Source organism: Chiloscyllium plagiosum, unplaced genomic scaffold, assembly GCF_037043375.1.
Source record: "Chiloscyllium plagiosum isolate Xiang-an unplaced genomic scaffold, Cpla_swu_hap1 HiC_scaffold_32, whole genome shotgun sequence".
Classification (NCBI taxonomy): domain Eukaryota; kingdom Metazoa; phylum Chordata; class Chondrichthyes; order Orectolobiformes; family Hemiscylliidae; genus Chiloscyllium; species Chiloscyllium plagiosum.
In genome coordinates this window covers 862,013-1,006,191 of record NW_028270170.1, presented here as the reverse complement: position 1 = coordinate 1,006,191, position 144,179 = coordinate 862,013, and the positions used below count along the sequence as shown (strand labels likewise).

Genomic DNA, 144,179 nt, shown 5'->3' with positions numbered 1-144,179 from the left:
TCCCTACCTTTTATCTTCTCCTGCTGAACACTCTCTGCTCATTCCTGAAGAAGGGCCTGTGCCCGAAACGTCGAATCTCCTGTTCCCTGGATGCTGCCTGACCTGCTGTGCTGTTCCAGCAATAAAGTTTCAACTTTGATCTCCAGCATCTGCAGACCTCACTTTCTCCTCCAGACAGTAATGTCTATGTCTCATGAATGAATAAAAAAAACTATTCTGATATATTAATTTATGAGGAAAACATTTTGAAAACTCAGCAAAAACCAATTAAATCCAAGGGATATGGACTATGCCTCTTTGACTTTTGACTTAAAAGGATTGAGGGCAAATCACTTTGTTTTTGGAGAAAATTCTTTCTTAATCAGGACCTGTCAGTAAATGATCACTTTCTGGCAAGTTATTGAGAAGAGCTGCCTTCTGATCCAGTCAAGATCAGAGAGAAAATATAACCAACTAAAGGTTGGAGTTGCCATCCTTTCACTCAAGAACCTGTTGCCTCCCTGTCATAAGTCATCACAGAAACAACACCTTTATCTGCATCTCTCATGGCTAATATTTGAGAGTCAGATGGAAGGTGTAAGGACCGTAGGGGCTTGGTAAATAGTTTGGAGGAATGAGCAGGAGATTGGGAAATAGGCAACAACTTTAAGGATTGGGTGGGATGAAACTCCAACTGTTTGAAATACTGTCAGAATGGTAAGTTTAAGTAGAGAAAATGCAAAATATTTTCCAAGTGCCTGTTGCATGAACCTCCACTGCTAATACTATTGGATAGTGCAGTATTTATGCCTTCCAGCATTCTTTACAAAGACTATCTTGCTTGAAGGAACAAAGCATCATTTCATAACTTATAGTCCCAAATTGCTGTGAAAAATGAATTATATTTTTTAAAAGATGATTTGAGCATTCCCTATCATTGCTAACATCACGCTGCATTAGTTCAAGGACTAAATCCAGACAGCATAATAATTCAAATAATCAATAAAATCCTAGTGACAAAATATTGAATTCTCATCCTTGTCACTGGTCTGTTGCTTGAATGTAATTATTTCCAGAAATAACTGGAGGAATTCAAATCTGTATGTTAAAGATTTGATTTGCTAAGCTAATTGGCTTGCCTAAATTCAAGAAACCAGGTATTGTCCTGGATTGTGAATGACATTTGACTTGGTTGGATCCTATCAGAGGTAGACTGACTGACATGGGACCAAGATCTTCACAATCTGGTTGTCTAAATATCTTTAGGTCTACATGATCCACATGTTATAAAGAAATAGCTGAAGCCACTGGATACGGCAAAGGCTACGGGCCCTGACAACATTCCGGCAATGGTAGTGAAGACTTGTGCTCAAGAACTTGCCACTCCCCGAGCCAAGCTGTTCCAGTAGAGTTACAACACTGACATCAACCGACAATATGGAAAATTGCCCAAATATGTTGTGTACGTAAAAAAGCATGGCAAATCCAACCCTGCCAGTTACTGCCCCATCAGTCGGCTCTCAATCATCAGTAAAGTGATGGATGATGTTGTCAACAGTGCTATCAAGCAGCATCCATTCAGCAATAACCTGCTCAGTGATGCCCAGTTCGGGTTCTGCCAGGGCAACTCAGCTTCCTGACCTCATTACAGCTTTGGCTCAAACATGGACAAAAGAGCTGAATTCCAGAGGGGAGGTGAGAGTGACAGCCCTTGACATCCAGGCTGCATTCGACTGAGTGTGGCATCAAGGAGCCCTAGCAAAACTGGAATCAATGGGTATGAGGGGCAATTTCTCCGGTGGTTGGAGTCACATCTGACACGTAGGAGGATGGTCGTTGTGGTTGTTGGAGGTTAGTCATCTCAGCTCCAGTACATCTCTTCAGGAGTTCCTCAGGTAGTGTCCTTCGTCCAACCATCTTCAGCTGCTTCATTGATGACTTTCCCTCCATCATAAAGTTAGAAGTGGGGATGTTCGCCAAAGATTGCACAATGTTCTGCACCATTCACAACTCCTCAGATACTGAAGCAGTCCGTGTTCAAAAGCAAACAAGAAATGGACAATATCCAGGTTTGGGCTGACAAGTGGCAAGTAACATTTGTGCCACACAAATGCCAGGCTATGACCATTTCCAATAAGAGACAATCTAACCACCGCCCCTTGACATTCAATGGTGTTACCAGGAGTGGACTGGACTCATTACATAAACACAGTGGCTACAAGAGTAGGTGAGAGTTTAGGAATCTTACAACAAGTAACTCACATCCATACTCCCAAAGCCTGTCCACCATCTGCAAGGCACGTGAGGAGTATGATGGAATACTAACCACCACCCCTATTCTGTTATCCTGATGCACGTTGTATGGTACAATCTACCTTTATAGCACTCAAAACAACATTTTTCACTATATCTCAGTGCAGGTGACAACAATAAATTTATCAATCAATATACATGAGCTATGAAACCCTTATGTGATATATTTCTCATTTATCTGCTGTGTATTTTATGTGTAGAAGAATTGATACTGAGACACACACAGAGCATTTGGTTCCAGATGGGAGTGAATTGCTCCTTTTTATCACTGGAATCTGTCAGCCACACTGGGGTTTGGTGTAACAGTGAGGATTAAACAAAGTCATATAAGGTGCTGCAGTATTGCAGCCAGTAGTGGTCTGTGGGAGAGACTGGGCAGTACCTTTACCCACTATGCTCAATATTACTCTACTAGAACTGGTCCATATTCCAACTAGTCTGCCTGGTCAGTTTTATGTGTAATCAAATTAAACCAGTGCAACTGGGCAATGGGTGTAGGCTGTGATCCAGCTGTTTTATTTAGCAGTCTGATCATTGCCAGCAGGAAAAGCCTGGGTACTGAGGGAGCTGAGAGAAGGTACAGGGTTTTACTGCTCAGCAATGATCAGCCCTGGCACTGAGGTCAGAGCAGTCCCACTTTGTTCGTGCCACACGGCAGTGCACTGGACTGAAAGATTACTGCAACTTGGAACATTTCCTCAGCATGAGATTTGGTTAGATTGTTTTGAAATTTAAAACATCTTCAAGATACCATGTATCGTCCAGCAAAATACTGTCTCTTTAAGACTGCAACACTCACAGCCATTTCCCATCAGAGCTTGGGAAGCACAGAACTGTGGGTAAAGCTGGGTGAGAGCCAGCTCCTGTCTCTAGGTAACAATAAACCCAGAGAGAGAGCGAGATAGATAGAGAAAAGCAGCTGTTAACCAGCATCCTTCACCCAACCCCCAACCCAGTACCATCATCTCTGAGAAAAGAACAGACTCCCACTCACACATTTATACTTACAGTCACATTCACACACACAGATAACTCCTTACCTCAATGTACTCTTAGTCCAAATACTAAGCCAAATTCCAGATACCAGATGAGAAGGAGTCTCCTTGACATTGACTGAATGTGGCATTGAGGGATCTGAGCCATCAATTGGAATCAGGAGGAAAACTCACTCCTGTTTAGAGTCATACCTGGCATAAAGGCAGATGGTTGTGGTTGTTGGAGGTCCGTCATCTCAGCTCCAGGACATCTCTGCAGGACTTCCTCAAGAGTGGTGTCCTTGGCCCAACCATCGTCAGCTGCTTCATCAACAACCTTCCCTCCAACATAAACTCAGGAGTGGGGATGTTCACTGATGATACTTTTTTATTTGCTTATAAGATGTGTGCATTGCATGGCTAGGCTCACATTTATTGACCAGTTCTAGTTGATCAGGGGCATTTAATAGTCATAAGAACATGAGAAACAGGAGCAGAACATATATAGGGGAGACAATGGTCTGATGGTGTTACTGCTAGACTATTAATCCAGAGATTGGAGTTTATATTCTGGGGACCAGGGTTCAAATCTGGCCATGACAGATGGTGGAATTTGAAATCAATAAAAATCTGAGTTAAGAGTCTAATGATGGTCATGACATTCATCTGGTTCACTAATGTCCTTCAGAGAAGGCAATCTGCCATCCTTACCTGGTCTAGCCTGTATGTGACTCCAGACCCACAGCAATGTGATTGACTTAAAATACAGAAGAGAAATAAAGGGCTTGGTGAACAACCTCTCTGTCAATGTCAGCAAGCTAAACAACTGATCAATGACTTAAGAAAGAAAGGAGGAGAACACGCCCCCATCTACATCAATGGAAATGAGATTGAGAGGGTAGACAGCGTCAAATTCCTCGGATTGACAATAACCGACTACCTATCCTGGACTTCCCACATAGATGCACTTGTCAGGAAGGCACAACAACGTGTCTTCTTCCTCAGGCAGCTCAGGAAATTTGGCATGTCCATAAGGATCCTCTTTTATAGATGCACCATTGAGAGCATACTGCCTGGGTGCATCATGGCCTGGAAGCAACTGCTTTGTCCAGGACTGTAAGAGACTACAGAAGATTGTGTGCTCAGACCAAATCATCATGGGAGCTAACCTTCCATCCATGGACTCCATTTACATGGTCTGTTGTCGTGGAAAAGTTGCCAACCTCATCAAAGACCCATCGCACCCCGGGCAGAAGATACAGAAGCCTGAACACATGTACCAGCAAGTTCAGGAACATCTTCTTCCTGGCCATTATTAGACTGATAAATGGACTTTCGAGCCTCAAATAATGCTGATCTTGCTAACGCTGATCTTACCTAGTGTTGCCCTATGCAATGTAACCTGTATACCTCTGTCTCGGTCTCTCTAATCTGAACATCTTTGTTTACTATGATCTGCCTGTACTGCTCATAAATAAAGCTTTTCACTGTACCTTGGTACAGATGACAATAAATCAATCAATCAATCGATCTTAACTGCTCTCTGAGTAACTGGGGATGGGCAATAGATGCAGGCCTAACCACCAATGTCCATGTCCCGTGAATGAATGAAAAAAGAACTAGACTACTCAACCCTTCAAATCTATCCCGATCTTCAATAACACCATGGGTGGTTTACCCCAGAGTTCAATTCTTCTTTCATTCCAGGCCCTCAAGTGCTCAACTCCCTGATATTTCAGAAATCTACCTATGTCCTTTTTAAACACTTTCCGTGATCTAACCTCCACAAGTCTCTGGGAGTAAAGAATTCTAGACACACATAGAGAAGAAATTCCTTTGAATGTTAAATGAGTGTCCCCTTATTCTATAATTATGACTCCGAGTTTGAGATTCCATCACTTGCAGAAACATTATCTAAACATCTACCCTGTGAAGCCCCTCAATCTTCTAAACTCTAATAAATAAAGGCCTAACTTGCTTCGCTTTTCTTAGATTTAGCCAAGGGAATCTCTTTTGAACTGCCTCCAATGCCAATATATCCTTTCTTAAATATGGGAACCAAAACTGTACACACTACTTCAGGCGCAGCCTCACCAACACCCTTTACAGCTGTAAAAAAACTTTCTTATTTTTTCAAACTCCAACCTCCAATAATAATAAAGTCCAAAATTCCATTTGCTTTCTGACTGACTTGCTGCAGCTGTGTGCTGCCTTTTTGTGTGTGATGCACAAGAAACTTAATTCTCTCTGTGCTGTACCTTTTTGTAGTCTCTCACCATTTAAATAATAATCTGCCAATCCAAAGTGCATGACCTCCTATATTAAGCTCCATCTGCCAAATTTTTTCCCATACACTCAATACATCTACATCCCCTTGCAGATTCCTCATGTCCTATCACAACATGTCCTCTTACCAATTTTTGTATCATTAACAAACTTGAATGCATTACATTCTGCTCTGTCCTCCAGGTCTATAAAATAAATAGTAAATAATTGGCTGATCCCATGTTGCTCCACTGGTTACATCTTTTCACCATGAATAAGACCCATTAATTCCAACTCTGCCTTCTTTGTAATAACCAATCCACACGCTCACAGATTACTGCCAATAATGTGAGCTCCTTGAAAGTTGCCACCCAGGTAAATAGTGCGGTGAAGAAGGCATATGGCGTACTGGCTTTTATTGGTAGAGGAATTGAGTTCCGGAGTACTGAGGTCATGTTGCAGTTGTATAAGACTCTGGTGCGGCCGCATCTGGAGTATTGTGTGCAGTTTTGGTCGCCATACTATAGGAAGGATGTGGAGGCACTGGAACGGGTGCAGAGGAGGTTTACCAGGATGTTGCCTGGTATGGTAGAAAGATCGTATGAGGAAAGGCTGAGGCACTTGGGGTTGTTTTCATTGGAGAAAGAAGGTTTAGGGGTGACTTGATAGAGGTGTACAAGATGATTAGGGGTTTAGATAGGGTCGACAGTGAGAATCTTTTTCCAGGTATGGAGTCAGCTATTACAAGGGGGCATAGCTTTAAATTAAGGGGGGGTAGGTATAGGACAGATGTTAGGGGTAGGTTCTTTACTCAGCGAGTCGTGAGTTCATGGAATGCCCTGCCAGTAGCAGTGGTGGACTCTCCCTCATTATGGGCATTTAAGCCGGCATTGGATAGGCATATGGAGGATAGTGGGCTAGTGTAGGTTAGGTGGGCTTGGATCGGCGCAACATCGAGGGCCGAAGGGCCTGTACTGCGCTGTATTCTTCTATGTTCTATGTTCTATGTTCTTGTGCAATAAACTTTCACGGGGCACCTAACTGAATGCCTTTTAAAATCCAAAAAACACTCCATGAACTGATTTCCCTTAATCAACTCTGCTTTGATCAAAGAACTCTCATAAATTCGTCAAATGTGATTTCCCTTTCACAAAACCCCAAGATGATTTGACCGTGTTAATATTTTCTAAATATCCTGCTATTTCTTTCTTAATAATGGTGTCTAGCATTTTCCTAATGACAAATGTTAGGCTAACTGGCCTATACTTTCCTGGAATGTATAGGCCTTCAACAGGGGACAATTCAGTTTTCTGATCCACTGGTACCCTTCTGGAATTCAATGAGCTCTGGAATATTTCAACTAATGCCTCCACTCGCTCTGCAGCCATTTTCTTTAAAATTCTGAGACAGAGGCAATCAGGTCCTGGTGACCTGTCCGCCTTTAATCCCATAAATTTCTCAAATACTTTGCCACTTATCATAGAGATTGTTACAAAATCTTTCCTCCCGTCTTGTTTGACTGTTACCTTTGAGATCATTCTCATCCCTTTCTCCATGAAACCTGATGCAAGTGAATGGTTTAAATTATCTGCCATTTTACTGTTCCTTATCACTAATTTCTGAGTTAAATTCTTCAAGGAATTCAAACTTATTTTATTTACTGTTTCTCTATTATCTTAGAAGCTCTTGTTTTTTGTTTTTGTATTTCTTGCCAATTAACTTTCATGATCAATTTTCATCCTGGTGCACTTTACAAATGTGTCTCCCATGTCACCCTTGGCCCATCTGGTTTTGTCCAGTTACTCTGAAGATTTAAAGCACCATGATAATTACACTGCTCTTCTTACATGCCTCTGTTATTTCCTGATTTATATTTTGACTCACAGCTACTCTTTGGGGGCCTATATATAACTGCCATCTATGACTTACTTCACTTGCTATTCCTTATTTCCACCCAAAATAATTTCACATCATGATCAAGTGCATCTATATCACTGCTCACTGCTGCACTGATCCCACCCTTTATTTACAAAGCTACGCCACCCCCTCTTCCCTTTTGCTTACTTGTCTGGAACATCAAATATCCTTGAATTGGATTCTATGTAATAGCTATCAGCTCATATTCATTTGTTTCCATTTGTGCTGTCAAATCATCTATCCTGTTACAAATGCTACCTGCATTCAATAAAGAACCCTAATCACTAACATTTTACAAGTATGACTTATTAGGCTCTCATTTCTGCTGCTCTCTTCTGCGTATATTTTCTACCATTTCCTCTTATATTTTGATCATCTTTCACCTCTGCACTAGCCTGCACCTCTTCTCTCCAATTTCTTTTAGCTTTGTTAAAGGTTCCCTTCAATTGAACCCTTCCACACTAATTAGGTTAAAGCACTATCTATAACCCTAGATATAGGATTCACCAGGGCCTTGGTCCCAGCAAGGTTCAAATGAAGCCCATCCCAACAGGCCAGCCCTCTCTCTCTCTCTCACCAGTGGTGGTGCTCGTTTCCACACCAACCTTTGGGCCTTTGTAACCTTTTCCTTCTGAGATCCTTTGTTGGACTCATTCTTACAACAGTACATCCTATGGACTTCCATCTCAACTTTCAGAATTTTGGATGAAGGTGTTCAGTTTGTGACAATGGCAATACACGAGCAAATGACTCTCACATTCACCCTCAGCACCTTCTTTTTTAGTTTGAAAAAGAATTCCTGAAGCACTCTCAGTTGTCTCTTCTTTATCTAAGCTACTTGCCTTCCTTTAACTCTGTCACTCTTTATCCTTCTCAAGTTTATGCGGATGATGGAAAAACAATTTAGTTTTTTATGAACCAGCTCATAATTGTCAGCCATTCCTGCTGCCTGTCTAGCTGTTGCAGCCCTCTGGTCTTCAACGTGGATCTGAATTGCTCAAGGTAGTGAGTTTTAAATTCTTCAAAGAGAATGATCTCTCTGAGAGTTTCCTAATGGTATTTACTCCTACTATCCATATTGACTAGTCAAAATTATTTTGTTTTATCCTTTTAGAAAAATGTAAGTTTGTCCAGCTGTTTTTTTACCTTTCAAAAGTTATGCCTTTAAGCTTCAAGAACTAAATCAAGTATAGTGTCACAAATCATAGAAACTGCCTCTGACATCCAAGCATAAATCTCATAAGCTTTACCTGTCAACTTACTCTGCAGGGACAGTGTCAAGATTCAATTTGGCTATTTCATTTTAGAGAGTCATAGGGTCATAGAGCTGTACAGCATGGAAACAGACCTTTTGGTCCAACTTGTCCATGCCAACCAGGTATACTAAATTAGTCTAGTTCCATTTGCCAACACCCAGCCTATATCCTTCAAAACCCTTCCTATTCATGCCTTTAAAAGTTGTAATTGTACCACCTCCACTACTTCCTCTGGCAGCTCATTCCATACACGCACCACCCACTGCATGAGAAATATGCCCCTCAGGCCCCTTTTAAATCCTTCCCCTCTCACCCTAAACCTATGCCCTCTAGTTTTGGACTCTCCCATCCCAGGGAAAAGACCTTGTCTATTTACCCTATCCATGCCCCTCATGATTTTATAAACCTCTATAAAGTCACCTCTCCACCTGTAACACTCTGGGGAAAACAGCCCCAGCCTATTCAGCCTCTCCATAAAGCTCAAACCCTCCAACCCTGGCAACATGCTTGTATATCATTTCTGAACCTGTTCAAGTTTCACAACCCTTCCTACAAGAAGGAGACCAGAATAGCACACAATATTCCAAAAGTGGCCTAACCAATGCCCTGTACAATCACAACATGACATCGTAACACCTATACTTCTTCACTATCCTATTTACCTGCAAGTCCACTTTCAAGGAACTATGAACCTGCACTCCAATATCACTTTGTTCAGCAACACTCCCCAGGACATTACCATTAAGTGTATAAATTCTGCACTGATTTGCTTTTCCAAAACGCAGCACCTTACATTTATCTAAATCATTTTCCATTTGCCAGTCATTGGCCCATTGGCCCATCTGATCAAGATCCTGTTGTACTCTGAGTTAACCTTCTTCGCTGTCCACTACACCTCCAATTTTGGTGTCAAATGCAAACTTACTAACTATATCTCGTTTGTTCACATCCAAATCATTGATACAAATGATGAAAAGTAGTGGACCCAGCACTGATCCTTGTGACACACCACTGGTCACAGGCCTCCAGCCTGAAAAGCAACCCTCCACCACCACCCTTTGTCTTCTACCATCAAGCCAGTTCTGTATCCAAATGGTTAGTTCTCTCTGTACTCCATGTGATCTAATCTTGCTAACCGGTCTACCATGAGGAACCTTGTCAAATGCCTTACTGATGTCCATATGGATCACGTCCGCTGCTCTGCTCTATCAATCCTTTTCGTTACATCTTGAAAAAAACTCAATCAAGTTACTGAGTCAAGATTTCCCATGTACAAATCTGCATCGACTGTCCCTAATTGGTCCTTGCCTATCCAAAGACATGTACATCCTATACGGCAGGATTCCCTCCAACAACTTGCCCATCAGCGACATCAGGCTCACTGGTCTATAGGTCCCTGGCTTTTCCTTACCACCTTTCTTAAATAGTGGCATCACATTAGCAATCTCCAGTCTTCTGGCACCTCATCTCTGACTATCGATGATCCAGACATCTCAGCAAGGGGTTCAGCAATCACTTCCTAGCTTCCCAGAGTCCTAGGGTTTACCTGATCAGGTGCTGGGGATTTATCCACCTTTATATGTTTCAAGACATCCATTACCTCCTCTTCTGTAATATGGACATTTTTCAAGATGTCATCATCTACTTACACACATTCTGTTTCTTCCATGTCCTTCTACACAGTAAACACTGAAGCAAAAATTGCTACCTTTTAAAATGTCATAGAGAAAGACTCAACATGCTTTCTCTCAAATTTTGGTAGCATCTGTATGAGTTTAAGCATTTCCTCACTGGACTTTAGATTATAGCTCAGGCTTTCTTTATCAGAGATTTACTTTGCATTTGAGGTATTTTCTTTACCCTCCATCCTCCTGACCTTGGATTCCTTTCTTAATTGTCTATCTTGATATTTTTCTCTTTATTGAATCGATAACGTTTTTTCTTTCTTTTCCCCCAAGTCCTCCATTTCAACAGTGGGAGTCAAGAGAGCACAAGCCAGAGGGCAGCCAGGAAGATAAGTTAGAATATTAAATACTTACCTTGTGAACTATTGGAGCGAAGGCTGAACAGGAGTGAATACAGACACGGGGACTACTGGTTAAGTGAACTAACATACAGGTATTCGGGCAGTGGCTAAACCCGGAATACCACGTGTATAGTGTCTCCCATCTGTCCTCCTCCTCTAACCAAAAACAAAGACTCTGTCTGGGGGTTGGTAAGGTAAGGTTGTAATTTTTAAAAAAACTCTTGGCAATGTCGAGCAGAGGGGATGGAGGCTAGGGCAGTTACATGCTCCTCTTGCAGGATGTGGGAGGTAAGGGTCACCACTAGTGTCCCTTCTGACTTCACCTGTGACTACTGCAGCCAACTCCAGCTCCTCACAGACTGCGTTAGGAAACTGGAGCTGGAGCTGGATGAACTTCGGATCATTCGGGAGGCTGAGAGAGGAATTTTAGGGAAGTAGTCACGTCTAAGTTACAGGATAAAGGTAGTGGGTGACTGTCAGGAGAGGGAAAGGGAACAGGCAGACAGTGCAGGGATCCCCTGTGGCAAATCTCCTGAATAATAAGTATACCACTTTGGATACTGTTGTGGGGGAAGACCTACCAGGGGTAAGCCACAGTGGCCAGATCTCTTGCACTGAGCCTGGATCTGTGGCTCAGAAGGGAAGTGGGGGAGAATAGGAGAACAATAGTTCTAGGTGATTCAGTGATTAGAGGAACAGACAAGAGCCTCTGTAGTCACGAACGAGACTCCCAGATGGTATGTTGCCTCCCAGGTACCAGGGTCAGGGATGTCTTGGATTGAATCTACAGTATTCTTAAGGGGGAGGGGGAGCAGCCAGAAGTTGAGATACACATCAATACCAATGACATAGCTAGGAAAAGGGACGAGGACCTGAAAAGTGAACTTAGGGACTTAGGTTGGAAGCTAAAAGGCAGGACAAGCAGAGTAGTAATCTCAGGGTTGCTATCGGTGCCATGGGCTAGTGAGGCTAGGAACGGAGTGTGAGTGCTGCTGAACACGTGGATGTAAAACTGGTGTAGGAGGGAGGGCTTCAGATTTGTAGATCATTGGGGTACCTTCTGGGGGAGGTGGGACCCGTACAAGGAGGATGGGTTGCACCTGAACTGGAGGGAAACAATCCTGGGCAGGAGGTTTGCTAGAGCTCTTTGGGAGGGTTTAAACAAGATTGGCAGGGGATGGGAACTGGAGCTACAGATCAGAGGATGGGGTGGCTGGTGAATAGGCACATACAGCGTGTGGAGAGTCTGTGAGGAAGGATAGACAGTTGATAAGGCAAAGTTGCAGCCAGTGTGACGGGGTGAAGTGTGTCTATTTTAACGCAAGAAATGTCAGGAATAAGGATGATAAACTTAGAACATGGACCAGTACTTGAAGCTGTAATGTTGTGGCCATTGCTGAGACTTTGATCTCACAGGAGCAGGAATGGTTGTTCGATATTCTGGGGTTTAGGTGTTTCAAAAGGAATGGGGAGGAAGGTAAAAGAGATGGGGGAGTGGATTGCTAATCAGGGATAGTATAACAGCTGCAGAAAGGGAGATCATCGAGGAGGGTTTGTCCACTGAGAGTCAGTATAGGTGGAAATCAGAAATAGGAAAGAAGCTGTGACTTTATTGGGGGTTTCCCCCCGCCACCCCCCACCTCGCCCAAAAGCAACAGAGACATGGAGGAGAAGATTAGGAGGCAGATTTTTGTCATGGAGACTCCAACGTCCCTAATATTGATTGGAACCTCCTTAGTGCAAATAGTTTGGATGGAGCAGATTCTGTCAGGTGTGTCCAGGAAGGATTATTGAGGGACAGGTCATGCCTTACTGAATTCATTGAGGATGTGACAAAACATATTGATGAAGGTAGAGCAGTGGATATGGTGTACATGGGTTTTAGCAAGGCGTTGGATAAGGTTCCCCATGGTAGGCTCATTCAGAAAGTAAGCAGGCATGGGATACAGGGAAATTTGGCTGTCTGGATACAGAATTGGCTCGCCCATAGAAGACAGAAGGTGGTAGTAGATGGAAAATATTCAGCCTGGAGCTTGGTGACCAGTGGTGTTCCATATGGACCTGTTCTGGGACCTCTGCTCTTTGTGATTTTTCTAAATAACTTGGATGAGAAAGTGGAAGGGTGGGTTAGTAAGTTTGTCGATAACATGAAGGTTGCTGGAGTTGTGGATAGTGTGGAGGGCTGTTGTAGATTGCAATGGGACATTGACAGGATGCAGAGCTGGGGCTGAGAAGTGGCAGATGAAGTTCAACCTGGAAAAGTGTGAAGTGATTCATTTTAGAAGGTCAAATTTGAGTGCAGATTACAGGGTTAAAGGCATCTTAGGGTCCACACCCACAGATCTCTCAAAGTTGCCACCCAAGTTAGTAGGGTTGTTAAGAAGACATATGGTGTGTTGGCTTTCATTAGCAGAGGGATTGAGTTTAAGAGCCGCGAGGCTACAGATCTATAAAGCCCTGGTTAGGCCACACTTGGAATATTGTGTTCAGTTCTGGTTGCCTCATTATAGAAAGGATGAGGAAGCTTCAGCGAGGGTGCAGAGGAGATTTACCAGGATTCTGCCTGGACTGGTGGGCATGTCTTATGAATAAAGTTTGAGAGAGCTAGGGCTTTTCTCATTGGAGCGAAGAAGAATGAGAGGTGACTTGATAGAGATGTACAAGATGATGAGAGGATAGATAGAGTGGATAGTCAGAGACTTTTTCCCTCCCAGGACAGAAATGGCTATCATGAGGGGGCAAAAGTTTAAGGTGGTTGGAGGAAGGTTTAGGGGAGACACCAGAGGTAGGTTCTTGACACAGAGAGTGGTGGGTGTGTGGAATGCACTGCCAGCAGTAGTAGTCGAGTCAGATACATTGGGGATATTTAAGCAACTCTTAGATAGTCACATGCATGATTGCAAAATGAAGGGTATGTAGGTTAGTTTGATCTTAGACAGGATAAAAGGTTGGAACAACATTGAGAGCCAAAGAGCCTGTACTGTGCTGTCCTGTTCTATGTTCTGTGTTCTATCTCACTGGCATAGTGAACTCAAAATCAAACTCCATAATTCCCACAGTCATCACAAAAGTTAACAATTCTAAAAAGTTTGCTGAATTTTCCAACTTCCCTGTCTTTTAGACCTAAGTTGACAGAAAGCATGGACCAGGGGATTTTTGTACTTAACAAGAATTCCTATTTCTTACAAGGACATAGACTGTCACTCCAGGTAGGAGAAAGTGAGGACTGCAGATGCTAGAGACCAGAATTGAAAAGTGTGGTGCTGGAAAAGCGCAGCAGGCCAGGCAGCACGACGTTTCGGGCATGAGCCCTTCTTCAGGAATGAGGCTGGTGTGCCAAGCGGGCTGAGATAAAAGGTGTGTGGGGGGGGGGGGAAGGCGGTGGAATTTGGGGGAGGGGTGCTGGGAATACGATAGGTGGAAGGAAGTGAGGGTGAGGGTGATAGGCCGGAGAGGGGATGGGGGCAGAGAGGTTGGGAAGAACATTGCAGGTCAAGAGGGCGGTGCTGAATCCGGGAGTTGGGACTGAGATAAGGTGGGGAGAGGGGAAATGAGGAAGCTGGAGAAATCTAAATTCATCCCATGTGGTTGGAGGGTTCCTAGGTGGAAGATGAGGTGCTCTGCCTCTAGGCGTCGTGTGGCCAGGGTCTGGCGATGGAGGAGGCCAAGGACCTGCGCCCACACATCCCCCCTCACCTCCCTCCAAGGCCCCAGTGGATCCTTTAATCTCCGTCGCAAATTCACCTGCACCTCCAAACACATCATTTACTGTATCCTTGCACCCGATGTGGTCTCCTCTACATTGGGGAGACAGGCCGCCTACTTGCGGAACATTTCAGGGAATACCTCTGGGACACCCGCACCAACCAACCCAACCGCCCCGTGGCTGAACACTTTAACTCCCCCTCCCACTCCGCCAAGGACATTCAGGTCCTTGGCCTCCTCCATCGCCAGACCCTGGCCACACGACGCCCGGAGGTACATCCTAGAGTTCTGAGGGAGGTGGCTGAGGAAATAGCGGAGGCGTTGGTTGAGATCTTTCAAAAGTCACTGGAGTCAGTGAAAGTCCCGGATGATTGGAAGATCGCTGTTGTAACCCCCTTGTTCAAGAAAGAATCAAGGCAAAAGATGGAAAATTATAGGCCAATTAGCCTAACCTCAGTTGTTGGTAAAATTCTAGAATCCATCATTAAGAATGAGGTTTCTAAATTCTTGGAAGAGCAGGGTTGGATTAGAACAAGTCAACATGGATTTAGTAAGGGGAGGTCGTGCATGACAAACCTATTGGAGTTCTTTGAAGAGGTGACAAATAAGTTAGACCAGGGAAACCCAGTAGATGTTATCTACCTAGACTTCCAAAAGGCCTTTGATAAGATGCCACACGGGAGGCTGCTGAGCAAGGTGAGGGCCCATGGTGTTCGAGGTGAGCTACTGGTATGGATTGAGGATTGGCTGTCTGACAGAAGGCAGAGAGTTGGGATAAAAGGTTTTTTTTCGGAATGGCAGCCGGTGACAAGCGGTGTCCCGCAGGGTTCAGTGTTGGGGCCGCAGCTGTTCACAGGTTATGCAGTCCTTGGCTTTTTTTTAATTTCAAGAGTGTTCATAAATGACATGGACTCTGAAAAGTCTGGGGGAGAGGTGAAGGGTTTTAGGGCTAATTTGATTATATTTAACAGATACTGCCTCAGACAGAAGGCTTTCAAGTTAAAAAGCAAACACTTACACAATGAAAGGGGGTGGCCATTTCTCCCAGCTCAACTTTTCTCTGATTTGGTTTTGTTTTAGCAGGTAGTGTGAAGGAATCAGGTCCAGGCTGGTACTCTCTCTCTGACTTCTATCCTGTAAGAACCTGTGTTTGATTTTTCTTTTTGTGCCAAAGGGTGTTTGTTTTCTTTTTGTGCCAATGGAGATTGTTGCAAGTATTTAGAACAGCCTCATTACGTTGGGATAGTCTGTTGGGTTTTTGGATGGGATAGTTTATTTGGTATTCTGATTTCATAGAACATAGAAAATACAGCACAGAACAGACCCTTCGGCCCTCAATGTTGCACCGACCTGTGAACTAATCTAAACCCATGCCCTGACACTATCCCATCATCATCCATGTGCTTATCCAAGGATTGTTTAAATGCCCTAATGTGGCTCAGTTAACTACATTGGCAGGCAGGGCATTTCACTCTCTGAATAAAGAACCTGCCTCTGACATCAGTCTTAAATCTATCACTCCTCACTTTGTAGCTATACCCCCTTGTACAAGCTGACTTCATCATCCTAGGAAAAGACTTTCACTGTCTACCCTATCTAATCCTCTGATCATCTTGTATGACCCTATCAAATCCCCTCTTAGCCTTCTTCTCTCCAATGAGAACAGATCCAAGTTTCTCAGCCTTTCCTCATAAGACCTTCCCTCCAGACCAGGAAACATCCTGGTAAATCTCCTCTGCATCTTTTCCAATGCTTCCACATCCTTCCTGCAATGGGGCGACCAGAACTGGACACAATATTCCAAGTGAGGCCGCACTAGCGTTTCGTTTAGTTGCAGCATTACGGCTCCGGAACTCAATCCCTCGACCAATAAAACCACATTTCTGTTGTATGTGTTTCAATCGGTAATCTTGTAAATAAATTCTGTTTTGTTAAAACTAAGTGGTTTGACCAGCTGATTCTCTCCTGGAATATCCACACTACACCTGCTTAAGACAATAGCAAAGTTAGGGTCTGGGCTACAATCTTGAAATGTTTTGAGGGGCCTGGCCTGGTCCATAACAGATTGTGAGCTCTTTACCATATATAGTTCCAAATTGGGATTAGGGTTGTTGGACTCAAAGGCAGCAAGCGGTAGGTGTTATGGTCCTTTGTTCCAGGTGTTGGTTTAAACAGTGCTTGGGATAGCAATGGCTCTTTCACTTACCAAGAGTTTTCTGGGGTGGAAGAAGTGACCTTGAGGGTTTTACAAAAGGTGATTAAGGCCAAGCTGCTGGAATTAGCAGGCAGGCTGGAGCTGGAGCTGCCTCGTTCTGTGAGGAAAGGATAGATAATTACAGCCATAGGTCAGCATTTAAATTTGCTGGAAACACCATCAGAATCTTTAGAGATGGCTAAGATTCAGTTGCAAATGAAGCAGCTTGAGTTAGAGGCAAAAGGCAGGGAATTACAATTAAAAGCAGAGGAAAGAGAAAAAGGAGAGAGAAAAGGAAAAAAGAGAGGGAGTTTGAATTCAGAAATTGACACTTGGACAGGAGTTCAAAAATTTACCTTCTGATGTGGTGAGAACTCATGTGGTAGAGCAGAAAGTTAAAACGGCAAGATTAACAGCTGAAATGGCTGATGATTATGAGTTGATCCATAAAGCAAAGTTTGGCTTCCAGAATCAATTTCAATCCATGAGAGATATAAATTGGGGAAAAGAGAAATCCTCACATGGAAAGGAAAAGGTAGATCTTGGTGAAAATTATAAGGATAACTTACCATAGGGTAAAAAGGAAACCCTTGAAGGGGACAGATGAGTTAAAAAGCTCCAGTGTTTTCACTGTAATAAAGTAGGCCATGTGAAATGACAGTGTTGGTGGGTTAGGGAAAGCACTGGGAAGCCAAATGTAGTAAAAAAGGACAGGCTAGTGAATTTTGTTGGAGTGGTAACAGAAAGCACAGTGGAGGCTAGAAAGCTGCACCAGAATGTGCGAGCTGGTCGGAGGTTGCTTAAGGAAGAAGTGCCAGATCTTTTTAAACCATATTCCTGCGGAGGTAAAGTTTATTCGCATAAGCCAGGAGCAGCAGGTAAAGAGGTTACAATATTAAGAGACACAGGATCCTCTCAGTCTGTAATGCTGAAAGATGAGGAGATATGTACCCTTGAAGGACTATTGCCAGAAAAGCTACCAGTAACAGGAATTCATGGTGAGACAAAAAGCGCTCAGTTATGTAAAGTGAGGTTAGAGTGTCCAGAGAAGAGTGGAGAAGTTGTGGTAGGAGTACTGGACAAACTCTCAGCTCCAGGAATACAATTTGTCCTTGCTAATGATATAGATGATTCACTGGTAGGAGTACTGCCTACTGTGGTTGAAAAGCCAGTGAAAACTCAGGCTACTGAACTACTACAGGACACATATCCTGGAATTTTTCCTGACTGTGGTAATGAGGTCACAAAGTCACCAGCTGAAACAGGAGACATCAAAGAGTACAGATAAGAAAGTTGAAGTGGAATTAGCAGAAACCCTGTTTGATCAGATGGTTGACACAAACCAGGAACAGATAGATATCACAGTAGACATCTTTAGCTCAGATAAATTAACTGAATTACTGCAGAAAGATGAAAATTTAAAGCAATTATATAAAAAGACATACAATGTATCCCTGAAAGTTATTATTTTAAAAATTATGTCTTAATGAGGAAACAGAGACTATCAGGTAGATGAGAAATGGGCAGAAGTTCAACAAATTGTTTTGCCGGTGGGGTATAGAAAGGAGGTATTGCAAGTGGCACATAAGCTACCACTTGAGGGTCATTTAGGAGTGAGGAAAACACAAGCTAAAATACAAAAACAGCCTTATTACAGACCTGCACTGAACAAGGATGTAGCTGAATTTTGCCAGATATGTCATACATGTTAGGTAATTGGAAAACCACAGGCAGTAATAAAACCCGGACCATTAATACCTATTCCTGCATTTTACAAGAGTCTTAATTGATTGCGTAGGTCCCCAACCTCAAACAAAAAGTGGGAATCAGTATTTGTTCACAATAACAGATGTGTCAACTAGATTTCCAGAGGCCAATCCATTGCACAATATCATAGCTAAAAGGAATGTAGAGGACTTGCTCAAGCTTTTCACTAGATACGGACTACCAACAGAAATACAGTCAGATCAAGGGTCAAAATTCACATCAAAATTATTCAAAGAAGTTGTGGACAGCTTAGGCATAAAACAATTCAAATCTGCTGCATGCTTGTCAGAGTTACAGGGAGCGTGAGAAAGGTGGCATCAGACATTAAAGACCATGTTGGCGGCTGAAAGTCAGGACTATCCAGATGATTGGGATAAGGGAATTCAGTTTGTGATTTTTGTGATCAGAGATGCACCAAATGAATCAACGAAATTCAGTGCTTAAATTAGTTTTTGGGCATGAATTGAGAGGACGGTTAAAATTGATCAAGGAGAAATTGGTAAGTCAGAATTCAGAGACCACATATTTGGACTATGTATCAAATTTTAGAGAATGATTAAATAGAGCAGGGGAGTTGACTAGACAGCATTTAAAAGTATCACAGTGTACAATGGAATAGAAAGCAGCCAAGAAATCGAATATCTGCAATTTGCTAATCAGGTATAAGGTATTAGTGTTATTTCCAGTGATAGGTGAACTTTTAAAAGTGTGGTTGAGTGCAGCAAACTACTTGATAGGGGCTCCAGACAGAAAGAAATCTCACAGAGTGTGTCATGTGAATATGCTCAAATGGTATTTTGACAGAGAAGGAAAGCAAAAGGAGAATGTGTTAATGATTACAACACAGAGTGAAGAATCAAGTTCAGAGGATTCTGAATTAGATCTTCCTCAAATTAAATTGGACAATGAGGACGTTGTCAAAAATTGGGATAAATTATTGAGTTACCTTCCACAAGAAAATCGAAATGGTCTGGAAGGGTTGTTACTATCACATGGGGAGATATATGGAAATAAGCTGGGAAGTACTAACCTAATTATGCATGAAGTAGATACAGAAGATGCTGTTCTGATTAAGCAATGTCCTTGTAGGCATAATCCTCTAAAGTTGGCACAGGTTCAAAGGAGATTGAATGCATGCTCCAAGACAACATAATCGAAGTGAGTTACAGTGACTGGAGCTCACCCATAGCAATGGTGCCAAAATCAGATCATACCCAATGGTTAAGTGTGGACTATCGCAAAGTCAATGCAGTTACAAGGACTGATTTCGCAGTTGGAAGACTGCGTTGAGAAGATGGAACAAGCAACTTATATTTCTAAATCAGACGTTCTTAGAGGATACTGGCAGATACCTTTGTTGGAAAGAGCAAAGGCAATTTCGGCTTTCATAATGCCAAATGGACTGTATCGATTTAAAGTCATGTTATTTGGTATGAAAAATATGCCAGCCACACTTCAGAGACTAATCAATAAGGTCATTGCTGGATTACCCAATCGCGTCATATGTATAAATGATCTGGTGATATTTAGTCACACAGGGAAGGAATATTTACAATATTTATCAGACTTGTTCAATCGACTTCGGAAGGCAGGCTAGGTGATAAACCTGGCGAAAAGTGAATTTGCCAAAGCCCAAGTCACCTTCCTGGGCCATGTTATTGGGAACGGACAAATGGCCCCATGGGATGCAAAAACAAAAGTAACTGGGGGAGTTCCCCACACCCTCAACAAATGGGCAGTACTACATTTCCTGGGATTGAGTGGATTTTATCGAAAATTTGTACCAAATTTTAGCAGCATGGCTGCTCCACTCACTGAATTGCGAAAGAAAGGCAACAAGTTTCAATGGACAATGGACTATCAAAAGGCATTTGACAACCTGAAAGTTGTGTTAACCACTGCCCTGATATCAGCCACACCTAATTACATAAGACCATTCAAGGAGGCTATCAATGCAAGTGATGTGGATTTTGGTGCTGTGCTCTTGTGAGAAGACGACAAGAAGATAGAAAGGTCTATCGGGTATTTCACCAGGAAATTGAACATTCATCAGCAGAACGGTTGAAAGGGAGACTTTGAGCTTGGTATTGGCATTACAACATTTCAGTATTTATGTTACCAGTAACATATCTGAGACAATCATATACATTGGTCATAACCCATTGAAGTTTGTTGAGAAATTTAAGAACAGATTTAGATGGAGCTTGTTGTTACAGCCATTCAATTTGAAAATTGTGCATGTGGCAGGACGAGAAAACGTGATTGCCGATGCATTGTCAAGACATGAATGAGAAATGGAAGCATTCAGTGGCAGGAATGCAACAGATTGAAACGGAATGTAATAGTGAATGCTTGCACCTTTATAGTCAATGTAATGTATACATGTGTTTTAGAGTACTAACAATTTTAAGGGGTTTTAAAATGAAGCCATCTTTGAATATTGATGGTTCATTTCTTTAAGTGGGGAGGTGTGATGAACCTGCTACTTTAACAGGTTATGCAGTCCTTGGCTTTTTTATTTCGCAGAGGTTGTAAATGACACAGATTCCGACAGGTCTGGGGAGGGCGGAGGTGAAGGGTTTTAGGGCTAATTTGTTCATAGCTAACAGATACTGCCTCAGGCAGAAAGCTTTCAAGTTTAAAAACACACTTACATAATGAAAGGGGGGTGGCCATTTCTCCCAGCTCAACCTTTCTCTGATTTGGTTTTGTTTTAGCAGGTAGTGTGAAGGAAGGCTGCTGGACCCAAAGAATCAGGTCCAGGCTGGTACTCTCTCTCTCTGACTTCTATCCTGTAAGAACCTGTGTTTAATTTTTCTTTTTGTGCCAAGAGGTGTTTATGGAGATTGTTGCAAGTATTTGGAACAGCGTCATGACGTCAAGTTAATCTGCTGGGTTTTTGGATAGGATAAGTTATTCAGCATTCTGTTTTCTGTTGTTTTGTTTCATTTGATAATCTTGTAATTAAATTCTGTTTTGTTTAAAACTAAGTGGTTTAACCAGCTGATTCTCTCCTGGAATATCCACACTACACCTGCTTAAAACAACTAGCAAAGTTAGGGTCTAGGCTACCTTCTTGAAATAGAACAAAGAAGAACAAAGAAAATTTACATCTCAGGAACAGGCCCTTTGGCCCTCCAAGCCTGAGCCAATCGAAATATACTGTCTAAACCTGTCGGTCAATTCCTAAGCATTTGTATCCCTCTGCTCCCCACGTACTCATGCATCTGTCCAGACACATCTTAAATGAATCTACCATGCCTGCCTCTACCACCTCTGCTGGTAACGTGTTCCAAATGCCCACCACCCTCTGTGTGAAGTACTTGCCATGTGTATTCCCCTTAAACTTTCCATCTCTCACCTTGAAAGCATGACCTCTCGTTATTGAATCCTTCACCCTGGGAAAAGGCTTGTCTCTATCCACCCTGTTTATACCCTTCATGATTTTGTAAACCTCAATCAGGTCCCTCCTCAATCTCCTCTTTTCTAGTGAAAATAAACCTAACCTACTCAACCTCTCTTCATAGCTAGCACCTTCCATATCAGGCAACATCCTCGTAATCCTTCTCTGCACTCTCTCCAAAGTGTCCACATCCTTTTGGTAATGTGGCGACCAGAACTGTACACAGTATTCTAAATGCGGCCGAACCAATGTCTTGTACAATTTTAATATGACTTGCCAGCTCTTATACTCAATATCCTGTCCAATGAAGGCAAGCATACTATATGCCTTCTTGACCACTCTATCCACCCGTGCAGCAACCTTCAGGGTACAATGGACCTGCACTCCCAGATCTCTCTGCCATCAACTTTTCCCAAGAATCTTCCATTCATTGTATAATTCGCTCTAGAATTATAGTTGCCTAAATGCATCACCTCACATTTGTCTGGATTGAAAGCCATCTGCCATTTTTTCGCCCAACTCTCCAGTCTATCCATATCCTCCTGTATTCTCTGACAGTCCCTTATGCTTTCTGCTACTCCGCCAATCTTTGTGTCATCTGCAAACTTGCTGATCATACCAACAGTGCCCTCTTCTACATCATTTATGTACATTACAAACAACAGTGGCCCCAACACTGACCCCTGTGGAACACCACTGGTCACCTTTCTCCATTTTGAGAAATTCCCTTCAACTACTATCTGTCTCCTGTTGCTCAACCAGTTCTTTATCCACCTAGCTAGAACACCCTGCACACCATGTGACTTCAATTTCTCCATTAGTCTACAATGGGGAACTTTATCAAGCGCCTTACTAAAGTCTATGTGTATGACATCAACAGCCCTTCCTTCATCTAACAACTTGGTGACTGTTATTTATTAGATTTTTAAATTAGATTCCCTACTTCCTTGAAGAACTCTATTAAGTTCGTAAAGCACGATCTCCCCCGCACAAAACCATGTTGCCTATCACTGATAAATGTTTTGAGGAGTCTGGCCTGGTCCATAACATTACCAACTGAATCTCCATTTATACATAGCCCTTGGGTCCAACTCATCTGTAAACTACACTTCAATGACTGCTTAATCAAGCAGCTGTGTAAATAGCACCTACAATGACTGTCAGATTACTTGGTTTAAAAAGTATCATAATCCCTCAACAGTCCTTGGTTTTAAAAGCAGTCCTTTTCCAATTTTAGTCCACAATCAAAAATACAGAAAATAAAAAAGACATCAACTTTGCAAAGTTCGATTCTGTTAAGCAGCATTTTCTTTTTTATTTCATGTTCCTTTAGATTTTTGTCCATGGTGTTCGAGAGAGATAATTCTTCCATCTGCTGGATAGTTTTAGTTGCTTCCATTGCCATCTTATTTTACAGAATTATAAACCTGGTCCTTTCACCTTTTACTAACTAATCTTACTCCAATCTCACATGTTCAAAGATACTGCACTGAAACCCAAAAACTTTTCACAACCCTGATGTGCACTGTGCCTGACATTCAAGCCCCATATGCCACAAGCCGTCATAAATGTATAAAGGACTAATTAAATCACAGAGATTGTTAATTTGCCTGAATCGTACTGCACAGGACAAAAGAAATTCATATTAAGTTTCATCAGTGAAGAGAGAATTAATTAATTTATTTGTTACAAAACCTATCATTTAACAATATATGGTATTGATTGTCATTACAAACTTAAACCATATCCCCTTAAATCCAAACACACACACATTCATTCACAAGTAGGACAAACAGGTTGGACAGATATGCAGAAATATCATGGGAAGAAAACAGAGACAAAGTGGAACAGGTTCTGTGGACCAATAGTCCAAACCACAACTTTCTTATAATTCATTTAGCCTTTTCCCACAAAATTACATTATTGTTAACCACAGATTATCCTTATTCAGGAGGTGGACAGTTGGACCTAGGTCTTTGCTTGAGTTAGAAGTTCTTTTGGGAGATGTGGAATGTTGTTTTATCCCGACATGGGGGGTGAGGAGACTTATAAAACATAGAACATAGAAAAATACAGCGCAGTACAGGCCCTTTGGCCCTCGATGTTGTGCCGATCCAAGCCCACCTAACCTACACTAGCCCACTATCCTCCATATGCCTATCCAATGCCCGTTTAAATGCCCATAAAGAGGGAGAGTCCACCACTGCTACTGGCAGGGCATTCCATGAACTCACGACTCGCTGAGTAAAGAACCTACCCCTAACATCTGTCCTAAACCTACCACCCCTTAATTTAAAGCTATGCACCCTCGTAATAGCTGACTCCATGCATGGAAAACGGTTCTCATGGTCACCCCTATCTAAACCCCTAATCATCTTGTACACCTCTATCAAGTCACCCCTAAACCTTCTTTTCTCCAATGAAAACAGTCCCAAGTGCCTCAGCCTTTCCTCATACGATCTTCCTACCATACCAGGCAACATGTTAGTAAACCTCCTCTGCACCCGTTCCAGTGCCTCCACATCCTTCCTATAGTATGGCAACCAAAACTGCACACAATACTCCAGATGCGGCCGCACCTTGAATTGGAAGCTTTACAGAGATCTGTGTGCAACTGCTCATTCTCATTTCTGTGATGAATTACAACTTAACTATCTAAAAGCTATCATAAGGCACTATTTCAACTCACAGATACCTGGTGCATACTTGTCTCGCAAAAGTAACAAATCTAGCTTCTACAAAAATTACTTGGCCTTATGTAACTAATAAATAAACACTACACAGTTCCACTTTTAACCTAAATAAAAATCATAAACAGACACATACTCAGTTGCAGCAGATAAAGGTGAAGCAATAGATGTCATGCATTTGGATTTCCAAAGGGTATTTGATAAGATGGCACACAAAAAATTACTACATAAGGTAAGCGTTCATATACCTTAGCATGAAGGCAGAGTTGGCTAACAAACAAAGAATTGGGATAAATGGATCATTTGCCATTTGGCAAACTAATTATTGGGTGCAACAAGTATCAGTACTGGGGCCTAAACTATTTTATAATCTAGATTAATGATTTGGATGAAGGAACCAAGTATATTGTACATATTTTTTTTGATGATACAAAGGTAGGTAGGAAGGCAAATTATGAGGACAAAAAGAGTCTACAAAGGCATAAAGATACATGAATACATAAAGATTTGATAGATGGAGTATAACATGGGAAATGTGAGGTTGTCCACGTTGGTGAAACAAATAATTAGGAAAGAACATTACTCAAATAACAGAAGATTACAGAGTTCTGAGTTACAGAGGGATGTGTATTACTCGATTCACAAAAAAATTTAGTATGCAGGCACAGCAAGTAATCAGTGTGACAAATGAAAGGGAGATGGAATACAATAGTGTATGTATAGGATGGGATGAAGGGTTAAACTTGTTGTTGAAACTTGACAGCTGCATGAGCCCTTGAATGAGCCCTGTGAGCATTCCTGTATGGGCCAAAGACGACACAATCAATTTTGTTTTTCTGTGGCTTGCTGTTTGTTACACTGTATAAGAGAAAGAACTTCTTTCCAAATCGTTCGACTTCACTCCAGACCGGATCACAAAAAGTGCCAGGAACAACCTCAGCCTCCAGACCAACCATCGATCGAGGGATCCCTGACGGGCAGAAGGCTATGAGGCTCATTGTTTTGTTTTCCTTCCTTTTTCATCTGTTATTATTACTTTTCAAATGTTCCTTTCTTTTTGTGTTTCATTATTACTCAATAAATGTTCAGATTTAAGAAAATTGCTGTTGTTAAGCCTTCACTTAACTACATTTAACCGAATGTGAAAAGAACAACTTGGATACACTCTGTGATCCAAGATAGTGGGAAGTTTTGTTACAATTGGTTAAACTGTGCAGTTTACAGTAGTCTCTTCTTTAATTGGCAAGAGATATATTTGCATTGGAAGCAGCTTAAAGAAGGTTCCTGGGATGAAGGACTTTGTCTCACCTGGAAAGGTTGAGCAAGTTGGGGTTAAACCCGTTGGAGATTAGAATGAGAGATCTTTTTGAAACATAAGATTCTGAGGGGCTGGACAGGGCAGATGTTGAGAGAGTGTTTTCCCTTATGGAGGAACCTAGAATATTGGGCACAGTTTAAAAATAGAGGTTTCTCATTTAAGATGGAAATGAAGAAGAATGTTCTCTCTCAGGAGGTTGTAACTGTGGAACTCTCTTGTCTGAATAGCAAAATGGCCATTCAATATATTCAAAGCTGAGTTTGACACATATTGATTCTTAAGGCCTGACAAGTGGCAAATAACATTTGCACCACTCAAGTGCCAGGTGGCAACCACCTCCAATAATAGATCATTGGAAATAACTATTGCTCCTTGACATTGCTCCAACACTGAATCCCCCACTATCAACATCGTGGAGGTTAGCATTGACCAGAAACTGAACTGGACTAGCCACATAGAAGCTCTGGTTACAAGAGCAAATTAAAGATTAGAAATCTTGCAGCTAGTAACTCGTCTTCTGACTTCCTAAACCTGGCCACCATCTACAAGGCACAAGTCAGGCATGTGATGGATTACTCCCCACTCGCATGGATGAGTGCATCCTCAACAACACTCAAGAAACAAGCAGTCCACTTGCTTGGTATCACATCTGCAGGCATCCATACTCTCTACCACCGAGGCTCACTAGTAGCAGTGCATAGCATCTACAAGATGCACTGCAGAAATTTGCCAAAGATTGTCCAACAGCACCTTCCAAAGCTATCTTCTGTTCCATGTAGAAGGCAGTAAATGTAATGTAACACCAGCACCTGGAAGATCCCTTCCTTGATACAGAACATTCTGATTTGGAAATATGACATTGTTTGTTCAGTGTGATTGGGTCAAAATCCATGAACACCCTCCCTGAACAGCATTGTGGGTGGCTGTACACGACAAGACTGCAGCAGTTTTAGGAGGCAGCTCACCTCCAATCTCTCAAGGGCAATTGGGGATGGACAATAAATGTTGACCCTGCCAGTGACGCCCACATCTGTGAATGACTTTTAAAAAATCAATTTTAAAATTGGTAGAAAGTGTATGAAGCAGCAACATAAACAAAACAGTACAATTTAAAAAGGTGTGGGCAGGTATAGAAAGCATCTGTTGTGTTTATTTGTAAATCTATGAAAGTGGTCAGGCTCATTGAGAAGATAATAACAATGCAAAAGGGATCTTTAGTTTTATTAATTGAAGAATAAAGACAGAATCATGGAGGATATGCTAAACCTTTGTAAAACCGAGAACTAGTGAGGCTGAGATTGTTCTCCGAGAACAGAAAGATGAATGGAAGATTGAATAAAGTTGTTTAAAATCTTGAAGAATTTTGATACAGTAAATAAGGTGAAATGATTTTCTGTGGCAAAATAATCAGCAAGCAGGGAACACAGATTAAAGGTGATTGGCAAAGGAACGAGAGGAAACCTGAGGAAAAATTCTTTACATCAATTACCGAGAACTGGAAGTTGCTTGAATGGTTGGTGAAAACAGTTCACTAATAACTTTCAAAAAGGGATTTGCGTAAATATTTGAAGGCAAAGAGTGGATAGAAGGGATTAATTTGAAAGCTATTTCAAAGGGTTAATGCAGGCATAATACACCAAGAGGCCTTTTTATGTGCTGTAAGATTCTGTGATTTATAAACTAGTGATAACCCTTAGGCCGGGATCTAGACCTATCCCAATTCCTTCTGCGTGAAACATGTGACGCCAAACATCTCATAATTATTAAAATGAAGCACAAAACTGAATCACTGTAAAAATAAATTACTAATCTCCTTTAGGGAAGAGATCATCCCGACCCTGATTCAAATGCCACACTATTGGGCTTGGGTGTGATACTGGAATGCGAGTAAATTGTTCCCTGTGAACTGGTGTCAGTGAGGATGAAAAAGAGACAGAATGCTCAGTAAATCATTAATCTGTGTTCTTATTGGAGCAGATATTTCATCCTTTGCTGAAGAAAACTGTGAGATTCATCTCACCATCACCGAATTCAAACCGAGCCAATCTCAATCTGCAGAACTGAACAGGTTCCTCACACTACACTGATCTGCACCAGTAAACACAGTTCCTGTAATGGGAATGAAGCCTTGGCTTTTCATCATTGTGACACCCCATACCATCTCAGCTCTGTGCCAGTTGGCATGGATGACAAGCTACAACTCAAGTGTATGAGCTGACAGTTCTCAGCTTACAAGCCAGGAAGTGTGAGAGATCCAGAAACACAATGAGAAGGTGTTAACCCATTCACAGGCAGGGAACAATCCTGCTCTCTCACATAGTAGCAGGACATGAGCTGTCCAGGCTACACATGACACTTCTGATCATCTCCAGTCGGGCATTGGACTCTGATTAATCATAGTAAATAACTCACCTCCTGATTCCCCAAAGCTTATTCACCATCTACAAAGCACAAGTGATGGAATACTCCCCACATGTCTGGATGGGTGCAGTTCCAACAACATTCAAGAAGCTGGATCCCATCCAGGACAAAGCAGCCCACTTGATTGGCACCACACCAACATCTACTCCCTCCACCACCAATGGTCAGGAGCAGCAGTGTGTACCATCTATAAACTGCACTGCAGAAATTCACCAAGGTTCTTTCAACAGCCCCTTCCAAACCCTTGACCAATTCTATCTAAAAGGACAGGGGCAACAGATACATGGGAACACCACCAGCTACAAGTTCCCTTCCAAGTCACTCACCATTCCTGACTTGGAAATATATTGGCATTCCTTCACTGTCGCCGGGTCAAAATCTTGGAATTCTCTTCCTGAAGGGCATTGTGGGTCAACATTTAGCACATGGACTGCAGCAGTTTAAGAAGGCAGTTCATCATCACCTTCCCAAGGGCAACTAGGGATGGGCAATAAATACTGGTCCAGCCAGAGGCACCCTTGTTCTGTGTATGAATAAAATATAGCAATTTACATAATTATTAATTGGATACTCAATGTATAATTTTAATTGATATGTTTCAGTAATGATTCTGGAAGCATGAATCAGACTGCATCAACGTTAAAGGGGCAAATCCATTCAGTTCTTTGAAAATGGGAGCCAATGGGTCTGATGAAAGAGCCGGTGATGTTGATAGTTAAAGTTGTTAGTTTCAAGAGAATGAGCAAAAGAAAATACTTCCTGGGAGAATGTGACAGTTAATAGACAGATAGCAATATCAGCCATGATTACTTCATTTCTTCTGTCATGGGACATGGGAATTGTTAGATGGCTAGCATTTATTGCTCATCCCTAGTTGCCATTGAGAAGGTGGTGGTGAGCTACCTTCTTAAACTGCTGCAGTCACCCATGATGCTGTTAAGGAGGGAATTCTCGGATTTTGACCCAGTGATACTGAAGGAATGGTGACATATTTCTAATTTCTCCTGCTCCTCAGATGCTGCCTGACCTGACATATTTCTAAGGAGAAAGTGAGGACTGCAGATGCTGGAGTACCTGAGTTGAAAAATGTGGTGCTGGAAAAACACAGCAGGCCAGGCAGCATCCGAGGAGCAGGAGAATCGACGTTTCGGGCATGAGCCCTTCTTCAGGAATGAGGCTGGTGTGCCAGCAGTAAATAACTCCGCCCCCACCCCCTCGCCGTCCTATCACCCTCACCCTCACCTTCTTCCACCTATCGTATTCCCAGTGCCCCTCCCCCAAATTCCCTCCCCCCTACCTTTTATCTCAGCCTGCTTGGCACACCAGCCTCATTCCTGAAGAAGGGCTTATGCCTGAAACATCGATTCCCCTGCTCCTCGGATGCTGCCTGGCCTGCTATGTTTTTTCCAGCACCACATTTTTCAACTCTGACATATTTCTAAGTCAAGATGGTGAGTGGCTTGGAGGGGAACTTGCAGTGGTTGGTGTTCCCAAATATCTGCTGCCCTTGTCCTTTGTGGTTTTGGAAGGTACTCTCTCGACTGATCTAGGGTACTTCGAAACAAACCCTCAACAGAGTTTAAAGCTACTCATTGGTGCCAGTATCCAGTGATGCCATTGGTCCACTTGTGATACAATCCTGGTGTGGTGTCCATTTGTGAATTGTAAGCTGTAGCAAGTTGTATTAAAACTAACAAAATTTATTATGTGTGCCAAGCGTCAAAACCAAAATTTATTCTTCATTTGTTTACAGGAAGTGCAAATCATTGGCTAAGCTAGTACTTATTACGAATGTCTTATTGGCCCTAGAGAACATGGTGTCCAAAGTGCACTGTCACAATATCCTCCCATTTCCTGGAGAAGTGTCCTGGTGCAGACTTACCTACACCACCATTAAAATCTTTATAGGACAGAGGAGAACCAGAATCAACTGACAGTCTGGGAATGTCATTCTGAGAAGAGAAAATTTGAAACTAGAAGTCAGATCAATGCATCCACCAATGGCATTTAGTTGAACAAAGCTCATCAGCACATTTGAGGTTTTTTCTCATCTAGATGAGAGAGAGAGCTGTGGGGTGTATGAATTAACTGAGCTTCGTGAGAAGGTCGGATAAAGAGGAATGTAATTGAAGTAAAAGGGACAGTATAATGAGGAGAATCAAAAATAAGAAACAGAATCTCAAAGGTCATATCTCTGCATTACTGCCTGAGTCATGTGTAAATTGACATAGTGCAAATTAGATTACAGAGATGAATGTATGGCTGAAAGACTGGTGTGGGAGAATGAGGTCTGGTCTGTGGGGAACTGGAATCAGTCCTGGAGAAAGGGAACTGATGGGACAATCTCCACCTGAACTGTTCTGGGGCTGGGTTTCCTGCCAACTGTATAATTAGGAAAATAGAAAAGGTATTAAACTAAATAATGGAGAAAAGGGATCAAATTTGGAAAGCTGTAGGAAATCAAAGAGTAGAGTCAAAATGAAAGCTATTAATACGGGAATGTTAAACAGTTTGTGACAGGAAGGGATGCAGAATATGAATCTAAGAGTCAACCAATAGAAAAGGCTAGAATTTGAAAAACAGTTAAAAGGATCAAACTAAAGTCTCTGTATCTGAATGCAGACAGCTTTCAAAACAATATGGTAGCCATTACTAAGACATGGCTGCAGGATGACATTGATTAGGACTTGAATTTTGAAGGATGCTGTTCACAACATTTAGGGATAATTAAAAAACAGCAAAAAGTAGAGGTGTGGCACTGTTAATAAATGATGGTGTTAACCACATTACAGAGGTGGACCTAAATTCAGGAAACCAAGAGAAGGAAACTGTTTGGGTAGAAATGAGAAATGATAAAGGCAAGAAGTCACATGTGTGAATTGTAAACAGGCCTCCTAACAGTTACCACATGGTAGAGTGGGCCATAAGATAAAAAATAACAAGAGCTTTTCTGAAAGACAGATAATTGTGAGAGATTTTAATCTACATATTGAGTAGAAAAATCATACGGGTAAAGGCAGCCCAGATGATGAGCTCATGGAATATTTCTTGTATAGTTTTTTTAGTACAGTGCATTTGGGAGACAAGGGAGTAGGTTATACCAGAGCAGGAATTGTACGATGAGATAGGAATAATTAGTGAACTCATAGTGAAAGCATCCTATAGTAGTAGTGATCATAATACAAGTGAATTTTATATTCAGGGACAATAGGAGTGGGTCCAAGACTATATGTTTAAACTTACATTGAGGTAATTATGTGGGTATGAAAGGAGAGCTCGCTAACCTGGCAAATAGGTTAAGGGGTAGATTGTTGGAGATGTAATGGCAGGCATTTAAAGGGATATTTCAGAAAATGCGGATAAGATACACTCCAAGAAAGAATAATTTGAGGTGAAGACTCACTATAGTTAAACATAAATGTGAAAAATAATACCAAACTGAAAGATAAAGTATACATGGGTGGCATGGTGGCTCAGCGGTTAGCACTGCTGCCTCACAGCGCCAGGGATCTGGGTTCGATTCCAGCCTTGGGCAACTCTCTGTGTGGAGTTTGCACATTCTCCTTGTGTCTGTGGTGGTTTCCTCCGGGTGCTCTGGTTTCCTCCCACAATCCAAAGATGTGCTGGTTAAGTGAATTGGCCATGCTAAATTGCCCGTAGTGTTCAGGGATGTGTAGGTTAGGTGCATTAGCCAGGGGAAGTGTAGAGTAATAGGGTAGGGGAATGGGTCTCAGTGGGATACTCTTCGGAGGGTTGGTGCGGACTTGTTGGGCCAAAGCTGTGTTTCTATACTGTAGGGATTCTATGATAATTGTGCAAAGGCAGGAGGCAGATCAGAAGATTGACAGAACATGAAAGAAAAGCTACGAATGACCAATAAATTAATAATGAGGGAAAACTACAGCATGAGCTACAGCTAGCCAGAAGTGTGAACACAGAAAGTGAGAGTTTCTGTAAAAACTTAAGGATGAGATAAGTTAACAGAGTGAGTGTTAAGAAAGAATGTATTGAAAACATGGTTAAGCATGTATGAAAAATGACACCAAAGAATTAATAATAGGAAATGGCAGATGAATTATTCAGGTATTTTGTATCACTGTGGAGGACATAAGTAACATTCTAGAAAGCGATAAACTAGGAAATTGAATGCAGGGAGGGGCTCAGGTAAATTGCAATCAACAAAGAAGTGATATTGGGTAAATAATTGGAGTTGCGGATCAGTGGTGCTGGAAGAGCACAGCAATTCCGGCAGCATCCGACGAGCAGCAAAATTGGAGTTGTGGCTGACAGATGCCCAGGTTGTGGTGGACGTCATCCTAGTGCCTCAAAAGAAATGGCTTGAGAGATAGTTGTTGCATTGATTTTGATTTTCCAAGGCTCTGGGCAAAGCTGGCATGTTGTTTTCCTCCTTTTCATCAATATAGCTAACGAATATAGGGGGCCCTCTTCAGATAAAGCTCAGCACCTGAAACATTGCTTCAGATTGCCAGTGATTTATTGGATCACAGTCAGGATGTGCTGGTCACCTTCCGTGATTAGAGGCAGCTAATGATGAGTAGCATCAGCCAAATCTGATGTTGGAATCCCTTTGACTTGAGATTTGCTGTAAATCTGAAAAATCAATAACAGTTACTGAAATATCAGTGCTCTGGAAAATTTTAAAACATTCATTCAGGGAATGTGGGCATCTCTGGATGGATCAGTATGAATTTCCTGTTTCTTGGTGCCCTTGAGAAGGTGGAGGTGAATTGCCTTCTTCAATGTTGAAGTCCATTTCATGCAGGGACATCTTAGCAAGGAAGTTTCTGGATTTTGACCCAGCTGCTCATCAAAAGAAAGATGTTTTTGGGCAGACCTCTGATTTAGTGGAAGTCCTTGGAGCTGCAAAATGCTCCAGAATGATCTGCACTTTCTGGATTCAGGGAATGTGGGAACAGGTTTCAAGATGTCAGCTGATGATACTAGAATAAAGCAGGAGAAGCAAATAGGGAAATCATTGGTTGACAAGCAATCAGAAACGAGACTTCACCTTTCATACAATCAGAAATATATGAGGAAGAGCCCTTTAAATATCCAGAGTGAAAGGAGACAGAGAGGGAGGGTGATTATACTGGGCATCAGGAGGCTGGGATTGCCAGGAACTGATCTGCCAAGTCATGGAGCTTGTGAAATACCCTTTCCATTGGCTCCTGGAGCCTATGCCCCACCACAGGCTGACAGTACAGGGAGGGGATGGATGAGGGAGGGGGAGAGCTTGGGGGAAGGTGCAGGATTCAAGATCGGGATTTGGGGAGGGGAGAACAAAAGCTGACAGATTTCTCTCCTTTCAATGTTTCTTTACATTTGCTGAAACAATACTTTGATTGATGGAAAACTCATGAAGCAACTGGACCCCACGGCCCAATCCCAACTCCAAATTCATCCCCTGTTCCTATTCTGCAAGCTTATTGTCTGTTACTCATCCCCAAAGGCCATTAATTAAAACCAGATCCAATTAAACGGCAGGTGAAAATGTGCTATTTCCGCTCCTTTCCTTGGCTCAGCTGTGAGAGTTTAGGCCTGAATCTGAGCCAAACCTCCTTCTCCAATCTGCTGCACCACACACTCTGGGTTTAGTTATTAAATTTCATCAGCTGGGCCCCTCTCACTTGGAATCTGAGCATCTCAGATACAGGGTGAGAATCAGAATCAGACGGCAAGCCACTAAGCTTCCCCCACCCCCCAAAAGGGAGAGAAATGGTCATCCCATCAGAATGAACGGGAGCTGACAGCCTGGACACTGAATCCAGGCAGAGGACTTGGTCACTGAGCTCAGAAACCAGAGTAAGATTAGAAATTCAAAGTATTACTTTCAATCCATGGGAATTCGAGTCTGAGAGAACATGGCCTTTCGGGGTCAGAGAGAATGTAATAGCACCAGGCATAGCAGACACAAATCTTACTGAGGGATCAGCACAAAAAATAAAGATTTAAAACAAGTGATGGGAGGGAGAAGGGAATGGGCAAACTGGGGAGGTGAGGAAAGGAAAAGGAGGGAGGGACTAATGAAACAGGAGGGAGAGGCAGGAAGGGAGATGATTTGGGAGGTAGAGAGAATGGTTTGAGCTGCTTCCATGGGTTTCCCTAACCCCATTGTTACAAGAGCAAGGACCTCCAATCTGTACAGTTCCAGACAGGATACCTGAAACCATTCAGCTCCCAGGTGAAAAGGGATGTACTGGTTCTCCTCCTTTATTCAGCCCCTCCCTCAGTAGATCAAAATAATTTTAAAAGGATCCCTTTCCCTGCAGATATTTTTCTTCCAAACCCGAGTGAACTTATTCTTTGACAAAACCCAATTTACCAAGGCTTTATTGAATTAACAAAAATAAAGTTTATTAATTACTAAACATGAGAAGAAATGGTAACACACAGAGTAAAAAAGGCGACCCCAAAAGATAAAGATTTTTAAAAAGATACATTCAGAAACCACACTGTCTGTGAAGAGCAGATAACTAAATAATGCAGCTACTGTTGTGGATGGTGCTGGGACATTGACATTGGTCAGAGGGGTCAGAATGAGACAAAGTCTTTTTTTCTTTCTTCACTTGCTGTGCAGAAGTACTTAAATAGCTATTCTAAGTTCTGTGACCTCTCAGTACACAAATCCACACATTAAGATATCAGGTCATGAACATGCACTAACTTATGTCGCAGTCTATTTTCAAGCTCTTTTATATCCTTGAAAAACATAAACATTCTGCTAGATGTGCAGGAGAAGGGAGACAGTTCACATTGCCTACTCATAGGGGATGTGGTAACATTGCGGTGATGCCACTGGGCTAGTGATCCAGAACCCCAGGCTAGTGTTCTGGGGACATGAACTGAATCCAACCACAGCAGATGGTGAAATTTGAATTCAATAAAAAAATCTCGTACTGTAAGGAGTGTGACTAGAAATACCAAAAGCAATTGCTGGAAGTTAAATGAGCGACTAATTTCAGGAATGTCTCAAGAATGTTCAGAAAAGGGGACGTCAAGAAAAGAATAGGTATTAAAACTCGATTGGGAGCAAAAGAGAATATATTCTCTTAGAATGATAATTCTTCTTTGAATAGAGACAATGAGCATCAGATCACTGGATGTGCTGAATATTCTATCTCAAAATGGGAGATATTACTTTATGCTTCCCTTATGAATCAAGGAGATTAAACCAACAAGGATATTAAGAAACACTGGAGTCAGACAGTCACTGATGCTGATTGATGGTACTATTTGGGTTAATAAAGGAGGAAATATTAATTGCAGGTATTCATGGAGATTATAACCCAGTTGCATGATACAAAGCTGTACTGAAGAGTGACTTAGTAATTGTAGAATTTGTAGTAGGAACATTGAAACAAATTCCTCCAGAAGGAATTGACATTATTTTGGGAAATGATCTGATGAGTTCCAGCATATTAGCCTCACCAAGGATAGTGGAGCAATCCGTGTTGATAAAATAATCTGAAATGTTACAGGAAGTATATCCTAAATTGTTTTCTGACTCAGTTGTGACTAGATGTCAAACCCATAAAATTAGAGAAGGAAGAAATATTTCTCTGGGAAACCACTAACAGCAAGACTCACTGGACCTTATCAAACAAATAAACAACTTATTGATCTGAATTATGTAGTGAGTACTGCAGACAGAAGAAAGAATCAGTGAGTGTGTCATGTTAACATATTAAAGAGATAATTTGACAGGGACAATGGTCAGGAGAAAAGGGTACTTTACAGTACTAAAAGAAGAAAGTGAAATATCAGAACAATTTGAAAATTAGTCAAAAAGTGAGAAGCCCAAAGTTTGTTTTATAGTGGGATGTGGGTGTTGCTGGCTGGACAGCATTTATTGCCTGTCCCTAGTTGCCCTTGAGAAGGTGGTGTGAGCTGCCTTCTTGAACCGCTGCAGTCCACCTGCTGTGGGTTTACTCACAATGTCATTCAAGCCTCACAGCACCGGAGACCCGGGTTCAATTCCTGCCTCAGGCGACTGACTGTGTGGAGTTTGTACATTCTCCTCGTGTCTGCGTGGGTTTTCTCCAGGTGCTCTGGTTTCCTCCTAGTCCAAAAATGTGCAGGTTAGGTGAATTGGTCATGCTAAATTGCCCATAGTGTTAGGTGAAGGGATAAATGTAAGGGAATGGGTCTGGGTGCGTTGCACTTCGGCGGGTCGGTGTGGACTTGTTGGGCCGAAGGGCCTGTTTCCACACTAAGTAATCTAACCTAATCTAATCTAAGAGAGAATTCCCGGATTTTGACCCAGCGACAGTGAAAGAATGGTGATATATTTCCAAGTCAGGATGGTGACTAGTTTAAAGGAGAACTTGAAGGTAATGTTGTTTCCATGTATCTGTTGCCCTTGTCCTTCTAGATGGAACTGGTCTTGGATTTGGAAGGTGCTGAGAATGTTTGGTGAATTTCTGCAGTGCATCGTGTAGATAATACACACTGCTGCTACTGAGTGTCAGTGGCGGAGGGAGTGGATGCTTGTGGTTGCAGTGCCAATCAAGCGGGCTCCTTTGTCCAGGATAGTGCAAAGCTTCTTGAGTTTTATTGGGGCTGCACTCCTCCAGGCAAATGGGAGCTATTTCAACACATCCTGACCTGTGCCTTTTAGATGGTGGACAGGCTTTGGGGAGTGAGAAGGCAAGTTACTCACCACAGGATTCCTAGCCTCTGACCTGCTGTTGTAGCCAGTGTTTATGTGGTGAGTCCAGTTAAATTTCTGATCAATGATAACTCCCAGGATGTTCATAGTGGGGGATTCAGTGATGGTAACACCATTGAATATCAAGAGGCGGTGGTTAGATTGCCTCTGGTTGGTGATGGTCATAGCTTGGCATTTGTGTAGTGCAAATGTTACTTGCCACTTGTCAGTCAAACCTGCATGTTGTTCAGATCTTGTTGCATTTGGACATGGACAGTTGCAGTGTCTGAGGAGTCGCGAATGATGCTGAACATTGTGCAATCATCACTGAACATTCCCACTTCTGACCTTATGATGGAGGGAAGGTCATCAATGAAGCAGCTGAAGATGGTTGGGACTAGGACACTACCCTGAGGAATTCCTGCAGAGATGTCCTGGAGCTGAGATGACTGACCTCTAACAACCATGACCATCTTCCTATGTGGCAGGTATGACTCTAAACACTGGAGAATTTGCCCCCGATACCCATTGGTTTCAGTTTTGCTCAGGCTTCTTGATGCCATACTCCGTCAAGGGCTGTCACTCTAATCTCCCCTCTGTGTTGTTTATACTGATAATTTGGTTGTTTTTAGCCAAACTTGGGGACAAATTTTACACTATTCAATTGAGCGGCTTGATCAGCTACAAAAGAAACATTTTGTTTATAAATCTGGCTAAGAGTGAATTTTCCAAAGTAGAAGTGACCTATTTGGGCCACACTGTGGGACAATGTCATGTAGCCCCTAGAGAAGTGAAAGTAAGGGCTGTTTTGTACTTTCTTTGTGCCTACTGCAAAACATGTAATTTTATATGTTGGCATGAACAGATTTGATTACACTTTTTTTTTCAAAACAACAGCACTGCCATTGCAACTTTAACAAATTTGTTGAAGAAAGGCAGAAATGTTAACATAAGAAAGTCAGTGTTGCCATTGACAACCTGAAAGCTGTGCTGAAAACCAGACCAGTTTTAGCTGCGCTGAATTATATGAAGACACTCAAACTAGCTGATGCCAGCGACATTCATTTTACTGTTTTACAGCAAGATGCTTTATATGGGGATCAAATGGCCTATCAATTATTTTTCAAAGAAACTGATTGCATGTGCAGCAAAAATAGTCAATGATTGAGGTGGCATTGAGTTTATATTGGCTCTACATAATTTTTAAATATATATCAGCACAACTTAGAAGAAACCTATTTATTGAGAACACAATATTTTGATTTTCATAGAAAATGCTATCTCGATGGAGCTTAATTCTCCAACTGTATAACTTGGAAAATCATTCATGAGCTGGGAAAAAAAAAGTCATTGCACATACCATGTCAGAGCACATATGTAGGACTCCAAGTGCTCAGGTGCCCATTGACTTACATAAAACATTGCTTCTGTGTAACTGTATGTTTAATGTTAAAATATTACTACTGTTAATATGACATAGAAATAGTGTTAAGGTCATTTTTGATGGATAGTGAAATGTTTCAAAAGTACTTTTCATTCTTCTTTGGATGGTGATGTAACATGTGATTTACATATATATGTACAGTCATTTATTTCAGAGTTTGGATTTTGTAAAAGCAATAGGAGGGGAAAGTCCTTGAGATAATGATGGGAACTTGTTTACATTTGGATAGTTTGACAAGCAGAGTAAACATTGAGGAGCATTAGTTTGCTTTCGATTTGGAAGGGTTAAGAATTTTCTTTTTTGCTTGAGAAGAAAAATTCATAGCTTGGAAAGCTTTAGTTTTTCTTCAATTCAGAGAGGTCCTGGTGGAAGTTAGATACGTGAAACCATTCGCCCAAAAAAGGGAGATAGTATAGAACTGTTAGGAAAAATGTTACCTCAGTGTAAAGATTTTATTTTGGAAGTTCCAGACCAGAGTGTTTGGTTAGAAACCTGAAGAGTTATTTAAAATGGAGTAAGTCTCTGCTCAGTTGTGTTACACATTACAGACGAGGCCACCAAGCTCTCAGGACCAGGAAAAGGGGGTTAGGTTAAACCTGTAGATGCAACAAAGAGTGAATTTTCTCTATGTTTGAGTTCTGTAAAGCAACAGCTGTTGGGAAGAGATCAGATGGCATTTTTATTGTGATTCAAAATCTTTTTAAGTTGTGTTATGTGGAAATGGAGTCGTTTACTCTATTTTATCTTCTTTCTTTGTAATGAAGAAACTGGTGTTTTATTGTTAGAATCAATTCTGGAGCACTGCATGATTGTGTTTTACATAAAGACCACCTTCATTTAAAAGATATGTGATCTCTGGAAGCCAGATTTCAGTCTGGCATGACTTGTCCAGTCATATCATCAATTGGGATCATAATATTTGGAATTTTTTAAAAAGCTAGGCTAATGTTGAAAATGTATGTATTGTTGATTATCATAAAACCCATCTGGTTCACTTATGTTCTTTACAGAAGGATATTTGCCATCCTTACCTGGTCTGGCCTACATGAGACTACAGATCCACAGCAATATGGTGGGCTGTTAACTGCCTCCGGGACCAATAGGGATGGGCAATAAATGCTGGTCCAGCCAACAACACCCACATCCCATGAATGAATGTATAATAAAAGCCTATTGTTATCTTTCTCTGTCACATCTCTCTATTTGAGATTTACCTGACACTCTACAAGAGTGACATTCCATGTGTTTCACGTGGGACTTTGTTAGACTGCAACTGAATTTACACCTGCAGTCACTTTTTGGCTAATTTCTTTAAAAAAACACACACACATTTGGTCTTGAATGGTAACAAAATTTGGATTCAAAATTATCTTAGTGTTAGGAGACAGTGGGTAGTGATAGAGGCTGTTTGAAGGGTTGGAGCCAAGTGTCCAGTGGTGTAGGACAAGGCAGCACTCGGTCTCCCTTATTGTTCATAGCATCGATAAATCATGTAGATGAGCATGTGGGGAGGGGGGTGATAAGTAAGCTTGTGGATGACACAAAGATTGACCAGATAGTTGACCAAAGGAAGGTCTTAAGCTCCAGGACAATATAGATGGGTTTATCAAATGGGCAGATCAGCGGCATATGGAATTTAACCCTGATAAGGGTGAGGTGACGCAGCTTGGAAGTATATGACAAGGGAGTACTCAATGAAAGGCAGGTCACTAGGAAGCTCAGAGGAACAGAGGAATCTTGGGGTGTTTGTCCACAGATCCCTGAAGATGGCAGGACAGGTCAACAGGTAGTTAAGAACTTTTAGACCACAGCTGGAAACATGTGTGCAGTTCTGGGTCTCCACATTATAGGACGTGATTGCATTGGAGGAGGTACAGAGGAGATTCACCAGGATGTTGCCTGGGATATAGCATATTAGCTATGAACAGAGGCTGAATAAGCTCAGGCTGTTTTCTTTAGAGTCAGACTGAGAGGGGACTTGATTGAGGAGTATCAGGGAAGCACAGAGTGGATAGCAGGGTCAAAATTTTAAGGTGAAGGTAGAAGATTTAGAGGGGATTCATGGAAAAGAAGTTTCACTCAGAAGGTTGTGGGTATCTGGAATGCACTGCCTGGGAACCCTCTGGACCTTTAAAAATTTTGTGGATAATACTTCAAATGTCATAACATTCAAGGCTATGGCTATAGTGTGGCTATGGGAAAGTAGGACTGATATAGATTTAGAGTAGTTTGGTCAGTGCAGACTTGATGGACTCAAGGGTCTCTTCTGTACTGTATGATAGCATTAAAGGAAATCTGCCATCCATACCAGTCTGGCCTACATGTGACGCCAGTTTTGCACCAACCTGGATGAATCTGAGCTGCCTACTGAGATCTTCAGTTATATCAAACTTGGTGCCAACAATTCATTAACAAGGAGCAAATGAAACATCATGTAATAAGGCATGGGCAATAAATCCCAGTGCCAGGGACACTCAGGGCCAAGAGTGAATTAAAACAGACGCTGGCTCTGGCTGGAGAGAGTCACATGGAATCAGGGTCACTACATGAAAGGCTTCCTGTGTGCATGATCATGTTCTTCAATAAGAGAATCTGTGCACAGACTTAGATTCAGAGACATGCACAGTCACACATAGACTCAGATTCACATACATACAGTCACACACAGACACACTCACTGTCTCTCATGCATGCAAATATAGTCACAGATACACACACATTCATTCAAATGTGGAGTTATACCAATATAACCACATAACCCACTCTCTCCCAGGCAGTCACTCTCACTCTCTTTCTCTCACAGTCAGACTCTCACACCCACCTCCAACTCTCAGTTATTCACTCTCACACAGCCTCTCCTCACATGGGGAGGAGAGATGTAGGTATATTGTTACTGGATGACTCAACTTCCCTCTGAAATAAATGACTAAGCATTCAGTTGTATCAAAACTGTAACAAAGTTAGATGAAAGCCATGAAATTGTACAGACCACCTATCAACCTATGCATCAGAAATGACAACAGCAAACACAGGCCTGTTGTCCCAGCAAAGCCTTCCTCTGAATATTTGGAGCCTAGTTCTAAAACTGAGACAGCTGTCTCACAGACTAGTCAAGCAATAAGATGACACAGTCATACTCACAGAATCATACCTTACAGACAATGTCTCAGCCAACATCATTGCCATCTCTGAATGCAACCCGTCACATCAGCAACACAGGTCCACAGGTGGTGATCTTGGCTGATGAATTAGTGCTCCTCCATATTGACCACTACTGGGAGGAAGCACTGAGGGTGACAAGGGCACAGAACATATTCTGGCAGGGAGGCTTCAATGACCATCACCAAAATTGGTTTGGACACAGCTGATCGAGTTCTAAAGCATATACCTACTAGACTTGGTCTGTGGCAGATAGTGAGGGAAAAACATATTTGACTTCATCCTTACCAATCTGCCTGCTGCAGTGAATCAGTCCATAACTGTATCACTTGGAAAGACGACAATAGTCTTTTGGAGATAAACTTCCATCTTAACATTGAAATACCTTTTATTGTATTATGTCGCATTAAGTGGTATGATGGCTCAGTGGTGAGCACTGATGCTTCACAGTGCCAGGGATCCATGTTTGATTCCAGCCTCGGACAACAGGGGGCGGCACGGTGGCTCAGTGGTTAGCACAGCGCCAGGGACCCAGGTTCAATTCCAGCCTTGGGAGACTGTCTGTGTGGAGTTTGCACATTCTCCCTGTGTCTGCGTGGGATTGCTCTGATTTCCTCCCACAATCCAAAAAGATGTGCAGGTTAGGTGAATTAGCCATGCTAAATTGTCCATAGTGTTAGGTCAGCGGGAAATAGGTCTGGGTGGGTTACTCTTCGGAGGGTCGGTGTGGACTTGTTGGGCCAAGGGGCCTGTTTCCACACTGTAGGGAATCTAATCTAAAAAAAAACTGTGTGGAGCTTGCATATTTTCCCTGTGTCTGCCTGGGTTTCCTCTAGGTGCTCCAGTCCAAAGGTAGGTCGATTGGCCATGGTGTCCAGGGATGTACAGGCTAGGTGCATTAGCCATGGGAAATGCAGCTACAGGGATAGAGTAGGGGGTGCGTCTGGGCAAGAAACTCTTTGGAGGGTCAGTGTGAACTTGATGGGGCAAATGGCCTGCTTCCACACTGTAGGGATTCTATGGTTAACATGCTAAATGGGGCAGATTTTGAACTGATCTAGCAACTCAAGACAGGTGGGCCATCAACAGCAATAGTATCATACTCCAGCACAATCTGCAACCTCATTGCCAGACACATCCCCTACACTACAAGTTGATATCATACACAGCTCAAATGGAGATGGCCATTATTGTTGGAGGTCAGTCAACTCAGCTCCAAGACATCTCTGCAGGAGTTCCTCAGGGTAGTGTCCTAGACCCACCCATCTTCAGCTGCTTCATCAATAACCTTCTCTCCATCATAAGATCAGAAGTGCAGATGTTTGCTGATGGTTACACAATGTTCAGCACCATTTGCGATTCCTCAGATAATGAAGCAGTTTATGCCCAAATGCATGGACAATATCCAGGCTTGGGCTGAAAAGTGACAAGTAACAAGTATCAAGCAATGGCCATCTTCAACCAGAGAATATAACCAATCACCCGATGACATCAATGGCTTTGCCCCCACTGACCCCAACTATCAACATCCTGGGGCTACCATTGAACATAAATATTGTGGTTGCAATAGCAGTACAGAGGCTAGGAATCCTGCAGTGAGCAACTCAACCTCCTGACTTCACAAAGTCTGTTAACCATCTGGAAGGATAGGAACAGCAGATACATGGGCACACCATCACCTTCAAGTTCTCCTCCAAGTCACTCACCATTCTGACTTGGAAATATATCAACATTCCTTCGGTGTTGCTGAATCAGAATCTTGAAACTCGGCAGGTCTACCTACAGGACATGGACTGCAGCAGTTCAAGAAGGCAGCTCAACACCACCCTCTCAAAGACAAATTCACATCTTGTGAAAGAATAAACAACATAAACACTGATTCACACACAGAAGAACACATTCATATAGCTATTTTCTCACTCTCTTACTAACACTCTCTACAGCATCAGACTCCCCTCCATGCTAATTTCTGCACCAGTGAATCCCTGAAACCAAAAATCCAATGAAGCATAGAATCTTGCGGAAAGTTGATTCGTGAAACCTTTAGAATACATGTCCTGTTTGCAGTACTTCCCGTCTGACACATTTTGTATTTTAACAATCTTTTGTGAAAATGTAAATCCATTTCTATCATATTCGACTCAGTGCCTCTAGTTACTCATTTAACTAACAAATGTTCGTTATTTTTCATAAATTTAAAATTTAATTTCATACACTTATTAGATGCTGTCTTTTTCAGGAATGTTCTCTTATTTGAGCAAGTGGAAAAGGTAAACTCCCAAGAAAGGTACATTGAGGAGCTGGTGCCATTTAGCTGATTGCAGCCAACACTGCCCTCTGCTGTTTACATACTGCTGAGCTCTCCTTTATGCTGTTGCTCACATATTTTAATTGGATTTGGACTAAGTGAGTTCACATTTCAGGTTTGCGCCATCCTGCAAGTTGCTCACTCAATGGTCACTCCCATTACTAACTGGCTGTGCAAGCTTGTCTCTGATTAAAAGCAAAACTATTTTATAACTTTACATGATGTTCAAGAATGAGAGGTTAAAGTTTAGGCTGAGGGACACCAACAAAATGACAGAATTTGATCCCACTGCCCCCCACTCCACATGGCCCTGTTCATGCAAAACTAATTTGCCTACATCTCTTCTGTGCTGTCCTCGTTCCACAGCAGAGCTTAATAGACAGTGTGAAATGCTATCGACAGCTTTGAGCAAGTAGCATAGTCATACACCAAAGAAACAGACCCCTTGGTCCAACTCGTATATGCCAAAAAGATATCCCCAACCTAATCTAGTCCCATTTGATTGTGTTTGGTCCATATCTCTCCAAACCTTTCATATTCATTTTCCCTTCCAGATGCCTTTTTAAATGTTACAATTGCACCCACCTCTACAACTTCTGGTAGCTTATTCCATACACGCACCACCCCTTGTGTAGGAAGTTGCCCTACTACAAAAGAACATTCTCTGAAAAGCAATGTTCACTGTGCTCCCAAGGCAGCCTCCACATCCTGACATATCCTCTGCCCCTCAACAATTCTTTCACCAGACATTTGGGCACCCACTCCTCTTTGTTCCTGTCTTTCAGGTTCAAATTGGTTTCAAAGTCAACCCTTTTTCTCTCTCTACAGATGCTGCCCACCTGCTGAGCTTCTCCAGTACATGCTGCTTTTAATTCCCCCTCTCCTACTGGTTACCCTACAAGCTGCTGAAAGGTATTCAGAACATTCTGAGTGATGAGAGTTCAGTGAAACAAACAAAATTAGTGCACAGTCAGAGTTTGAGGTGCTGCTGCTGTTAATAATTGATAACGATTGCATTACTGGATATAGACAAGGCCAGTGATAAAACACTGAATCACCAGAAGATTAAAAAAGACAAGTAAACAAACAGATTTTTTTCTTTTACTGATTCCTAAGGAACTGGAAACAACTCTGGTTAATTCTAGGTCCAACAATAACTTCTCACTGCCAGGAAACAAGTAATTGCTGCAAAAACCCATCCAGTTCACTAATGCCCTTTAAAAAGAGAAATTTGCTGACCTTAGTTGGGCATGTGAATCCAGACCCACAGGCACATGTTTAATTATTACTGATGGAAAACAAATACTGGCCCCACCAGTGACACCCACATAACATCACAGACTAAAAAGTAAGCTCAATGACCATTTACACCCAGCCTAAACCCAAACAGGTCAAGAATGACACTGATCTTCATGTGAAGGATAAATAATTGGGACAGTAAAATGGCTCAGTGGTAAGCACTTCTGCCTCAGTGCCAAGGACCCAGATTTGATTCTAGCCGTGGGCGACTTGTGTGTGGAGTTTGCACATTATCCCTTTGTCTGCATGGGTTTCCTCTGGTTTCCTTCCACAATCCAAAGATGTGCAGGTTAGATGGATTGGCCATGCTAAATTCAGGGTCACTGGGACAAGGTAGGGCATGGGTCTGTCAGGGATTCTCTTTGAATGGTTGGTGTGGACTTGATGGGTCAAATGGCCTGCTTCCATACTGTAGGGATTCAGGGATTCTATAATAAACAGAAATTTTGCCGGTCAGAGCTTGGGAGCAAACAGTGTCGGACTGGATACAGCCCAATTGTTCTGATTGCAGACTGATCAAACCAGACCACAGATTGACCATTCCAGACTGCAGCCTGACAAAACCAGGCCACAGAATGACCAACCCAGACTGCAGACTGACCATTCCAGATCGCACTGACAATCCCAGACCACAGACTGACTAACCTAGCCCAGACTGACCGTCCCAGATTAACAATGCCTGATCACAGCGACCAGTCCAGACAATAGACTGACTGCCCCAAAGATTCTGTTTGATGGTCAAGAGTGTGAGTAATGGTTTTGGCTCTTTTTAAAAAAATCAATGCCAAAGGTTAATTGCTCAATATTTCTGAGATTTGAGCTGATGACAATTTAGGAATTGAGAATGGACACAGCAGAGTTTGCTCTTTGCGACAGAAGCACACAACAGGTACCCCAAGAGAATCAGTCAGCAGCTGAATTTATTATTTTTTTTATTAAAGTAAAATTTACTAAAAGCTGAAAAAAATTCAGTAACCTCATCCTCAGAACAATAATTTGTTACTGTAGCAACTAAACCATGTCTTGATGCGCAGCTCACCCAGACAGATGATATTAAAGGGGTGGCTACTGCACGGAAATGCCACATCACTCTAAATGTGTAGGTCCCAGGGAGATCCTCATGCTTCCCATTGCTGCCACCAAGAGGCCAGTGACGATCTGTGCAGAAGCTACCCACAGGGAGCTGGTGCCTAGGGGCCATGGACAGCTCATGCAATTCAAGTCACACAAGAGATGGTCCAAGACAAAACCCACAGCTTGAAAGCACAGAGAGACTGGAAATGAAAGATAATTCTCAGTACAACATTGAGGATTATGTGGCAATTTAGCAGAAAGTGAAATGGTAAAATATTTTTAAAAAATGAATAAAGAACTTAAGAGAAAACAATAATGGGACCAGGAGCTGAATCCATGAGAAGAATGGAGATCAATCAGAAAGAAGGAAAGCAGCACTGAGTGACACTGATAGGGAAGTGCAGCAACATTTGGGTCATTGACTGAATCTGCTCAAAAGGAATTCACACCTTAAGCCAGGTGAGAACATTGTTCAGGTTTAATTGCAGCTTTGCTGAGATGCTTGTAACTTAGAAAATAACACAACATAAAGTGGCTTCCACTGAGGCTCAGGTACAGAGAAATGAGGAGGAAATGGTCCGGGCTTTGAAACTTTTATAATAAACAGATGATACAAGCCAGTCTGCCAAGCAGATTCCAGTGTACTTCTCTGACAGTAGGCTTGTCAGTAATCTTTCCATTTTAGGGATTACTCTACATATTATACTTTGGGCTTTACTTTAAGCCCATTGCAATTCCACAGACTTCCCACAACCCGTTTTGTTGCATCGTGACATGCCAACATGGCTAGAGAATTGTTCCCTCTTATAGTTTCCTTTCAATATTGTCCTATAGTCTTCAAGGACTTCAAATGTTTGCAAATTGATTATATAGATCATGGGGAATCTCCCCAACAGTGTAATGTTACAGTGAAAGATTCCTCACCCTAAAGGGCCTCCAGTTCACACACTGCAGATGGCTTCTTGTGAGCCAAATCATCCCCTGTGGTCAGTCCTCACCCTGCCAGCAATGGATGTGGCCAAGTGGATTTCTTCAACCCTGTCAAAGGTGATCACAGTCGCTTCTCTTCACGGACATGATAGTAACACAGCACTAAAGGTGAGTCCCAATGTTAGTATGGTACACCCCTTCCTCTGCCACCTCTGGTTGGTATTCTGCCATGTACCCTGTTATACCCTGAGCCCCGTGATGGCGCATTCCAGCTCAGTCCAGTCATGGTGCTGCTGGGCACAGCACTTCCTGGCATTGGGCTGCTGTAGCTGTAGTTTGGTGGTTTGGCATCTGCAGGCATGCTTGTGCTATTGTTACCTTCTGTACCAGTTACCAAAGGTGGTAAAGTAACTCTAGTAAAGTTAAACCGGTGATCCTGATCTGCTGTAAACTGCATTGCATCCATGTCCTGGTACGTACTGGACTCTCCAAACTCACTCAGTGAACTGGACAATGTCCTGGATTGAGTCAGCTGTTTGGAAGTGCTGGCACACATGGCAGATTTGCTGTCCAGTAGCGTGTGCCCAGTCATTTCTGAGTCTCTCCTGTCACTTGTACTGACGTTATTCCTGAACCCGTCTGTACCATAGCTGTTAGCTAAATGTGAGCTGCCGTATTCTGGCACTCTGTTAATTCTGTCATTCTCCTGTGTGTCCTCTTTGTTAAGCAACTGCAGCAAAGCAGCTTTCACTCCTGCATTCGGGTCCTTGGTAGAGGGGCTCACTCGAAGATTAATTCGACAATCAGTATCACCCAAGGTCGGTGGGGGGCCAGGTGGCTCTGGCGGTCGCTGGTCTGGAGGAAGAATTCGAGTTTGACTTAGTGCAGGAGGCGGCCCAGGAACTTTTACATCCAGTTTAGTGAGGGCAGCACCATCTACATAAAAAATACAAGGTAGTGGTTACTGCTACATTAATGCTCCCCATTGGCCTGCTTCACCATCTCTCATGACAGATATATGGAGGAGGAGGAGCAGGAGTAGGCCATTTGGCCCATCCAGCCTGCTCTGCCATTCAATAAGATCATGGCTGAATAGTTTGTGTTCTGAATTCTATACTCCCATCTACCCCCATTAACTGCCTAACAAGATTCTATCTACTTCGGTCTTAAAACTTCAATGGCCATCACTCACTTTCTGAGGCAGTGAGCTCCAAAGTCACAACTTCAGTGAGAAAAAAACCCTTGCCTCTGTCCTGAAATGACAACCACCAAAGTTAAACAGTAATTTACTTTCTTGGGTCAATCCACCCTCCAGCCAAAACTCATCACTCGTGATTCAATCATGGATAATGTTAGGCTGTTCGACTGTTGAATCATCAGAGTTGAACTAAAGCTTCTCCTGACTTGCCAATCTTCAGAGCAAAGGGACAGTGATAAAATGCAATGAGCACTGGCAGATCAGATTCTGTGTTAAAACATTGAAATTGAACCTTTTATGCTTAAAAATGGGATTACACTGACCTGGAGGCAGTGAAGTTGAAGGTTCTCAGAGGATATTAAAAGCACCACCTGAAGTGCATAAGGAAATAATGGAAACTATTTTGAATTGACAAGGGCAAGTCTTCTGAAAGTTGAGGTATAATGGAAAATGTACATAACTCATAGGACTACAGTTTGAGATTTTGTTCAGTTTTCGGTCCATGCTACAGGAAGGAAGATCAGTGTATATTAAAGAGGATGCTGTCAGGTACAGGAGTTATAAATATGAAGAAAGCCTTGAATAACTGGGACTTGGTCATTAGAAGACAGGATTAGAGCATGATTTGATGAAGGCATTTAATCATATGACATTATGGGATATTATGATTCACTTATTGAAAATTTAGAGCAAGGGAGCAGAAATACAAAGTTAGTTTAAGGGACTTAGGACAGAGTAGAAACAAAGGATTATGAGACTGAAACATGCAACTGGAGTGACTAATACAGAAATGTCAACAGAATGAATAGATAGCTGAAGGAATGGAAATGAAAGCATGTTGCAATAGGGTAGGAACATGGAATTAGGATACTGCTCGTGGAAGAGACTGGGTTGGAATGACTTGCTGCTTCCATGTGTAAACCCCTGAGCATTTCTCCTCTGTGCTCTTTCCCACTGTGATTGAAATTACTTACTAAGAACAGCCCAAAGACTAAAGCAGGAACATTCTACTTGTTTAGCTGAAATACACTGGAACCACCACTATTGGCTTATCACTGATTGCTGGATCTCCTCCCTAATATCATTGTGGTGGTATTTAGACTTAACGGACCTCAGCAGTTCAAGAATTCCCAACCTTCTTGAAGACAGCTAGTGATTTGCAATAAATACTACCCCAGCCAACAAAATCCACGTCCCTTGAAGAAATACAAAAGTTAAATTCACATCTACTGCAAACCATAGCGGCAACTTTTGAACTTTATAGATATTAAATCATTGATAAGGAAATGTGACAAACATGGAATAAGTTAGATGTTAGGAAAGGGTGCAAGCTATGCAGTTGTTTACTGTTATAATGGGTTGATACGTCAGACTATTTACGAGTAATAGTGGAATATGCCATCAATCACAATGGCAACCCAGGTGGCTATTTGGCCTACTGTGTACGTGCTGCCCTCTGAAAGATCAATTCACCCCCCTGCCTTCAGCCTACAGTCCCACACATTCTTCCTTTTCAAATAATCATCCCATTCCCTTCTGAATGCCTTGACTATACTTACTTCCAACCACACGCTTAGTAGTAAAGTTCAGGTTGTAACACTTGCGGCATGAAAAGGTTTTTTCCCTTGTGTTGCCGTTCTTTCTTTTACTAATTACCTTAACCTGAGCCCACTGGTTCTTGATCCTTTCTCCAATGGAAACTGTTATTCTCTTGTTATTTTGCCCAGACCTCTCATGATTTTGAACACCTCTATTTCAGGCACGATTGTCCTAACTTCTTCAACTTGTCTATGTAACTGAAGTTCCTTTTCCTTGGGACCATTCTCACAAATGTTTTCTGCATCCTCAAACATCTTCACATCCTTCCTAAAGTCTAGTAACCTCTATTAATAAAAGGTAAGAGGACACTATCTGCTATATTGAACACTCTCTCGACCTGTCCTGTCACCTAGATGCCTTAGTTCCTAAACCCCCTCTAGGACTATATCCTTTGCTTCCTACTGTCTCTCTACATTCTTTCTACCAAAATTAATTACTACTCTGTATTCAATTTCATCTGTCACTTATCTGCCCATTCTACAAGCAAGATTCACCAGCAGAGAAAGATGAGTTACATAATTTGTGAAGTAACAAAGCAACAAGAAACACTGATACAGAGTGGTAGTTACCTGCAGCGTCAGTAGCGATAATGGGAGTTTGCAGCTGCTGTGGTCCATCACTCGCTTTGATGCCATTACTTTCTTCAGGCACTGTAGCGGGTTCCTGAGATTTAACCAGCTGACTAAGTAAAACAGTCAACAAGTTCTGTGTGTCGTTCTGGGTATCAGCCTCCTGAGATATGGACTGAGATGGCTGGGTGGATGTCATCTGTGGTAATGTAGCAAGGACCTGCGGAAGGGGAGCTGACATTGGTGTTAAAGGTGTTGCTGCAGATGGAGCTGGTGTCGGAGGAGGCTGGTTGGATGGTACAGAGGGAGGTGTATTTTGGGTGACTATGGGAAGCTGAGCATCCTGCTGCTGACTGGTGGCTTCAGCCAGAGCCACCAGTGATTGGCTAAGGACGTTCCACTGTTGCTGTGTCTCTGGGTTAGTACTGACGTTCAAAGCTTGTGCCAGCTGGGTGAGGCTGAGGTTAGTCTGTGTCTGCAGCAGGTTGAGTAGCACTGCTAACTCATTCTGGTTTAGCTGTTGTGCAGCGTCTCTGATGCCTACAGAAAACAAAGTGAAAGATTCAAAACTCTCACTGAAAACTAGTTACATCTGCCAGACTTTACCATCACCTCCTACAGTTTTAAAATAAGGTGCATTCTGTTTAACAATGTGCAACAGATTTTGCAGTTAATCCCATTTTTAAAGAGTAATTAATAACTGACAAACAGGTCCATTAATGAGTCATGTAATCTCAATGCTCATTTGTATATAGCTTGGGTTACTTTGTGAAATGGTAAGGCACAATGTGAGAATGTTTTTTTGATTACTGAGTGCTTTAGTTCCTTGGTTGCTGAATCACAATCAATATTGTGAAATGAATACAGGTGCAGGAATTAACTGCATAAAAATCGTTTCAACTTAAGTGAGCTAAAACTCATCTGTCAGTGATTTTCAACTGGATTACACTAATCAGACATTTCTACCTCTATGAAAATTCTGTGCCAAAAAATATAATAACATAAATCTTACGACAAGATGGTGACATCTTGCAAAATGTCCATATTATAGAGGAGGAAGTGCTGAAAATGCATAAAAGTGGATAAATCCCCAGGACCTGATCAGGTGTACCCTAGAACTCTGTGGGAAGCTAGAGAAGTGATTGCTGAGCCTCTTGCTGAGATATTTGTATCATTGATAGTCACAGATGAGGTGCTGGAAGACTGGAGGTTGGCTAACGTGGTGCCACTGTGAAGAAGGGTTGTAAGGACAAGCCAGGGAACTATAGACCAGTGAGCCTGACGTCAATGGTGGGCATGTTGTTGGAGGGAATCCTGAGGGACACGATGTACATGTATTTGGAAAGGCAAGGACTGATTAGGGATAGTTAACATGGCTTTCTGCGTGGGAAATCATGTCTCACAAACTTAATTGAGCTTTTTGAGAAAGTAACAAAGAGGATTGATGAGGGCAGAGCGATAGATGTGATCTATATGCACTTCAGTAAGGCATTCGACAAGGTTCCCCATGGGAGACTCGTTAGATCTCACGGAATACTGGGAGAACTAGCCATTTGGATTCAGAACTGGCTCAAAGGTAGAAGACAGAAGGTGGTGGTGGAGGGTTGTTTTTCAGACTGGAGGCCTGTGACCAGTGGAGTGCCACAAGAGTTGGTGCTGGGTCCTCTACTTTGTGTCATTTATATAAATGATTTGGATGCAAGCATTAGAGGTACAGTTAGTCTCCCCCCGTGACACCCTCTCGACACCAAAATTGCAGATGTTGTGGACAGCGAAGAGGGTTACCTCAGATGACAACAGGATCTTGATCAGATGGGCCAATGGGCTGAGAAGTGGCAGATGGAGTTTAATTCAGATACAAGAGAGGTGCTGCATTTTGGGAAAGCAAATCTTAGCAGGACTTATACACTTAATGGTAAGGCCCTAGGGAGTGTTGCTGAACAAAGAGTGCAGGTTCATAGCTCCTTGAAAGTGGAGTCGTAGGTAGATAGGATGGTGAAGAAGGCGTTTGGTATGCTTTCCTTTATTGGTCAGAGTATTGAGTACAGGAGTTGGGAGGTCATGTTATGACTGTACAGGATATTGGTTAGGCCACTGTTAGAATATTGCGTGCAATTCTGGTTTCCTTCCTATCGGAAAGATGTTGTGAAACTTGATAGGGTTCAGAAAAGATTTACAAGGAAGTTGCCAGAGGTGGAGAATTTGAGCTATGGGGAGAGGCTGAACAGGCTGGGGCTGTTTTCTCTGGAGCGTCGGAGGCTGAGGGGTGACCTTATAGAGGTTTACACAATTATGAGGGGCATAGATAGGGTAAATAGGCAAAGTCTTTTCCATGGGGTCGGGGAGTCCAGAACTAGAAGGCATAGGTTTAGGGTGAGAGCGGAAAGATATAAAAGAGACCTACGGGACAACTTTTTCAAACAGAGGGTGGCACGTGTATGGAATGAGCTGCCAGGGGAAGTGGTGGAGGCTGTTATAATTGCAACATTTAAGAGGCATTTAGAAGAGTATATGAATAGGAAGGGTTTGGAGGGATATGGGCCGGGTGCTGGCAGGTGGGACTAGATTGTGTTGGGATATCTGGTCAGCATGGGCGGGTTGGACCGAAGGGTCTGTTTCCATGCTGTACATCTCAATGACTATGACTCCATGACTCTCTCATTTGAACTGTCCATATCTCTTTGATTCTCTTTGGGCGTTCCCCACAGCTAACATTTCCATCTAGCTATGTACCTCTAGCAAATTTGGATAATTACTGTTTGCTTTCATCATTAATAATTCCCAAGTTATTTATATCGATGGCCAACACAAGCATTGACACTTGAGCCACTCCATTAGTTAGAGCTTGCTAACTTGAACTGCCCTGTTCACCCCTACTTTTTATACTTGTGCTTTAACCAAACCTTTTTCCATATTAATATATCAAAATGTACCCTCAACTCCATCAGCCCTGATCTCAGGTATTATCTTTTTTGTGTGGCACTATACTAAATTATTTTTGGAAATCTAAACTTAATACGCTACTCGCTCCCCTTTATCTATTATAGTCTACGCATCTGATCTGTCAAGCCCATGTTTATGATGGAAATGGTCAATGGAACAACTATAGAAATGCTACAGGGCATTAATACGTGTTCATATTCAGTTAAAAATATGGGCTTAGGATTTTACAATGTTAGAAAATAATTTAAGGATAAATCAGTTAGAAACATAGAAATGTAGAAAAATTTGGAGTAGAGGTAGGCCATCCATCTCAGTCCCCTGGTCCTGCTTTCTCCCCTTACCCTTTGATCCCTTTAGCCCTAAAAACCATATCTAACTCCTTCTTGAAAACATTCAAGGTTTTGGCCTCAACCACATTTTGTGGCAGTGAATTTCACAGGCCCACCACTCTGAGTTAAGAATTTTTTTCTCACCTCAGTCCTGAATGTCCTACCCCAAATCCGTAGGCTATGATCCCTGGTTCTAGACCCACAGGACATTGGGAACATCCTTCTTGCTACTACCCTATTTGAATTGATAGATTTCTAGGAGATCTTTCTTCATTCTTCAAAGTCCAGTGAATATAGTCCTAACCAATCTAGTCTTTCTTCATTCATTAGTCCTGCAGTGCCAGGAATCAGTTGTATTCCCACTGTAGCTAGAACATCTCTGCAAACAATATTCCAGGTGTAGTCTCACTAAGGCGATGTACAATTGCAGCAAGACATCCCTGCTCCTGTATTCAAATTATTTTGCTATGAAGGCCAACATACCATTTGCCTTCTTTACCACCTGTTGCACCTGCATGTTTACTTTCAGTGCTTGGTGTACAAGACCACCCAGCTCTTGTTATAAACAAGAACTGAAATTGTGAGAGAAACTCAGCAGGTCAGGCAGCATCTGTGGAAAGAAAATAAAGTTAACATTTCAAGTCCAGTCCTTCTTCAAAATTGGTCTTGTTGCTCTTCCCCCTTTCTCAATCTATCTGCTTTCAGTTAACAATGAAGAAGATATGACTTCAAAATGAGAATTGATTTTCATCACGTGTTTTGTTCCAATTACCTCCTCACTCTCTAGCTTTGCTTCACCTGAATATGATGTATGGTTACATTCCTCTGCATGAAACACCACAGGATATCGACTAGTAACTTTACTAAAGGTGAAAAGAACCTGCAGGGGTAACAAGCATAACATAAGCTAACGAGAAAACATTTTCAAAATTGTTTCCATTATGCTATTGGAGGAGCAGTAGGTGCTAAAAGCAGTACAAAAGTTTTGTCACTAAATACCCTCAATTTCAACTTGTCCTGGAACTATGATGCAATCAATGGAGCATTAGCTAGTATCATATGTGCAGCAGTTCCAGAGAAATCTTGCCAATTGTTCCCTAAGAACACTGTACAGATGATAGGGACAGATCCACATGCAAAACAGCTGTTGGTATGATGGGTGGTCGATCTGACTGAACACAAAACCTTTCAAACATTAATCACATACTCCCAGAAACAGATACCCTCATCTCCTATATATTCTGAATAATCTGACCCACAGCCGTGGTCATTTTCACTCAGATAGACTCACCGCCCACATCTGTGATGCTGCTCTGTGGTTTACTCTGTCCCAGTGGAACAGTCTGTGGTGTGCTGTTCCTACTGTCATCAGTGGTGATCACGGTTTCTTTACGAGCGGTTTTCTGCAAAGGCGGATCTTCAATGATTCCTGCTTGTTTCTGTCGTCGGCGCTTTTTACTCCAGAGTTCGTGGCAATCCTGCCAGTGAGGAAGGCTGAAAAGAAAGTTTATATAAAGTACACTTGCTAAACAACAAAGATGAAATTCCACAGGTGCTCAAAATCTGAAACAGCATTTTTCATTTTTATGTGAAGTAGCAAATTTAACCTACATTCAAAAAGAGAGGGAAGCAGAAGATAGAAACCATAGGCCAATTAACTTGATGTCTATTGAGAGTGAAGTGTTAGAATTGACCAGATTACAGATGCACACTAAGAGATACTCAAGGTAATCGAGATAGGTCAGCTTGGTTTTGTAAAACAGACATCACATTTAACCAGTTTACTGGAACTGTTTGAAGGAGTAAATGCTCCGAAAACGTACTGCACCTGGATTTGGAGAGTACAGGGGCAACATGTTCCAATAGAGTAAAAGGGTAGGACCATCAAACCCTGGATATCAAGGTATATATAGCATTGGATTAAGAGGTATCATCGATAGTCACAGGTGAGGTGCCAGAAGACTAGAGGTGAGCTAACGTAGTGCCACTGTTTAAGAAGGGTGGTAAAGAGGAACCAGGGAACTATACACCAGTGAGCCTGACGTCAGTGGTGGGCAAGTGTTGGAGGGATTCCTGAGGGACAGGATGTACATGTATTTGAAAAGGCAAGGACTGATTAGGGACTGTCAACATGGCTTTGGGTGTGGGAAATCATGTCTCACAAATTTGATTGAGGCTTTTGAAGAAGTAACAAAGAGGATTTATGAGGGCAGAGCGGTAGATGTGATCTATATGGACTCCAAAAAGGTGTTCGATAAGGTTCCCCATGGGAGATTCGTTAGCAAGGTTAGATCTCATGGAATACAGAGAGAACTAACCATTTGGATACAGAACTGGCTCAAAGGTAGGAGACAGAGGGTGGTGGTGGAGGGTTGTTTTTAGACTGGAGGCCTGTGACCAGTGGAGTGCCACAAGGATTGGTGCTGGGTCCTCTTCCTCTACTTTGTGTCATTTATATAAATGATTTGGATGCTAGCATTAGAGGTATAGTTAGTAAGTTTGCAGATGACACCAAAATTGGAGGCGAAGAAGGTTACCTTAGATTACAACAGGATTTTGATCAGATTGGCCAATGGGCTGAGAAGTGGCAGATGGAGTTTAATTCAGATAAAAGAGAGGTGCTGCATTTTGAGAAAGCAAAACTTAGCAGGACTTATACACTTAATGGTAAGGTCCTACGGAGTGTTGCAGAACAAAGAGACCTTGGAGTGCAAGTTCATAGCTCCTTGAAAGTGGAGTCACCGGTAGATAGGATAGTGAAGAAGGCGTTTGATATGCTTTCTTTTATTGGTCAGAGTATTGAGTACAGGAGTTGGGAGGTCACGTTGCGGACATTGATTAGGCCACTGTTGGAATATTGTGTGCAAATCTGGTCTCCTTCCTATTGGAAAGATGTTGTGAAACTTCATAGGGTTCAGAAAAGATTTACAAGGATGTTGCCAGGGTTGAAGGAATTGAGCTATGGGGAGAGGCTGAACAGGCTGGGGCTGTTTCTCCTGGAGCGTCGGAGGCTGAGGGGTGACCTTATTGCGGTTTACAAAATTATGAGGGGCCTGGATAGGATAAATAGACAAAGTCTTTTCCCTGGGGTTGGGGAGTCCAGAACTAGAGGGCATAGGTTTAGGGTGAGAGGGGAAAGATATAAAAGGGACCTAATGGGCAACCTTTTCACGCAGAGGATGGTACGTGTATGGAATGAGCTGCCAGAGGAAGTGGTGGAGGCTGGTACAATTGCAACATTTAAAAGGACTTTGGATGGGTATTTGAATAGGAAGGGTTTGGAGGGATATGGGCCGGGTGCTGGCAGGTGGTGCTAGATTGGGTTGAGATATCTGGTCAGCATGGACAGGTTGGACTGAAGGGTCTGTTTCCGTGCAGTACATCTCTATGACTCTAACAGAAAAAGGGGAGACTTATGTCAGATACATCGAGGGCTCAAAACAGTCAAAACAAGAGAGAACTTCAAAGGAGATTGGGAGAACTAAAAGTGGACATGAAAGGATACTGCCGAGCAAAATACAGTAAAATCCTAAATTGCTTTACCGGATACATTATGGGTACAAGGGTGACTCGGGAAACAGTAGGGGCTATTACAGACCACAAATGGTAATTTATGCATGGAACCAGAAGATGTACGTAGGGTTTCAAGTGAATACTTTTGGGTTGGTGTTCACTAGTGAGAAGAACAAACAAAATGGGAACTGAAATCAGGGAGAAAGCCTTGGAACAACTAAAGAGATTAGCATTGACAGAGAGGAAGTTCTTAGTGGTCTGGCTGCTTAAAAAAGCAGATAAATCCCCAGGGCCAATGAAACGTATCTCAGGTTTTTGCTTGAGGCAAGGGAGAAAATAGCAAGGTTCTAGCGATTATTTCCAATTCCTCTTTGGCCACAGGAGAAGAGCCGGAGAACTGGAGAACAGTGAATGCGGTACCGTTATTCAAAAAGGGAGCAAGGGAAAAATCAGGAAACTATAGGGCTATCAGTCTAACCTGAGGAAACTGTTAGAAGTAATTCTGAGCAATAGAATCAATCTGTACTTGGACAAATACGTTTAGTTAAGAATAAACAGCAAGGGGAGATCATGTCTGACTAACTTGACTGAGGTTTTTGAAAAGGTTGGTGCTGAGCCCTTGCTGTTTGTTATCTCTATCAATGATTTGGATGAGAATGTACAAGGCATAATTAGTAAGTTTGCAGATGACACTAAAATAGAGAGAACTGTGACATGAAGAAGGTTATCCGAAATTACAGCAAAACCTTGAACAGCTGGTGAAGTGGACCGAGAAATGGCAAATGGATTTTACTCCAGATAAGTGTGAGTTCTTGCATTTTAGAAATTCAGATCAAGGTAGGAGTTTCATGGTGAATGGTAGGGCCTTAAGGAGTGCAGTGGAACAGAGGGATCTTGAAGTTCAGGTGCATAGTTCTCTGAAAGTGGAGTCAAAACTAGACAGGGCAGTGAAGGAGAGTTTTGGCACACTAGCCTTCACCAGTCAAGGCAATGAGTATAGAAGTTGGGAAGTTATGTAGCACTTATATAGGATGCTAGTGAGGCCTCACTTGGAGTATTGTGTTCAGTTTTGGTCATCTTGCTATAGGAAGAATGTTACTAAACTGGAAAGAATGCAGAAGAAATTTACAAGGATGTTGCCAGGACTCAATGGTCTGAATTATACGGAGAGGTTGGACAAGCTAAGACGTGTTTCTTTACAGCGTAGGAGACTGAGGGGGGATTTTACAGAAATGTTTAAGATCATGAGAGGCATGGATAGGGTGAATGCACTCAGTCTTTTTCCGAGGGTTGGGGAATCGAGGACGAGAGGGCATCAGTTTAAGATTAGAGAGGAAAGAATAAAAAGGCACCTGAGGGGCAACATTTTTACACAGAGAGTAATATGCATTCGTAGTGAGCTGTCAGTGGGAGTGGTTGAGGCTGGTACATTAATAACATTTAAAAGGTATTTGAACAAATACATGGATAGGAAAGTTTTAGAAGAATATGGGCCAAGTGCAGGGAAGTGCGGTTAGCATGGATGGACATTTTGGTCAGCATGGACCAGGTTGGGCCAAAGGGCCTGTCTCTGTGCTAGAACATAGAACATTACAGCGCAGTACAGGCCCTTCGGCCCTCGATGTTGCGCCGACCTGTCATACCAATCTGAAGCCCATCTAACCTACACTCTTCCATGTATGTCCACATGCCTGTCCAATGACGATTTAAATGCACTTAAAGTGGCGAATCTACTACCATTGCAGTCAAAGCATTCCATACCCTTACTACACTTTGAGTAAAAAAACGACCTCTGACATCTGTCCTATATTTATCACCCCTCAATTTAAAGCTATGCCCCCTCGTGCTTGCTGTCACCATACTTGGAAAAAGGCTCTCCCTGTCCACCCGATCTAACCCTCTGATTATCTTATATGTCTCTATTATGTCACCTCTCAACCACCTTCTCTCCAACGAAAACAGCCTCAAGTCCCTCAGCCTTTCCTTGTAAGACCTTCCCTCCATACCAGGCAACATCCTAGTAAATCTCCTCTGCACCCTTTCCAAAGCTTCCACATCTTTCTTATATAATGCGGTGACCAGAACTGTACACAATACTCCAAGTGCGGCTGCACCAGAGTTTTGTACAGCTGCAGCATAACCTCATGGTTCCGGAACTTGATCCCTCTATTAATAAATGCTAAAACACTGTATGCCTTCTTAACAATCCTGTCAACCTGTGTGGCAACTTTCAAGGATCCGTGTACATGGACATCGAGATCCCCCTGCTCATCTACACCACCAAGAATCTTACCATTAACCCAGAACTTTGCATTCTGGTTACTCCGACCAAAGTGAATCACCTCACACTTGTCCGCATTAAGCTCCATTTGCCACCTCTCAGCCCAGCTCTACAGCTTATCTATGTCTCTCTGCAACCTACAACATCCTTCGTCACTATCCACAACTCCACCGATCTTTGTGTCGTCTGCAAATTTACTAACCCACCCTTCTACGCCCTCATCCAGCTCGTTTATAAAAATGACGAACAGCAGTGGACCCAACACTGACCCTTGCAGTACACCACTGGTGACTGGACTCCAGGATGAACATTTCCCATCAACCACCATCCTCTGTCTTCTTTCAGCAAGCCAATTACTGATCCAAACTGCTATATCTCCCACAATCCCACTCCTCCGCATTTTGTACAATAGCCTACTGTGGGGAACCTTATTGAAAGCCTTGCTGAAATCCATATACACACATCAACCGGTTTACTCTCACCTTCTCAAAGAACTCAATAAGGTTTGTGAGGCACGACCTACCCTTCACAAAACCATGCTGATTATCCCTAATCAAATTATTCTTTTCTAGATGATTATAAATCCTATCTCTTATAACCTTTTCCAACACTTTACCAACAACTGAAGTAAGGCTCACTGGTCTATAATTACCAGGGTTGTCTCTACTCCCCTTCTTGAACAGGGGAACCACATTTGCAATCCCCCAGTCTTCTGGCACTACTCCTATAGACAATGATGATTTAAAGATCAATGCCAAAGGCTCGGCAATCTCCTCCCTGGCTTCCCACAGGATCCTAGGATAAATTCCATCCGGCCCAGGGGACTTCTCTATTTTCACACTCTGCAGGATTTCTAATACCTCTCCCTTGTGACCCTCAATCACACCTAGTCTAGTAGCCTGTATCTCAGTATTCTCCTCGACAACACTGTCGTTTTCTAGAGTGAATACTGTCGAAAAATATTCATTTAGTGCTTCCCCTATCTCCTCTGACTTCACACACAACTTCCCACTACTATCCTTGATTGGCCCTATTCTTACTCTCGCCATTCTTTTATTCCTTAAGTACCCATAGAAAGCCTTAGTGTTTACCTTATCCTATCCGCCAACAACTTCTCATGTCTCCTCCTGGCTCTTCTGAGCTCTCTCTTTAGGTCTTTCCTGGCTACCTTGTAACCCTCAAGCGCCCTAACTGAGCCTTCACATCTCATCCTAACATAAGCCTTCTTCTTCCTCTTGACCAGAGACTCCACTTCTTTCGTAAACCACAGCTCCCCCGCTCTACAGCTTCCTCCCTGCCTGACAGGTACATACTTCTCTAGGACACACAGGAGCTTTTCCTTGAATAAGCTCCACATTTCTAATGTGCCCATCCCCTGCAGTTTCCTTCCCCATCCTATGCTTCCTAAATCTTGCCTAATCGCATCGTAATTGCCTTTCCTCCAGCTGTAATTCTTGCCCAGTGGTATACATCTATCCCTTTCTATCACTAAAGAAAACATAACAGAATTGTGATCGCTATCACTAAAGTACTCACCTACTTCCAAGTCTAATACCTGGCCGGGTTCACCTTCCAAATCTAATGTGGCTTCGCCCCTTGTTGGCCTGTCTACATACTGTGTCAGGAAGCCCTCCTGCATACTATAGTACTCGTACTATAGTGTTCCCAGTCAACATTTGGAAAGCTGAAGTCCCCCATGACAACTACCCTGTCTTTCTCACTCCTATCAAGAATCATCTTTGCTATCCTTTCCTCTACATCTCTGGAACTATTCAGAGGCCTATAGAAAACTCCCAACAGGGTGACCTCTCCTTTCCTGTTTCTAACCTCAGCCCATACTGCCTCAATTGACGAGTCCCCAAACATCCTTTCTGCAATTGTAATACCGTCCTTGACCAACAATGCCACACCTCCCCCTCTTTTACCATCTTCTCTGTTCTACTGAAACATCTAAACCCTGGAACCTGCAACAACCATTCCTGTCCCTGCTCTATCCATGTCTCCGAAATGGCCACAACATCGAAGTCCCAGGTACCACCCCATGCTGCAAGTTCACCCACCTTATTCAAGATGCTCCTGGCGTTGAAGTAGACACACTTCAAATCAACTTCTTGCTTGCCCGTGCGGTTTTGTGCCCCTGAAACTTGATTTCAGACCTGCCTACTCTCAACCTTTTCTATACTCGAACTACAATTTTGGTTCTCATCCCCCTGCTGGATTAGTTTAAACCCACCCCAATAGTCTTAGCGAATTTCCCCCCCAGGATATTGGTACCCCTCTGGTTCAGATGAAGACCATCCTGCTTGTAGAGGCCCCACCTACCCCAGAAAGAGCCCCAACTATCCAAGAATCCAAAACCCTCCCTCCTGCACCATCCCTGTAGCTACATGTTCAACTCCTCTCTCTCCCTATTCCTCGCCTCTATGACTCTATCAGAGGTGACCGGGTGTGTAGGACAGGGTAATGCTTTTGACATAGTCTACTTGGACTTCAGCAAGTTTTTTGATCAGTTCAAGCCTGAGCGAATAATAGCAAAGGTACGAGCCCACAGGATCAAAGTAAATCTGGAAAATTGGATCAGTGGCAGGAAACACAGGCTGGTGGTTGACAGGTGTTCTCCAACAGGATGTGTGTCCAGTAGACTCCCAAGGGACCAGTGTTGGGGTCCTGCCATTTGCCATCTATGTAAATGATTCACATTTAAATGTAGGAGGGTTGATCAGTAATTTTGCAGATAATACAAAAATTGGGGGAGTGGTATATATTGAGCAGGATAGCTTTAGATTACAGGAGGACAGAAATGGGCTGGTCAAATGGAATTCAATTCAGATAAAAATGAGATGATGCACTTGGGCAGGACAAACAAATCAAGTTGAAAGGCAGGACCTTGGGAAGCACCAAGAATCAGTGGAACCTTGATATGCATGTACACCGAACCCTTAAGGTGTCAGGACAGGTGAGTAAAGTGGTTAAGGAAGAATATGACATACTTACCTCTCTTAACTGAGGCATAGAGTTTAAGGGCAGGCAGGCTTTGCTGGAACTGTCTAAAACATCAGCTAAGCCACAGCAAGAGTATTATGAGCAGTTCCAGAACTCACATTATTGGGGGGATGTGATAGCACTAGAGAGGGTGTAGAGGAGATCTACCAGGACATTGCTTGGGCTGGAGTGTTTCACTTATGAAGAAAGATTGGACAGACTGAGGAGGTTTTGCTTAGACCAGAAGATATTGAGAGGGAATATGATGGAGATGTATAAAATTATAAGGGACAAAGATAGTATAGACAGGAAGACACATTTCCCCTTGATGGAGGGATCAATGTCCCAGGGGCTAGATTTAAAATAAGGGGCAGAATATTTAGAAGGAATGTGAGGAATAACATTTTTACCCAGAGGGTAGTGGGAATCTGAAATTCACTGCCTGTCTGTGTGGGAGAGGCAGAAACCCTCATAACATTTAAAAGTATTTAGATGTGCATTTACAATTCCAAGGCGTACAAGGCAAAGAGCCAAGTGCTGGAAAATGGCATTAGAATAGTCAGGTGGTTGTTTTCAATCTGTGCGGACATGATGGGCTGATAGGCCAATTTCTTTGCTGTCAATCTCTATGACTATATTATATCCATGTTACTATGTTGCCCCTTACACATTTTAATTTTACCCAATAGCCTTTCATGTGGCACCTTGTCAAAATGCCTTCTGGAAATCAAGTGGATTACCTGTGGCAGGTCTGATCAGGCACGCTGTGACCTAACCTAGCACCTTCATAAACACATCCAAGATTTCCAGGAGCAACTCCCAGTCCAACAGTGATGGCTGTGGAGCACATTCATCAACTGTGGCAGCCTAGACACTGAGGTCTGGGATTTTCATCACAGAATTTGACTTCTGTTGATATGTTGATATAAACTATGCAACTTTAATAGTTGCATTGTTTTGTTTCTACTGACACATGGAATTACGTTAATATTCAAACGTTTAAACACACTAATACAGGAAATAGTTTGCAAAGTGTTGTCTTTGAATATTGGAACTAGTCTCATATCACAGATAAATTAGAAATTAAACATTTTAGGGAGAAAAATGAGAACATAAACACGAAATGCTAAAACTTTAAAAAGGAGGAACTGGCATAAAATACCACCATTTCCTAAAGCTCAAAAATACAGCTTAGCAATTGGCACTGATACTTACTCAGGAGGAGGCATTTTTGTGGGGTCCACATTTTTCAAGAAATCACTCTGTAGGGTTTGCTCAGCAGTGCAACGTTTGCTGGGGTCAAGAGTCAACATATGATCAAGCAAATCCAGTGCAGGGAGTGGAATACTGTAGAAATAGTAAATGTCCACATTCTTACATGTGAAACAGCAACTGGCTTCAACTCTACAAACCCAGGAATACTGGATCCATATCAAAGTCTCATGAGCAAACTAAAAGATACAATGAAGGCAAAGCAACACATCAAAAACATATACTTTGTGTTCATCACCACCTTTCTGAAGGTGATTGAAAATGTGCAATCAATGTTGGCCAACCAGCAAAACCCACTGAATGAAAAAAGTTGTCAGCTGCCCAAGTGATACCAGCCATAGGTAACACTTAGTTTCAAAGTATCTGCTGCAACATGAATAAATCTAGCCAATGTTCCATGCACAAATTAAAAGCATCACTGTCTATTCAAAAGTTATGGAAAACCAGACAATTTAAAAATCCACATATATCACATCATACACTAAACGTGCTGAAGTCTGATTTATTTGGCGTGCATTTCAGTGACTTCTAGTTATTGCTGAAGCCATCCTTGTAGCTTATACATCTGGCTGATCAGACTGGCATTCCAACAATTTGATGTAGCCCAGCTGCTAACTCTCTATTCACTCCCAGGACAGGTCTAGCACAGGGTTGGATACAGCTTACAGCTCCTTCTACACTATCCCCATCAAACACTCCCAGGGCAGGCCCAACACACGGTCAGATATGAAGTAAAGCTCCCTCTACGCTATCTCCATCAAACACTCCCAGGACAGTTGCAGTATGGGGTTAGATACAAAGTAAAGTTTCCACTAAATTGTTAACAACCTTGCAAAGAAATTAGAGGAATTATAATAGGGTCTTCAAAAATCCTAAACTATGCTGGAATAATAGTAAAGTAATGTAAAGTGCAGAGAATGGAAGAGTTTTTGAACCATGTCCAGAATTTTTGATCAATAGCGCTGTAATGTTCTATGTTTCTGGTGCACTGAAGGTGATGGCATTATTGGATTCAGTTCTAGGGAGGTGTACAAAGTGTCAGTACAGGAACATTTAGGGACAGTAATCAAAGCATCATAAATTTGAGGTTGGCTAATGAAAAGGGAAAAAAGCAACCTGCAGTAAAAATAATCAACTTGCAGAGGGCCAATTTCAATTGGATGAGAATAAATCAGGTTCAGGTAAGTGTGAATCAAAAACTTGTAAATGAAACTGGAGCAAAGTCTTTCAAGGGGAGACCATTTAGGGAAATTCCTCTAAGGTGTGGTGGGGAATGGAAGGTAGGAGAAACAAAGTCATAACTCCTTGGTTGAAAAAAACAGTAGTATGGGTGAAGTAGAAAAGGGCATGAATGATAGATGTCAGGTTTATAATACAAGCACCAGATTGAATATAAAACGTTTAGAGGGAAAGTGAGAAAGAAAGCATGAGAGACAAACACAAAGAATGAGAAGTGGTTGGGAAGCTCAAAGTCTCCTTTTGGCATTTGAACTTAAGAAAAGAATAAGTGGTGGGGGGGAGGGAGGTGGCGTTAGTGATCAAAGTGGGAGAATTAGGCATGGAAAGACAGCAAAGTTAAGATTCTAAACGGGAACGTTGCATGTGTCTTCACCGAGGATATAAAAAAGAAAGTCACCAGAGCCCCAGAAGACCATTGGGCTATCTCTCAGTACTGAGAGATAACTGGTGATGAATTCAACCTGAGGGTCATCATGCCTCAGGCGAGGAGCAAGGTTGAAAAGATGGGACCTTTATGGTAACCTATCACCAAAGATATACTGAAAAAGAAAGCAGTCAAGACACTGGATGTACCAAAAATTAATATAAAGGTGGTGTTAGAAAGGCTGATTATACTTAAGAGTTGATGAGTCACCAGAACTGGATGAAAGCTGTTGAGAGATATAAGTGAGGAAATTGCAGAGCATTTGCCATACTCCAGCAGTTCTCCTTGGAAACAGGGATGGTGACAGAAGACCAAAACATTACAGTGTTAAATCCATAATGAAAAAGGGATCTAAGAATAAAGCCAGCAATTACAGGTCAATCAGTTTAACTTTGTGGAGGAAATGGAAATATTTTTTAAAATGATAATATGGGCAAACCTAAGTTGTATAAACAAATGTGGGTTAATTAAAGAAAGACAAAAAATGATTTCTAAAAGATAAACTGTTAAAATAATTTAAGTTTTATAATGAAATAACAGAGGGCTGACGAGGGTAATGCATATGTTGTCATGTACAAGTACTCCCAACAAGCAGCAATTTAATGCCACAGAGGGCAAATGAGATACAAAAAAAGACACTATCTGGAGAAGTAATAGGAAAGAGGTGACAACAGTGAACAGTAGTTTTTCTGAATAGTCACATATATATACACTGGGGTTGCATAGTGATCAGCACTAAAATCTCCACTAAGGGCCCTCGTGGGTCAGTGGTAGTAAATCAGGTAGTTGTATATTACTACAACAAGACATTTGACAAGGTTCCACATAGTAGACTGGTTAACAAAGTTAGATCGCATGGAATCAGGGAGAACTAGCCACTTGGATACAAAATTGGCTTGAAGGTCGAAGACACAGGGTGGTGATGGAGGATTTTTTTTTGGACTGTCTGTGACTAATGGTATACCACAAGGATTTGTGTTGGGTCCACTGCTTTTTGTCATTTATATAAATAATTTGGATGTGACTATCGGAGGAATGGTTAGTAACTTTGCAGATGATATCAAAATTGGTGGTGTAGTGGATAGTGAAAAAATGGTCATCTCACGACTACAATGGGACCTTGTTCACTTGGGCCGATGGGTTAAGGAGTGACAGATGGAGTTTAATTTAGATAAATGAGACTGTTGTATTTTGGTAAGACAAATCAGGGCAGGACTTATATACTTAATGGTTGGGAGCTGGGCAGAGTTGTGCTGGAAAAGCACAGCGGGTCAGGCAGCTTGCAAGGAGCAGGAGAGTGGATATTTTGAGCATATGCCCTTCATCAGGAATGCGTTGGTCTTGGTGGTGGTGGTGAGGTTGGGGAGCATATTTTATCTCAGCCCCCCTCCCCCACTACATTCCTGATGAAGAGCTTTATGCTTGAAACGTCAACTCTCCTGCTCCTCGGATGTTGCCTGACCAGCTGATCTTTTCCAGTGCCACACGTTTTGACTCTGAACTCCAGCATCTGCAGTCCCCTCTTTCTCTTGGGGAGAGTTGCCAAATAAAGAGACATTGGAGTGTAGGTTCATAATTCCTTAAAAGTGGAGTCACAGGTAGACAGGGTAGTGAAGAACTTGCCTTTATTGGTCAGTGCATTGAGTATAGTAGATGGGATGACATATTGTGGCTGTACAAGACTTTGGAGAGACCACTTTTGGGATACTGCATTTTATTCTGCTCTCCCTGTTATAGGAAAGATGTTGTTAAACTTGAAAGAGTTCAGAAAAGAATAACAAGGATGTTGCCGTGGTTGGAGGGTTTGAGTTACAGGGAGAGACTCATTATGTTGGGGCTAATTTCCCTGGAGCGTCAGAGGCTAAGGAGTGATCTTACAGATGTTTATAAAATCATGAACGGCATGGATAGGGTGAATAGCTAAGGTCTTTTTCCCAGGGTAGGGGAGCCCAAAACTAAAGGGCACTGGTTTAAGGTGAGAGGGGAAAGATTCAAAAGGGACCTAAAGGGCATCATTTTCATGCACATGGTGGTGTGTGTATGGAATGAGGTGGCAAATGGGACTAGATAAATTTAGGATATCTGGTCTCATGGACGAGTTGGACTGAAGAGTTTGTTGCCATGCTGTAGAACTCTATGACTCTATATGTTAAGACTAAGACTGCGCGTAAAAGGCTTAACTTAAAAACTTTGTTTATGGCACAAAACTTGGAAGAATTGTAAACTGTTGGGAGGACAGTGATAAAGGGCAAGAGGACATGGAAAGGTTGGTGGAATGGACAGACGTTTGTCAGATGAAACATTGTGCTGAGAAGAGAGAAGTGATAAATCTTGAATGAGGAATGAGTAAAGACAACATAAAATAAAAGGAACAACTCTAAAGGAGATTTACGAAATAAAAGACTTGAGAGAATATGTTCACAAATCATTGAAGGTGGGAGCGCAGGTAGAAAAGTGATTAAAGTAAGTACATGGGATCCAGAGATTTATAAACTGAGGCATGGGGCAAAAAAACCCCACAAAAACACAAATAAAACCTATACTGAATGGTTAAAAAAGACACTGACTTTGTAGCAGATGTTATATTGTATCCAATTTTTGGCACATACTTAAGGAAACAAGTGCAGGCATTAGAAAGAATGGAGGAAAGATTTACAAGAATGGTTCCAGGAATGAGGGACTTCAGTTAAGTAAGTAGATTGGGAAAATCGGGATTGTTCTCCTTGGAGACAATAGGAAGGAGAGTAGCTACAAATGTTCAAAATCGTAAGAATCTAGACAGAACAGATAGAACAAACATGTTTCATTGGCAGAAGTGTCTAGAGTCAGAGGGCACTAATTTAAAGTGAATGTCAAAAGGAAAATGAAGAAAATTGCTTTACTCAAATAACGGTTAGGATCCGGAATGCACTATTTGAGTGTGTTGTGGATTGAATTGTGCATTTCAGAAAGGAATTTGAGAAGCATATGAAGAGAAAGTCTTTGCTGGGTCTTTGGAGAATAAGTCCAGCCGAGTTGCTCTTGCAGACATCTGATACAAACAGAGGGGTCAAATTGCCTCCTAAACTGCTGTAAACATGCTGTAATTCTATGATCCTCCAATAAAGAATAAAGCTTTCTTCCACACTGTCTCTAACAAACATTCCCAGGGCATGTACAACACTGGGATACATTGAGTAAATGTCCATCTACGCTGTCCCCATCAAAAACTCTCAGTACAGATGCTGCATGGAGTTAGGTACAGTGTAAAGCACCATCTATAATGCCTCCATCAAACACATCCAGGATAGGTATAACACAAGGTTAGATACAGAGTCATGTTCCCTCTCCTCTGTCTCCAACAAACACTCCCAGGACAAGGGTTAGAAACAGAGTAAAGCTCCCTCTATACAGTCCTTTTAAGCACTCCAAAGAACAGGATGGCATCTATTACAATGACCTTCTGCTGTCAGACTGACTGTTGTTGCTTACAATGAAAACTCTTCACGAAGCCGTCTCCGATATTGTTTCTTCGGTTTCATTGTGTGAAAATATGGCAACTTAATGACATCAGGCCAAGCCGCAGGACAAGGGCTGCCACATAATCGACTGAGAAAACAAAAGCATGTAACAGACTTATCATTTACAATCATAAAAAACAGTGAAACCTTTCACAAATCATTCATTCTTTTAATGATGCCAGAAATGACCAATGTCTATTGGACAAAACATGCCCAACTGGATGTGACTGAGGAAATCAACAGAAATTGTCCAACTGTCACAGTATAATTGGCATGTGCATGAGTTCCCCACCTAATTATAACAAGTAACTGCACTAGTTACAGGATATGTTGTTACACATTTTGCAAGTATATAAAAAGGACAGGAGCTAAAATAAATGTTGGTCCTTCAGAAGCAGAGACAGGGGAAACTGGCATGGAGAATGAGTAAATGGCAGAGATACTGAATAAGTACATTGTGTCCGTCTTCACAGTAGAAGTTATCACTTACATACTACAAATAGCGAGTTTAATAAGAGTGAGGAATTTAACTTAAGGTCATTAATGTCACCTGAGAAAAGGTACTGAAGTAATTTAAAGAGTTATTATAATCCGATAGATCCCCAGGACCCAATGCTCTACACCTTGCTGCAAAGATAGCAGATGCACGAATTTTTGTTATCTCTAAATACCCCAGATTCTACAAAATGATCCCAGCAAATTTGAAGTTAGCAATCATACGGTTCAAGGGGGAAGTGAGAAAAGAAAGAACTACAGGCTAATAAGCCTGATTGATGTCGGTCATCAGGGAATTGCTAGAATTTCTTAAGGAAGTCCTGACAAAGCATTTAAAATAAATAACGGTAATTTCTGACAAAGTCAACATGGTTTTATGAAAAGGATGTCAGGCAGGGTTGATAAACTTAACAAGATTTTTCTAAATGTAACTAGTAAGGCAGTTAAAACAGAACCAGTAGATACAGTATAATTGGATTACCAAAACAGATTCAGTAAGGTATCACACAGAAGTTTAATACACAAGATACCAGCTCAGGGAATTATGGGAAATATATTAGGAGTGATAATGGACAGGAAGCAAATTGTATTGACAAACCTGGCATATTCAAATTAGCACATTGTGACCACTGGATGTCAAATGGATCAGTTCTGGGTTACCATTATTTGCAATGTTTATTAGTATCTTTGATGAAAAGATGGAGAGTAATTTATCTATGTTTGCTGATGATATAAAGCTAGCTAGGAATTAAAAGTTGTGAAGTTCAGTGAAAGTTCACGAAGTTGGCTCCTATGACGAGAGGCTGAGTAAATTAGATCTATGTTCTCTGAGATTTAGAAGAATGAAATGATATCATGGAAGCATACAAGATTCTGAAGGGGCTTCTAACAGCCACTCACAGCTTCTGACACAGAGGTTATTTAGGATAAGGGGCTCATAATTTAGGATGAGATGAGGAGAAATTATTTCACTGAAAGTGATTTGAATCTTTGGAATTCTCTCCTCCAAGGGGCTGTGGATGGTCCATTAATGCATATTTAGCCAGATATGTGGTCCTGCAAGGAATAAAGGAGACAGGGAATAAAGTCAGGGAAATGGAACTGAAGACATGTTTAGCCATGGTTCGCCATGGTTGCATTAAATGACAGAGCAGGTTTAAACAGACCAAATGGTCTACTTCTGCTCCTATCTCTTATGGTCTAACATTATATAGCTGCACACCGCCAGTGTCAAGAGGGTAAATGTCACACAGAGATCAGTGCTGGGGCCACAGTTGTTTGTGATATACATAAATGATCTGGAAGAGTGCACTGTTGGTATGATCAGGAAGTTTGCAGATGACACGAAGATTCATGGAGTAGCAGAAAGCATAGGGGACTGTCAAAGAATACAGATAGGCTGGAAAGTTGGGCGGAGAAGTGTCAGATGGACTTCAATCCAGGCAAATGTGAGGTGATGCATTTTGGTTAATTGTAAAAAAGGTTATTTACGACGATGAGGACTTCTTAAATTCACTTCTTACCTGATAAGCTCAAGTTGTGCCAGCTCCTGATTGGCTTGGAAGATTGGTTTTTTAGTGAAGAGCTCCCCGAGGATACATCTGCAGACAGACAAGAGTTAACCAACTCATCACTTGCAGGTCTCCGCTTCACAGCAATCAGACAGTTTCTGCAGCACAACTGACCTTTGAAATTGCCAACATCCACAACTTTCTTATTATTGTGGAATATCACTGCGTCAAACCTCTGATAATAACAAAAGCAGGAAATAAGACTGACTTCACCCTTTGTGTAAGGACAGCACCATTTTATGCTGAGCCCTCAATGTAACCCAATTTGAATGGATTAAATGATCTATGCCTCTTCCATTTTTCATTCTCAAGCTTCTTTTACAGATGTTTATTTTGCCCCCAACTCTCTCTCACATCTTTTTTTACAGTTATTCCTCCTAGCATCAGTCACTTCCTATATATCATAGGATCTCTGACAGGTGTTCACTCTTCCAAGCCTCTCAATCTCCTTTCCTTTTACAGCATTTCTTACTCATCATCATCATCATCTGCAACATCAAATCTCAGGCCTCTTCTGCATTTAAGTAGCAAACAGTATCACAGCTTTTCCAATTTTGGTTTGAACTCTATGAAGTAAGGGACAGCATAAAATTGAAAAAGTAAAATTAAAAGAAAGAACTTACAAAAATACAAAATACTGCACAGATCCTGCTGAATGGGAAGGATACAAAGATCAGCAATGGGCCACAAAAAAGTGTTACCATAAGGGATTATGAAAGGAAACTTGTAGGGGACATCAAAATCAATAAGAAGAAAATGTATAGTTTTGCAAAGGGGAGGCAGTTGGTCAGGAGCAATGTTAGCAAACTAAAGATTGAAAGTGGGGATATTGTCAATGACAATGACAATGGCAGACATGGTGATAATTACTTTGCCTCAGTATTTTCATAGAAAAGAAGGATAATTTGCCAAAGTCTCAAGGTAAGTCTCAGTGGAACTGGAACAAGGATTGAATAAAATTAATGCAGTTAAAACTTTGATAACGAGGAAATTAATGAAACTGAAGATTGACAAATCCCTAGGACCTGATGGTTTCTATCTGAGGGTCTCAAAGGAAGGACTGCACATTGTAGATACCCCAACTATAGAGTTCCCAGGTTACAGGAGTCATCCCTTTGGATTGGAAAATTGTACATGTGACTTCACTTTTTAAGAAGGACAAAAGAGAAAAACCAAGGAATAGCACTGCTCTTGCCTAACATCTATCGTGGGGAAATTGTTGGGAGTCTATAATCAAAAATAGGGTAATTGAAACAGTGAAAAGTTTCAGTCAAGAGTGTGGTGCTGGAAAAGCACAGCAGGACAGGTTGCATCCGAGGAGCAGGAAAATCGACATTTCAGGCATAAGCCCTGAAAACTTTCAGTTAATTAGGGAGAGGTTCATGCATGAACCTGGATTCATGACAGGTTCATGCATGACAAACCTCACTGAACTTTTTGAAGAGATAATTAAGGTTATAGACAGCGAAAAATCTCTGTATATTGTTTATATAGACTTCCAGGAGGAGTCTGATAAAGTCCCACGGATGACACTATTAACTAAAGTAGAAGTCCATGGAATTGAGGGCAATTACTGACATGGCTGGGAAAATAGTTGAGTGGCAGATAACAGAAAGCAGGGATAATGGATAGGTACTCAAATTAGCAGGAATGTGAACAGTAGTGTCCCACAACAATCTGTGTTAGGACATCAATTATTCACACTATTTACTTAACCACTTGGATAATGGCACAGAAAGTCATTTACCCAAATCTGCTGATAACACAATGTAAGGTGGCATTATAGACAGCGTAGATGACAGCATAAAAGGGGTATTGATAGACTAGGTAATTGGGCAGAACTGTGGCAGATGGGTTCAAAGTAAGCAAGTGTGAGGTTATCCATTTTGGACTGACAAAGGCTAGATCAGGATACCTTCTAGATGGCATTACATTAAACATAATAGATGTCTGAAGAGATTTTGGGGGGGGTGTCAGTTGCACAGATCCTTAAAATGCCATGAAGAAGTGCAGAAAATAATCATGGAAGGTATTGGAATGTTGGCCTTTATATCTCCTAATATCTAGAGAACTGGAATATAATGACACAGAGATTATGCAGTTATACAAAACCCTAGTTAGGCCCCACTTATGTACTGTGAGCAGATGTGGGCACCACACCTTAGGAAGAACACAATTTGGGTTTATAAGAATTATACATGGATTTCAGGGTAAGGTTGTGAGGAGAGATTAAACAAATTAGGCTAATTTCTCTAGAATTTAGAAGATTATCAAGTGATCTGATCAAAATATTCAAGTTAATGGCGGGAAAAAACAGGGTAGATAAAGATAAACTATTTCCACTGATTGGGAATTTCAGAACTAGGGAGGCAGAGTTTCAAAATTAGGGCCAAAATGTTCAGGAGTGATGTTAGAAAGCACTTCAAAATACAAAGGGTGGCAGATGTTTGGAATCAGTATTTTAAATCTGAAATAAATATTTTTTATTATGCAAAGGTATTAAGGAATATGGGCTAAAGGCAGGTATGCGGAGTTAGGCCACAGATCAGTCGAGATCTCATTGAATGGCAAAACAGGCTCGAGGGTTTAAATGACCTACTCTTGTACCTATCTTCCTTTCTAAGCCACAAACGAAAATATTCTGAACAAAAGCAATTAAGCGTTTGTGCCAGTGACATACTTAATCTTCAGTACCACAAACCTTCCACTTACCCACAGCTCCAAACATCAATAGCTGGTGAATATCTCTCCTCCCCTAGCAGCAGTTCTGGTGGGCGATACCAGAGCGTGATAACTTTGTTAGTGTATGGACGGCTAGGGAACAAAAATGTAGCGTGTCACTCTGAACAATGCATCAAATTTTACATTAATGCTGACGCCACAAAGTACAAAGAGACCACAGTGCAATGCTCATCACCAAAAATGGATTATAATCTGAGCACAACCAGAATGCAATCGAGTATAACCTGAGCACAAATTGAATGCAAGTGAAGCACTGTACTGTCCAGGAATTACAGTGGTGTGTTAGTCAACTCCACTAAATGTTCCAGTCAGGATCAAACCAATTAATGCCTTGTAGGCTTTTTAGTGTAAGAATTCAGGCGACATGGCAAAAACCTTGGATCTCACAGGTTTAACACAGAGAGATTTTAATTTCTAACAGACTCAGAGCATTTGCTGTTTAAAATGAAGTTTCCCTGAATGCCTCACTTGCATGATCACCCCTTGGGTCTGCATTGCTTCCTTGCCTGCAGACAGTCTATACTGTTTCTCTGTGGAGTATGAGAGTTCTGACATGAAGCGGATGTTACTGTGAATCTGCCTGAATCAATCCCAATGTTTAGTTTACAGGGACTGGTAAAATCATACTGGTTATGATTTCTATAAATAAGTAAGTGAGCAGCAATTATCACACTGTATTCTATTTCATTTGCTGAGGCCCAGTTCCTAACTTTAGGTTTTGTCCTTCAAAGAAGGAGCAAAGGTTATTCTCCACACAATTTCAGGCACAAATGGTACAAGAAACCATAGAAGACAATTTTCCAAAATCTTAGTTATGTTTTTCTATTCATTCATGAGATTTAAGTGTCACTTGTCATGCCAGCACTGTGGAGAAGGTAGTGGTGAGTCATCATCTTAGACTGTTGCAGTCCTTCAAGTGTAGGGATACCACAAAGTGCTGTCAGCAAAAAGGTTCTGGGATTTTGACCCTGCAATAGTGAAATAATGGCAAATATATTTCCAAGTCAGGTGGTGAGTAGCTTGGAGGGGAATGTGCAGGTAATGCCATTCACTTGTAACTGCTCCCCTTGTCCATCTAAATGGCAAATGCTGCAGGCTTGGAAAGAGAGCAATGTGTACCACAAATAAGACGCAGTGCAAGAACTCACCAAGGCTCCTTTGATAGCACTTCTAGAACTCTCTCCCTAATAGTGAGCCGAAATTAAGTGGACTGCAGTGGTTCGTGAAGGCAATTTACCACCACCTTCTCAAAGGTAATTAGGGACAGGAAAAAGATGCCAGCCCCGGTCAGTGATGTCCATACTCTCTGATAAATAAAAAAAAACCTCTGTCTTCACAAAGTAACATAAGAAGAGATCTACATATTTGGCCCTAGTGTCTCACAAACCATGGTACCGCAAATTTGTTTTATTATTCATTCGTTCTTCATTATTATTGCCTGTCCTTAGTTTCCCTTGAGAAGGTGGTGATGAGCTGCCTTCTTGAACCACTGCAGTCCATGTTGATCCAGCAACGGTGAAGGAACGTGATACACTTCCAAGCCAGGATGGTGAGTGGCTTGGAGGGGAATTTGCAGGTGGTGTTGTTCAATGTATCAACTATCCTTGTACTTCTAGATGGAAGTGGTCATGGGTTTGGAAGGCGCTATCTAAGGATCTTTGGTGGATTTCTTGTGGATAGTATGCACTGCTGCTACTGATCATTGGTACAAGGAGTGGATGCTTGTTGATGTGACACCAATCCAGTGGACTGCTTTGTCCTAGATGGTGTCAAGCTTCTTGAGTGTAGTTGTAGCTGCACCCATTCAGGCAAGTGGGGGCTACTCCACCTTACTTCTGACTTGTGCCTTGTAGATGCGGACAGGTTTTGGGCATTAAGAGGTGAGTTATTTGCCTCAGTTTTCCTAACTTTTGGCCTGTTCTTATAGCCAATGTGGTTATGTGGCAAGTCCAATTAAGTTTCTGGTCAATGGTAACCCCAAGGATGTTGATTGTGGAGGATTCAGTGATGGCAACAGCACTAATGTCAAGTGACAGTGGTTAGATTGTCTCTTAATAGAGATGGTCATTGCCTAACATTTGTCTGGTGTGAATTTTACTTGTCATCTGTCAGCCTAAGCCTGGCATTTGAACATGAATTGCTTCAGTACCTGAGGAGTCACGTGCACAATGTTCAACATCAATCATGATCGAACATCCCCACTTCTGACATTATGATGGAGGGTAAGTCATTGATGAAGGGGCTGAAGATGGTTGGGCCTAAGACACTACCTTGAGGAACTCCTAAAGCGATGTCCTGGAGCTGAGGTGACTGACCTTCAACAAGCACAAATATCTTAAGTGTCAGGTATGACTCTAACTAGCTGAGAGTTTGACCCCAATACCCATTGATTCCAGTTTTGCTAGGAATCCTTTGTGCCACACTTGGTCAAATGCAGTCTTGATGTCAAGGGCTGTCACTCTCACCTCAGCTCTAGAACTCAGCTCTTTTATCCATGTTTGAACAAAGGCTGTAATGAGAGCAGGAGCTGAGTGGCCCTGGTGGATCCCAAACTGGTCAACAGTGAGCAGGTGCTACCTGTTGGCTCCAATAACTGGGAGCATACACATACTGAGTATTATACCATTTATGAAACGTACCTCTCCTCCGAGTTGTACAATCGTGCCAAACCAAAATCTGCCAGCTTGATCTGTCCACTGGATAAAAGGAACACTTATTGAGACCGCAGTTTCCACATAAAATTTCCCCACAAACAAAACCACCACCTAAACTAACTATCTCACCCCAGAAGAATCATGCTGGATCAAGCAAACAATCAAAGAGATAGATGCAAGTCCCCTTACTTACCCTCTCACAACCCCCACCTAAATAAAACTTTCCCACCAATCAATATCCTGCTATTAACAAAACAACTCCATCCTCTATTTGCTCGTCATTTACATACCTGTTGTTGAGGAGAATGTTGGAGCATTTAATGTCACGATGCAGAAAGTTCTTTTTATGACAGTAATCTAATCCATCCATCAGTTGCCGCATGAAAGATCTGATGTGGTCATCAGTGAAATGCACCAACCCCGACTCCAGTAAACCCATCAAATCGTGATCCATGTACTCGAAGACCAGATAGAAAGCTCCTGTTTGAATTGGGATGGAGACAACACAAGTGAGAAAATGGTTATTGTCATCATTCACCCACAACAGGGAAGCATTCCAGAAAATTACTTACATAACTTAGTTTGGATTTGCAATTATTTATTGAAGTTTTAAAATGCAGACTGTTAATTGTTAGCTTGGCTCAATTAGAATCACTCATTTCCATAGGTCTATTATTGAAGATTTAAATATAATTCATCATCTAGAGACCACTATCTAAGTTAACACCACAATGCAGAACTAAGAATTCCCATACTGGCAAGTGTCAATTGTTCAGATCACATCAGTAAACCTCAGCTCAGCTACATATTGAATCAGTGACCACAGCAGATCAGGGGTTCTTCCAGTGTTGTCTTAATTCCATCAGAAATGGAACTCGCTCTTTTCTTGCTGCTAGTGGAACTCAACTGCCCCAGAAATGAGGGTGGCTAATGTTGTGGCCTTTGTTTAAGGAAGGTTGCAAGGAGAGACTGAGAAACTATAGATCTTTGAATCCGACTTCAGTTGAGGGTGAATTATTGGTAAGAGAAGCCCGTGCTGGAGGAGTTTCAACCTTTATCATTAACCAACAATCAATAGGTTCTTGCTGCCTGTGTAGGTGAGGGTAAAGTCAGCAGTGTGGTTCAGCGAACTGTACACAACTCCATGTTACAAGAGGCTATTCAAGCTAGGATCGAAAAGATGCTGTGATAATGGCCAGTACAGTCAGAAATAAGATAGATTAAGGGTCCTTCCTTGTACCAGTGGGAAAATATGGAATAGGTGGGAAGAATCCAGTGCTTCTCATCTATGTAATAACAAAAAACATAAACAGAACAAAGAATGAGATTCTATTGAGGACATCTGAGCAGCTACAACCCAAATTAAAACACAGAAATGCAATGATAATGATCAATGCACTACATATCTGAAACAGGAATCACTCAGACCATTGTGAATCTTTGGAATTCTCTATAAAAGAGAGCTGAAAATTAGAATTGTTCAGTATATGCAATACTGAAATTGATAGATTTTTGTTTGTAAGAAATCAAGGGAAAATGTAGGCAAGTGGGCTTTGGTCAAGCAAGTTCTGGATCAGTGGTGCTGGAAGAGCACAGCAATTCAGGCAGCATCCGACGAGCAGCAAAATCGATGTTTCGGGCAAAAGCCCTTCATCAGGAATAAAGGCAGAGATCCTGAAGCGTGGAGAGATAAGCTAGAGAAGGTTGGGGTTCGGGAGAAAGTAGCATAGAATACAATAGGTGAGTGGGGGAGGAGATGAAGGTGATAGGTCAGGGAGGAGAGGGTGGAGTGGATAGGTGGAAAAGGAGCTAGGCAGGCCAGACAAGTCCGGACAAATCAAGGGGACAGTGTGGAGCTGGAAGTTTGAAACTAGGATGAGGTGGGGGAAGGGGAAATGAGGAAGCTGTTGAAGTCCACATTGATGCCCTGGGGTTGAAGTGTTCTGAGGCAGAAGATGCGGCATTCTTCCTCCAGGCGTCTGGTGGTGAGGGAGCGGCGGTGAAGGAGGCCCAGGACCTCCATGTCCTCGGCAGAGTGGGAGGGGGAGTTGAAATGTTGGGCCACGGGGCGGTTTGGTTGATTGGAGCGGGTGTCTCGGAGATGTTCCCTAAAGCGCTCTGCTAGGAGGCGCCCAGTCAAGCAGGATCTTGTTAAATGATGGAGCAGTATCCAAGAAATGGATAACCTACTCTTTATATTTCTTATGTATAAGCTAAAGAGTAACAAACTGGAGTTAACTGAATTGCAAGTAATTTGGAAGTAAAAAATCGATAATCAACATTTTTTGGTTGCATGCATATCCTTTGAAATACCAGTTCATGATAATCTCCATCGTACCTTTATCTTTTTTGAAGTCCAGTGCATCTTGTTTGTCAGTCACAATCTCCTTCATGTTGACCACGCTGGTATGGTTGAGCTGACGAAGGATCTTGATCTCTCGAATGGCCGTGATGGGAAATCCCTCCTTTTCATTATCCAGTCGGACCTTTTTAAGGGCAACCATCTCACCTACCAAAAAATCAAGTTTCCATTATTTGACTAGCAGTGATGAGGCAAGAATAGTCTTTATGTAGTGCCTGCCAACTTTTTACCCACTGTGACCCCATTTTGAAGCTTGAAGATTGCTGGTACCTTGAAGTGAGAACACAGGGGTCAATCTAGCGTAGACAAAGTACACTGTATAGAAGAAGAATGCTGTGGATCACAAGTAAATTAGATCATAAATGGCTGAGGAGTGACTTAAATGAGGTGTGCAAAATAATGAGGGACTAGGATGGAGTGGACATGAAAACTTGTTTCCCTGAAATGCCATTAGCTGTAAGATTTAGATCAGATGCTGGAAAGTGGGATTGGAATAGACAGCTAACTTATTCTGTCAGCGCAGACACAATGAGATGAAAGACCCTTCTGTACCATAACTGTACCGTGGTTCAAACAGGTGCACAAATATGACATCAGTTGTAGATGTCTGGATAATTGTATTTTTATGTTTGCTAATGCCATTTTAAAAGAAAGAGAAACAGGAGTGGATATTAATTGCCTGAATGTATTTGGATAAGGTAAGGAGAGGGCTCTTGCGGCACAGTGATAGTGTACCTACCTCTGAGCCAAGAAGCCCAGATTCAAATCCCACTTGCTCCAGATGTGTTTCATTATATCTCTGAGCAGGGTGATTTTAAAAAATCCATTTGGAATAGGAGGATCTGTGACACTGTGAAATGAGAGGGGTAAGACTGAAGAAGCCAATAAACCCTCTCCACAGAAAGAACTTGCACCTTAATTTCAATCACACTGACTGCTTAGAATCTATTATCATTGGCTCCAATGTGAATGTGCCCACAGATGCAGTGGGAGCTAACTTTCCATTTCTAGACAAAGAATGATGTTGTCACAAGGTCTGACTTCCTGTCCCAGTGCAGTGGCATGAGATGTTCTACAAAAAAAATTGCAAAAGCGAAGGATAGATGACTTTGATTGCAGCAAATGGCTGTAAATAGCATAAATGATTATAGTATTACCACATAATACTGAGATGTTATTTTCCACCCAGCAAACACAGAAGACGAAATCTCAAATCTTGGAACACTGAAATCAAAACTTGCCCATGAAACATAATACTCTGTGGCTTTGGGTGGTGAAAAGCACTGGTTTTTGAAGCATCAATTACCTGTGTCCTTATCCTTTGCTTTGTAAACTTGCCCATATGTTCCTTCACCAGTAATTCCAATTATGTCAAATTTATCCACACACCGTTTGCCCCAGTCACTCTCAGTCTCCTTTTTCTCACCATAGCGAGGACAACAGATCCTTAAAGTAAAGTTTAAAGTGTGAGTGGCAACAGAAACTAACCAAACCCTCACATGAAAGCAGCACGTCCAATATTATTTCCACTTCATTTCAGGTTATTGTATTTATTTTTCACTGGGGTACAGGTCCCATACTCACCGACTCTCACTGGGGTATAGATCCTACACACAATGACTTTCATTGGGGTATGGCTCCCACACACACTCATTCTCGCTGGGGTACAGGTCCCATACATACCGAATGTCACTGAGGTATGGATCCTACACACAATGGCTGTCACTGGGGTACGGCTCTCACACATACACTCACTGAGGTACAGGTCCCATTGTGTATAGACACTCATTCTCACTGGGTGGCAGGACTACACTGATTTTCAAGGCTATATTGTACTGCGGTTATTCAAGATGCGTTACAATAGGAGTGAATGGTTTTCAGCAGCTGGGTGACTGCAGTCGATAGAAAAGAGGTGAAGAGGTCAGGACGACATTTGTCCACCCATATAGTGTTTCTGCAATCTTCTCCTGGCAACCAAACTCCAATATTTTTGCGAAATGCTACACAGATCAGGCCGGTATCACAGTTTGATTCACAACAACAGCCTCCTTCTGGACAATGTCATATTGACCTTTAAGACTGAATCCAAAAGAATCAAACTGATGGCTGCCTGAGCAATAAACTCTAGAGCATTCCTTTCAGCAGACACAGCAGACATTAAGCCCACGATCACCTGAGATATTTAACTAAATTGCTAGTTTCTCCAAAATTCTTACTTAGGTCTTTTTTTAAGGATCGGTTGAGATGGAGGTGGTGTCTTCTGCTCAGGGGAAGCTGGTGGCGAGGGATCTGTTCCAGGAAGTTCCGGTGGGAGCGGGAGGTCTGCTAGTAAATGCCGTGTTCTTTGGTCTCTGTCTTTCTTGGTAGATTTTACAGGCTGGATCTCCTTCGGACTGAAATGGAAACAGTATTACAGCAATGAAAACCATGTGGGTGGTGGTGGGAAAGCAGCAAGGTATAGATGCAATCATGGAGTGTGAGGTGACATGGTATTGCAGGAGTGCCAGATGTTGGTAAAGGTGCTTCAGAGAATGCCTTTCATTCACTGGGCTGCTCCTGCCATTTATTCCTTGACAGAGAAAAATAATTTAAAAAACTATTTAGGATCATTTGCGATCACCTTGTACGATGTCTAGAACAAAGGAAAAACATTAATTTTAATCCACTGCACTACAGAAAAATCTCAAAAGTACTGTTGATAGCATCTTATAACTAGAACAAAGAATTCCTAAACTTTTTCAGATTATCAACAATACCTGTGCTCCTTGCGATAACCCAGGTTCTGTATCTCTGCTTGTGTTTGGCCTTTCTCTGTTTGGTCCAAAGGACCAGAAGTAGGTCATTTGTCCCCTCAAGACTGCTCCACTTTCAATGAGATCACGAATATTCATCTCCTTAATGTAATTTCCCTGTACTATCCCCAGATACCTTGATTTTTTTGATATCTAAGAATTTATTGATCTTTGTCTTGAACATTCTCAATGACTGAGGCTTTACAATATTCTGAGACAGATTTCCCAAAGATTCACCACCCACCGAGTGAAAAGTTCCTGCTCAGCTGAGTCTGAAACAGATGCATTGATTTTGAGACTATCCTTTCATACCAGATCCAAGAAAGGCAAACCTCCTTCCTTTGTTACCCTGGTGAGCCCTGCAAGAATTCTGTAAGTTTCAGTGAGATCATCTTTCATTCTTCCAAAGGCAGGAGTGTACTGGTCCAGTCCTTTCAATCTCTCCTGTTAAGATAACCCTGTCACGGCAGGGATTAGTTTGGTGAGACTATGTTGCACTCCCTATGTGGCAAGTATATCCTTCTTAGGCAATGAGAGCAAAACTGTGCACAGAATTCCAGATACAACCCCACTAAGACTCTATACAGTTGCACCAGACAACTTTACTCCTTTACTCAAATCCTCTTGTACTGAAGCTCTTTGCCTTCCTAACTGATTGTTGTAACTGCCTGTTAGCTTTCAGTGACCCAGGACCAGGGATTCTGCAGATTATCTTCCTTAGTTTAAGTTGTGCAGTTTTTCCATCTAAGTTAGAACTGCTACTTGGGGACATTTGCTCCATTGAGAAGGCCTCACATTCCACACTGTTCTCAAATAGGAAAGCGCAGCTGTGATGAAGTACTGGAAGTAGCTAATCACAGCTAAACAAATAATCACTTTCTGCATTTAGGTATGATTGTACATGAATAAAAGGGTAACTGTGCCTTATGAGGAATTTGGTGCTGTTTTGATATACAGTTTTCACATACCTATTTCCCTTAAGAACTCAAGAATTTCAGTTACAAAGTTAAATCCTTTCATAAACACACAAGCAATTTTGGGACCAATAGTTACACACTCTTCCTGACTGACTGATGATTTCTGCTCTCTCATATCTCAGCATGCAACAAACAATGGCTGTTGGCTGCCTTTTCTGGATTTACTTGCTGGTTTCAGGCTGCTCATTATAAAGTGACTGACCAATCCACTGCACTCATGCACTGAGGATGTCACCTAGACAGGGGACGAAACGTCTGCAACACAAATTCCCAGCTCAGCGAACAGAACAACATGCTAATAAATACCTAATTCCTTCAAGAAACAAAATGAGAAGTCACTTGACACCAGGTTAAAAGTCCAACAGGTTTATTTGGAAGTACAAGCTTTCAGAGCATTGCCCCTTCATCAGGAGAAGAAGGAGCCTGATGAAGGAGCAGCACTCTGAAAGCTTGCGATTTTAAATAAACCTGTTGGGACTATAACCTGGTGTCGTGAGACTTCTGATTTTGTTCACTCTAGTCCAACAAGAACAGCACCACACCATGGCTATTCTAGAAACAAGGAAGAAACAGGATGAATCACAACTTAATTTAACATTCAAGTCTGGGTCAGAGATACACCTTCCACATTAGACCAGTCAAAGGTCAACTTGTAACAAAAACAGAAATTGCTGGAAACGCTCAGCAAGTCTGGCAGCATCTGTGGAGAGAAATCAGAGTTAACGTTTTGGGTCCAGTGACTCTTTCTCGGAACTCAGAAGTTCAACTTGTGCTGTACTTGTGCAATGGAGCATCTCCAGAGGGTTGATGAGCTCCTCAGGTGAGGTTCAGTCATAATGGAGACCAGTCAATGCCACATCAGCAGTGCAACCATCCTGACCAATCTTCAAATAATTACGCTCAAGTTTTCAGAGCAAATATGAACTTGCATAACCACAAAATTACTGTTGCAATTATAATCTGGAATGATGAGAGGTAGCTAGATCCTTCACAAAGCTGATACAGAAGCTAACGATTATACCAGACATGCATCCACATCTGGAGGAAGAATGCCTCATCTTCCGCCTCAGAACACTTCAACCCCAGGGCATCAATGTGGATTTCAACATTTTCCTCATTTCTCCTTCCCCCACCCACCTCACCCTAGTTCCAAACTTCCAGCTCAGCACTGTCCCCATGACGTGTCCTACCTGCCTATCTTCTTTTCCACTTATCCACTCCACCCTCCCCCCGCCCCTAACCTATCACCTTCATCCCGCCCTCCCCCCCACTCACCTATTGTACTCTATGCTACTTTCTCTCCACCCCCACCCTCCTCTAGCTTATCTCTCCACGCTTCAGGCTCTCTGCCTTTATTCCTGATGAAGGGCTTTTGCCTGAAACGTTGATTTTACTGCTCCTCGGATGCTGCCTGAACTGCTGTGCTCTTCCAGCACCACTAATCCAGAATGCATCCACATCATTCCCAGTCTATGCGTATCATAATCTTGGGTGTGACAGATAATTTCATTCCTGAATTCTGTATAGACCATCCTGGAGATTTTCCAGAAAAGAACATGTTTTGCACTTGTGGGTGACAGACACAGAGTGAGGAACTATCTTGGAATTGTGCCAACATCCACCACTTCCTCTGGTAGCTCATTACATACATGCACCACCCTCTGCGTGAAAAAGTTGTCCCTTTGGTCCCTTTTAAATCTTTGCCTTTCAGCTTAAACCTAAACCCTCTAGTTTTGGACTCCCCCATCCCAGGGAAAAGACCTTGTTTATTTACCCTGTCCATGCCACTTATGATTTTATAAACCTTTTTTAGATCACTCCTCAACCTCCAATGCTCCAGGGAAAATAGCCCCAGCCTATTCAGCCTTTCCCTATGGCTTAAACATTCCAACCCTGGCAACATCCTTAAATCTTTTCCGAACCCTTTCAAGTTTCACAACATCCTGTAAGCAGGGAGACCAGAATTACACACAATATTTGAAAAGTGGTCTAACCAATGTCCTGCAATATGACCTCCCAACCCTATATTCATTGATCAATAATGGCAAGCAAACCAAATGTGTTCTTCACTATCCTATCCACCTGCGACTCCACTTTCAAGGAACTATGCACCTGCACTCCAAGATCTCTTTGTTCAGCAACATTCCCCAGGACAGTACCATTAAATATTTAAGTCCTGCCTGATTTGTCTTTCCAAAATGCAGCATCTCACATTTATCTACACTAAACTCCATCTGCTACTCACTGGCCATTGGCTCATCTGATCAAGATCCCATTGTACTCTGAGGTAAACTTCTTCACTGACCACTACACTTCCAATTTGCAAACTTACTAACCATATCTCCTATGTTCATATCTAAATCATTTACATAATGACAAAAAGCAGTGGACCCAGCATTGATCCTTGCGGCACACCGCTGGTCACAGGCCTCCAGTACAAACAGCAATGCTCCACCCTCACCTTTTACCTTCATGTCCTTTCTGTATCCAAATGGCTCGATTTCCCTGTATTCCATATAAACTAACCTTGCTAACTAGTGTACCTTGAGGAACCTTGTCAAACACCTTACTAAAGTCCATATAGATCACATCCACCACTCTGCCCTCAGCAATCCCCTTCACTACTTCTTCAAAAACCTTAATCAAGTGAGTGACACAAGATTTCCAAGGCACATGTTGATTATTCCTAACCAGTTCTTGCTTTTCCAAAAATGTTAATCCTGTCACTCAGGATTCCCTCCAACAACTTGCCCACCATCAATGTCAGGCTCACAATCTATAGTTCCCTCTTTCCTTACCACCTTTCTAAAATAGTGGCACCATGTTAGCCAACCTGCAGTCTTCTGGCACCTCAGCTGTGACTATCAATGATACAAACATCTCGGCAAGGGGCTCAGCAATTACTTCCCTAGCTTCCTACAGAGTTCGAGGGTACACCTGATCAGGTCCAGGGATTTATCCATCTTTATGCATTTTAAAACATGCTGCATCTCCTCTTCTGTAATATGGACATTTTTCAAGATGTTGCTATTTATTTCCCCACATTCTATATCTTCCATGTCCTTCTCCACAGTAAACACTAATGCAAAATACGCGTTTAGTCTTCCCCCATCCCCTGTGGTTCCACACGTAGCTGGCCTTGCTGATCTTTAAGGGCCCTATTCTCTCTCTAGTTACCTTTTTGTCCTTAGCGTATTTATAAAACCCCTTTGGATTCTCCTTAACCATATTAGCTAAACCTATTTCATGTCCCCTTTTTGCCCTCCTGATTTCCCTCTTTAGTACACCCCAACTGCCTTCATACTCTTCTTGTGATTCATTGAAGCTCCGCTGTCTATACCTGACATTTGCTTCCTTCTTATTTTCCAAGACTAGGTCAAGTTTTGCACCTTCTCTAATAGGTACATCACACACTGAATCATAAAATTTTCATGTACACACTTAACACATTCCTTACCTTTCGATATCATCTTCCCCAGGAAGGAGTGGAGGCAATGGCAGGGGTGGCAATGTTGAAGTCAGTAAGGGCATTACTGAGTTCAGCATGGGTGGCATGGGGAGCGCACTGCCCAATACTGTGGTCCTTGATGGTGGTTGTTGAGGGATAGTTGGTGGGTGGGTCAAGATTGGTACAGACATCAGTACTGGTGGCAATGGTAACGACAAGGGTACTGGGAGCTGTGGTAGATGCACTGTAGCTGTTGGTGGTGGTGGTTCAATCGGAATCTCTGGAGGAGGCTGAGACTGGTGCAGAGTCACTAATGGTAGGGGAGGTGGTGGTTGTACTGGGGCTGGAGGCAGTGTTACAGGGGGAGATGGTGGAGGTAATGGTGGTGGAGCAGAACCTGAAGGAGGAAGTGGAGGTTTATCCAGATTGCTTTCATTTGGTAAAGGCGGTAGACTCTTCTCTTTTGGTGTTCCCACTTCACATTTCACCATTGGCGATTTAGACTCTCTTAATGCCAATGGGGAGAGTACTGGGCTATTCTCCAGCATTTCAGTCTTTATTTTTGTCTCTGAAATTATCTCCTCAGCAACATCTTCCTCTATCTTCACAATCACCGTATTTGAGGTTTCAATAGGTGAAGGTGGCTTCTCACTTTTTACTATTTTAGTCAATTTTTTTATATCTTTAAGTGGCGTTGTAGGCGCTGTACTGCTGGAACCAGCACTGTGAGCGCTTGTTTTACAAAGAGTAGCAACTGAACCTTTCGGATCTTTTGAGTCTTTTGTGCTGGATTTGGCAGCCACAGCAGCTCTTGCCCTTTTAGTTTTGCTCAGCTCAGCACCAAGGCTTGACTTGAGGGTAAACCTGCTTGGTGAAATACTTGAATGTCGGCTTCGTGATCGGGATTGCCTGTGTTTACTGCGTGATCGTGAATGTCTTGAGTACACCGGGCTCCGACTCCTTGACTTTGCTGATCTCCTGTGAAGGGAAATGTGTCCAATTAAAACACAAATAATTCAGGTCATCTCTGTAATAACATGTGTCAAATGACAAGTGAAAACTGAAAAACACACTTGTACAAGGTCATATTCTCCAGCCAGTAAACAGTGTACACATTCTGTCACCCATACTCATCGAGTCCAATTCCACAAAATTTTCCTGAACAACAAGGTACAGGTACATTGTGCATTCTGCTCTGTCAGGTACTGCTTTACCATTAATGCAATGCAAGGTCACTGGGATAGTTTAAATCTTAGCATTACCAATACAGCCCACTGGCGATCTGCAGCTTATTGGTACAGTTCAGAAGATGTGCCATAAGCACCTGAGCTTCAAAATATTGAGTAGCGTGCATAAGAGAAACAGAGTAGGGGTGGTACCATGCCATGATTAAACTCCTCCAACACACGCACTGTGCTAAACCACTCGAGGCATGATGAATTCCATTCCGCTCCCCCCTCACCAAGTTTAATCTCCCACCTACTCTGCCATGATTAACACCCCTCCACTCCCTCCCAAATGACTTGATAAACTGTGTCAAACCAGCCATGTTCAGCAGACTGGCCACATCCCTATTCTATCTAACGTGAGTGTTGTGGGCACTGTCTGCTTTGGGATTTAGGATTTTCTGGTGCGTTTGTAATTATATGTTTGTATTTATATTCATAACCAACAGTTTCTGATTTCACTCAATACCCAATCAGCTTCTTCTCAGTGCTAATGCTTCCTGCTACCTATATATCCAATATGGTTGAGTTATGCACTCACAACTATCTGCCTCTGCATGCAAAAACACTGCATTTTCTCAGTCTGTACTCTATCCAGAATATCTGCAATATGACTGCATTTACTACTCTTCCCTAGCCCTTGACAGTTCTTTCACTTTCCCCTCCTCTGCTGCTTTTTCCTCGTCATATTTTCTTCCTAAATTCCCATAACAATGATCCTGAAAAATGCAGCAACAGCAAACACAGCAGAGCTGCAACAATGCACTCTCCAACATCTGCAAAGTAAAGGAAGGGGTTGTCAAAAGTCCTATCAAATAGAACAGCAGTAGCCTGCTCAATGATGCCCAGTCAGGGTTCCACCAGAGACACTCAGCTACTGATCTCATTACAATCTTAGTCCGAACATGGACAAAAGAGCTAAACTCCAGAGGTGGGATTAGAGTAGTTGCCTGACCAAGTGTAAAGAGCCCTAGTAAAACTAGGGTCAATGGCAATCAATGGAAAATCCTGTGTGTTTAGAGTCATGGAGGCAGAGGAAGATGGTTGTGAGTGTTGGAGGTCAGTCATCCAAACGCCAATAGGGCAGTGCCCAAGGTCAACCATGTTAAGCTGCTTCATTAATGATTTTACCTGCATCATAAGGTCAAAATTAAGATGTTGGCTAATAATTACACAATGTGCACACCATTTGCAACTCTTTGGATGCTGAAGGAGTTCATGTCCAAATGCATGAAGATGAGGACAATATCCAGGCTTGGACTGATAAACAGCAAGTAACATTCACACAAGTGCATAGCAATGACAATCTCTGATGAAAGAATCCAGCCATCTCCCGTTGACCTTTATTGACATTGCCATTATTGAATTCTAAAGGGGCTAGGAATTCTGTGGTGAGTAAATAAAAACAAAGTGGTGGAGAAACTCAGCATGTCTGGCAGCATCTGTGGAGAGAGAAAGAGTTCATTTTCGAGTCTGATATGTGCCTTCTTTGGAAGCTAAAGGAGCTGGAAATTGATAGTGTTTATGCTGTTGACAAAAAGGGAGGAGATGTGAGTAAAACAGTTGAGGCTGTTAAGAGCAACAGGGAGAACCATCATCTGCAGGTTCCTTGCCAAGCCACACACCATCCAGGTGTGGAAATTTATTGTTGTTTCTTCACCATCGCTGGGTTAAAATCCATCCTTGGAACTCAATCCCTAACAGCCTAACAGGTGAACCTACAGCATGAGGACTGCAGCTGGTCAAGAAAGCAGTTAACCAACACCTTTTCAAGGGCAATTAGGAATGGACAATAAATGTTGGCCCAGCCAAAGAAACCTACATTTTGTGAATGAACAAAATAAAAAGAAATGGATGAAGTGCATAAGATCCTGAGAGGTCTCAACAAGATGAATGTGGAACAGATGTCCCCTCTTTGTGGCTGAGTCTAAAATTAGGAGGCACTATTTTCAAATTCAGAGTGACGCTTTAAGAACAGAGATGAGGAGAATTTATTTCTCTCAAAGGATCATGCAACTTTGGAACTTTCTGCCTCAGAAGGCAATGGAGGCAGGTCAGTAAATAAATTTAAAAGATATTGATTGATTTACTTACCTAACAAGAGATGAAGATTATCAGGGGCAAATGGGAATGTGGAATTTGAAATACAAACATATCGGCCATTATGTTATTGAATGGTGGACAGGGCTCAAGGATCCAAACAGTTGACTTCTGTTCCTATTTAGTAGTTTCATATAAATTCCTCATTCAAGGGATTAGTTAAGAGAGCCTTCCCTTCACTGCAGCTAACACATTTATATCCTTTTATAAATAAGGCAGCCAATACAACTGTACCAAGCACCCCTACTTTTATATTCCATTCCCCTTGCAATAAACAACAAAATTCCAATCCATCACTTAAATACTTGCTGTGCCAGCAATCTTTTATGATTCACGTACTAATACACCCAGGTCTCCAGAAGATGGTGGACTGCCTTCTTGAACTACCGAACCCCCCCATGTGCTGCAATGCTAGGATTTTGATCCAGAGACAGTGAAGGAAAAGTGATACATTTCCAAGTCAGGATTGTGAGTGGCTTGCAGGAGAATTTCCAGGTGTGGTGTTCCAATGTAACTGCTGCCCTTGTCCTTCTGGATGGAAATGGTCATGAGATTGAAAGTTGTTGTTGAAGGGTCTTCGGTGAATTTCTGCACCTTGTAGATACTGAGCAGTGGCTGTGGAGGAAGTGGATGCTTGTGTATGTGGTATAATCAAGTGGGCTACTTTGTCCTGGATTGTGTCAAGTTTCTTGAGTGCTAGTAGAGTTGCACCCATCCAGGCAAGTCAGGAGTACACCTTTATACTCCCAACTTGAGTCTTGTAGATGGTGGACAGGCTTTGGGAAGTCAGGTCAGGTGACAGAAAGGAAACCGGCAGGCAGTGCAGGGAACACCTGTGGCTGTTCCCCTCAATACTGGCACTCAATAATGTTGGGGGAAAGGACTTACCAGGGTAAGCCATGGTGTAGAGGTCTCTGGCACATAATGTGCCCCTGTTGCTCAAAGGGAAGGAGGGAGATGAGCAGAGCATTAGTCATTGAGGACTCCACAGTTAGGAGGACAGATAGGAGATTCTGTGGGAACGATACAGACTCACAGTTGGTGTGGTGCCTCTCAGGTGCCAGCATAAATGATGTCTTGGATCGCGTTATCAGGATCCTTGAGGGAGAAGGGGAGCAGCCCCAAGTTGTGGTCCACATAGGCATCAACGACATAGGTAGGAAGAGAGATGGGAATTTAAGGCAGAGATTCAGGGAGCTAGGGTGGAAGTTTAGTGCTAGAACAAACAGAGTTGTTATCTCTGGTTTGTTGCCTGTGCCATGTGCTAGCGATGCAAGGAATAGGGAGAGAGAGGAGTTGAACACGTGGCTACAGGAATGGTGCAGAAGGGAGGATTTTGGATACCTGGATAATTGGGACCCTTTCTGGGGTAGGTGGACATCTCTATGATTCTAGGTGGGACCTCTACAAACAGGATGGTCTATATCTGAACCACAGGGGTACCAATATCCTGGGGCAGAAGTTTGCTAATGCCCTTCAAGAGGTTTTAAAATAGTTCAGCAGGTAGATGAGAATCTAAACTGTAGCTCCAGTATCCAGGAGATTGAGAGCAGTGAGGTCAGAAATGAGGTTTCAAGGTTGCAAAAGTTCACCGGCAAGCAGGAAGGTGGTTTGAAGTGTGTCTACTTCAACACCAGGAGCATCCTGAATAAGGAGGGTGAACTTGCAGCATGAGTTGGTACCTGGGACTTTGATGTTGTGGCCATTTTGGAGTCATGGGTAGAGCAAGGACAGGAACGGTTATTGCAGGTTCGGGATTTAGATATTTCACTAAGAACAAAGAAGATGGTAGAAGAGGGGGTGCTGTGGCATTGTTAGTCAAGGATAGTATTATGGTGGTAGTAAGGACGTTTGAGGACTCGTCTACTGAGGTAGTATGGGCTGAGATTAGAAATAGGAAAGGAGAGGTCGCCCCCTGTTGGGTGCAAATAGTTCTAAAGATGTAAAGGAAAGGATAGTAAAGATGATCCTCAATAGGGGCAAGAGTGACAGGGTAGCTGTTATGGGGGATTTTAACTTTCCAAATATTGACTGGAAACGCTATAGTTTGAGTACTTTAGATGGGTCAGTTTTTGTCCAATGTGTGCAGGAGGGTTTCCTGACACAGTATTGTGACAGGAGAAAGTGAGGTCTGCAGATGCTGGAGATCAAAGTTGAAACTTTATTGCTGGAACAGCACAGCAGGTCAGGCAGCATCCAGGGAACAGGAGATTCGACGTTTCGGGCACAGGCCCTTCTTCAGGAATGAGCAGAGAGTGTTCAGCAGGAGAAGATAAAAGGTAGGGAGGAGGGACTTGGAGGAGGGGCGTTGGAAATGTGATAGGTGGAAAGAGGTCAAGGTGAGGGTGATAGGTCGGAGTAGGATGGAGGCGGAGAGGTCAAGAAGAAGACTGCAGGTCAGGAAGGCGGTGCCGGGCTGGAGGGATCCGGCTGAGACAAGGTGGGGGGAGGGGGGATGAAGAAACTGGTGAAGTCCAAGTTCATCCCCTGCGGTTGGAGGGTTCCCAGTCGGAAGATAAGACGCTCCTCCTCCGACCGTCGGGTTGTTGTGGTTTGGCGGTGGATGAGTCCAATGACCTGCATATCCTCGGTGGAGTGGGAGGGGGAGTTGAAATGCTGTGCTACAGGTTGGTTGGGTTGGTTCGTCCGGGTGGCCCAGAGGTGCTCTCTGAATCGCTCCGCAAGTAGGCGGCCTGTCTCCCCAATATAGAGGAGGCCACACCGGCTGCAGCGGATGCAGTAGATGATGTGGGTGGAGGTGCAAGTGAGTCTGTGGCGGATATGGAAGTTTCCTTTGGGGCCTTGGAGAGAAGTGAGGGGGTAGGTGTGGGCGCAAGTGTTGCACCTCCTGCGGTTACAAGGGAAGGTGCCGGGAGTGGAGGTTGGGTCGGTGGGGGGTGTGGATCTGACAAGGGAGTCGCGGAGGGAGTGGTCTCTACGGAAAGCTGATAGGGGAGGGGAGGGAAATATATCCTTGGTGCTGGGGTCTGTTTGGAGGTGGCGGAAGTGACGGCGGATGATGCGCTGTACATGGAGATTGGTGGGGTGGTAGGTGAGGACCAGTGGGGTTCTGTCCTGGTGGCGGTTGGAGGGGCGGGGCTCAAGGGCGGAGGAGCGGGAAGTGGAGGAGATGCGGTGGAGGGCACCGTCGACCACGTCGGGGGGGAAATTGCGGTCCTTGAAGAAGGAGGCCATTACTACAAACCAACCGACTCCCACAGCTACCTGGACTACACCTCCGCCCATCCTGCCCCCTGTAAAACGCCATCCCATTCTCCCAATTCCTTCGTCTCCGCCGCATCTGCTCCCAGGAGGACCAGTTCAAAATACGTACAACACAGATGGCCTCCTTCTGTGGTGCAACACTTGCGCCCACACCTCCCCCCTCACTTCTCTCCAAGGCCCCAAAGGAAACTTCCATATCCGCCACAGATTCACCTGCACCTCCACCCACATCATCTACTGCATCCGCTGCAGCCGGTGTGGCCTCCTCTATATTGGGGAGACAGGCCGCCTACTTGCGGAGCGATTCAGAGAGCACCTCTGGGCCACCCGGACGAACCAACCCAACCAACCTGTAGCACAGCATTTCAACTCCCCCTCCCACTCCACCGAGGATATGCAGGTCATTGGACTCATCCACCGCCAAACCACAACAACCCGACGGTCGGAGGAGGAGCGTCTTATCTTCCGACTGGGAACCCTCCAACCGCAGGGGATGAACTTGGACTTCACCAGTTTCTTCATCTCCCCTCCCCCCACCTTGTCTCAGCCGGATCCCTCCAGCCCGGCACCGCCTTCCTGACCTGCAGTCTTCTTCTTGACCTCTCCACCTCCATCCTACTCCGACCTATCACCCTCACCTTGACCTCTTTCCACCTATCACATTTCCAACGCCCCTCCTCCCTACCTTTTATCTTCTCCTGCTGAACACTCTCTGCTCATTCCTGAAGAAGGGCCTGTGCCCGAAACGTCGAATCTCCTGTTCCCTGGATGCTGCCTGACCTGCTGTGCTGTTCCAGCAATAAAGTTTCAACAGTATTGTGACAGGCCAACAAGAGGCGAGGCCATATTAGATTTGGTACTGGGTAATGAACCTGGCCAGTTGTTAGATTTGGAGATTGGTGAGCACTTTGGTGATAGTGACCACAATCCGGTTATGTTTATTTTGGCAATGGAAAGGGATAGGTCTATACTGTAGGGCAAGAGTTATTGCTGGGGGAAAGGCAATTATGATGCGATTAGGCAAAATGTAGGATGCACAGGATGGGGAAGGAAACTGCAGGGATGGGCACAATTGAAACGTGGAGCTTATTCAAGGACTAGCTGCTGCATGTCTTTGATAAGTATGTACCAGTCAGGCAGGGAGGAAGTGGTCAAGTGAGGGAGCTGTGGTTTACTAAAGAAGTTGAATCTCTTGTCAAAAGGAAGAAGGAGGCTTATGTTAGGTTGAGACATGAAGGCTCAGTTGGTTGATTGATAGTTACAAGTTAGCCAGGAAAGACCTTCATAGAGAGCTAAGAAGAATCAGGAGGGGACATGAAAAGTCATTGGCAGCTAGGATCAAGGAAAACCCTAAAGCTTTCTTGAGATATATCAGGAATATAAGGATAGTTAGAGAAAGATTAGGGCCAGTCAAGGATAGTAGTGGGAAGTTGTGCGTGGACTCTGAGGAGATGGGGAAGCGCTAAATGAATATTTTCCGTCAGTATTCACACAGGAGGAAGACAATGCTGTCGAGGAGAATACTGAGATACAGGCTACTAGACTAGATGGGATTGAGGTTCACAACCAGGATGTGTTAGCAATTCTGGACAGTGTGAATCCCCTGGACTGGATGGGATTTATCCTAGGATTCTTTGGGAAGCCAGGGAGGAGATTGCAGAGCCTTTGGCTTTGATCTCTATGTCGTCATTGTCTACAGGAATAGTCCCAGAAGACTGGAGGATAGCAAATGTTGTACCTTTGTTCAAAAAGAGGAGTAGAGACAACCCTGGTAATTACAGACGAATGAGCAAGGTCACCTGTCAACCTCCTACACTATAGGGAAAAAAGTCCCAGCCTACCCAGCCTTATAACTGAAACCCTCCATTTCCGGCAAAATCCTGGTAAACCTGTTCTAAACCCACTCCGGTTTAACAGGCACAACCAGAACTGCACACAGTGCTCCAGAAGAGGCCTCACCAACTTCTGAGAGAACCTCAGCATAACATCCCAACTCTTATACTCAAAAGATCTGAGCAATGAAGGCCGAATGCCTTCTTAACCACTGGAGCCTTGAAACTCACTTCCTGAAAAGATGGCGGAATGAATATCTTTGAATATATTTCAGGCAAAACTGGCTAGATTCTTGTTAAGTACAAGGGGGCATAACTACAAATTGAGGAGTGATAGATTTAAGACAGATATCAGAGGCAGGTTCTTTACACAGAGAGTGGTAAGGGCGTGGAATGCACTACCTGCTAATGTAGTCAACTCAGCCATATTAGGGAGATTTAAACAATCCTTAGATAAGCACATGGATGATGTGTGGATAGTGAAGGGGGACAAGCTGAGAATAGTTCACAGGTCGGCGCAACATTGAGGGCCAAAGGGCCTGTTCTGCGCTGTATTGTTCTGTGTTCTGTGTGAGTCTTAATTCAGTTGTGGATGAAGGGTTGGAAAAGGTTATAAGAGATAGGATTTATAATCATCTTGATAGGAATAAGTTGATTAGGGATAGTCAACACGATTTTGTGAAGGGTAGGCCATGCTTCACAGACCTTATTGAGTTCTTTGAGAAAGTGACCAAACAGGTGGATGAAGGTAAAGTATTTGAAGTGGTGTGTATGGGTTTTAGTAAGGCCCTTGATAAGGTTCCCCATGGTAGGCTATTGCACAAAATACAGAGGCATGGGTTGAGGGTGATTTAAAATCATAGAGATGTACAGCATGGAAACAGACCCTTCGGTCCAACCTGTCCACGCTGACCAGATATCCCAACCCAATCTAGTCCCACCTGCCAGCACCCGGCCCATATCCCTCCAAACCCTTCCTATTCATATACTCATCCAAATGCCTCTCAAATGTTGCAATTGTACCAGCCTCCACCACATCCTCTGGCAGCTCATTCCATACATGTACCACACCTGCGTGAAAAAGTTGCCCCTTAGGTCTCTTTTATATCTTTCCCCTCTCACCCTAAACCTATGCCCTCTAGTTCTGGACTCCCCAACCCCAGGGAAAAGACTTTGCCTATTTATCCTATCCATGCCCCTCATAATTGTGTAAACCTCTATAAGATCACTCCTCAGCCTCCGACCCTCCAGGGAAAACAGTCCCAGTCTGTTTAGCCTCTCTCTGTAGCTCAAATCCTCCAACCCTGGCAACATCCTTGTAAATCTTTTCTGAATCCTTTCAAGTTTCACAACATCTTTCCGATAGGAAGGAGACCAGAATTGCACACAATATTCCAACAGTGGCCTAACCAATATCCTGTACAGCCACAACACGACCTCCCAACTCCTGTACTCAATACTCTGATCAATAAAGGAATGCATACCAAATGCCTTCTTCACAATCCTATCTACCTGCGACTCCACTTTCAAGGAGCTATGAACCTGCACTCCAAGGTCTCTTTGTTCAGCAACACTCTCTAGGACCTTACCATTAAGTGTATAAGTCCTACTAAGATTTTCTTTCCCAAAATGCAGCACCTCGCATTTGTCTGAATTAAACTCCATCTGCCACTTCTCAGCCCATTGGCCCATCTGGTCCAGATCCTGTTGTAATCTGAGGCAACCCTCTTCGCTGTCCACAGCACCTCCAATTTTGGTGTCATCTGCAAACTTACTAACTGTACCTCTTATGCTCGCATCCAAATCATTTATGTAAATGACAAAAAGTAGAGGGCCCAGCACCAATCCTTGGGCCTCTCCATTGGTCATAGGCCTCCAGTCTGAAAAACAACCCTCCATCACCACCCTCTGTCTTCTACCTTTGAGCCAGTTCTGTATCCAAATGGCTAGTTCTCCCTTTATTCCATAATTGGCTAACATAAAGAAGACAGAGGGTGGTGGTTGAAGGGAAATTATCATTCTGGAGTTCAGTTACTAGTGGTGTACCGCAAGGATCTGTTCTGGGGCCATTGCTTTGGTCATTTTTATAAACGACCTGGATGAGGGCGTAGAAGGATGGGTTATTAAATTTGTGGATGACACTCAGGCTAGTGGAGGTGTGCAAAGTGCTGAAGGATGTTGCAGGTTACTGAGGGACATAGATAAGCTGCACAGCTGGGCTGCGAGGTGGCAAACAAAGTTTAATGCGGAAAAGTGTGAGGTGATTCACTTTGGAAGGAGCAACGGCAATAAAGAGTACTGAGCTAATGGTAAGATTCTTGTAGTGTAGATGAGCAGAAAGATCTCGGTGTCCATGTACGTAGATCCCTGAAAGTTGCCACCCAAGTTGGCAGGGTTGTTAAGAAGGTGTGTTAGCTTTTATTCGTAGAGGGATTGAGTTTCAGAGTTACGAGGTCATGCTGCAGCTGTACAAAACTCTGGTGCCGCCGCACTTGGAGTATTGCATACAATTCTGGTCGCCACATTACAGGAAGGATGTGGAAGTTTTGGAAAGGATGCAGAGGAGATTTACTAGAACGTTGTCAAGTATGGAGGAAAGGTCTTATGAGGAAAGGCTGAGGGACTTGAGAGAAGAAGGCTGAGAGATGATTTAATTGAGACATATAAAATAATCAGTGTTAGATAGGGTGGACAGTGAGAGACTTTTTCCTCAGATGGTGATGACTAGCATGAGGGGACATAGCTTTAAAATTGAGGGATGATAAACATAGGACAGATGTCAGAAGTAGTTTCATTACTCAGACAGTAGTAGTAGTGTGGAATGCACTGCCTGCAACAGTAGCAGACTTGTCAACTTTAAGGGCATTTAAATGATAAACATACAGATGAAAACGGAATAGTGTAGGAGATAGCCTTCAGATTGGTTTTACAGGTCGGTGCAACATCGAAGGCCAAAGGGCCATAGGGCCTGTACTGCGCCGTAGTGTTCTATGTAAAGAGTTATCGGTCACAGTACTCCTAGCTTCTGATGTGCTTTTGTAGCCAGTGTTTATGTGATGAATCAGTTGAGTTTCTGGTAATCCCTGGGTGTTATAGTGGGGGATTCAGTGTTGGTAACCCCATTGAACGGTAACCATACTAAATATCAAGGGGAAGTGGTTATAACATAGAACATGGACAGCACAGAAGCAGACCCTTCAGCCCACTTTATCCACACCAATTATGATTTATTTCTAAACTAATCCCATCTGCCTGCGCATTGTCCATGTCCCTCTATTCCCTGCCTATTCATGTGTGTCTAAATGTCTCCTAAAATTTGCTACCACATCTGCTTCTATCACCTCTCATGGCAACACGTTCCAGGCAACTACCATCATTTGTGTAAAAACCTTACTTCACACATTTCCTTTAAACTTTACCTCTCTCACCTTAAACCTATGCTCTCTAGTACTTTACACTTGCACCCTTAGAAAAAGACTCCAACTATCCATCTTATCAATGCCTCTCATAATTTTACATACTTCTATATACATAAAGAAATTAGCAAAGATATAGTACTTGAAAAGCCAACCGGACATTACATTGCTAATTCCCTGTGTGATGATACTATGACTTTAAGAGGTGGATTTTGTCCTGTTTTTTTGAAGAAAACTTGTAAGACAGAAGTGCCAAGCTATCTATTTGAATCCAAGACAGTAAATGGCTTGTGAGGCCTTGTGTTTTTTTTCAAAAGTTGGAACAAAAGCAATAGCCTGAATGGGTGGGATGAATACTCCTACAGAACCAGGATTTTTAGTTTTAGTTTTTAGTTGCTGCTCAAATCTTGAAGCTGGATGTGGAAGCTGTGCTTCCTCTCTCTGTTCCAGTTAAAAGTTGAGGGTTCTTTCCTGCTGTTAGAATTGCATGTGAGACAATCTATTCACTGAATTTGCCTCTGCCAAGGATGTGTTCAGGATGTTACTGTTACTGTTTAGTAGTTAAATAATCTATTATTCTGTCAAGTTTTCCAATAGAGTTAAAATATTCTAATTTCTATGTTATTTTATTGTCTTTTAACTATAGTGTACGAATAAAGTCTGTTTAACTTCAAGGCTGGTAACTTGGCCAATCGAACTGGAACGCAACACCGAGCATTTGCCTATAAAATGAGAAAAGATTATGTTTGAGGCTATCCTTTTAATATTATTTCAACAGGGTTTGGTCTGGGTCCATAACAAATGAACCAAATAAGGTTGATTTCAGAGTAGTGAAGGAGGTGTTTCGTGAAATAATGAAAACATTGGTAGTTAGCTTTCGCAATTCTATAGACTCTGGAAACATTCCTGTGGACTGAAAAATAGCAAATATAACACCAGTATTTAAGAGGTGAGGAGGAGGGGGAGTTGAGTTCAACCCAGCTGTTAGCTTGATAACAGTAGTTAGGAGACTATTAGAACCTATTTTAGGGGATGTGATGACTATACATTTAGATATTAAAAAGTAAAACTAGACAGAGTCAACATGGATTTATGAAAAGGGATTCACATTTGACAAATGTTTTAAGGATATCATGCAGCATTGATAAAGTAGAAGCAGTGGAGTGGAGCATTTAAATTTTCAGAAGGTTTTTTGGTAAGACCTCACCAGGAGGTTAATAAAGTAAATTAAACTACAGGGAACTGCAGGAAATACAGAGGATCCTCGATTATCTGAATTTCAGATTCTCCGGTAAGATCGCAAGGTCCCAATGTTTGGCTAAACTGTGTTATCCGGCATTCGATTATCCAAACAAAATATGCCTCACCTGTGTCATTTGGATAATCGAGGTTCCTTGTATACTATGGATGGAGGATTGGTTAACAGATAGAAAACAAAGAGCAAGAATAAACTAATCATTCACAAAATGGCAGGTTGTTAATAGTGGGGTACTGCAGGGTTCACTGCTAGCTCCGCAAACGTTCACAATCTACATCAATGATTTGGATGTGGAGACTAAATGAATTATTTCCAAGTTTGCAGGAAATTTAAAAAAAAATTATTTTGTGGAATGTGAACGTTACTGGCTAGGCCAGTATTTATTGCCCATCCCTAGCTGCCCTAGAAGGTGAGGGTGAGTCCCTAGAAGGTGGGGGTGTGCTGCTTTCTTGAACTGCTGTAATCCACCTGCTGTGGGTTGACCCACAATGCCATTAAGGAGGGTATTCCGGGATTTTGACCCAGCGACAATGAAGGAATGGCGATATATTTCAAAGTCAGGATGGTGAGTGGCTTGGAGGGAAACTTGAAGGTGGTGGTGGTTCCATATATCTGCTGCCCTTGTCCTTCAAGATAAACATGACAATGGGTTTGGATGGTGCTGGCTGAGGATCTTTGGTGAATTTCAGCATGCATCTTGTAGTTAGTACACATGGTTGCTGAGTGTGGATGTTGTGCCAATCAAGTGGGCTGCTTTTTCCTGGGTGGTGCAAAGCTTCTTGAGTGTTACTGGGACTGCACTCATCCAGACAAGTGGGGAGTGTTCAATCTGACTCCTGACTTGTGTCTTGGAGATGGCAGACAGGCAGTAAGTTACTCGTTACAGGATTCCTAGCCTCTGACCTGCTCTTGTAGCCACTGCGTTTATGTGGTGAGTCCAGTAGAGCTTCTGATCAATGATAATTCCCAGGATTTTGATAGCGGGAGATTCAGTGATGGTAACACCATTGAATGTTATGGGGCTGTTAGATTGTCTCTTATCAGTGATGGTCATTGCCTAGCATTTGTGTGGCATGAATGTTACTCGCCACTTGTCAGTCCAAGCCTGGATTTTGTCAAGATTTTGTTGCATTTGGATACGGACTGTTGTAGTGTCTGAGGAGTAGCGAATGGTGCTGAACGTTGCAAAATCATCATTGAATGTCCCCATTTCTGACCTTATGATGGAGGAAAGATCATTCATGAAGCAGCTGAAGATGGTTGGGCCAAGGACACTATGCTGAGAAACTCCTGCAGAAATGTCCTGGAGCTGAGATGACTGACCTCTAACAACCATGACCGTCTTTCTCTACATCAGGTATGACTGTACCAACTGCAGAGTTTGCACCTTGATACCAATTGATTCCAGTTTTGTTAGGGATCCTTGATGCCACGCTCAGTCAAATGCAGCCTGGAAGTAAAGAGCTGACACTCTCATCTCACCTCTGGATTTCAGTTCTTTTATCCATGTTTGAATCAAGGCTGTAATGAGGTCAGGAGCTGAGTGACCCTGGCAGAACCCAAAATGGGTGTCACTGAGCAGGTAATTGCTAAGCAGGTACTGCTTGATAGCACTGTTAATGACACTTTCATCATCTTACTGATGATTGAGAGTAGACTGATGGGGCAGTAATTAAATGGGTTTCGTCCTGCTTTTTACGTACAGGACATACTAGGCCAATTTTCCACATTGTCGGGTAGATGCCAGTGTTGTAACTGTACTGGAACAGTTAGGGGAGCAGCAAGTTCTAGAGTACAAGTAGTCAGTACTATTTCCAGAATGTTGTCAGAGCCCACAGCCTTTGCAGTATCTATTGCCTCCAACTTTTCTTGATATCAAGCAGAGTGAATCGAATTTGATGAGCATGTGAGTTGTGGGGGGGGGATGTAGAGAGGCTTTAAAGCGATTTAAATAGGATGAGTGAATGTGAAAAGAAATGGTAGATGGAATATCATGTGGGTAAGTGTGAAATTATCCATTTCGGTAGGAGGAACAAAGGTGAAGATTATTTCTGTAATGGTGACAGATTGAAAAATATTGATATCAAAAGGCGCCTAAGTGTCCTTGTTCATAAGTCAGGAGAAAGTGAGGTCTGCAGATGCTGGAGATCAGAGCTGAAAATGTGTTGCTGGAAAAGAGCAGCAGGTCAGGCAGCATCCAGGGAACAGGAGAATCGACGTTTCGGGCATAAGCCCTTCTTCAGGCATATAAGCCTGAAGAAGGGCTTATGCCCGAAACGTCGATTCTCCTGTTCCCTGGATGCTGCCTGACCTTGTTCATAAGTCACTAAGAGCTAACCTGTAGATGTAGCAAGCAATTCGGAAACCAAATAATACATTAACCTTAACTGCCTGTAGATTTGAGTACAGGAGCAAAGAAGCCTTGCTTCAATTGCACAGCATACAGATAAAACTTCAAGTAAATCACTGCACCCTGTTTTAGTCCCCTTCCCTATTTATGGATGTATAGGGTGCACCAGACTGATTTCTGCTTTGGTGGAGCTGCTTATTGACAAGAGATTGAGGAGGCCTGTACTAGAGTCATAGAGTTATATAGCAAGGAAACAGACCGTTTGGTCCAGCTCATACCTGCCAACTAGACATTCTACATTAATCTAGTCCCATTTGCCAGCAGTTGCCGCACCTCTAAATTCTTCCTACTCATGTACCCATCATGATGCCTTTTAAAGTTGTAACTGACCAGCCTCCCCCATTTTCTCTGGCAGCTTGTTCCACACACACATCACCCTCTATGTGAAAGGATTGCCCATTAGGTCCCTTTTAAATCTTGCCCTCTCACCTTAAACCTATACCTTATAGTTTTGGAGTGCCCTAACCTGGAAAAAAACCTGGTTATTGACCCTATCTATGCCCATCATGATTTTATAAACCTCTGTAAGGTCATCCTTCAGCCTCCGACGCTCCAGGGAAAATAGCCCCAGCCTATTCAGTCTCTCCCTATAGCTCAAATCCTCCAACCCTTGTAAATCTTTTCTGAACCCATTCAAAATTAACAATATCTTTCCTATAGGATCTAATCTTGCTAACCAGTCTTCCATACAGAACTTTGTTGAATGCCTTGCTGAAGTCCATTTAGACAATATCTACCACGCTGCCTTCATCAATCTTCTTTGTCACTTCTTCAAAAAAACTCAATCAGTGAGACCATATTTCCTACACGCAAATCCACTTTGACTATCCCTAATCAGTCCTTGCCTTTCCTAAAATGTAAATCCCATCCCTCAGAATCCCTACCAACAACTTACCCACTACTGATGTCAAGTTCACTGGTCTATTAGTTCCCTGGCTTTTCCTTAAATAATAGCACCACATTAGCCAACCTCTAGTCTTCCGGCACCTTACTCATAGCTTTTGCTGATACAAATATCTCAGCAAGGGTCCTAGCAATCACTTCCCTAATTTCTTACAAAATTCTGGAATACACCTGATCAGGTTCCAGGGATTTATCCACCTTTATGCATTTTAAGACATCCAGGATCTCCTCCTCTATAATGTGGACACTTTTCAAGATTTCACTATTTATTTATCCAAGTTCTCTAGCACAAAATATTCACCCATCTCCTGTAGTTCCACGCAGACGGCTTTGTTGATCTTTAAGAGGCCCTACTGTCTCCACAGTTACTCTTTTGCCCTTAATCTATTTGTACATTCTGTTTGGATTCTCTTTATCCCTATTTGCCAAAGTTATCTGATGTCTCCCTTTTGCCATCCTGATTTCCCTGGAGTATATTCTTACTACCCATATATGCCTCTAGGGTTTCATACAATCCCAGCTGTCTATACTTGCCTCCTCCTTTTTCTTGGCCAGAGCCTCAACTTCTGTCATCCAATCCTTAACACTACAGCAGCCACAGTCCATCTTTGAAAAGTTGAAATCCCTTACCATTACAATCCTATTGTTATTACAGATACTTAAAGTCTCCTTAGAAACTTACTTCCCAATTTCCTGTTGAATATTGGGGGGCTTACAGCACAATATCAATAAGGTGATCAGGTAGGAGAAAGTGAGGAACACAGATTCTGAAGATCAGAATCGAGAGTCGAGAGTGTTTTTGCTGGAAAAGCACAGCCAGTCAGGAGCAGGAAAATCGACGTTTTGGGCAAAAGTCCTTAATCAGGAATGAGGCTTGTGAGCCAAGGGGGTGGAGAGATAAATGGGAGGGGGATGGGGCTAGAGGGAAGGTAACTGAGAGTGCAATAGGTAGATGAAGGTGGGGGAAATGGTGATAGGTTGGACAGGAGGGCGGAGTGGATAGGTGGGAAGGACGTTGGACAGGTAAGACAGGTCATGAGGGTGGTGCCAAGGCAGAAGGTTGGATCTGGAATAAGGTGGGGGGAGGGGAAATGAAGAAACTGGTGAAATCCACATTGATGCCGCGTGGTTGGAGGGTGCCAAGGCGGAAAATGAGATATTCTTCCTCCAGGCATCAGGTGGTTAGGGTGTGGCGATGAAGGAGGCCCAGGACCAGCATGTCCTTGGCAGAGTGGGAGGGGGAGTTGAAATGTTTGGCCATGGGGCGGTGGGGTTGATTGGTGCGGGTGTCCTGTAGATGTTCTCTGAAGCGCTCTGCGAGGAGGCGTCCTGTCTTCGCGATGCAGAGGAGACCGCACCGGGAGCAACAGATACAGTAAATGACGTGTGTGGAAGTGCAGGTAAAACTCTAATGGATGTGGGAAGGCTTTTTTGGGGCCTTGGACGGAGGTAAGGAGGGGAAGTGCGGGCACAGGCTTCGTAATTCTTGCGATGGCAGGGAAGGTGCTGGGAGGGGAGGGTGGGTTGGTGGGGTGCGTGAACCTGACAGAGAGTCATGGAGGGAATGGTCTTAATGGATAGGGGTGGGGAGGGAAATATCTCCCTGGTGGTGGGGTCTATTTGTAGGTGGCAGAAATGGCAGAGGATGATGCAATGTATACGGAGGTTAGTGGGGTGGAAGGTGAGTTCTGACCCTGTTGCAGTTGGAGGGGTGGGGTTCAAGGGTGGAGGTGCAGGAGGTGGATGAGATGCGTTGAGGTCATGTGGGCAGGGAAATTGCGGTCTTTGAAGGAGGCCATCTGGTGCTTTCTGTGGTGGAACTGGTCCTCCTGGGAACAGATGCGGCAGAGGCGGAGGAATTGGGAATAAGGGATAGCATTTTTACAGGAGGCAGGGTAGGAGGAGGTGTAGTCCAGGTAGTTGTGGGAATCAATGGGTTTGTAGAAGATGTCAGTGTTGAGTCGGTCACCGTTGATGTAGAGGGAGAGATCCAGGAAGGGGAGGGAGGTGTCTGAGATGGTCCAGGTAAACTTAAGGTCAGGTTGGAATGTGTAGATGAAGTTGATGAACTGCTCAACCTCCTCATGGGAGCACGAGGTGGTGATCAGCCCTTTCTTACTTCTCAGTTCCACCCAAATTGCTTCACTGCATGTTCTCCCAGGAATATCTTCCCTAAGTACAGTTGTAACTCAGCTCGGACTTTTCCCTCTGGAGAGAAGGAGGAAGAGAGGAGACCTGATCGAGGTGTACAAAATAATGAGAGGAATAGATAGAGTCAATAGCCAGAGACTTTTCCCCAGGGCAGGATTGACTGGTACGAGAAGTCATAGTTTGAAGATATTAGGAGGAAGGTATAAAGGAGACATCAGAGGTAGGTTCTTTACACAGGGAGTTGTGAATGCATGGAATGCGTTGCCAGTGGTGGTGGTTGAAGCAGAGTCATTGGGGACATTTAAGCAACTGCTGTACATGCACATGGATAGCAGTGAGTTGAGGGGTGCGTAGGTTAAGTTACTATATTTTACATTAGGATTAAATCTCTGCACAACATCGTGAGCCAAAGGGCCTGTTTGTGCTGTACTTTTCTATGTTCTATGTTCTAACATTATCCCTAACGAAAAATGCCACTTGCCTGCTTCTCTTTCCTCCGTTTCTACCCTTCCGACAGTATCTATACCTTGGAACATCAAACTGCCAGTCATGTCCTGCCCTATGATATTGATATCCCAGTCCAATATTCCAAATCATGTCCTGAGTCAACAGGCTTAAAGTCCTACATCTGCTCCTACAGAGTGCTAGTAGCCAGCTTGTTATTATAGACGAAAGGAAACAAACCAACAAAAGGACTCTCATCCTGAATGTTGAATCCTGAAGTCACAGTAAAAAGGAATGAGAGCCCCAACATCTCTAGCATGCTGCAAAACTAAGAAATCTGAAGTCAACTTTTCAACCACCAACATCAATGCTCCTGGCCACAATGGCAATGGCCACAAAGTATAACCAACCGCTCAATGTGAATAATTCAGAAGCCAATCCAAATAGCAACAATGTTTTATCGTTGCTGACTTACCTTGTCTTCATACTCTGTGCATGTGTGTGTTGTATTACTAAATCTTCTCATGTTTAATAATTAATAAACTCACTCTTTGTTAACTTAAGGCAGCCTGGTTAAAATGTTGACGCTACCAAAGGAAAGCCAGTTCATCCCTCCTCACCAGGAGCTTCACGATTTGAAGTAACTAGTTTGAAACCAGAGTAAATTGGGAAATGTTGCCTGGAGTCTGTATATAACAATGTCTGTGAATATCTGAAGTAGTATGTAAGAGCCAGAAAGTCACATAAACATTTATAAAACATTGGTTTGGCTTCATCTGGAGGATTTTGTTCAATTCTGTGGGGAGGCGATAGCCTAGTGGTATTATCGCTAGACTGTTAACCCAGAGACCTAGGTAATGCTCTGTGGACTCAGGTTCAAGTCATGCCAGAGATTATGCAATTTGAAGCCGATTTTTAAAAAACCTGGAATCAAAATAATGACCATGAAACTATTGCTGATTGTCAGAAAAACTCATCTGGTTCACTAATGCCCTTTAGGGCAAGTATCACCCTTACCTGGTCTGGCTTATATGTGACTCCAGACCCATAGCAATGTGATTGACTCTTATTGGCCTCTGGGCAATTAGGGATAAGCAATAAATGCTGCCTAGCTAGTGATGCCCACATCCCATGAATAAATACATTTAGACAAATTCTGAGTGTCACTCTTTTAAAAGGATATCAGAGATTTACTGAAATGGTCCAGTGAATGTGGAGAGACTGGAGAAGCTGGGATCATTCTCCTCAGAAAGAGATGTCTAAGAGGAGATTTAACAAAGGTGCTCAAAATCATGAAGAATTCTGATAGAATAAAGGAGAAAGTGCTTCCAGTGACAGGAGGAGCAGTGGCCAGAGATTTCTGATCTAAGGCAATTGGTAAAAGTACCAGAAATGAGATGAAGAAAATGATTTTCATGTATCCAATGAATCTGGAATGCTAAACCAAAGAAAAACCAAAGCACTACGCTGCTGGAAATCAGAAACAGAAATTACTGGAAATACACAGCAGGTTTGGCAGCATTTGCGAAGGATTACTGGATCTGAAATGTTCACTCTTTTTCTTCTCATATGCTGTCAGACCTGCTGAGCTTTTCAAGCAATTTCTGCTTTCGGAAGTGGAATACACCACCTTCAAATAATAACTTCCAAACACAAAGAAAATTTACAATGTTTTGAAGGAAGTGTAAGGGTGCAGGAGTATTGGGATAACTCTTACTGTAGGTCTGTCATTCCAGGATGATGAGATGGAAATAGAACATAGAACATAGAACAATACAGCACAGAACAGGCCCTTCGGCCCACGATGTTGTGCCGAACTTCTAACCTAGATTAAGTACCCATCCATGTACCTATCCAAATGCCGCTTAAAGGTCGCCAATGATTCCGACTCCACCACTCCCACGGGCAGCGCATTCCATGCCCCCACCACTCTCTGGGTAAAGAACCCACCCCTGACATCTCCCCTATACCTTCCACCCTTCACCTTAAATTTATGTCCCCTTGTAACACTCTGTTGTACCCGGGGAAAAAGTTTCTGACTGTCTACTCTATCTATTCCTCTGATCATCTTATAAATGTGTTGCTGGAAAAGCGCAGCAGGTCAGGCAGCATCTGGGGAACAGGAGAATTGACGTTTCGGGCATTAGCCCTTCTTCAGGAATCAGGATGATGCAAAGCAGGAGGCTGGTAGGAAGAGTAGGAGGAAAACTTTGGAATTGGCAAGTCTGCAAGTCACCAAGGTATAGATGAGAACCTCAGCAGGAAATCTCAGAGCTCGGGTGGGGAGGACAAGATGATCACAGAGAGGTGAAGTAAGTAGCCTTGGTGATGGAACGGAAGTGGCATTGAAAGCACAGTGTGGCATGAAAAAAATACTGTGGTTGCAAACAGTCTAGCTCAGCTTTAGGGGAACAAGGGGAAGAATGGAGTTGGTGCTCAGGACTAAAAAACTTGGGGACATAAAGTGATATCTTGAAAAGTGTCCGTATTACAGAAGAGCAGGTGCTGGATGCCTTAAAATGCATAAAGATGGATAAATCTGGGACATGACCTGGTGTATTCCAGAATTTTATAGGAAGTTAGGGGAGTGCTTGCTGGGCCCTTGCTGAGATATTTGTATCATCAAAAGCCATGAGTGAGGTGCCGGAAGTCCAGAGGTTGGCTATGTAGTGCCATTACTTATGAAAGGTGATAAGGAAAGCCAGGGAACTACAGACCAGTGAGCCGAACATCAGTGACAGGTAGGTTGTTGAAAGGAATCCTGAGGGACATGATTTACATGCATTTGGAAATGGAAGGGTCGATTAGGGATAATACATTGGAAATTGTGTCTCACTAACTTGATTGAGTTTTTGAAGAAGTGATAAAAATGATTGATGATGGCAGAGTGATAGACATTTTCCATATGGATTTCAGCCAGGCATTTTAACAAGGTTCCACATGGAAGAGTGATGAGCAAGGTTTGATCTCATGGAATCCAGGGGGAGCTAGCCAATCGCATATCAAATTGGCTTACATGTAGGAGACAAAGGATGGTGGTGAAGAGCTGTTTTTCAGACTGGAGGTATGTGACCAGTGATTTGCTGTAAGGATCAGTGCTGGGTCCACTGTTTTTGTCAATTATATAATGATTTGGATGAGAACATAGAAGGTATGGTATGTAAATTTGCAGATCACACCAAAATTGGTGGTGTAACAGACAGTGAAGAAGGTTAAGTCAGAGCACAACAGGACCTTGATCATATGGGCCAATAAGTGGCAGATGGTGTTTAATTTAGATAAATCGGAGGTGTTGCATTTTATTAAGGTAAATCAGGGCAGAACTATACAGTTAATGATGGGGCCCTGACAAGTGGTGCTGAACAAAGAGGCCTAGGGGTGCAGATTCATAGATCCTTGAAAGTGGAGTCACAGGTAGAAAGGATGGTGAAGGCGGCTTTTGGTATGCTTACCTTCAATGGTCACTGTATTAAGTATAGGAGTTGTGTTGTCATGTTGCAAATGTCCAGGACGTTTGTGAGGCCATTTTAGAATACTGAATTCAATTCTGCTATAGAAAAGATGTTGTTAAATTCAAAAGGGTTCAGAAAAGATTTATAAGCATGTTGCCAGGATTGGAAAGTTTGATCTATAAGGAGAGGCTGAATATGTTTTTTCCCTGAAGCATCAGAGGCTGACGGATGACCTTACAGAGTTTTATAAAATCATGAGGGGCATGGATAGGGTGAATAGACAAAGTCTTTTTACCCAGGTAGTGGAGTCCAAAACTAGAGCACATAGGTTTAAGGTCAGAGGACAAAGATTTAAAAAGGAACTGAGGAGCAACATTTTCATAGAGGGTGGTGTGTGCATGGAATGAGCTGCCAGAGGAAGTGGTGGAGGTGGATACAATTACAATATTTCTTGGGAATCTGGAAAGGTACATGAATAGGAAGGGTTTAGAGGGATATGGGCCAGATTCTGACAAATAGGACTAGATCAGTTCAGGATACCTGGTTGGTATGGATGAATTAGACTAAAGGATCTGTTTCTGTGCTGTACATCTCTATGACTCCATACATAGAACATTACAGAGCAGTACAAGCCCTTCGGCCCTCGATGTTGCGCCGACCTGTCATACCAATCTGAAGCCCATCTAACCTACACTATTCCATGTACATCCATATGTTTGTCCAATGATGACTTAAATGTACTTAAAGTTGGCGAATCTACTACTGTTGCAGGCAAAGCATTCCATACCCTTACTACTCTCTGAGTAAAGAATTGGAATGTAACTGAGGCTTGTTGATCCATCAATCTGTCTTCACTGACTGGCACTAAATCCTTGTTTGCAAATTCCCCATAAGCCTCATTTCTCCCAATTTCCATATTTAATCTTCAGCCTGTCTGAATTTGTTGACTCCTCCTAAATTTGTGCCCACCTTTCCCAGTTTGAATCCTTCTAATCAGTTTGCCATCCCTGCCATTTATCACAAAGTCACAAATGATATTCTGTCACAAGGGTAAACCATGTTTACCTGTCGTTCTCAATGTTTCTGCAGCCTTTGGCAAGGTTACCACATAATCCTTTTCAAACTGTTGTCCACTGGGTGGAACTGCTCTCATCTCGTTCCTTTTATATCTATCTGCTGGCAAGCTGAGAATCATTGGCAATGTTTCGTTTTCTGTTCCTGCACTGTTTTCCATCAGGAACTATTCTCATACTTCTCACCCATATACTGCCACTTAGTGGCATAATCTGAAAGTAAAAATGCCTGTATTCATGCATACATTGACTGCACCAGACTGACCTCACCATCTCCACCATTGTTCTTAACTAAACTGCTTTAATAACATCGATCACCTACTCACCATATCCCTCAATTTCACTGATATCTTTTAAACCTACTTTCTTCCCAAATCCATCAATGCAACCTTGAACTCTTGAGTTGAGCTTCAGATCACATACGTCATCACTAAACACCTCCATGACATTACCTCGCTCTCCCCTTCCTCAGCTGATTTGCTGCAGAAGTCATCTTTCAATCTTTTGTTTCATTTAGATTTGACTAATCAAATGCATTCCTGCTCAGCCTCCCACAATCCACTCGCCATAAACCTAAGATCATCAAAACATCCACTGCATATGTCTTGATGTAACTGAGGCTTGTTGATCCATCAATCTGTCTTCACTGACTGACACTAAATCCTGGTTTACAAATTCCCCATAAGCCTCATTTCTCCCAATTTCCATAATCCTTTCCAGCCCCACAATCCTCTGAAACTTTTATGTACCTTTAATTCTGGTATCAAGTATCCTGAATTTTAATTGCTCTGACAATGTTGGTCATGCCTTATGTGTAGAAGTAGGAAATTCACTTCCTAAACAACTCATGACTCTCTTTCTTCCGTTAAGATGCTTAACACTTCTCTTTCACCAACTTCTCACCATCCACCCTAAACATGATTTATGAGATTCAGTGACAAACTTTGCTTCCTAACACCCCTAGAAAACATCTCGGGTGTTTTGTTACATTAAAGGCAGATATATATTACTATGAATCAGAGGATATTTCTGGTCATTAAGTACAAAATGTCAGGAACAGCCAAGACAGTGATGGGTCTCATTGAGAGTTCAGTCCATCCCTCTTTACAGGCTGAAAATCCACCTAAAGAGTTGACCATCAGATTCCAATCACAAGGATTGTTGTAGTCATGTCCGTGGGTAATGAGTCAATTCCATTAAATAATTGTGATATGCTCCAAAACCCGCACCACTGAACACAAGTAGGTAACAATCACTCCACCCCACTCACTCACCTACTCACCATATCCCTCAATCTCACTGATATCTTTTAAACCTACTTTCTTCCCAAATCCATCAACTGCATTCACACACCTTCGCCCCAAATGCTTCAAGATCTTTCTCCAAGTACATTCAGTGTTGTCTGAGCTCATTTCAGTTACATAAGGCTCCTTTGGCTGAAACAACTTCCCAAGTTCTTTCTCAATCCTCCCTCCCAAGGTTAATGCATCCCTGGGATTTCAACTTTCCTCACACCAAAATATTTCTTTGAAACAGTCTTTTCAAGCTGTCAATGAGACCAACTCAAAACCTCTATTTTCTCAAAATCAATTATTCTGATTTACTAAACCCTTCTCAGAACCAATATCCAGAATCATCTGTGTATGGACATTGCTTAAGTTAAAAATAACAGGACTCCTTTCAAATAGCCTGAATGAAATTAACAAATTAATCGGCTTTCCTGAGACAGAAAACTCGCCAGATAGGTGAATATGTGGTTATGCCCCAAATTAACAACTTGGATGGAGAGATGGAAAGACTATTGCCAAATTTGCAGATGACATTAGAAGAGGTGAGAACGTAAGTCGGAAAAAAGAAACAATACATACAGATAGATTAGGTGGATGGGCCAAAATTTAGCAGATAAAGTTTAGTGTTGGTAAGTGACAGGTTATCGAAGTTTGTTGGAAGAATAGAAAGGTAAATTATTATCTCAATGAAGAAAATCTTCAGTGTGCTTCGGTGCAGAGGACTCTGGGTTTCCGAGTACATGAATTGCAGAAATCTAGTATGCAGCAGGTAACAAGGAAGACAATGGAATTGTAGCATTTATTGCCGAAGGTATTGAGTATAAAAGTAAGGAAGTGTTGCTGCAACTGTACAAGGCAAAACTGAGACCGTATCTGGAACATAGCAAACAGTTTCCATCCCCTTACTCAACAAGGGATGTAGTTCATTTGGAGGCAGTTCAGAGGAGATTCACTAGATTGATTCCAAAGAGGGGACACTTATCTTTTATGAAGAGAAATTGAGCAGTTTAAGCTGAGAAGAATGAGAGTAAATCTAGCTGAAGTATACAGGGTATAAGATGCTAAAGGGGATTGACACAGAGAATATTTTCTCATGTGGGGCAATCTTAAATGAGTCATCATTTTAGGATAAAGAGTAACAGATTTAAAACAGAGATGAAGAGAAATTACTTCTCTCAAAGGGTCATCAATCTGTGGAATTAACTAACCCAAAGTATGGTAGATAGTAGGACATTGAGTAAATTAAGGAGGAGATAGATCTTTAATTAGACATGGGTTGGAGGCTTCTGTGGAGTAGTCAGGAAAGTGCAGTTGAGGCTGAGATGAGATTAGCCATAATCATATTGAATGATGGAGTACGCTCAAGAGGCTGAATTGCCTACTCCTACTCCTAGCTCTCATGTTATAAAGCAGACTGGCCCCGATGTTACCAATCAGCCCACTGGAGGGCAACCTCTTGGGCTAGGGTGCCCCAGCAGAACCCAGAACTTAGCGAAAGGCCAAATAAGCAGTGTTCACAGACGCACTCATCTCTTGCATCCACCCACCAGTCAGGAATTGCAGCAATCTTGGGGGATGGTGGAGAGCAATAAAGGGTGATCAGTGGTCAATGAACCAGGCCAAAGGATAAGTTCAACTTTGGTTTCAATCTCACTTCAGTGTGAATCATAATTTGGTACAAAGGAAACATCACCAAAGAAGGGTTGAGAGGGCAGAGGGACACAGTATGGAGGAAATGGAAATACCAAGGAGACCAGGGGTGAGGAGACAGGGACAGGTTAGTGAGGAGTGGGAAGAGAGTTAAAAATGTGGTGTGGGGACATGAATGGATGACCTGGGGAAAACTGGGTGGGGTTGTTGATGTCATGGTCCCTACACATCTCAATCTGTGAACATATTAAGAATTACTAGTGGCCACAACTTCCAAGTGAGAAGGAAATGTTTAGGGGAGATATGCGTGGAAAGTTCTTTTCGCAGAGGGTGGTGGGTGCCTGGTACACATTGCCAGCGGAGGTGGTAGAGGTGGACACAATAGCATCATTTAAGATGTAGTTAGACAAATTCATGAATGAGCAGGGACCAAAGAGATACAGACCCTTAGGACATAGATGACAGGTTTAGATGGAGGATCTGGACCGGCACAGGTTTGGAGGGCTCAAGGGCCTGTTCCAGTGCTGTATGTAATGTTCTTTGTTCTTCTTTGACAAATTCATTGCAACATTTAAATCAATGATTCTGAAAATAATGCTCAGGTCAGAAATTCAGGGCAGAGCTGGGGTCAGGAAAGCACAATATCCCACACTGAGCACGTACTGTGTGCATGAGGGAAAACATACTTTGAGAAATGACCAGCTGCTGTATGTGGGATTGTTCACCAATATCTTCGTTTCAACCTTTAGCAGCATTTACCCTCAATATGTCCATTGCTAAAGCCTCTATTCAATCCCAGGTATATCGGTTAATACTTCATGCTTGTTATTTGTACACAGGTTTGTGACATTACAGAAACTGCTTGTAAATACAGGTGTCAGGCAACTAATTGGATAACAGATAGCTCTGGGGAGTGAGGTATCCTTTGCAGCATCCACAAGAACTCCAGCAATTAAGAAAAAAGTCAGAACTGGCTCAGTTACAGCTTAATATCATTGTTCTGTTAGGTAATGACTCTTCATGTGTGGGACCCTCATGATGTACAGGACCTTCCTTGTGTTTAAGATCTGTGCAGAACTCCCTTTCATGTAGGGAACCTTGTCATTGCCATCAATGAATATTTAGGCCCAGTCCCCAGCACCATGGAGGTACAGCAGCTGAAGTACGTTCATACTCTGGCTCGATTCCTGGCATTCCCACAGCTGATTATTAGCACTGGGCTATGGAGGGAACTTCCCATGTAAGCCTTTACCACAGCATTTTCACAAGGGCCCCTTACATTCCAACTTTGATCTCCAATTTGCAACATTTCTAGGAATACCTCCATCTGTAAGCTCCAGGCCTCAGCCTTACAACCAACCGTTATTCAGGCATGTCCCATATTCTCCCGCTGCCAGGTTTGGAATAGTCAGAGAACCTGATGTCAGAGCTGCTCAGTATCTCTGTACAAAACTAAATAATTCAACACATTCCCTAAAATACATCCTTAATTCACTTTCAACTTCCTGCCACCTTGAGTTGCTCCTGTCTTGACAGAGTGAATAGAGGTCTTTTCAATAGGAAAACTGCTGTCTCCAACAATAGAGTTAGAGCAGCAAGTCTGAAGCAAGATTCAGAACTAGGCCTGAAAGCTGCCATTCAGGAAGTGCTGCACTGTTTCATTCCCTAGTGTGACATATTGGCTAAAGGGTTTAAAGTTGTCAAATACCCTTTCTCCATCTCCCAATCCCCTCACACTATAAACAAGATAAAACATCTCACACAGCAAAACACTGACATGAGCCATTAGTACTACTTCCCACATTAAGAAATTAGTAAAGTTTAAACTGTACCTGGCCACTGGGCTTTGACTGAATGATCGCCTGGTGCTGTATGGACTTATTGAGCGTCTCCTGCTGTATGGACTTGGTGATCTCCCACTGTAGTCATATGAGCTGCTGTGCCTGTCATAGCTGGGCGATCGATGCCTACTGTAGGGGCTTGAAGACCGTTGTCTCCTGCTGTAAGGACTTGGTGATCTCATGTTATAACCACTTTGGTAGGCTGTGGGTTCCCTGGAACCATAATAGGGTGGACTTGCCGATTGTTTCCGGCTGGAATCACCAGGACTTCGCCGGTAACCATCATAAGTACTAGAAGTCCGTGACCTATAAACAGGACTGGCATCATATCCTTTACCATATAGCCCAATGGGGCTGTCTTCCCTATTTGGACTTGAAGAATGCTTACGTCTTGGGCTCCCACTTTTCTTTTTTGGACTGGGGGATGTTCGATAACCTCGTGGTGTTTCCTTATTTTTCTTTTGACTCTTAGGTCGTTCTTTGTGTGTCGATCGCTCATCTTTCTTCCCTCTCTCTTTATATGATTTAGCAGACTTTGACTCCTTGCTGCTGTGCTTCAAGAGAGGTGACGCTCGCTCTTTCTTCCCACAGTCCTCATCCTCCATCATCTGCCTTTTGGAAGAAGTCCTTTCTCTGCTACTCCTGGACTTGCCAGACTCTGGCCTCCTCCCTCGATCTTTAACCCGTTCAGTTTCCTTCATCTTGTGGTGCTCCTTAACCCGTTTGTGCGGATGGTGATGGTGATGCTTGTGAACTTTGAACCCTTTGTCCGAGCTCACCCGTTCCTCCTTCTCTCTCCGTTCAGACCGGACAGTGACCTCGGAGAAAGTGTCCGACTCTGAGCTGATGTCATCGTACTCGACCAGAGATTTCACTTTGGTGAGCGGTGTCTGTGTGGCCGCCCCCGGCGAGTCCCTGCTGTGCTTGGTTCGGTGTCGCTTGTGCCTGGACACTGCTTTGCGCCGCTCTCTGCCGCTGCTGGGGCCGGGCTGCAGGGAGCCCAGGCCACTGCTTCCATCCGCCTTAGTCCCGGCTCTCTCCGAGCCTGGCATCCCACAAAAAAAACAAGAAAATTAAAGTGAAAGTGTGCTGAAGGCGGCCCTGATCCTGATCCTCTGTCTGAACATTCACCCCAAGTGTTCCTTTTCTTCCATAATCTTTACTCTGCTGGGCTGCCACTGGCAGCAACTTCAGGTCTTTACTTTAAGGCACAAGAACTGGGGCTTGGATTTTCTTGGCAATGTTTTGGCTCCTGAAGATTTTTTTACAGGATAGGCGCCGTTTCCAAACATTAAAAACTTATTTTATTTCGTTTTGAGTTGAGTTGGAGTCCAGAAAATTGGATTAACGAACGTAAAAAACTTGTATCTGATATTTAAGTTTTTATCAGTAATATCGCTTTGATTCTCAGCAAATGGCTCTATCAGCGTGTTTATAGGACATTCTGCAATAGGGTTAGAAACCCTTGAGCCTGCTCTGGCCGATACTCAGGCCGATGGAGGCGGATTACTGGCAGCAGCCTGCCCTCAGCTTTGAAAACACCGACGCCATTGCGGCTTCAGCACCGCTTCGCCGGAAACTCAGATCCTCCAGAGGTCAAACATCTACTTCCGGACCGCCCACTTCTCTCACCAAACCGCGAGAGGGCGTCCTGTGTGACTGCAGTTCCCCCTCCTGGGCACTGAGTGGCGTAGTGAGGGATGGCAGTAACTCCTCCTGGACACAGGAAGGCGCTCGGCGTGGCTGCAGGACCTCTTCCGGGCGATCTGTCTGGCTGCAGTACTTCCTCCTGAACTGTGGTGGCTCTCTGCTGTTTGTAATACTTGCTCCTGGACATTGGAGGGCGCTATCCACTGCAATGTCACGATGTGGCCGAATGGCGGTGGTGTTACCATCAGAAGTTTGTTGACTTTTTCTGTAACTTTTCCGAATGATTGTAATGTCACTGAGGCACATTGGGGCAGCAGTCTAAAAATAAATATCATCACTTGAGTTTCAAATTATAATGGCGAAACCAATTACAGGAAATGCACAAGAAGACCAAACAACAATGTTTATTTATAACCATGATTTGGAGATGCCAGTTTTGGAGTGGGATGGACAAAGTTAAAAATCACACAACACCAGATTATAGTCCAACAAGTTTATTTGGAAACTCGACCTTTTGGAGCGCCGCTCCTTCATCAGGTGGTTGTCATCTGTATTTATAATCAGAATCGAAAGAGGCCATTCAGCCCATTATGAGTGCACAGGCTCTCTCAGTATTTTAACTTCGTTCCAATTGCCATTCCTTGCACACTGTTTCTGTGCAAATTCAGTGCTTCAGCTGTCTCAGTCCACCACATTGCAAGGCCACGTATTACAGGCACTAACAAAACAGAAATTGCTAGGAATGTTTAGCAGGTCTGGCAGCATTTGTGAAGAGAAATTAGAGTTAACGTTTTGGGTCCATTGACTTCCTCAGATCCTAACGATTTACTAACATCACACTACATCAGGTTATAGTCTAACAGGTTTATTTGGAATCACAAGTTTTCAGTGCTTTGAAAGCTAGTGATTCCAAATAAACCTGTTGGACTACGCATCTGCTCCCAGGAGGAATATTCCCAATTCCTTCGGCTCCGCCGCATCTGCTCCCAGGAGGACCAGTTCCAAAACCGTACAACCCAGATGGCCTCCTTCTTCAAGGACCGCAATTTCCCGCCAGACGTAGTCGACAATGCCCTCCACCGCATCTCCTCCACTTCCCGCTCCTCCGCCCTTGAGCCACGCCCCTCCAACCGCCACCAAGACAGAACCCCACTGGTCCTCACCTACCACCCCACCAACCTCCATGTACAACGTATCATCCGCCGCCATTTCTGCCACCTCCAAACGGACCCCACCACCAGTGATATATTTCCCTCCCCTCTCCTATCAACGTTCCAAAAAGACCACTTCCTCCGTGACTACCTTGTCAGGTCCACACCCCCCACCAACCCAACCTCCACTCTCGGCACCTTCCCCTGCAACCGCAAGAAATGCAAAACCCTCGCCCACACCTCCCCCCTTACTTCCCTCCAAGGCCCCAAGGGACACTTCCATATCCACCACAAATTCACCTGCACCTCCACACACATCATCTATTGCATCCACTGCACCCAATGTGGCCTCCTCTACATTGGGGAGACAGACCGCCTACTTGCAGAACGTTTCAGAGAACACCTCTGGGACACCCGGACCAACCAACCCAACCACCCCGTAGCCCAACACTTTAACTCCGCCTCCCACTCCACCAAGGACATGCAGGTCCTTGGACTCCTCCATCGCCAGACCATGGCAACACGACGGTTGGAGGAAGAGCCCCTCATCTTCTGCCTGGGAACCCTCCAACCACAAGGGATGAACTCGGATTTCTCCAGTTTCCTCATTTCCCCTCCCCCACCTTGTCTCAGTCAAATCCCTCGAACTCAGCACCGCCTTCCTAACCTGCAATCATCTTCCTGACCTCTCCGCCCCCACCCCACTCCAGCCTATCACCCTCACCTTGACCCCCCTCCACCTATCGCATTTCCAAAGCCCCTCCCCCAAGTCCCTCCTCCCTACCTTTTATCTTAGCTTGCTGGACACACTTTCCTCATTCCCGAAGAAGGGCTTATGCCCGAAACGTCGATTCTCCTGCTCCTTGGATGCTGCCTGACTTGCTGCGCTTTTCCAGCAACACATTTTCAGCTATAACCTGGTGTTGTGTGATTTTTAACTTTGTCCAGCCCAATCCAACACCAGCACCTCCAAATTGTGAAAAATATTGTTTTGTTACCTCACATATAGTTCTTTTACTGGTTGTAACCTTTACTCCTTTTATGAATGGAAACAGCTTATTCTACTCTGTTCAGACACCCCTTTCACCACAGCCAGTTCAGAGTCATCCTGAACCAGCTCAGTCATCGATCCGAGTGTCTTTGACCGCATCCCACAACATGCTACACACCATGGGCTCAGCAATGCCCCAGCCCCAAGAAGTAGAGATTGCTGTCTGCCAGCCCAAGAACGACAATGATGCTGGAGCAGACAGTATCCCGCTGAGGCATTGAAATGCGGGGGAACAGTGCAGCTACATGCCCTTGTCTGCCTTTTTTGGAAGGAGGAGAGCATCCCAGGAGAGATCTGAGATGTCACTGTCGTGAGCATTTTCAAAAACATGAATGTGTCCAACTGTGTTAACTATAGGAAAATCTCCCTGCAGTCAACTGTTGGAAAAGTAATCACCAAGATCCTCTTTAACCATCTCCTCTCTGTGGCTGAGGAACTCCTCCCAGAATTGCAGTGTGGCTTCCCGCTATGGAAGGGCAGAACGGATATGAGTTTCACCATGTGACAGCTGCAGAAGAAATGCAGACAACAGAACCTCCCCCTGTGCATGGCCGCCTTCGACCTTACAGAGGCCTTTGACAGTGTCATCTGGGAAGCATTATGGAACATCCTTTTCTGCTTTGGCTACACCACGAAGTTTGTCCCCATTCTTGGCCTGCTCCATAATGACTTGGAAGTCATGGTAATGACAAATGGCTCCCCCACTGACCCATTCACTGACAATAAATTCAATTCAATTCAATTCCCCATTCAGACTGGTGTCAAGAAGGATTGTGTCATTGCTCCAACACTGTTCTCGATCTACCTCACTGCAATGCTTCACCTCACCACCGATAAGCTCCTCACTGGAGTGGGGCTAACCTACAGAAACAGCAGGAAATTGTTCAACCTCCATCATCTTCAAACCAACACCAAAGTCACCCCAAACCAGTGTCATCGCGGATGAAGTTTGTGTACGTGCATACTCAGAGGACATATTTCAGACCATCGTGAGCACCTTTACAGAGGCATTTGGGTATCATCCTGAATATTCAGATCAATCAGAAAAAATGACAGTTATACAAATGTAGAGTCGAGGGTCATAGAGGGCAGACAGCAAAGTAGAGCTGAGGTCATGGTCAGCCATGTTCTTATAGTACGGTGAAGCTAAGGGGCCAAACAGACTATGCTTGCTCCAACGTCCTATGATACTCTAAAACATAAACTGACTGAGATAAACACACAGAAACAAACTGGAGGTGGATACTCTTTGAAAATGCATACTTGACACCAACAAAACATAAAGATAGACAAATACACACACTGTACACACTACATCCTCCTGGTCACATTTTGTTTTCTGTATTTTTGATTGTGGATAGACATGGGGAAAATGCTGTTTTTAAAGGGATTGCTGCACTATTAAAAAAAGACAAGTTCCTGAAACAAATGGTGTGGTGTTAACATTGCAGCTGTGTTTTAGCAGTGAGGGGCTGGGGACATCATGGCACCCAGCAGCACTCTATAAAGCACAATCTGGGCGGTGGCAACAAATAGCTGGTTTGTGCACCTTGTGTTCTAAAACGTCACCATCCCAACTGAAACCCTCAGCTGCAATGTCTTTCTCTGTGTGAATACAGGTGATAAGTATTCAGTTAAAACCTCACCCATGCACAGGTTGCCCCTTTGGTCTCTCAGAGGATCCACTGTTTCCCTGATAATCCTTTTGATCTTAATATATTTAAGTCTTGGGGTTTTCCTTGATCCTATCTGCCAATGATATTTTGTGGCTCCTTTGTCCTCCTGATTTCCTTTTTAAGCACACCCTCAAACCATAAACCACACAGGGGCAACATGGTGGCTCAGTGGTTAGCAGTGCTGCTTCACAGCACGAGGGACCCAGATTCAAATCTCTCCTCGTGTGATTGTCTGTGTGGAGTTTGCACATTCTGTCTGTGTCTGTGTGGATTTTCTCCGGGTGCTCCAGTTTCCTCCCACAGTCCAAAAATGAGCAGTTTAGGTGAATTGGCCATGCTAAATTGCCCACGATGTGCAGGCTAGTAGATTAGACACGGGAAATGCAAGGTTATAGGGTAGGGGTTGGTTTGGGTGTGATGCTCTTTAGAGGGTCAGTGTGGACTCAATGAGCTGAATGGCCTGCTTCCCACTGTAGGGACTCTTCAATTCTATGATTACTTCTCTGAAGTTTGTGTCACATGTTGACAGTGGTTAAGAAGACATTTAGCATGCTCACTTTCATTGCTCAGTCCTTTGAGAGTAGGAGTTGGATCATTATGTTAAAGTTGTACAGGATGTTGGTGAGGCCTCTTCTGGAATATTGTGTTCAGTTTTGGTTGCTCTATTATAGGAAGGATATTATTAAGCTGGAGAGGGTTCAGAAGAGATTTATCAGGAAGTTGGTGGGAATGGGAGTTTGAGTAAGGGCAGTCTGGGACATTTTTCTCTGGAATGTATGAGGTTGAGGGGTGACCTTGTAGAGGTTTATGAAATCATGAGGGGTAAATATAAGGTGAATGGCAAGTGTGTTTTCCCCAGGGTGGGGGATTTAAAAACTAGGGAGCATATTTTTTAAGGTGAGAGGAGAAATATTTAAAAAAGAAATAAGGGGCAACTTTTTTTACACACAGTGGCTCGTGTGTGGAATACATTTTCAAAAGAAGTGGCGGATGGGGGTACAGTTACATTATTTAAAAGACATTTGGATAAGAATATGAATAGGAAAGGTTTAGAAGGTTATGGATCAAGCACAAGCAAGTGGGACTAGTTTAGTTTGGGATTATTGTCAGCATGGACTGGTTAGACCGAAGGGTCTGTTTCTGTGTTGTATGACTCTAACATTCTATAATGATTTTGAAACTTACAGAGTTACAACCACTATAATCCTTGATCTTGTTAAGTACAGGAATCTGGTCTGTATTTTCTGATTAATTTGATTCCAACAGACATGTCAGCCAGGGAACTTGCATGCTTTAGTTAAATCATTAAATTGGTGACTTGTGGGGGCAGAGATACACTCACTGTGTTGTAACAATGAACGCAATGAAGATGAAGACACCTAGTGACAATATTCAAGTGATTCCTACAATGACTCACCCCGACGCATGGCAACACCAGCCACAAGATTAAGAACCAACTCCCCATGAAATCAGGCATCATCCTGTGCTTTACTTTCCAATCATCACTTGTGCAGGACCAAAGGGTTTAAAGTGACTGGTTCCCAGTTCCTGAATCAAATCAGGAATGAGCAGGCAGGAGTATTCACTGGACTGGAACATGGGGCAGAGCGATGGGGAGATTTTGCAGGAGGGTTTCCTTCCCTTTTCATGTGTGTGACCTTTGTCCCTGTGAGGAGAGAGCAAACCCAGTCTAAATGGAAATGATTGAGACAGATGTTAATTGGCAGGAAAGGATTATCATCATGTTTTCACAAACACACCTGGTTCATGCACTTTCTCATGCATCAGCTGTTCAAATCCTTCAGACCATTCCAGCCACAATCACTTTCCAAACTGTAATGAAACCTGGTGAGTGCTGGAGATTTTTCATTTCCACCTTTACAAAGGCCACTTGACACTGTTAATGCTCATGTCACCAATATTCTGACTCTTTCCCAACTCCACACCACGTCCACCCAAGGAATATTCTTTACTCTGTATCTCACCCTATGCTGTCCCTGCCCTTGGAGTATTTGATGGGGGGGCAGTGTGGAGGAACTTTACTCTGTATCTGACCCCGTGCTGTCCCTGTCTTGGGAGCGTTTAATTGGGGATATTGTAGAGGGAGCTTTACTCTGTATCTAAGACCATAGTTTCCCTGTCCTGGCAGTGTTTAATAGGGGAACGGCGCAGAGAAAGCTTTACTCTGTATCTGACCCCGTGTTGTCCCTTATCCTGAGAGTGTGTAATAGGGGACAGTGTAGACGGAGCTTTACTCTGTATCTAACCCCGTGATGTTCCTGTCCTGGGAGTGTTTGATGGGGGAGGACAATGTAGAGGGAGCCTCACTCTGTATCCAAACCCGGGCTGTCCTGTCCTGGGCTTGTCTGATTGGGGGGGGAATAATGTAGAGTGAGCTTTACTCTGTATCTAACTCTGTGCTGTCCTTGTCTTAGGAGTCTTTGATTGACAGTGTGGAGAGAGCTTTACTCTTATCTAACCCCATGCTGTCCCTGTCCTGGGAGTCTGATGGGGTGAAGTGTAGAGGAAGCTTTACTCTGTATCTAACCCCGTGCTGTCTTTGTCCTGTGAGTGTTTGATGGGGGTGGAGCAGTGTAGAGAGAGTTTTACTCTGTATCCAACTCCATGCTGTCCCTGTCCTGGGAGTGTTTGCTGGTGACAGTATAAAGGGAGCTTTACTCTGTATTTAACCCTGTGTTGTCCCTGTCCCTGGAATGGGGGGGATAGTGCAGAGGGAGCTTTACTCTGTATCTAATCCTGTGCTGTCCCTGTCCCTGAGATTCGGGGCGACAGTTAGAGGAAGCTTTACTCTGTATGTAACCTGTGCTCTCCCTGTCCCTGGGATGGGGGAGAAAGTGCAGAGTGAGTTTTACTCTGTATCTAATCCTGTGCTGTCCCTGTCCTGGGAGTGTTTGATGGGGGACAGTTCCTTTGTTATGTTTGAGTGGATGGCAGACGGGACTCTGAGGCTGCACTTGTCTGAAGAAACCAAAGGCAAGCAAGTCAGTTTCTGTCCATTGCTGCTCGTTTCTCTGTCTCTCCTGGAGTTGGTGGAAATGGGTTTGGCACAAGAGGCTTCAACATCTTTTGGAGGCCGCCCACCCCAATGAGTCTCCGTGGGTGCCACCTGCAGCTCCCCATCCCCAACCAGTGTTAGGGGCATCTGCCAATGGAACACAGGGTCCAGCACTAGCAGTGAGGAGGCAACAGGGGGACACAGTGAGTCATCAGGCAGTGGGGAACACTGAGAGCTTAACCTGAGAGCTACATGACTTCATTAAACAACATTTTTACAAAGTACTGTACTTTAAGAACATCAATTTTAATATTAATTTGATATATTGATGAGTATTTCACCAACCTTAAATCTTTGGTTACTGAAAGCTCTGCTCATTTCCTGCTACTCTGTTTTTTGTTGGAAATGGGAATTTCCTTCACTTGCAGTTGTTAAAATGGACTCTCATTGAAAAAGTGATTTGGCAAGGTTCAGTGGGAGGTTTAATGTGACAGTTTAGCAGGAGTGAGGGAGTGTGCAGCTAGGGAACACAAAGGGGAAGGTGTTTGGATGATGCAGCAAAGCTCCATGGAGCAAAATAAAAACAAATTAAAATGACATCAGCCCCTGGGAAGGCACTGAGTTGCTGGTAGCATGTTGAGTTTTGCACAGAAACATGATTTCAGGAGCAGAAGGAGGCCCTTCAGCCCCTTGTGTCTGCTCTTCAATTCAATAGGATCATGGCAGGTTCATCAAGCTTAATAACCCAATCCTGTCCGTCCCCAATTTAACAACAAGAACTACATCCACCACCTTCCTGAAAATACAATGTCTTAGCCTCAATTGTTTCCCGTGGTAGTGAATTCTACCGGCTCACCACTTTCTGGATGAAGACATTTCTCCTCATCCCAGTACTAAAACTTTAACCCTTATTCTTAAACTGCACACAATATTCCAGGTGTGGTCTCGCTAAGGCCTTCCATAATTACAGCAAGATATCCTTGCTCCTGTACTTGAATCCTCTTGCTACGGAGGCTAACATACATTTTGCCTTTTTTACTGCCGACTGCGCCTGTTAAAGTGTTTAGCATCTGGATGTAGTAAAGCATAGATACATATATCCAGTTACACTATAGGATATATATGCTGCCTTCTCCAGGTCATAGGGAAATGAAACCCTGACTGGTGTTGGATTTGGAAATGTGTTGTGTTCCTGTCACATCTACAGTCAGCACTTCCACAGCCACACCCTGAGAAGTACACCAGATCAAGTCAAATTCTCATCACAGGAGGTCAGGAAAAGAGTAGCTGAGAGTTTAGGGGATTGTTCTCATTTATTCATTTGTGAATAAATAATCAGATCCACAGAAGAATAAAGATCCATTTTTCAAGAGATTCACACCAACATCAACATCCTTGAATTTATATAGCATCTTTAATTAAAAGCCTAATGTGCTACAGAGTGAGAAATTAAAAAAACAAACAAAGATCCAAAGAATGGGACATGCTGCTTAATCAAAGAGAAGGAGGTGAAGGAGTCAATTAAATTCACGGGAGTTTTTCAATTTTCAGGTTGAGAAGGAATAAGGAACAAAGTACAGGGAAGTAAACCAAAGGCCATCTGCTCAAAGGTTTTTGTGTTAAGGCAGCTGGTTATGGCTATAGAGTGGCAGGACCTGATGGAGACGTGAGGATGATGCCATGGAGAGATTTAAACACAATTTGACAAAATTTTATACCTCAAGGACCAAGAGCTTGTTCAGCATAAATCAGTAAACACAGACAAGATGGATAAATAGGACCTGGTGTGACTGTGCAGAAGATTGGGTAAAGTTAGGTTTATGGAGGATGGACAATGTGAGTCTGGCCACATTGGAATAGTCAGGTCTTGAGGGAACATAGATTATTGATGAGGATGAGCAGAGGCTGGGGTGGAGGCCAGTGGTGGTAAGGTAGTGAAAATAGGCATTTACAGCGGTGGAGTTAATGTGTAAACAGGAGCTAAACTCAAAGGCAGACAAAAGAGTTTGGTCAGCCCAAGGCAGAGGTTGGGGAGGATTGGAGTTGGTGATCAGGTCACAGAGTTTAAGTCAGTGAGGGACTGAAGTCAATGAATTCTATTTTTTTGATATTGAATTAGACAAAATTACAGTGCATCAAAGAATGGACATTGGATAAAGAGTATGAGGTTGAGAGAGGGGATAGAGACATAAAGCTGGCTGTTGAGATTATGGATTGTGAGCCCAAGTCAGCAGTGAACATTTCCCAGGATCAGAGTTTGCAGAAAGTGGGTTCTGCTGAAATGCTGCAGAATGTTTGAGGGGATGGAGGGACAATTTAATTGAACAGAGAAACGTGTTAGAGCAGCAATTGCCGCAGGAAATATTTATGGGTTGCATATGAGAAGGGAAAGCAGGGGTTCAGAAGGATAAAGTGAACTATAAGCAGAATTAAATGTAATATCTGCATCTACTTTTTGGCATTAGCCTCAGTGTTTTTGTTGCACCAGACGACCAGCGTTACAATGATGGGAATGATGCTGATTGGAACCATGATCAGGCCGAGCACAATGTTTTCGGGAGGGTCGCTCAGAGTGGGAACCTCTTCCAAGACGCAGTCCTTAAAGTAATGATTGTGCATCAGAATTAGTAACTTTTCACCAGCTTCATTTGGCCAATAGGATCCATAGTACTCCATTATAATTTCCGAGCACTCTGTCAGGGTATTGTAAAAGCTGAAGGAAAAAGATGAGATTAGTTTATAAACCAGCATTCCACAGAGAGTGACCCTTACCCTGTTGAATAAACCTGAAAATGTGTTGCTGGAAAAGCGCAGTAGGTCAGGCAGTATCCAAGAAGCAGGAGAATCGACGTTTCGGGCATGAGCCCTTCTTCAGGAATGAGGAGAGTGTGCCAAGCAGGCTAAGATAAAAGGTAGGGAGGAGGGACTTGGGGAGGGGCATTGGAATCGCATTTCCAACGCCCCTCCCCCAAGTCCCCCCTCCCTACCTTTTATCTTAGCCTGCTTGGCACACTCTCCTCATTCCTGAAGAAGGGCTCATGCCCGAAACGTCGATTCTCCTGCTCCTTGGATGCTGCCTGACCTGCTGCACTTTTCCAGCAACACATTTTCAGCTCTGATCTCCAGTATCTGCAGTCCTCACTTTCTCTTGTTGAATAAACACCGACTCTGTACAGTTACACAGTGGGTGACCCTTACCCTGTTGAATAAACACCGACTCTGTACAGTTACACAGTGGGTGACCCTTACCCTGTTGAATGAACTCTGACTCTATACAGTTACACAGTGAGTGACTGTTACCCTACTGAATAAACAGTGACTCGGTATAGTTACACAGTGAGTTAGCCTGATCAATGTAACACATTTACACAGTACTCTGTACAGTGTTGTGATTTAAATAATGTGTAGTTTAATAATATATGGAATTTTATTTTCCTCATTTCTTACCTCGCAATTGCTATCCAGCTACACCACTGCAGTTGCCCAGTGTTCTGAATGCTTTTTTCAAAAGATTTACCACAATATTCGTAACTCACATTGAACAGAAATTCCATGTTGCTGCCTAGGACTTGAATAAACAGACAGATATTACAACTATTACAGTTCAGTGGATCTTGAGAAAATAAAATTGTAACCCTAACCCTGTCCTTCAGGAAATCCAACCAACAAAGAGAAGGAAATGTAACGGAGTCACCATCTGACAGTGTTGAGCATGAGAGAGAGGCTGGCTTTTAATCCATCGTGACCATATTTTCTGATTCAAATGTTTTCTCGTGTCTTTTACACCTCTATCAGGAGAGACTGAGGTTTAATCTCCATCTACATAACGGTTCACTGCTTCTCGATAGTGGCTTCCATTACATCCATGAGCATTATTACCCCGAAGGTCAAGGGAGCTGTATTCAAATCACAGAGCTCTCTTCTTAACAACGCTGTCAGTATGCATATGCTCCAAAGACAGTATTAGGTATCATTAGGTACAGTAAGAAAGCTGTCTGAAGAGGATGAAGATGCTGTGAACTGGAATGTCGCTGAGCAGATGGTATATGTTCCAAGATACTGAAGAGGGTTCATGAGAAGGATGTGTAGGATAATTCATCAGTGATGGTGCAGGGTCACAAATAGCAAATGGCAAAAAGAGACACAGAGATAGAACAGTTATCCATCCACTGATTAGGATTGAACAAGTCAAACTGAACTAACTTGATAAAATGTTGAGCAGGAATTGAAAGTAAAAAAAGGAAGAATCGATTGGAGCAGAATTTATGGATATCAAAGAATACTAAAACAAAGTTAAAAATCACAACACCAGGTTATAGTCCAACTATAATCTGGTGTTGTGTGATTTTTAACTTTGCACACCCCAGTCCAACACCGGCATCTTCAAATCATAAAATAAAATCAGTAAGTTTCAGCTGTTTAAAATGTACATCTGAGTTAAAGTTTTAAATTCCTTATAGCAGCTAATATTATTGTATGAAAGGATTTCTGCAGGAGTTTGGAAGGAGATACTGAAACTAGATTTTGTCTACACTTTTGTTTCATTCATACAGCTCAGGCATTACTGACTTGACCCCGGGGCTATTTCAGAGGGAGTTAACCACATTGTTGTGGGGTCTAGAATCGCACACAGATCCAGACCAGGTAAGGAGAGCATTTACCTTCCCTAGGGACATTGGTGAACCAGATGGTTTAAACAGCAAGCCACTTAACCAACATTTTTAATCAAGGTGGACTTTGAACCCATAGATGCAGAACATTATCTCGACACTGCGAATTACTCAGAGTGACATCATCACTATGAGATTGAGGGTAATCTTATAACAGGACTGAAGCAATAATAGAGGATCTTTCATTTGCTTCACTAATATTAATCCCTTCATCAAAATTCTAAACTAAATTTAGAGACCTTTTGTCTCTCATGTTTCTGGGATTTTGCTATGATTACAGGTGTTATGGTGGAAGCATCTGTTTAGATCCAAAGATCACAGGAGATCAATGAATCATCTTCAATTGAAGCAAATATTATTCTCCCTCTTTGGGTAGCATGATGTGAGAGAGCTCGGTTGCTTAGTGGTTAGCACTGCTGCCTCACAGCACCAGGGACCCGGGTTTGATTCAGCCTCGGGCGACTGTTCGTGTGGAGTTTGCACATTCTCCCCGTGTCTGTCTGCAGGTTAGGTGGATTTCCCATGGGAAATGCAGTGTTACAGGGGTATTGGGGGGTTGGGTGGTGTCTGGTTGTTCAGAGGGTCAGTGTGGACTCAATGGGTCAATTGGCCTGCTTCCACATTGTAGGGATTTATGATTGTTCTCTGTCAGTTCCACTGTGAAAGAATTATATAACTTTCCTTGTCTTGTTAAAGCAACAGTTTCCAGTTGTTGCACATTAGGTGCAGGGAAGGTTTGATTCCAGAAGCTGATGTCAGACTCGACTCACCCACTTGACTGTGATTTGTCTCCTCTTTGTATTTCATTGTGGATCCTGGCTGTGATTCGAGACGGAGATGAGATCCTGGTGTTAAAGTGGAGCCTGGTTCCTTGGTTGGGTTAAACTGGTACAGGGTGGTGTTGCTGGTCATACTTCCAGTGAAAGCTGAGAAGACAAGGGGAGATATCACTTTTAAGTATTTACTTATAACATTTCAACCATAATTAAACAATAAAAGTCTAAAATAATGTTACAACCATGCCAAACAAAAATAAATTACTTCATTTTCATCAGTGATACAACAATGGGATCACAGCCACTTTGAGTGAAAGACAAGGAAGACTGGAGAGTGGAGGTTGGAACAAGGAGCAGGACATGACAAGAGTAACAATGGAACAGTGAGGCTGACTGAGGGAGTTAGACAGAGAACATGGGTGACCATTAACTGCACTTGTGGCTTTGCTCAAACTCCGTGGCATTTAAACCATGGCAAACCCAGAGCCTGGCCCTCACATTGTTGCTGTATACCAGGCTAGACAAGCAGGAGGCTTGAAGAACATAGCAAGCCAGGCAGTACCAGGAGGTGGAGAAGTCAGTATTTCGGGTGTAACCCTTCTTCAGGCTGTAGACCGAGCTGCTGAAATGGTGAGGTAGGGGGGCTGATATAGGAAGGAGGGACCATAGGGTCTGGGAGGGCTTGGTGGAGTATTGTTAGGTGGGAGAGATCAATGTGGAGATGTAAGCCATCACCATGGGGAGTCACCGACAGACCAAGATTAGTTGATGTTGGGGGACAACAGGGTCATAGGTCCTGACGGATCCTGAGAAGAATCAGATGGAAATATCAGCATTTTTCTGAAAACAGGAAATGTTGTTTTACTTTGGAAACTGCCCTAAGTCTTTGTCAACTCATTAAAAGCAGCTTCCTGTTCCTCCTGCAGTTTCTGACTGGATGACCCTTAGACAATGTTGAAATATTGCTCACTGCTCAAAGCCAATCAGAAACTTTCCTTCAGTGTGACCAGGAGCCTGACCAAATGGACCAGAACATATCCGTCAGATGGTAATGTAACCCTCTGAGCTTCTGAGATTTGAAAACCTCTTGTTGAACACTTTCCTTGTGAGATTCCTATACCATAATTTTCTCATCTTGGGCTGTTACATTCCCAACTCTTTCAGATTTAAGTTGGTGAGTTCAGCATTCACTCCAAACAACTTAGAATCTCCAACTGCATTCAATCTCCCCTTTCATCTCTCTGCCCATCTTGTTGTCTGTCTCTCCCTCTGTCTGTTGGTCAACCTCTCTGTTGGTCATCCTTCTGTCTATTGATCCTTCTGTCAGTCTATCCTTCTGTTGGTTTATCCTCATGTTGGTCTCTCCCTTTGTCAATGCTTCCCTCCTTGAGTTTTTAACTTATCACAGTTCATGTCAAATTCAGATCTCATAATTTTCTCCAGCGTTAAAGGAATTCCTTTGTGTCTAAACCCATTCCAAAAAGCTGTGGTTTCTACTTTGTGTCAAACACGTCCCTTCCCAGACAATCCTAACTCTTTAAAGATAACCTCCAACAGATGAACACTGCACCTGCAGATAAACACAATACTCACAGATAAACACGGCACTCACAGATAAACACGGCACTCACAGATAAACACGGCACTCACAGATAAACACGGCACTCACAGATAAACAGAAAATTATGCAAAATCACACAAAAAGATTTGTATGTAGGGTTGTGAGCGACAGAATCTAAACATTCCTTTTGGAATCTGTGAAATAGAATTCAAGCAGAAGGCAGTAGGATCAAGAATCCCAAAGCACTGGAAGCTCCTGTTTGCTGTCTGTGCTGAATCTTTTGAATCTCATTTAATTATTTGTACTATTCGCTCATGGTTCTGCAATGATTTCCCTGTCAACTTCTTATTCAAAGTGCTTTGAAATTTTTTCTTGCTTGTTTGCACCATCCTTTTGTGCAGCATGTACTGGACATTGAGCCCAGTGTGAGACGGTTCAGGGGAAATCCTCCGTTCTCTTTAAAACAAGGAAACCAAGACCCCAGATCAGGAGGAACCTCCCTGGGATCCTGATCAAAAAATTTATGAATTGACTTCACTGGACCTGAAATGTGCATCATCAGAACACAAGACTGGTCTAAACTGGAGAATTTAGGAGCAAGAAATGTGAACGTTATCTACCTATTAGTCCATTGCCCCATTTCCAAATGCCTCAAGGCAGACTTGGTTAATCAGGTACTTACCTGGTGCCAACAGAAGAGCCAGAATCAGTCTACAGTCGGCAATGGTATAACAGCAGAACACCATGGCTGTGATCTCTCCTGTCTCTGACTGAGAAATGAATTTAAAACAAACTCGATCACAGTTCTGAGAACAGGAAATAGCAGGCGTGTTGCTGTCCGGCAAGAGAAGAATGATCATTCACTGATAATGTTCCCATCACATGGGAACACCAGCCCTTATAAGTTCCCCTCCAATCTCCCCACCATCCTGACTTAGAAATATGTCACCATTCCTTCAGTGTCATTGGTCAGAATCCCGGAATTTCCTCCCGAAGGACTTTGTGGGTCTGCCTACAGCACAAAGACTGCAGCGATTCAAGAAAGCAACTCACCACCACCTTGTCAAGGGGCAATTAGGGACAGGTAATAAACACTGGCCCAGCCAGTGAGACCTACATTTCATGAATACATAAATAAAGTCCAGGCCCAAAAAAAGAAAGAATTAATTGACATATTTGAATAATCCTTTCTCTGTGAGTCCTCTCTCATGTCTTGAGTCAATGTTTATCCCTCAATTGCATTGATGAAACTAAAGGCTTCTGCATAAGAGCCCAAGGTATTGGAAGCCGTATATTCACAAGGATAAAGGATAGAAGGAGGATTTTCTAAAACTATACAAGGCACTAGTCAAATCCCAGTTGGAATCTTGTGAATACTTTTGGGTCCTTTACTAAGGAAATTTAAACTGTGTTTGGAGTTAGTCCAGAGAAGGTTTACTAGACTGATACTGGGAATGGAGGGACAGTCTTATGAAGAGACGTTGAAATGTACTCATTGGAGTTTACAATAATGAGAGGTAACCCTATTGAAACACACTGATTCTTAGGGGGACAGAAATAGATCTCCCTTTGGGAGAGTTGAGGACCAGAGGGCATTATCTTAGAATGAGTGGTTGCCTATGAGGAGGAATTTCTTCTCTCAGATGGGAGTGAATCTGTGGAATTCTTTACCACTGGGGCTGTTGAGGCTGGGTAAATAAATATATTTAGTTGAGAAACATGCAAAGTAACAGCAAGAGTGTGTTCATCGCTCCGGCCAGCTCCACTATTCATTATGATTGTGGCTGATCATCCAACTCAATAACCTGTTCCTGCTGTCCCCCCGATATCGTTTGATCCCCTTAGCCCCAAGTGCTTAATCCAAATACTCTTGAAATCATACAATGTGTTGACCTCGGCTGCTTTCCATGGCAGTGAATTCCACCGAGTCACCACTCTCTGGGTGAAGCTATTTCTCCTCTGCTCAGTCTAAAACAGCTGACCCTGCGTCCTTAGACTGTGACCCCGATTCTGGACTCTGCCACCATCAGGAACATTATACATGTATCTATCCTGACTAGTCCCGTTAGAATTGTATTAAGTTTCAATGAGATTTCCCCCCACTCCCACAATCTTCTGAACTCCAGTGAAATAATTCTAATTGATTCAACCTCTGTCCATATTTCAGTCTCACCATCGCAGGAATCGATCGGTAAATCTTTGTTGCACTCCCTCTATAGCCAGAATATCCTTCCTCGGGTACAGTGACCAAAACTATACAGAGTACTCCAGATGTGGTACCAAAAATTCCCTGTATAATTGCAGCAAGATATCCTTGTTCCTATATTTGACTCCTCTCACCATCACGTCAACATACATTTTCCCTCTTTACCACCTGCTGTCCCTGCACAATTACTTCCAGCGACTGGTGAACAAGGACACCCAAGATTCATTCCACATCCCTATCTCTCTCACTTTACAGCCATTCAAATAATAATTCACTTGCCTGTTTTTGCTCCAAACTTGACATTTATCCATATGATTTTGCATCTGGCAAGTATTTGCCCACTCCCTTAACTTGTGCAAATACTCAAGGCTGAGATAGACAGGTTTTTAATTAGGAAGGGAATCGAGGGTAATGGGGAAAAGGCAGGAGAGTGAAGTTGAAGATTATCAGATCAGCCACAATCTGAATGAATGGCAGAGCTGACTTGGTGGGCTGAATGGCCTATTTCTACACTTTTGCAGAGGGGGATGGGGATGGGAATGGGGCGAGGGAGAGACACATTGGATGAAGGAGCTAGGCTAGCAAGGGTGGCGTGAATCACATTCTCACTCAGTCTTTCATGAATGGCCTAATATCAGGGAGTGTCTCTGAATCAAATTAGTTTCCTCTGTCAGTGGCCTTTATTCCCTGAGCAGATTCACATGACAATTGTGTCCAGGTTAAACAGCTCGGAGAGTCTCTGATGATATTTAATTTCCTCAAAGTTGGTAATGTTCATTTATTTACTCCTTATTGTTAACTGAAATCTAACTGCTCACCTTTATTGTGTTCAGCAGATAAATCTCTGGTAATTTTTCTCCAGTTTCCAGCCGGTGTGGTCACTGAAATAACAGTTTAAACAAACAGGAAACCATTTCCTGTTTCTGGGATGGAAGTGAGCCCTCTCCAGGGTTGACTCTCACTGATTAAAGGAATGGGCGGTTTTGTCAAAATCTAAAACACTAACAGACAGATTTGCTCCACAAATAACTCCAGCTGCTGTTATTGCAATCACTGGTTTCAAGAGGAGGTTACTCCACAAATGACCCCTCTTCAACAATGGGGAGCCCAGCACATCAATGTACCAGACAAGGCTGACCATTTACAATAGTCTTCAGTCAGAAGGCTCAGGTGATCCATCCCCACCTCCATCATAGATCCCAGCATCACAGAGACTAGTCTTCAGCCAGTTCAATTCATTCCACATTGTTACAGTTAATGAGCTTATAAGATTGTTATGTTTTGAAAATGTGGACAAAACTTTGACGACCTGGAGACGGGAAGGCAACATAATTTGGCGGAACCCGCTCCTCCCCACATTTACCTGAAATTGGTTTGGGATAGGACAGGGATTTATTAAACCTAGGATTCTGTGAGTCTGGCTTGCAGTGTCGCTGTGTGTGAAGCGCTGAGCTGCAGTGTTACTATGTGTGAGGGGTTGGGCTGTAGTGTGTTACTGTGTGTGAGGGGATTGGGCTGTAGTGTTACTGTGTGTGAGGGGCTGGGTTGTAATGTTGCTGTGTGTGAGGAGCTGGGCTGCAGTGTTGCTGTGAGTGAGGGGCTGGGCTGTAGTGTTGCTGTGAGTGAGGGGCTAGGCTGCAGTGTTGCTGTGAGTGAGGGGCTGGGCTGCAGTGTTGCTGTGAGTGAGGGGCTGGGCTGCAGTGTCACTGCATGTGAGGAGCTGGGCTGCAGTGTTGCTGTGAGTGAGGGGCTGGGCTGCAGTGTCACTGCATGTGAGGAGCTGGGCTGCAGTGTTGCTGTGAGTGAGGGGCTGGGCTGTAGTGTTGCTGCGTGTGAGGGGCTGGGCTGTAGTGTTGCTGCGTGTGAGGGGCTGGGCTTCAGTGTTGCTGCGTGTGAGGGGCTGGGCTGCAATGTTGCTGCGTGTGAGGGGCTGGACTGCAGTGTTGCTGCGTGTGAGGGGCTGGACTGCAGTGTTGCTGCGTGTGAGGGGCTGAGCTGCAGTGTTGCTGTGCGTGAGGGGCTAGGCTTCAGTATTGCTGCGTGTGAGGGGCTGAGCTGCAGTGTTGCTGTAGTTGATGGGTTGGGCTGCAGAGTTGCTGCGTGTGAGGGGCTGACTGCAGTGTTGCTGTGTGTGAGGGGCTGGGCTTCAGTGTTGCTGCATATGAGGGGCTGGGCTGCAGTTTTGCTGTGTGTGGGAGCTGAGCTGCAGTGTTGCTGTATGTGAGGGGCTGAGCTGCAGTGTTGCTGTGTGTGAGGGGCTAGGCTGCAGTGTCGCTGCTTGTGAGGAGCCGGGCTGCAATGTTGCTGCATATGAGGGGCTCAATTGCAGTGTTGCTGTGAGTGAGGAGCTGGGTTGCAGTGTTGCTGCATATGAGGGCCTGGGCTGCAGTGTTGCTGCATATGAGGGGCTGGGCTGCAGTTTTGCTGTGTGTGGGAGCTGAGCTGCAGTGTTGCTGTATGTGAGGGGCTGAGCTGCAGTGTTGCTGTGTGTGAGGGGCTAGGCTGCAGTGTCGCTGCTTGTGAGGGGCTGGGCTGCAGTGTTGTTGTGTGTGAGGGACTGACCTGCAGTGTTGCTGCGTGTGAGGGGCTGACCTGCAGTGTTGCTGCATGTGAGGGGCTGACCTGCACTGTTGCTGTGTGTGAGGGGCTGGGCTGTAGTGTTGCTGTGTGTGAGGAGCTGAGCTGCAGTGTTGCTGTGTGTGAGGGGCTGGGCTGTAGTGTTGCTGTGTGTGAGGAGCTGAGCTGCAGTGTTGCTGTGTGTGAGGGGCTGGGCTGCAGTGTTGCTGTGTGTGAGGAGCTGAGCTGCAGTGTTGCTATATGTGAGGGGCTGGGCTGTAGTGTTGCTGTGTGTGAGGAGCTGAGCTGCAGTGTTGCTGTGTGTGAGGGGCTGGGCTGCAGTGTTGCTATGTGTGAGGGGCTGAGCTGCAGTGTCGCGGCATGTGAGGGGCTGGGCTGCAGTGTTGCTGTGTGTGAGGAGCTGGGCTGCAGTGTTGCTGCATATGAGAGGCTGAAATGCAGAGTTGCTGCATGTGAGGGGCTAAGCTGCACTGTTGCTGCATGTGAGGGGCTGGGCTGCAGTGTTGCTGCGTGTGAGGAGCTGGGCTGCAGTGTTGCTGTGAGTGAGGGGCTGAGCTGCAGTGTTGCAGTGTGTGAGGGGCTGGGATGAAGTGTTGCTCCGTGTGAGGGGTTGAACTGCAGTTTTGCTGCATATGAGGGGCTGAACTGCAATGTTGCTGCGTGTGAGGGGCTGAACTGCAGTGTTGCTGCGTGTGAGGGGCTGGCTGCAGTGTTGCTGTGAGTGAGGGGCTGGCTGCAGTGTTGCTGTGTGTGAGGGGCTAGGCTTCAGGGTTGCTGCGTGTGAGGGGCTGGGCTGCCCTGTTGCTGCATGTGAGGGGCTGGGCTGTAGTGTTGCTGCATATGAGGGGCTGAACTGCAGTTTTGCTGCGTGTGAGGGGCTCAGCTGCAGTGTTGCTGCATTTGAGGGCTGGGCTGCAGTGTTGCTGCAAATGAGGGGCTGGACTGCAGTTTAGCTGCATGTGAGGGGCTGAACTGTAGTGTTGCTGTGTGTGAGGGGATGAACTGCAGTGTTGCTGTGTGTGAGGGGCTGGGCTGTGGTGTTTCTGTGTGTGAATGGCTGGACTGCAGTGTTGCTGTGAGTGAGGGGCCGGGCTGCAATGTTGCTGCATATGAGGGGCTCAATTGCAGTGTTGCTGTGAGTGAGGAGCTGGGTTGCAGTGTTGCTGTATATGAGGGCCTGGGCTGCAGTGTTGCTGCATATGAGGGGCTGGGCTGCAGTGTCACTGTGGCTGAGGAACTGAACTGCAGTGTTGCTGTGAGTGAGGGGCTCAACTGCAGTGTTGCTGTGTGTGAGGGGCTGGGCTGCAGTGTTGCTGTGTGTGAGGGGCTGAGCTGCAGTGTCGCGGCATGTGAGGGGCTGGGCTGCAGTGTTGCTGTGTGTGAGGAGCTGGGCTGCAGTGTTGCTGCATATGAGAGGCTGAAATGCAGAGTTGCTGCATGTGAGGGGCTAAGCTGCACTGTTGCTGCATGTGAGGGGCTGGGCTGCAGTGTTGCTGCATATGAGGGGCTGAACTGCAGTGTTGCTGTGAGTGAGGGGCTGGGTTGCAGTGTTGCTGTATATGAGGGCCTGGGCTGCAGTGTTGCTGCATATGAGGGGCTGGGCTGCAGTGTCACTGTGGCTGAGGAGCTGAACTGCAGTGTTGCTGTGAGTGAGGGGCTCAACTGCAGTGTTGCTGTGTGTGAGGGGCTGGGCTGCAGTGTTGCTGTGTGTGAGGGGCTGAGCTGCAGTGTCGCGGCATGTGAGGGGCTGGGCTGCAGTGTTGCTGTGTGTGAGGAGCTGGGCTGCAGTGTTGCTGCATATGAGGGGCTGGGCTGCAGTGTCACTGTGGCTGAGGAGCTGAACTGCAGTGTTGCTGTGAGTGAGGGGCTCAACTGCAGTGTTGCTGTGTGTGAGGGGCTGGGCTGCAGTGTTGCTGTGAGTGAAGGGCTGGGCTGCAGTGTTGCTGCATATGAGGGGCTGGGCTGCAGTGTCACTGTGGGTGAGGAGCTGAACTGCAGTGTTGCTGTGTGTGAGGCGCTGGGCTACAGTGTTGCTGTGTGTGAGGGCCTGAGCTGCAGTGTTGCTGCATGTGAGGGGCTGGGCTGCAGTGTTGCTGCCTGTGAGGGGCTGGGCTGCAGTGTTGCTGTGAGTGAGGGGCTGGGCTGCAGTGTTGCTGCATGTGAGGGGCTGGGCTGCAGTGTTGCTGCCTGTGAGGGGCTGGGCTGCAGTGTTGCTGCCTGTGAGGGGCTGGGCTGCAGTGTTGCTGCATGTGAGGGGCTGGGCTGCAGTGTTGCTGTGAGTGAGGGGCTGGGCTGCAGTGTTGCTGCATTTGAGGGCTGGGCTGCAATGTTGTTGCATATGAGGGGCTCAATTGCAGTGTTGCTGTGAGTGAGGAGCTGGTTTACAGTGTTGCTGTGTGTGAGGGCCTGAGCTGCAGTGTTGCTGCATGTGAGGGGCTGGGCTGCAGTGTCGCTATGGGTGAGGAGCTGGGCTGTAGTGTTGCTGCGTGTGAGGGGCTCAACTGCAGTGTTGCTGTGTGTGAGGGGCTGGGCTGCAGTGTTGCTGTGAGTGAAGGGCTGGGCTGCAGTGTTGCTGCATATGAGGGGCTGGGCTGCAGTGTCACTGTGGGTGAGGAGCTGAACTGCAGTGTTGCTGTGTGTGAGGCGCTGGGCTACAGTGTTGCTGTGTGTGAGGGCCTGAGCTGCAGTGTTGCTGCATGTGAGGGGCTGGGCTGCAGTGTTGCTGTGAGTGAGGGGCTGGGCTGCAGTGTTGCTGTGAGTGAGGGGCTGGGCTGCAGTATTGCTGTGTATGAGGGGCTGAGCTACAGTATTGCTGTGTGTGAGGGACTGGGCTGCAGTGTTGTTGCGTGTGATGGCCTGAGCTGCAGTGTTGCTGTGTGTGAAGGGCTGGGCTGCACTGTCGCTGCGTTTGACGGGCTGTGCTGCATGTTGCTCCACATGAGGGGCTGGTCTACAGTGTTGCTGTGTGTGTGTGTCGAGGAGGGCGGGGGAGGGTGCTGGAGGGTGTGCGGATGTGTGTTATGCTGAAATCACTCCATAAACGCTAGTATCCCATCACCAAATCACCCTTTGTTTACATCTGCACAGTACATGACACGGACCCAGCTAGCATAAGGCCAGTTCTCAAAATGATCAAAACTCTAACACTCCTGTTTGTATCTGCCAAACAGGGCTACCTGATTAGACCAGGTTAACAGCCCCAATCAGGGAACTCATATTCTATGGGATCCACCTGACTGACTTCATTCCAACCAGTACATTCCTCCCCCTCTAAATCCAGGGAAATAGGCCCATTCCTTTTTCTACAGCTTTTCCTGAAACGTTTTTGTGCCAGGTCCAGTTTCTCCAACCCTGCCTCAGATACTGGCGGTGTATACAGGACTGTAGCCGTATTTTGCACCCACAGTGAATGACTGAAACACTTCCTCTTTTTCAGGCAGTAATGGCATTGAAGCTGCGACATCTGCGTTGTCCACCTCTTCCTCAGAGGTTTCTATGATGCTTGTTGTGGAGGGGGTGTTCTGACAGCTTTGTCTTATGTTCTGAGGGGCCGGGTATGCTTTGGTTCTGCCCAGTATGTTAGATTGCAGCTTTCATATAGTCCATTACTTGTTCAGACCACCTCTCCAATCTGAACTTTGTAAGTCACAGAACCTGACCTTGTGTCAACCATGCCTCTTGGCCATTCAAGGCCATCCTCATGGTTTCGACACCAACCTGCGTCCCTGAAATAAACTGCCTCTGTCGCTTAGAGGAGTCTTGACTTCCTGATGCCATTTCACCCTCCCCTCCTCCAGGGTCTGGGAAGATCAGATTTAACCCATTGTGGAGTCTTCTCCCCTGTAGCGACTCTGCTGGAGCCGTCAGAGGATTATCTAATCCTCTTTGATCAGAGGAGTAGATAAGGTAGACATTGAAAGTCTTTTTCCGAGCATAATGACATCAACTTGTACGAGTGGGCATAACTACAAATTGATGGGTGATAGATTTAAGACAGATGTCAGAGGCAGGTTCTTTACTCAGAGCATGGTAAGGGCATGGAATGTCCTGCCTGTCAATGTAGTTAACTCAGCCACATTAGGGAGATTTAAACAATCCTTGGATAAGCACATGGATGATGATGGGATAGTGTTGGGGGACGAACTGAGGATAGTTCACAGGTCAGCACAAAACTGAGGGCCGAAGGGCCTGTTCTACGCTGTATTATTCTATGTTCTATGTCCCTGTAGTTGTGTAAGGGATGGTCCTATAATCAATAGAAACTGGGACAGTTTGGTATTGAGTGAAGCTGTGTGCTGTTTCATTAAGCTTGGTGTCAAAACCTCTCCACCAAACCATAGGATGATTGATGATGGTATGGAGCTGTCCTTACATGCCAAATGCCATTTGACTTTAAGAAATATTCAAATTCCCTACTCTTAAATGATGGCCCATTGTCTGTGACAAACACCTCTGGGAGTCTGTGCATCGCAAAAGATGCTAAGAACTTTTGAATCATCACCCCGTGTTTGACAAATGAACTCTATGCACGTCCAACCAGTGATTAAAAATATAGAGCCCATGAAAGGAACTGCATAGGTGAAGTATAATCAAGTCTAGGGTTTACCTAACAATTCTCACTAATGTGGGGAGCTGCTGGCAGTAAGTTTTACCCTTGTTGACAGTCTGGGCACTGCCCCACCAACATGGCTATGTCTGCATCTAATCTTGGCCACCAGACATAACATTTTGCCAATGTCTTCATTTTGGAAACCCCTGGGTAACTCTGGTGGAGTTCAGCCAGTATCTGGTGGTGACCATTGCTCAGGACAATCACTCTTGCTCCCCCTAACAATATGCTGCCTTCTACAATGACCAGGTCCTGCTGGGTCAGAAAGTTTCAATTCTGGTTGTGATGGCCCTCTTGTTTCCCCCATCACCAGTTGTTTTAGTTTCGCCAGGATGGGATTTTTTTTGTGAGAAAGTGAGGGCTGCAGATGCTGGAGATCAGAGCTGAAAATGTGTTGCTGGAAAAGCGCAGCAGGTCAGGCAGCATCCAGGGAACAGGAGAATCGACGTTTCGGGCATAAGCCCTTCTTCAGGGATTTTTTTTGTGTCCACAGTCTGATATTGTCAGAGGTGACTGCAAGGGTGTCCAGAAAATTTAAAACCTGAACGGACTTTTCCAGTGGTGATACCACCGGTGGTGTATCTGCCAGTGGGAGGCAGCTCAAGGCATCCACATTGGCCTCCTGGATGATGTTCCAACTTGTAATTGTATGCACTCAGAATGAGAACCCACCGCTAAACTAGATCTGAAGCTATGGGCAACACTGCCCTGCCCTCTTTAAGTAGCCCCAGGAGGGGTTTGTGGTCCATTACTGTTACAAATATACATCCATAAAGATATTGCTGGAACTTTCTCACATTAAAGGTGACTGCCAAACCATCCTTAGGTATCTGGGCGTATTTGTGCTTGCATTAACCAAAGTCTGGGAAGCATACACTATCAGGCATTCCTCTCCATTGGGCCATCTGTGAGTCAATACTATCCCAAAAATATATAGGGAGGCTTCACATGTCAGCACCACATCCCACTGGAGACTATACTGTGCCAACACCTTACACAATGATAGTGACGATAGCTGCTCCTTTACTTCCCTAAAGGCTGCATCTTGGCTGAGACCATTTCCAAGGCTGACCCTTTTTCAATAGCAGATGTAAGGGGGCCAGGATGGAGGTCAGGTTACGTATGAGCTTTCTGTAATAATTCATCAACCCAAAGAAATATAGGGAATGCTGGATGACTAAAGAAATTGAGGGCTTGATTAAGAAAAAGAAGGAAGCATATCTCAGGTATAGACAGAATAGATCGAGTGAATCCTCAGAAGAGTATAAAGAAAGTAGGAGTATACTTAAGAGGGAAATCAGGAGGGCAAAAGGGAGACATGAGATAGCTTTGGTAAATAGAATTGAGGAGAATCAAAGGATTTTTACAAATATATTAAGGACAAAAGGGTAACTAGGGAGAGAATAGGGCCCCTCAAAGATCAGCAAGGCGGCCTTTGTGTGGAGCCACAGAAAATGGGGGAGATATTAAATGAATATTTTGCATCAGTATTTACTGTGGAAAAGGAAATGGAAGATATAGACTGTAGGGAAATAGATGGTGACATTTGGAAAATGTCCAGATAACAGAGGAGGAAGTGCTGGATGTCTTGAAATGTTAAAAGTGGATAAATCCCCAGGATCTGATCAGATGTACCCGAGAACTCTGTGGGAAGCTAGAGAAGTGATTGCTGGGCCTCTTGCTGAGATATTTGTATCATTGATAGTCACAGGTGAGGTGCCGGAAGACGTGGCTAACGTGGTGCCACTGTTTAAGAAGGGCAGTAAAGACAATCCAGAGAACTATAGACCGTTGAGCCTGACCTCAGTGGTGGGCAAGTTGTTGGAGTGAATCCTGAGGGATAGGATGTATATATATTTGGAAAGGCAAGGACTGATTCGGGATAGTCAACATGGCTTTGTGCGTGGGAAAACATGTCTCACAAACTTGATTGAGTTTTTTGAAGAAGTAACAAAGAAGATTAATGAGGGCAGAGCAGTAGATGTGATCTATATGGACTTCAGTAAGGCGTTCAACAAGGTTCCCCATGGGAGACTGATTAGCAAGGTTAGATCTCATGGAATACAGGGAGAACTAGCCATTTGGATACAGAACTGGCTCAAAGGTAGAAGACAGAGGGTGGTGGTGGAGGGTTGTTTTTCAGACTGGAGGCCTGTGACCAGTGGAGTGCCACAAGGATCAGTGCTGGGCCCTCTACTTTTTTGTCATTTACATAAATGATTTGGATGCGAGCATAAGAGATACAGTTAGTAAGTTTGCAGATGACACCAAAATTGGAGGTGTAGTGGACAGCAAAGAAGGTTACCTTAGATTACAACAGGATCTGGAACAGATGGGCCAATGGGCTGAGAAGTGGCAGGTGAAGTTTAATTCAGATAAATGCGAGGTGCTGCATTTTGGGAAAGCAAATCTTAGCAGGACTTATACACTTAAGGTAAGGTCCTAGAGAGTGTTGCTGAACAAAGAGACCTTGGAGTGCAGGTTGATAGCTCCTTGAAAGCGGAGTCGCAGGTAAATAGGATAGTGAAGAAGGCATTTGATATGCTTTCCTTTATTGATCAGAGTATGGAGTACAGGAGTTGGGAGGTCATGTTGCGGCTGTACAGGACATTGGTTAGGCCACTGTTGGATTATTGCATGCAATTCTGGACTCCTTGCTATTGGAAAGATGTTGTGAAACTTGAAAGAGTTCAGAAAAGATTTACAAGGATGTTGCCAGGGTTGGAGGATCTGAGTTACAGGGAGAGGCTAAACTGGCTGGGGCTGTTTTCCCTGGAGCGTCAGAGGCTGAGGGGTGACCTTATAGAGGTTTACAAAATTATGAGGGGCATGGATAGGATAAATAGGCAAAGTCTTTTCCCTGGGGTCAGGGAATCCAGAACTAGAGGGTTTAGGGTGAAGGGGGAAAGATATAAAAGAGACCTAAGGGGCAACTTTTTCACGCAGAGGGTGGTACGTGTATGGAATGAGCTGCCAGAGGAAGCGGTGGAGGCTGGTACAATTGCAACATTTAAGAGACATTTGGATGGGTATATGAATAGGAAGGGTTTGGAGGGATATGGGCCGGGTGCTGGCAGGTGGGACTAGATTGTGTTGGGATATCTGGTCGGCATGGATGGGTTGGACTGAAGGGTCTATTTCCATGCTGTACATCTCTATGACTCTCTATGACTCTAAAAGACCTAAGCTCAGCAACAGATGTGGGAGCCAGGGCACCTTTGATCACCCTCACTTTATCTTCCAACAAGTGAAGGTTATTGAATCCTTTACCCTGGGAAAAAGCTTATCTCTATCCACCCTGTCTATATCCTTCATGATTTTGTAAACCTCAATCAGGTCCCCCCTCAATCTCCTTTTTTCTAATGAAAACAATCCTAATCTACTCAACCTCTTTCCATAACTAGCACCTTCCATACCAGGCAACATCCTCGTAAACCTTCTCTGCACCCTCTCCAAAGCGTCCACATCCTTTTGGTAATGTGGCGCCCAGAACTGTACACAGTATTCTAAATGCAGCCGAACCAATGTCTTGTACAATTTTAGCATGACTTGCCAGCTCTTATACTCAATACCCCGTCCAATGAAGGCAAACATACCATATGCCTTCTTGACCACTCTATCCACCTGTACAGCAACCTTCAGGGTACAATGGACCTGAACGCCCAGATCTCTCTGCTCATCAACTTTCCCAAGGCTCTTCCGTTTACTGTATAATTCGTTCTAGAATTAGACTTCTCAAAATGCATCATCTCACATTTGCCTGGATTGAACTCCATCTGCCACTTCTCCGCTCAACTCTCCAGTGTATCTATATCCTCCTGTATTCTTTGACAGTCCCCTATGCTTTCTGCTACTCCTCAGGACCTTACCATTTACTGTATAAATCCTACTTTGTTTTGACTTACCAAAGCGTAACAACTCACACTTACCTGTATTAATTTGCATTTGCCCATCTGATCAAGATCCCTCTGTAATTTTTGAAAACCTTTTCGCTACCAACAATACCTTCTAATTTTGTGTTGTCCACAAACTTACTAATCATGATTTGTACATTCACATTCAGATCATTTATGTAAATAACAGATAACAAAGGTCTCAACACTGACCCCCTGTGGCACACCACCAATCACAGGCCTCCAGTCTCAGAAACTCCCTTCAACCATCACCCACTGCTTCCTACCATTGAGCCAGTTTTGAATTAAATTAGTTAGTTCTCCCTGGATCCCTTGCAACCTAACCTTAATGATTAGCCTGCTGCATGGGACCTTGTCAAAGGCCTTACTAAAGTCATTAAAGACAAAATCCACTGCCCTACCGTCATCTATCCTCATGGTTAACTCTTTGAAAAATTCTAAAAGTTTGGTCAGACTTACCACACACAAATCAACACTGACTATCCCTAATCAGACCTCGACTATCCAAATATGGTTTATCCTGACCCTCATTATCCTCTTCAACAACTTGCCTATCAGTCATCTAATTGCAATTGCAGGTAAGCATTGCTCATGTCCAGTTTCATGAAGGACAGTCCTCTATGTGAGGAATTTGGATATTTATCCAGCTGGGAAAAGTGGCCAACTGACCCATTGAGCTTGACAATCTGTACGACCGGTGCTGCCCTTTCTGCAAACTGCACCAGTTTGATGATCCCTTTGTCTTCCAGCCTCCTGATTTCTGCCTCTATTTTTGCTTGTAAGGCAAATGGCACTGGACAGGCCTTGCAGAACCATGGAATTACTTCCTGATCAACATGCAAGGTGGCCTTGGCTCCTTTGATAGTCCCGAGACATTTTTGAAAAACTTCTGTGTATTTAATTAGGACTTCATTCAGGCAACCAGTTTCTAATCGATACATATGGAGCCCATCAAGATGAATCTTTCTCAATCCAAGTTCTCCCCATCGAGCCTGGACTCAAGCCTTTTACTACAATCAGTGGTAACTGAACCAGCTGCTTCTCATAAGAGA

At 43.4% G+C, this 144,179-nt stretch overlaps 2 protein-coding genes across 2 annotated transcripts; both read right to left on the bottom strand.

Moving 5' to 3' along the window:
• Nucleotides 1–46,021: 46,021 nt before the first annotated feature.
• Nucleotides 46,022–115,827, bottom strand: cdk12 (cyclin dependent kinase 12). Its single transcript, XM_043674682.2, has 14 exons — nt 114,262–115,827; nt 86,010–86,978; nt 81,000–81,176; nt 80,090–80,229; nt 78,760–78,930; nt 76,712–76,901; nt 76,407–76,463; nt 73,738–73,839; nt 70,978–71,055; nt 68,931–69,047; nt 63,740–63,871; nt 55,040–55,242; nt 50,477–51,016; nt 46,022–48,046 (listed from the first exon to the last, which is right to left on the bottom strand). The coding sequence occupies exons 1-14, from the start codon at nt 115,320–115,322 to the stop codon at nt 47,292–47,294; spliced, it is 4,692 nt and encodes a 1,563-aa protein (XP_043530617.1). The 5' UTR covers nt 115,323–115,827; the 3' UTR covers nt 46,022–47,291.
• Nucleotides 115,828–124,209: 8,382 nt separating this feature from the next.
• Nucleotides 124,210–130,696, bottom strand: ramp2 (receptor (G protein-coupled) activity modifying protein 2). Its single transcript, XM_043674649.2, has 4 exons — nt 130,504–130,696; nt 128,255–128,410; nt 126,262–126,382; nt 124,210–125,527 (listed from the first exon to the last, which is right to left on the bottom strand). Exons 1-4 carry the CDS (start codon nt 130,679–130,681, stop codon nt 125,263–125,265), a joined length of 720 nt encoding a protein of 239 aa, XP_043530584.2. The 5' UTR covers nt 130,682–130,696; the 3' UTR covers nt 124,210–125,262.
• Nucleotides 130,697–144,179: the final 13,483 nt, after the last annotated feature.

Bases quoted from the DNA above. Each gene is read 5' to 3' on its own strand.
- cdk12 (XM_043674682.2), bottom strand. From the start codon at position 115,322: ATGCCAGGCTCGGAGAGAGCCGGGACTAAGGCGGATGGAAGCAGTGGC. The intron at 80,230-80,999 runs GTAAGAATTTTG...CTTTACTTTAAG, and splicing joins ATCCTTAAAAAAAGACCTAA to GATCTGTTGTCCTCGCTATG. The intron at 55,243-63,739 runs GTAAGTATCAGT...CTTTCTTTTCAG, and splicing joins ACAAAAATGCCTCCTCCTGA to CCTTCCTCACTGGCAGGATT.
- ramp2 (XM_043674649.2), bottom strand. From the start codon at position 130,681: ATGATCATTCTTCTCTTGCCGGACAGCAACACGCCTGCTATTTCCTGT. The intron at 128,411-130,503 runs GTAAGTACCTGA...TTGTCTTCTCAG, and splicing joins GGCTCTTCTGTTGGCACCAG to CTTTCACTGGAAGTATGACC. The intron at 125,528-126,261 runs GTAAGAAATGAG...TTTTTCCTTCAG, and splicing joins AGCTGGATAGCAATTGCGAG to CTTTTACAATACCCTGACAG.